We start from the raw sequence: 144,179 nt of genomic DNA on the forward strand, positions 1-144,179 counted from the left end.
GCATATATCCTTCTAATCTGAAATGATCGACTAACTTGCTCTCATGATATCTTTTTTATACTTCTTTCTATTTAATTTAAAGTTGTATTAGATAAAACATAAGAGGGCCCACCCCACCTCAACCCACCTCGCTCTCCCTTTCCTAATTTCATAGTGAGAGACAATCAATGACCTCGTTACCCTGCTATATAAATTCATAGGGATTTGTTGAGAGTGGATGCCACAAGAGGATTCATAGGTTTAAATCAACGTCTAAGGAGGAGATTTGTGTTTTGTTGTTCTGCATCTTTATAAAAATAAAAAAAATAAAAAATAAACCCATCCCATCATCTCGCACGTATTAGAAAAGAATACGTCATCATCTCCTATGTTTAGCTGTTGTGTTTTTTGGAAAACTGAGGTTCAAATGGTTGCGGGGACTTGATTTGGATTTTTTTAAGTTCGGCAACTTCAAGATCAAACCTAAATCGAAACAAACCCGGATCAACCTACAGCCACGACATGTCGACATGTCGTGACTATAGCGACGAGATGTCATGGTTATAGCTTGACTTATGATGATGACATGTTGCGACTATAGGTTAACCTACAGTGGCAACATGTCACTATAGGTGGACCTACAACAGTGCCATATCGGTCACCATAGGTAAACCTATAGCAACGACATGCCGTCGCTATTGGTCAACTAATGATGACAGCTGCAAGCCGTCGGTACATAATTTATTAGGTTTTTTTTTTTTTTTTTTTTTTTTTTTTTTTTTTTTAAATTTCTTAAAAGGATATAGCGACTAACTATAATGATGATATGTCATCACTAAGCCCTATGGCCTAACTGTTAGTATTAAGGACTTTGACAAACACATTTATCTGGACGATTAAAGATGGAAAAGATTGAAACAAGAACACAGGGATTAAAGTGGTTCACTTCAAGCTACCTCCACTAGAGAACTACAGAGAAAATTTATCGATAATCTTCAAAAATACGAAAATACATTAAGGTTACAATCAATGACATTATTTATAGAGAATGTTTGACCTATAATTCTTCTTGGACCGAGCCCATGGACCCATGACAACATCGACATAAGTTGGCCCATGAACACACAAACTTGTTTTCCAAAAAACTGGATGAACAATTTTTTCACTTCTCCACTGCCAGTAGCCTCTTGTATTCTCAGCTTTACAGCCTCTATCCTCAAGACTCTGTTGACCGAGACCTTTGATGCTAATAGAAGTTTGTAATGATAATAAAAGTTTGTAATGCTTTTAGAAGCTTCTAATGTTTATAATAAAAGTCTGTAATGCTTATAAAAGCTTCTAATACCTTTATCTTAGATTAGTATCCACATCTCAACATGGACGACGACATGTATTTTGTTTCAACACTAATTTAACATAAGACATAAAACTTACTTGGTGGGGATCCAATCTTCATACTAGGATTAGTAATCGTTCAATGACTTTATTATATTCCCATTATGATTATTATATATTTTGCAATCTTGAAAGAGAAAAGGTATTCATCTCTATTGTATCTTGTACCTTGTAAGTTTAGAGCATCCAAGTGATATAAACCACATTCGGAAAATAAGTTATCAATGTACCAATAATGGAAAATACTTTAGTTGGAGGACCAATTATAAGTTATCAATAGCGATAGCAAGGTAATAGCGACAACCTACCTATATGCTACATAGCGATAGCGAATGAATAACGACGGCTATTTCATGTTAGCGATTGCGTATTAAAAAATTAATACTATTTTTACCTTCACCTATTTAACAGTTATAACTAATAAATAAGCTAAAAACCAATACTATTGGCTCAAATAAGTTCTAAAACATGAATATTACATAACTGATTAACAATAAACATTCAAATTATAACCGAGAAGAACAGAAATTGTAAATAACTGATTAACAATAAACATTCAAATTATAACTGAGAAGAACAGAAATTGTAAGTACATAGGTGTACAACAAAGAAAGAAACAAAGTGTAAAAGAATCTAAAGAAAAAAAAACTACAAGAATAAACATCTATAGAGACAAAACCTATAGGGACGACAAAAGTCGTCGCTATAGATGACAGCGACGACATATTGTCGCTAGGGTTGACCAAACATTTTTGATTTTATAAGTTAAGTGACAACAAATCCCTCTACTGTTAAAGCAGGAACAAAAAAAATGTTGGCGGGATTCCAAAAACGTATAGGGACGACATATTGTGCCAAAAAAAAAATTTAATATATATACATTTTTTTAATTTGTTTTATTAGAAATTAGGGGCGACGTTGTTTCGCTTGAGGGCATAGGGACGACAAGTCGTCCCTATAAGGTTTTTGCTCTCTGAAATTGGAAGAAGTCTCCCTTTCTCGTTAATTGATCTTTTCTCCTCTTTTGGCTCTCGCTCTCTCAGGCGTCGATTTTCTTCTCACCGGCCACCACAGTGACAACCAGGTAATTGCCGGCCTCCACAGTGACGACCATCTTCGCTACGACGTTGGTCCAACGATTCCTTCTTTCGATCGTAACACCCCCTTCACCTTTCTCTCTCTTTCGATCACAGGTTATCTTCTTGCCGACTACCTCAGAGATGACCAGTTTCATCGTCGACCTCTACTCCTTCGCTTCCGGCGACCTCCTAGTTCCTTCTACTGCTTCCGGCGACCTCATTCCCTTGAGATTGCAGTTCTCTCTCCAATTCCTATTTTCTTCAACAGGTTTGTCTCCTGATTTTGTGATGTATAATTGTGTGATTCTGTTAAATATTTTGTCTGAATATGTTTGAAACTTCATGGAACTGTATGAATATGTTTAAGGTTATTGATTTGTGATGTGAACGCTTGGTTTTGTATGATTCTGTTAAAAAATAATGCTTAAGATTTTTGGAACAAATGGATATTATGAAAGACTCATCAGGTTACCATTGGTACATACATATTGCAATGAAGATCTTATTGGTATTGGCTTTGTGTTGATATATATATTTTTTAAAGTTTGAAGTGTATTGAAATGATGCCTGATCATATGTATTATCTTTCAATTTGCAGGTGCTGCTCATGGAATCCGTAAAGTTACAAACTTCACAATGGAAAAGATATCAGTTTACACAGAGGTATATTTTTCATCAAACATTCTTAATTTTTGATATATAATTACTTATATGTAGTTATTGTTGTGTATATCTCTAAATGAGGTTAAATTAATTTATCAAGTTTGGATTGCTTGGGGAGAAGCTATCAATTTACACAGAGGTCAAGTCATGTATTATTGAGCTAGTACTCATATCTTTCGTACTCTAACCTTAATGGGGTTACCCTTAATCCTATTTCCATGAAATAAAAAATCTATTACGCATTCTTTTACTAATTACGTTGTTGATTTGTACTTCACATATGATATTTGAATCGCCTAGTGGAAACGAGTCGATTGCACTAAACCTTGTTTCAATGGGGAAAGGTGAAGTTTGGATCAATGGCTAAAGTATTGGAGGATATTCTCCTTCACATACATGGTTCGAAACCTGCATTTATCAATGACTGTTTGATTATATTTTTTATAGCATCCAATTGTGATTTGTGACATTTGGTTTATGTTTGACAGGTGTAACGACCCAAAAATCAAGGGTAAATATTTCATTTTTAATATAGCTAAAACATTGATACCATTTATTTCAAACATTTGAAATCATCGTCAAGTAAAACATTTATCAGAGTTCATCCCAAAATCATTCATTGCGGAAATCATAGGTGTGTGCACTGCGATCAATCCGAGCTCTTCTTTTCCAAATCGATGATACCTGAAACCAAAACTGTAAATCGTAAGCACAAAGCTTAGTGAGTCCCCCAGAGCATACCCCACACACAATCCACATAACACATACCATATTAGCTATAAAAGCTACATATATCACATAAGCCATGCATACATAAACCTATAAGGATGCCGTGGGCTCCCCCCAGGGTCTTACACCTTCGTGCCATGGGTTACCCCACATGGTCTTTACCTGGGAATGCCATGGGCTACCCCACATGGTCTTATATCCAACTACCACGGGCTCCCCCGGGGTCTTTCATGCAATAAAATACATAATTAACCTAGCATATCATAACATAGAAGTATCTAAATACTACATACACATACATAAACCTATAAGAATGTCGTGGGCTCCCCCAGGGTCTTACACCATCTTGCCATGGGCTACCCCACATGGTATTTACCTGGGAATGCCATGGACTACCCCACATGGACTTATATCCAACTGCCACGGGCTCCCCCCGGGGTCTTCCATGCAAGTATCACAAAGACAACTAGCATATCACATATCATATAATCACTAGCATACCACTTAGCATAAAGCTAACTATCATACCACATATCTCTACTACATCTAGTGTACCGCATAACATAAAATGGGCGGGCCTTGGTGCCTTAGACCCATTGGTATGGCGAGAAGACTCACCTGGCACTGCTGAAGCTTCCCGCATGAATTCCTTAGCTGCCGCCCTGCCAGCTTCCTGAGCTGCCACTTCCAATCAATATACCTAATTAGCAATTGGATCCCATACAATAATCCTTAATCCATGCATGGGATAAAATGACCATTCTACCCCTGGCCCAGTAAGATCCAAAACTAAGGCCCAAACCCAAAACAAAAGCCCAACACTATAATGTCCATAAAACCATCAATGGCCTAATTTTCCAAATTGGGCCTGGACCTTTCTAATGGGCCTTATCCTAAAGCCCAATATTCTCCTTAGTCAATAATCCTGACCCCAATTGGCCCACGAAGGCCCACAACAACCTAATCCAAGAATTGGCCAAAACCGAGGCCCACAAATGTGAAGTCCATTTCTATATTGGGCCACAAGGCCCAATTATTCCAATATTGGCCCAAGATACATTCAGGCCCAACAAACCGCAAATCCAGGCCCAAAACCATTAGGACCCAAATGTCCGAAGTCCACTAAGGCCCAAGTCATCCTGACAGCGTACGCCCATCGTACCTCCTTTGTACGCTTAGCGTACTGGGTAAATGATATGTCGATATGTATTTGGCCGTGGAGTTTAATGAAGCAACACAACATGTTGAGGTGCCTCAACACGACGTGTTGGCAGCTGGGAAGGAAACCCTAATTTTTAGGGTGTTGCACCCTATTTAAAGGCCTTAAGTCCCCTTGACCGGCCTCCATACCAGCCTCCCTTGTTATCTAAAACCCTAAACCAAGTCTTGAGCTTTCCTTGGTGGTGATCTTGAAGTTTTGAGTGGATTTTGTGGATTTTGTGCTCATTTGAAAGAGCTTTGGAGTTTGAAGGTTCCTAGCTTGGATGGAAGGCCATAGATCCAGAATCTCTCCTCTTGTTGCAGTCTCCTTGAGGTATCAAGTTCATACCTTGCTTTTTGGTTGATTAGATCTTCTCTTATGGGGTTTTGCTATGATTTTTGGCTCATTGTTGGGTTGTCTTGTTAGATCTGAGCATTTTGTGGCGTCCTTTGGCTTAGAGGTGCAAGATTTATAAGGTTCTAGGTCTCATGCATGTATTAAGTCCTTTATTATACCATTCGTGAGCTTTAGAGCTTCTCTTTGGCATGCATGAACGTAAAGTTGGTAACTTTACGTGGTCTTTCAGCTCTAAGGTGTCAGATCTGAATTTTGGATCCATGACTTTGAAGATTAAGAGTTTATTGGTTAAGCCCTCACTCTATTAAGCCTGGGGTTTGGGTTTTGGACCCATTTTGGTGGTTCCTAAGGGTAAAGTTGGAAACTTTACCCTTCTAGATATCATTTTGGTTTAGATCTGAGCTTTGGAGCTCTTAGATTCGATGAAGGCAGCTTAATGTATTAAGTTGTTGGATTTCTGGCGAACACGGCTTGTTTATTGGTAAACACGGCGTGTTGGATTGGTTTTTCCTGACTTTGCAGTTGATGGAGAAACATGGCGTGTTGAAGGACGACACGGCGTGTTGGGTCAACTCGGACCGTTGACCTTGACTTTTGACTTTTGTATTTGACCAAGTTTGATCTATAAGCGGTATTGGGGCATTTTGAGTTGTATCTAAGGATTTGTTCTTGTTTAGGGGTTGGGTGGAGCTAATATTCGGAGTCGTAATCTGTTCGGCTATCGTTTAACATTCGAGGTGAGTTTCCTCACTGGGATATAGCGGGTCTAAGGAACCACTGTCGGCCATTACTGGTTATGTTAGGATGCTAGGAGTCTGCGTGACCCTTGCATGTATTATGTGTTGCTATGTATTATAACACTTGGTCCAGGTATTATTCATTTCTCAACATTTTAAGGTTTTGGGCTGGAACTCGACGAGTTAGGGAGCTCCAACTCGTCGTGTAGGAATATTTTTAGCCGCGGTGTTTAAGGATCCTACTCGACGAGTTAGGGAGTCCCAACTCGACGAGTTGACAGCCAAAGATGAAACCCTAATTTTAGGGTGTTTCATCCTATATACAGGACTTAAACGCTTTAGGCTGGCCTCCTTACCAGCCTCCCAGTCAATAAAAAACCCTAGATTCGTGTTTCATCTTGCAAGCTTGTGTGTAGTGAGCTTAGAGCGTGATTTTTTATGATTCTTGAAAGGAGCTTGGAAGAGGGAAGCATCTAGCTTGGAGGAAGGACCTTAGATCCAGAAACTCTTCTTTAAAGGCATCATTTTTGAGGTATAAAGTCGTCACCTTGTCATGTATTCATCTAGATCTCCTTATTTAAAGTTTAAGCGTGATTTTGGGGTTTTTGGTTGAGTTGTCCAAGAATATGTGGATTCCAGGGGTTGTTAAGCTAGATCTGACCCCTTCATGATATCTCTGGGCTTAAAGTTGCACACTTTATTGGTCCCTATGTCCAATTTACGCAATAAGACCCTTATTAAATCATTAATGAGCCTTGGAGTGTGTTCTTACATGCATGGACGTAAATTTGGAGACTTTACGTGTTTTGCCAACCGTGGGACATCAGATCAGTGTTTTGGGACGTTGATATTGAAGTTTTAGGACTTAATGGGTCAAGACCCTCTTTAAAGAACCTAGGGTTTGAGTTTGACGCCTTTTGGATGGTTCTTGAGGGTAAAGCTGGAAACTTTACCCTTTTTGATATCATTTTGGAAGAGATATGAGGTTTGGGGCCCTTGGCTCCGTTGGAAGCAGCTTAATGCATTAAGAGGCTGGATTCCTGGCCAACTCAGCGAGTTCATTGGTGAACTCGACGAGTTGATGGGATTTTTCGCGATCTGATCAGACATTAGGGAAACTCGACGAGTTGAAGAGACAACCCGGCGAGTTGGGTCAACTCAGGACGTTGACTTTGACCTTTGACCTTGGTTTTTGACCAAGTTTGACCTTTATGGGTTTTGGGGCATGTTGAGTTGCAATTAAGGAAATTGGTTATGTTTTAGGGTTACGTAGAGGGGATATTGGAATCTCGACCTAGTCAACTTCCATGAAAGTATTGAGGTGAGTCTTCTCACCACACTCACGGGTCGAAGGCACCAAGGCCGGCCCATTAATTGATATGATATGTTTGTATTGAATACGACATGGTATGTTATTTGATTTATGTATGGGTTAATGTGGAGAACATAGGGGAGGCGATGGCACTTGTCAAGACCATGGGGGGAGCCCATGACATGAGGATATAAGACTATGGGGGTAGCCGATGGCATTCCATTGAAGACCATGGAGGGAGTGCACGACAATTTGTATGTATATGTATGAGCATGACATTATGTGATTATATGTTTCAGGTACTTAAATTCTCCTAAGAACGAAGAGACTAGACAAAACCGAGACACTCACACTCTTTCCTTAGTACTTGGGATGCTGCTTTAGAATGAATTTCGGGACGAAATTCCCTTTAACGAGGGGGATGATGTCACAACTGGCAAAATTAGGTTAAGATGTGAATTCCTGTACAATGTAATCTCCTTGAGTAACCTTACAAAATCTCATCTAGCGAAATTCAAAACTTCAATTCCATTTAAGTTCATACTTTCATATATTGTGATTCAAACCCAAAACTCGATCCAATAAGCCAAACTCAATCATTTTGGGCCTTAGCCCAAGAATTCTCGACCCAAATCCCTTATTGGACCAAGACTTCTTTATTAGGCCCTATTGGGCCGATAATTCCTTCAATTGGTCTTTTTGAACAGCAAACCTCTCTTTGGGCCTTAATGGGCCAAAAAACTTCCATTGAACTTTATATTGGGCCACAAACCTCTCCTTGGGCCTTATTTGGGCTGAAAAACTCCCACCTTTGGGCTCTTTGAACCAAAAACCTCTTATTAAGCATCAATGGGTCGAAAATCCTTATTCGGTCAAGCCAAAATCGAAGCCCACTATTCTTGGGCCATCCTTTGGGCGGAGAACCCTCTTTGGGTCGGTTGGCCTAATTTAAAAAAAAAGGGAAAAGGGTGGGATAATAAGCTTGCCACCTCATGTTCGTCCAACATACATCAAGACAATTAACCTCCATGTATCCATGCAAGTGTCATTCAAGCCTCCAATCACCGAAGTCAAATTCTCCCCTCTCTCCTCTCTTATTCTCGGCTATAATTCAAACACTCACACACTTCACAAATCTCATTCTTCTTCACCAAACACTCAAGAAGCAACCTCCATATTCTCTTCAAATTTTCGAGCATCATCATCTTCAAAGACCAATCCTAGGCTTTTTGGTAAGATCCATACTAAACTCAAGTGTTTTGTTTCATATTTATGCTTAGAACATTCAATTTACATACTTTGTTGTGTGTCAAACTCCTTAGAACACACATAACTTCGAGATCTCTTCAAGGCACAAGCTAGGTTCAAAGTTTCATCTTCTTCTTCATCTACATCTCAAGAACCCCAAGGTGAGCTTCATACCCCCATATCTTTTGTATTTTTCATGTTTTCGGGGGAGGATACAAGTCAACTCTCGTTTAACCGTTGGATATTTGCATGTACCATTGTGTTATGTGTTTAACTTTTAGATTTTTACTTGAACATGAAGTTTATCACTTAGATATTCATAAAAACCATGAGAAAAGTATGTGTTGTCATATATATTACATGTAAACTTGCAGATCTGGGATTATACATTCAAAATAGCAAAAATAAGTGTTGTGTTCAAACATGTATAACCTAAACTCAAAAATCAGCTTTTACCAGAAACGTTTTGGTCTAATTACGGACTGTTTCGAACCCCTTTATGGTTTTATTTTTCAAAACTGTTTTACATGCGAAAATTTCAGGTTTATACCTTTAAAATGACTACTCTCACGCGTTCATACGATGTTTCCACAATTTTTGGTGATTTTTACAAAACGGCCTATCATTTCAGGAATGATTTCGGACCAGTCTGTGAAGATGAACATTTTCACACTGTTTTGAGGCAATTAAAAATCTTAATAAAAATTATGAATAAAGTAGACTCATTTTCCAAACTCTCAGAGTTTACGGATCCGAATTTCGACTTACGATTATTTTTCTATAATTTTTTTTAAAATAGGGACAGAAAGGTCAAAAACAAGAAATTATTTTTATCATGCTAAAAGCTCTTATACCTGTCTTAGATGCAATTTTGTATAACTTATATATACATTTAAAACATCTAGACATGTTAACTTATATATATATATATATATATATATATATATATATATATATATATATATTCACATCCTTATTGGGCCTGGAAATAATATACATGTTAAATGGGCCTTAGTTGTCCTTTTACATGTATATTGGGCCCGGGACATATATATTCTCGTTCCTTTTGGGCCTAGAAATAATATACATGTTTAATGGGCCTTAGTTGTCCTTTTACATGTATATTGGGCCCGGGATATACATTCCTATTCCTTTTGAGCCTGGAAATAATTATCATGCTTAGTGGGCCTTAGTTGTCCACTTACATGTTTATTGGTCCTGGAATATACCTTGTATGTTTTTCTTTCTTTTTTCACGTAAGTTCGATTAAGCATCTAGTGAGACGTGTCGGTTGACACCTATTGAGTGTACAATCGTAGCCTGTAGTTATAACCAGAGTCTCCTGGAGGGAGAGCGGGAGTTTGTGTATAGATCTATACGGGGGTGACACCCCTCACCGGAGCTGTTCGCTACAGCTAGATTAGGCCAGTCTAGGGTGACAAAAACCTTACCTTATTCCGTCGGCGTCCGAAAAACGCCATGATAGGCGAAATTCTCATTATCTAGTATGGTTATAGCGACTCACTTAAAGGAATTAACGTTATAAAATTTACGGGAAACCTTCTTTTGGATAACACGGTAACCTATACGCGCTGGGTCTCAACCTCGGGGGTTGAGATTCCAACATTCTCTTACGCAGACAACATCGGGCTGTCTGGGATCATTCTCTTTCTATTCTCGCAAACATTAACACACATGCATTAATATAAGATCAGACACAAACATTTCAAACCATTTCTTTTTAGAAAATATCGGATTTTCTAGGAATATTCGCTTCACTTTTACAAACAAAAGATAACCTAGGACAGGCATGCATATATTCACAGTTTTAGAACAAGACTTACAAATTATTTTTATAGAAATATCGGATTTATGAAAGCACTATGAGAACTACTCTAAACAAGTACAAAACCATTTTATACAAAAATGCTTATGAACTCACAAACTTTTTAGTTGACGCTTTTCAAAACGACTTGTATTCTCAGGGATCCAGTAACAGGTAATAAGCTCGGCTATGAAATCAAGTGGTGCGACTTCAAGAAATTTTACTTTTCTTAGTTTTGTGTAAATGATGAACAAGTTCAATATGTAAACTATGTAAGTGTGTATTTCCAATGTATGATGTTTGGTTGCTATGTTTCATTCATATTCAATTGTTATGATACTATACATGAAGTCATCCGCCCCCGGACGTTTCCGCCGTCCCGGTTCGGGGGTGTGACAGTTTATAGCTTTCTTTTCTTTGACCCAACAATGTCCCCCTTAAAAATGTAGCTGACTTTTCTTGTCAATCTTCATTTGTATCTTGGCTTCAGCTTTAATCTTCAATTTCTTCACAACTTCAAGATGAACAACTGAATCTTCTAGCTGAATGACTTCATCTTGAACGGATGGGCATTTCTTCAGAATTTGGCTTTGAACGAACGTTGGGTGAGGAGGCTTAATGTAGAGATTCTTGAAAAATGGCGCTTTCAGCTTGAGAATCTTCAGAGAGAATATAAGAGAGAACGAATCTTCTGGATCACTTCAGCAGGTACATAGATAGCAGCAAATTGATTGAGGAGGCTTCAATACAATTTGTCACATATTCTTCAAATACATCTTCACCATGCTTCTTGGGTTGAAAGATTGAATGCTAAAAGAATAATCTTCATTTCTTGTTCCTTCGAATGAAAATTTTTCAATGATCACGGATGAAGCCTTGGATCAGAAAATCTCGATACAGTCTCCATGAGTCTCATCTACATCTTAATTCACTTTTCAAGACAAAGAAAAATTTGAGATAAAAACAAAACTAAAAGAAAACTTAGCACACAAAATTTTTGCATTTTTCATATTTTCTGAAAAAAAAATAAAACAGAAAAACAAAAATATATTTTTTTTATTTTTCTGAAAAAAGTAAAAAAACAAATATAACAATATTTTTTTGATTTTTTTAATTTTCTGATTTTTGTTTGATTTTAAAAATTTAATTTTCCCCATAAATTTGTGTATAGAGGAAAACTATGAACAAATTTAATAAAAACAAAAATATTTGGGATCAACGTTTTCAGGCAATTCAATATCGTTTATCACCACACACCTGTATGTTTAGATCTGGTCAATCACCGGTATTGTGATCCACTTAAACACAAAGGATATTTGACAAATTAGACAGATTATAAGTGACAATTCATTGTGATATATATTCCTAAATGGACCATTTGGCTGACGACGACCAAGGATATTGTTGTCGACTTAAATCCACTGCGAGATCTACAGACAACCTTTTAAGTAGTTCAATTTAAGATGTACTAAAACGTGTTCCCCACTTCCCGATATACCCCGGTAATCAAGAACTTCCAAAGAACTCTTTACTTTAGGTGAGTAGACAATCATTAAGAGGGAAGTCAGATTTAGAGATAGGTGCATATGTTGTGACCCAGGTCGGATCTCTTCCAATCACATAGAGGGGACAACATATGGCTAACTAATATAGAGGGATTGAGAAGTAGAATGATGCATATGCTGTGTTCCAGGTCGGATCTCTTCCAATCACGCAGAGGAGACAGCATTTGACTAACAGATAGAAAGAATTGCATAGATAAGGAGATGTATAGAAATAGAGTTGCATATGTTGCATTCCAGGTCGGATCTCTTCCAATCACGCAGAGGAAGCAACATATGACTAACAGATAGAAAGCAAGAAAATAATTTCGTACAAACCTACTTTATCAGAACCCAGTCGCCCTATCAATACCGGAATTAAGGACATGAGTCCATACATCAAGGAAATGTTGAGCCACAGTTCTAGATAACTAACTTTTAATGTATCTCGCAGGTTCCCATGTTTATCTCACTGCTTAATCTACCCGAGCGTTGTATGGTCAGTCCAAATGAAACTATCTAAGCTCATATTGTCTAGTCCTTTCATTGTCAATCTAAGTCTAGTCCTTTTGAACACAAAGTCTAAACAATTCGGCTTTAGTGCATTACATGAATATCAGGTTGCCTTTTAGCACTAGACTTCATATAAATTCCCAAACAATACCTACTAACGAAAGACTATAATAAAATAAAAGATTATCTTCAAAAAGAATCATTGTAAGAAAAACTCAGGAGTATCGAGAAGAAAACTCAAACTGTAAGTCACCGATTGAATTTGCATCCAGAAGGTCTCAGAACAGCACGCATAATCTCAGAACAGATCCGAAAATTCTTCACATCATTAAGCACAAAACCCCATGTGTGATCCTCTTCCTTCTTCCTTTCCCATAAAGGACACATACTCTCAATTGAAGTTCTGAATGTTGTACAGTTGAGAGATGTCCCCTATCATGTGCTTGGAACAGCCACTACCAACAAACCGAAGTCTGATGATATGCCTCCATAGCTGGTCCAGCACAGTGCGGGATCAGTTGGTCTTTGGAACCCAGTCCATTTTGAAACCGGGTTGACCTTTTTCGTCAATGCACGGTATTCTCTTCCATGACATATCCTGCTTATCACAAACAAAAGATGAAGAAATATTAGAATCATTAGAATATTTTGGAGAGTGAACCTTCAGAACCCATTTGTAGTCGGGTTTAACCCATTTCTTGTTCGATCGGATGGGTGGCTCAGTACTTGCTTTTGAACTTGAAGTCGGCCGTCGAGATGGCTTTGACCTAACCGGTCTTGGCTTCACTGGAGCATCTCTTGAGTTTGGCTTCTTGGCCGACACACCCTTCTTGTTGTTGGGAGTTGATTTCTTGGTCTTCTTTGCATTCCAGTCACCATTTCGCGATTTTGACCTTGAAGGGCTTCTTTTGACGGATCTCCCTCTTGGCGCATTTTGCCACCCTTGTGCGTAGTAAGGAACGTATGTGCGATTTGGAAAATTTATGGCAATGTGTCCAGGTGTTCCACAGTGGAAGCAAGTCTGCTTCATCACGTAGGAGTTGTTTCTTCCTGCCCCTGGTGGCGTGCCATTGCCTTGTCTCTGATTGTTCCCACAAGCAGACTTGCAACAGGCACTTTGTTTCGCTTGTTTTGGTGGCTTGTACTTTCCAATAGCAGGTTTGTCAGAAGTAATTGAGTTAGAAGCAACAGATTCAGAGTTCAAGGAGTCATTGGTTTGACAGTCAACAGAATCAACAGAACTAGAAGTAGTTCTGTTCTCCTTGTCCTCATCTTCTACTACTTTACCTATACAGGAAGTATAAACATTAGAATCTTTCATCTCAACACCCTCAGTTGGCCCAGATTGTTCAGTCTTAACTGAAGATGGTACATGGATTTGGCCACACTGAGTAGGGGTCTCTTCCTCGGTGGTCTCAAGGGGTGGGTTATAGTTGTCATTGAAAGGAGGTGGCACATTATGATACCCTAGACCCTTGTTTTGATTATTTTTAAATGTTAGTTGTTTTTATATCATTGATGTAACTACCTCACTTGACACATCAAATTTCTTAAACGTGAATTCAACATCATTATATTTAGCTTTCAATGCATCAAGTTCGGCAGTTAATTCAGCAAGTTGTCTCTTAACATAGTCATAGTTTTGACATTTGTTGCTGTATTCCTCTTGAAGGGTTCTAAAGTCATTTTTTTGGCCTTTAGTTGGGATTTTAGGGGTTTTTGACATTTCCTAAGTGTATATCCTTCATATTTAAGGTCCTCATTTTCTCTTTTTAGCAAATCAATTTGTTCGCGAAGAAATTTAATCGTAGCTTCACAAGATTGAGAGCATGAAACTTCATTGACCGGGGGTGTTTTAGGAACTCATTGTTTTTTTTAAATTGCCCTTTGACTTAAAACCTCAAAAGTCAACCTTAAAATTCAAGCTTAAAAAGTCAAACTTAGAAGTCAAACCGAAAAGCTAAAGGTAAAAATTTGAAGGTTAAACAAGAAAGTCAAAGTTTAAAGTCAAATGTCAAACTTGAAAGTCAAAGTCAAATTTTTAACGTCAAAAGTAAAAAATGATAGTAAAAAATTAAAAGTCCAAGTTTTGGGTAGAAAATGGAATTTTAAAATTCAAAAAATTGATTTTTGAGCTAAAATTGTTAAAAATCCGAAAATAGGAGTGAAATTTCGAAGCTATTTGACTTAATTAGGGAAGATGTTAAACATCTAGCTTGCTAGATCAATTGGTAAGGCATGGGTTGTGTATGCAAGGGACCCGAGTTCGAATCTTGCAAACCCCTGGATTTTTGAATATTTGCTGCTGACCACAAAGGAGGAGCACACACGCAAGCTCGCTTGGACCGAACACGTGCTGGAGCCTCACACCGAAGACCGATCTCGACCGAAAACCATTTCCGACCGAGAACAAGACATGCCACCGAAATCGGACCCGCTCCACTGCAAACCCGCCTGACCGAACACGCGTCTCCGGACTGAAAACTCCGTGGGCCGAACGCCTGGGCCGAAAATCTGAGGACCGCAAACAAATTGGGCCGGGAAGCCGAAAATGCCGAGGAACCCTAATTCGTGATTACGGCCGCCACCGAGGTCTGACCGAAAACGTGAAACCCTAGCCATAAACGAGCGTGAAACCCTAGCCGCAAACGTGATTTCAGCCGCAAACTGCTGAACCACAAATCGTTTCCGGCCGCAAACCCCTCGCAGATTACGAACAAAAACAACGTTTTTCACCTTTTTAGCTCCAAAAATCGATCAAAAACTCATTTTTATGAAAAACTCGAAGAACAAACCCCCCATATTTCTTTAAAAACTATCCAAAAACGTAAAATCCTTCAAGAAAAAGTGCAAAAACGCTCCAGATCTTGCCAAAATGATTGATACAATCCAAGCTCTGATACTAACTGTAAGTCCCAAATTTTTCTTGATGTATCAATCAGATCCACTTGATGGTGCGGAATCCCAATCAAGTGGATGATGCAAGATCAAATATGGAAGAAGGATAAGAAGAAGAAGATGAATCTATGATGTATTCAATAATAAGATTGATGCTCCATACATATGAGATTCTCATACACACACACATACTCTTCTTCTCTCTCACTTTCTCTCTCTAGAACACCTTGATTTGCACACACTTAGCCCCTGCCCTTGTGTTCACCCCCTTGGTTTATAGCTTTCTTTTCTTTGACCCAACAATTGCATAGTCCTAGAATGAGGGAGTCTGCCTTATTCATGTTCCTTGTTTGGTTGTGGTTTAGGGTAGAAGCTTTATTTGACAGTCGATGTGATTCTCTTTGTGTATACCTTGCATGCATAGGGCAACCTGTTATGATTAATCTGGATTTCTGGTTTATTGAGGGTTGAGAATCCTAGGGCAGTCTAGGATCAGAAATAGTGCTATGTTTATGAGTTATGATTTGTGATTGGGTGATTTAGGGATATTAGGTATGGTCTTGTGGAAGGTATAGGTAGGTGTGGAAGGTAGTATTGGGCCCATACTACTAAAAGCAAAGCATATGTACCCAAAGCAATGACAGACCTGGTAGTTCTTAGGAGTCTGGTGTGGAGGAATCCCTTTCGAATTCCTTATCTTGGTTATTTGTGATATTTTCAGTTGAGGATGGTGATGATCACGCGAGGTTCAGGATCAGGATCAGGATCACGTTCGGGCTCCAACGCAGAGCCCATGGATGAGAGGTTGCGCGATCTTATCGCAGCCGAGGTAACTCATGGCATCTTTAACGCTACCCCAGTGATTTTCGGTACCGTCAAGGAGGGCATCATGGAGATCATGGAGGACAGGCTCAGGTCCTTCCGAGATGAGATTGTTGCAGGCCAGATTGGGGCGCGAGCACCCTCGTTCAGGGAGTTCAAGGCGTGTGGAGCGCCTGAGTTCTTCGGGGTCCAGGATCCCATCCTGATGTAACACCCCGACTCCCAGGTACAAGTTTGCATCTTCTATGTTGGGGGATATGGCACAAGACTGGTGGGAGGAGGTGACCCATGATGTAACACCCCGACTCCCAGGTACAAGTTTTAAGCTCAGTCAGTCAACTCAACAGAGTGTCAGACTCATTGGTAATGAGTTCTAGCCTGGTTAAAGGTCATTCTAAGGAGTTTTAAGCCTAGTACACTTAAGGAATGAGTGTTAGAATGTACCTGCTAGAGACACTGTTCAACAAATCAAGCCTTAACCTCATCAAAAAGAGTTCACGGCCACAACACTTGAGTTTACGGCCGTAAACTCAAGGTGGGCCGTAAAATCCCCCTTAAAGACTCATATCCTTCATTTTCCTTTCATTCTTACCTTTCCACCTCAAGAACACTTGAATTCTCTCTCAAGTATCATCCCGATTTTCACCCTAGATCATCGAAAGTTGTAAGTATTCTTCCTTGATTTGTTGATACATCTCTTAATCTAGTATCATCTAGTGATTTCATCCATGGAAATCATCTTTTCTTAGATCTTCAAGAAACACTAAGAACACCAAGAACACATACTAGTGTTCTTGGGCCTTAATCACCATTTCAAGCCTCCATATCGTAAGTACTCTTCCCTATACTTGATATCTAGTTAAGACTCATGCTTAGAACCTTGAAATCATCAAGATTGCAAGACCAAAAGGAGTTTACGGCCAAGCCATCTCCCATGGCCGTAAACCCCTATAAAGGTGCCATTTGAGCCCTAAACTCTTCCTAAGGCTTGGATTTGAGGCTAGAACACTCCCTTGTGCTTTGTAAGACCTTGAATCATCACCAAACTCATTATCAAGGGGAGTTTACGGCCAGGAGTTTACACTTGGGCCGTAAACTCTTATAAGTGTGGTATCTTGAGCCTTAAACACTTCTAGACCCATGCTAAACCTTAGAACACTTGAACCTTTGAAACTCCTTGCCTTTAAGACCCAAAATAAGTCCATTTGTAGAGTTTACGGCCATAGGGTTTACACCCTGGCCGTAAACACCTCAAAACTCTCCTTTGAGTTGGTCTTTCTCATCCTTGTGTAGAGCAATAGTCCCTCAAGTTTCCCTAGCCTTCAAACACCCTATTATGCATGTTTGACCATGAGTTTACGGCCGTAAACTACCTTGGCCGTAAACACATGGCCGTGAACACCAAACCATGGCCATAAACACCCTTTAGGTCAATCACATGTGATTCAACACTTCATTCCAAGTGTTTCCTAGTCCCGAAAGGTGTTTCCTTTCATATAGTTGCTTATAAACACTATATTCATGCCAATATATGTCATTTAGGACTTGTTGTATCTCGGGACTTCATTCGTGGAACTTCTCATCCTTACACACATATTCGCTTGAATCACCCACATCAGGTGAGTTCATACCCCATAATGGATCTTTTAAACTGTTTTAAATGCTTTTAAGGGGGGATACAAGTTGAACACAATGATAATTGTGTAAATGTTTGTTATATATACATCTTTTAAAAGATTGCTTATGTCTTTTATAAGTGATCAAAACATTTCAAAAACTCTTTTAAAGTTATGTTACTTCATAGTTTAACAAAACTCCGTTTTTAAAGTACAAGCATAACTTAGTCGATAAATGAGTCTTTTCAATAACAGTTCAAGTAAAACATTAGTAAACTATAATAGGTATAGTTTAGAGATTCAGTTCATACTAGATAGAATACACGATAACAGAACGAACATACTATATGAGAAACATAACATACTATATGAGAAACATAACGAACATAATAAGTTGCTATAGCATGGAACTACTACATGATCTAATTATACCAATGAATCACTAACTCATTGTTCTAAACAAAAGGTAATAGTTATATTGGGTATACATGATCATATAAATTTAATGTGAATTACACGGCGTAGCAACTGGTTTGCTAAAAAGTCGCGTTTGGTTCCCTTAATCTCTAGACAAAGAGAACGTATAGTAGGGGTACTAGCCTTCACATTATGACCAGTATAAAACAAACATGTTTTAAGGTCATCAGTACATTCGTATGTCATTTTAAACGACAACTGTGTACTTACATTTCCCATTACTTTCATAAAGTGACAGTACCACTTGAAAGTCTAATGCAAACTATTTTCGAGTTAAGATAGTTATAAACTAGGGAAAACTTACATTTTACAAACGACAAACAGAACAGTCGAGTCTAGTACATTCAGTAGAAAGAGACCATAATGCTAACCTTATGATTTCTTAATGTATACATTAAAGGATATATATATAACAATAGGTTCCGACAGATAATAGGATGTGTGCTCTCCGCTTCACTTCCTGTTCCTTGTTTGGTTGTGGGCTTGGAACGGATTCACCCAATCTATTATCTATTCGATTTTAGATATATATATGTTCAATATACATTAAGTCATCATAAGGGTACCAGGTATGGGTCAAGTCATAGGACACAAAGTCAATGCACAGTTTTCTAGTACAAAACATACTTTCCGAATCAGAACTTTTGGTATACAAAACTAGAAACTTCCCAGTAAAGGGTTTAATCCATTTTATTAAACCGGTATAACTTAAAGGACCTTAGGTGATTAACTCTATAATACCTTGGTTTATACATCATGGTTATATATCATTAATACCCAATAGGTAGTTGGATGTGTGCTTTCCGCCTTACTTCCTGTTCCTTGTTTGGTTGTGGGCTTAGGCCAGATTCACCCAATTAACTATCTATTCGATATTAGATCATATATACCCAGTATAAACTAAGTGACTATAGAAGTAATCACTATGGTCACCATTTTATTATAAGAAATAAAGGTTTTCTTAAAGAATCTTTTCATTAAATATAAAGGAACTATTACAATTAACTCCATGAGTAACAAGTGAATACGCCAGGGTTATATACAACAATGACCTAACAAACAATGGGATGTGTGCTATCCGCCTTACTTCTTGTTCCTTGTTTGGTTGTGGGCTTAGGGCAGATGCGCACAGTCGATTGTTTGTTTACTCTGAGTTTTATATAACTTGTATCCATTTAGTACTTATAGAAAGGATTGTAGAATCATTTTTACGTATCTTTCATCAAAGTAGGAAATATAGGATTTTCTAGAGGAACAGGCGAACTTTTCTAAACAGAACTTACAACTTACTACATTTCAACTACATTTTTCAACAACTTTCTACAACTTACTCACATCACTAAAATCTTATGAACTCACCAGCTTAATTGCTGATCAACTCTTTCAAATAACTTGTATTCTCAGGAGACTAGTAGACAGGTACTCGCGCTGGGAATTCAGAAGATGGAGCATAATAGCTTCAAGTCTTGTTTTGTTATTTGCTTATGTATTCTATGTTTTGTGAACACATACTTTGTAAACACTTTCTTTCTAATGAAATGGTTGTTCATTACTTGCTTACTATGATACATGTCTTGTGATACTAAACATGACTTCCTCCACCCCCGAACGTTTCCGCCGTTCCGGTTTTGGGGTGTGACAGATTGGTATCAGAGCATCGTTTATAGTGAACTAAGTATATCAACCGATAAAAGATATACAACTATAAATACAATGGGGCTTAAGTGCTCTGGATAATGATATATTTTAAGAGTATAACGATAAGTTATAAAAATATACCTACTTGCTTATACATGTAGATCAAGTATCACAAGAAGAACAGAACTAAAGTATTTAAAGGTTGAACACTGTCGTCAAACCTGAACAATTATGTAATCATAGCTAGGATCAATATAGCCTGATCAACTATATTCATTCGAGATGTGACCGACTTGTGTTTGGGAGCGATGGGGTGTTGCAACAGTCTTAAAACTTACCTAAACACCAGTCAAGAGAATTCTAGATCAAGTACATTACATTAAAGTACTATAGGAGTATTTTAGACCATGTAAACAACTTATGTGAAAACTTAAAAGACCCTTACGGATAGGTCTATAATCTTGCAATGTATACTCCCAAGGTTATATATAATTGAGATTTTATAGACTTAGAATTTGTGATCTACGCTTCACTACCTGTTTCTTGTTTGGTTGTGGTTTTGGAGTAGGATCACTTATTCAAAGGTCTATCTCATCTTAAATTATATACAACTTGTATACATTGTACAATTGTAGGAGGACTCTGTAAGGATCACCCCCATAATGTTTCACATAAATTTCATAGATTCTTTAGTCACATCCATTCTCGCATGACAAACCCAGATAGATGTAACCGCTTCCTCATAGGAGTCAACAGAAGAGTCAAGGAGGAACAAGAACAAGTTCATGAGAAGTTTTCAAAGAAGGATCAACCGGAGTAACCAGAACGTCTAATGAGTCACACTAATAAATAATAATCTTGGTTAGCTTAATGAGTTAGTGGAAACACTGATCACATTACGTGTTAGGATTATTTTCTTACATGCAACTGGTAACAGTTATTCAGGTAACAGATATTCATTCGAGGATAGCCATTCCAAATTCATAAAGTTTATTCGGTATAGACCCTATTATGAATTGTTTCCAGAACCATGTGGAAGTCAGGACCTGATTCAATTAGAACTAGGATAACCTTGTCTTTCAGCTTTCGGCTTATCTCCACTGCTATAGACTTATTCCCATCTCATCTTTGTACTCTTTTAGCAAAGATGCCTCCTCGCAGATCAAACAGACACACTACTCCGATAACTCCAACACCTCCTCCACAAATCTATACGGCAGCTCTAAATGTTGTAGTAGCTGCGGCTGTGGCAACAGCCATGACTCAATATCATCCTACCAGTTCCAGCGGAGGTGTAACACCTGTTCATTCTACTCAAGGTGAGGTCCCTGTGCGCTCGAGAGAGTGCTCCTACAAGGACTTCACGAACTGCAAACCCCTTTCCTTTAATGGGAATGGTGGAGTCATCGCTCTGATGCGATGGTTCGAGAAAACAGATTCGGTCTTCAAAATCTGTTCGTGCCTAGAAGGGAGCAAAGTGAAGTTTGATGCCTGCACCTTCTCCAACAGAGCCCTGACATGGTGGAACAGCCATGTTAAGTCACTGACCCTATCAGTGGCTAACTCAATAGGTTGGAAAAACCTAAAAAAGATAATGATGGAAGAGTATTGCCCAAGGGACGAAGTAGAAAAGCTAGAACAAGAACTATGGGAGCTCAAGATGGTCGGCTCAGACATAGTGGCCTACACTGACAGGTTTAGTGACCTGGCAGCACTATGCCCCGGGATGGTTACCCCGGAGAGCAAGAAGATAGAACGATACATTTGGGGTCTGATTGCTCCGACCCAAGGAGATGTGTTGTCTTCTAACCCAACCATATTTGGTAGCGCCAAACGCCTGGCCCAGCGACTCATTGACCATGGAGTCCGCCATGGTGTAGAAGTCCTCGTTCCCGAGCTATCAAAGGGAAATGACTATAAACAGAAGTCGGGGAATAAGAGGAAGAAGAAGCGAACAACACAAGAATCCCCGCAAGAGCAACAAGCGAGTACTATGTACGCTGCTACAACGCCTGCTGCTCCAGCACCTGCCAGTCGATATGCTGGAACCCTCCCGAAGTGTGGAAAGTGCAACTATCACCACACCGGAATATGTCGGGAAATGCAGTGTCTGAACTGCCACAGAAAGGGACACACAGTATGTTTCTGCAGCGCACCGGCCCAACCAATCTCCCAAGTCCCCGGAGCTGAAGAAAACCAAACCTGTTATGGCTGTGGTGAGATTGGACACAATCAGAGGGACTGCCCGATAACAAAGAACTCAGGAGCGGGTGGACGAATTCTGATGATCACCGCAGGTGAATCAACCCCGGAGTCGTCAACGAGCAGCGGTACGTTTTCGAAATAATAGTTACTTTAAAAGTTAATTTATATTTATATAAGATTAAAACAGGGGGAAAACACTTAAAAAGTAATTATAATAACTCACATATTGAAATAGATCACAGTATTCAAGAGAACTAAAAGATCCGTTTAGAGAAGCTATGATGGCTTAGCATATACATCAGGGTTGTGCATAACTAAGATGTTGCAGACTTAGAGTGAGTGATTCCGCCTTAGTTCCTGTTCCTTATTTGGTTGTGGATTTGAGGCAGAGTTACTCAGTTGACTGTCTTATTCATCTTAAATATTCATAACTTGTATCTGACAGGCGATTGTAGTGGTACCGAGGAGGATCATGATATAAAGTATCATCACCAGTTATCAAAGCACTTTCATTTGTATGTATGCGCACATAGCGGTACGATATGTAGGAGTGTTAACATTAAAGGGAAAACAGAAAGCACTGGAACATTTACAAAGAGTACATTGTCGAACACACTAGGGGTACATCATTATATAACAGACGTTTCTTTCAAATCGGCCAAAACTTTGTTCAGTAAAGAGTCCGTTACTACCATTCGTCATGAATTGGCGTGCTCCTCACCATACTAAGTTCATATGTTTCTATCGCCTCGATCGTCAAGTTCTCGAAACCTTCGTCATTCGTTTCGACGGTCCGACTTAAACCTCAGTTTTATCTTTGGTATTCTAAACCCCGAAGTACTCGTGCGAAGGGTACTTTGTCCTCCGAAGCCTTACCGTCAGATGTCCGCAGACCGTCACGAAATACCACTCGTCCGGCAGACGAAGTTCAAGCACAGAGACTAAGGACGAATACAGCCCACCTATCACTATTCAGTGTATACGCGAGGGTGGTATATGATTATGATTACGCAGATTTAGTATGTGTGTTTCCGCTCTATCTCCTGTTCCTTGTTTGGTTGTGGACCTGGGGTAGAGTCGCACATCCGACCGTCTTACTAATCCTAACTATATACAACTTGTATACACGAGGTAATGATAGATGGACCAAGAACGAAATCCTATCATGAACACCAGGGCAAAGTTGCCAGGTCTACGAGTGGGTATTCTGCAAATCAGAGGAGCGCCCCCAGTAGTGCTGTAAGAAGGCTAATTTCGGGATGAAATTCCATCTAACGAGGGGATGATGTGACAACCCGAAATTTTTTTGCTTTGAAAGCTCAGTCAGTCAACTCAACTGAGTGTCAGACTCATTGGTAATGAGTTCTAGCCTGGTTAAAGGTCATTCTAAGGAGTTTTAAGCCTAGTACACTTAAGGAATGAGTGTTAGAATGTACCTGCTAGAGACACTGTTCAACAAATCAAGCCTTAACCTCATGAAAAAGAGTTCACGACCACAACACTTGAGTTTACGGCCATAAACTCAAGGTGGGCCGTAAAATCCCCCTTAAAGACTCATATCCTTCATTTTCCTTTCATTCTTACCTTTCCACCTCAAGAACACTTGAATTCTCTCTCAAGTATCATCCCGATTTTCACCCTAGATCATCGAAAGTTGTAAGTATTCTTCCTTGATTTGTTGATACATCTCTTAATCTAGTATCATCTAATGATTTCATCCGTGGAAATCATCTTTTCTTAGATCTTCAAGAAACACCAAGAACACCAAGAACACACACTAGTGTTCTTGGACCTTAATCACCATTTCAAGCCTCCATATCGTAAGTACTCTTCCCTATACTTGATATCTAGTTAAGACTCATGCTTAGAACCTTGAAATCATCAAGATTGCAAGACCAAAAGGAGTTTACGGCCAAGCCATCTCCCATGGCCGTAAACCCCTATAAAGGTGACATTTGAGCCCTAAACTCTTGCTAAGGCTTGGATTTGAGGCTAGAACACTCCCTTGTGCTTTGTAAGACCTTGAATCATCACCAAACTCATCATCAAGGGGAGTTTACGGCCAGGAGTTTACACTTGGGCCGTAAACTCTTATAAGTGTGGTATCTTGAGCCTTAAACACTTCTAGACCCATGCTAAACCTTAGAACACTTGAACCTTTGAAACTCCTTGCCTTTAAGACCCAAAATAAGTCCATTTGTAGAGTTTACGGCCATAGGGTTTACACCCTGGCCGTAAACACCTCAACACTCTCCTTTGAGTTGGTCTTTCTCATCCTTGTGTAGAGCAATAGTCCCTCAAGTTTCCCTAGCCTTCAAACACCCTATTATGCATGTTTGACCATGAGTTTACAGCCGTAAAATCCCTTGGCCGTAAACACATGGCCGTGAACACCAAACCATGGCCATAAACACCCTTTAGGTCAATCACATGTGATTCAACACTTCATTCCAAGTGTTTCCTAGTCCCGAAAGATGTTTCCTTTCATATAGTTGCTTATAAACACTATATTCATGCCAATATATGTCATTTAGGACTTGTTGTATCTCGGGACTTCATTCGTGGAACTTCTCATCCTTACACACATATTCGCTTGAATCACCCACATCATGTGAGTTCATACCCCATAATGAATCTTTTAAACTGTTTTAAATGCTTTTAAGGGGGGGAATACAAGTTGAACACAATGATAATTGTGTAAATGTTTGTTATATATACATCTTTTAAAAGATTGCTTATGTCTTTTATAAGTGATCAAAACATTTCAAAAACTCTTTTAAAGTTATGTTACTTCATAGTTTAACAAAACTCCGTTTTTAAAGTACAAGCATAACTTAGTCGATAAATGAGTCTTTTCAATAACAGTTCAAGTAAAACATTAGTAAACTATAATAGGTATAGTTTAGAGATTCAGTTCATACTAGATAGAATACACGATAACAGAACGAACATACTATATGAGAAACATAACATACTATATGAGAAACAGAACGAACATAATAAGTTGCTATAGCATGGAACTACTATAGGATCTAATTATACCAATGAATCACTAACTCATTGTTCTAAACAAAAGGTGATAGTTATATTGGGTATACATGATCATATAACTTTAATGTGAATTACACGGCGTAGCAACTGGTTTGCTAAAAAGTCGCGTTTGGTTCCCTTAATCTCTAGACAAGGAGAGCATATGGTAGGGGTACTAGCCTTCACATTATGACCAATATAAAACAAACATGTTTTAAGGTCATCAGTACATGCGTATGCCATTTTAAACGACAACTGTGTACTTACATTTCCCATTACTTTCATAAAGTGACAGTACCACTTGAAAGTCTAATGCAAACTATTTTCGAGTTAAGATAGTTATAAACTAGGGAAAACTTACATTTTACAAACGACAAACAGAACAGTCGAGTCTAGTACATTCAGTAGAAAGAGACCATAATGCTAACCTTATGATTTCTTAATGTATACATTAAAGGATATATATATATATATATATATATATATATATATATATAACAATAGGTTCCGACAGATAATAGGATGTGTGCTCTCCGCTTCACTTCCTGTTCCTTGTTTGGTTGTGGGCTTGGAACGGATTCACCCAATCTATTATCTATTCGATTTTTGATATATATATATATATATATATATATATATATATATATATATATATATATATATATATATATATATATATATGTTCAATATACATTAAGTCATCATAAGGGTACCAGGTATGGGTCAAGTCATAGGACACAAAGTTAATGCACAGTTTTCTAGTAGAAAACATACTTTCCAAATCAGAACTTTTGGTATACAAAACTAGAAACTTCCCAGTAATGGGTTTAATCCATTTTATTAAACCGGTATAACTTAAAGGACCTTAGGTGATTAACTCTATAATACCTTGGTTTATACATCATGGTTATATATCATTAATACCCAATAGGTAGTTGGATGTGTGCTTTCCGCCTTACTTCCTGTTCCTTGTTTGGTTGTGGGCTTAAGCCAGATTCACCCAATTAACTATCTATTCGATATTAGATCATATATAGCCAGTATAAACTAAGTGACTATAGAAGTAATCACTATGGTCACCATTTTATTATAAGAAATAAGGGTTTTCTTAAAGAATCTTTTCATTAAATATAAAGGAACTATTACAATTAACTCCATGAGTAACAAGTGAATACGCCAGGGTTATATACAACAATGACCTAACAAACAATGGGATGTGTGATATCCGCCTTACTTCCTGTTCCTTGTTTGGTTGTGGGCTTAGGGCAGATGCGCACAGTCGATTGTTTGTTTACTCTGAGTTTTATATAACTTGTATCCATTTAGTACTCATAGAAAGGATTGTAGAATCATTTTTACGTATCTTTCATCAAAGTAGGAAATATAGGATTTTCTAGAGGAACATGCGAACTTTTCTAAACAGAACTTACAACTTACTACATTTCAACTACATTTTTCAACAACTTTCTACAACTTACTCACATCACTAAAATCTTATGAACTCACCAGCTTAATTGCTGATCAACTCTTTCAAATAACTCGTATTCTCAGGAGACTAGTAGACAGGTACTCGCGCTGGGAATTCAGAAGATGGAGCATAATAGCTTCAAGTCTTGTTTTGTTATTTGCTTATGTATTCTATGTTTTGTGAACACATACTTTGTAAACACTTTCTTTCTAATGAAATGGTTGTTCATTACTTGCTTACTATGATACATGTCTTGTGATACTAAACATGACTTCCTCCACCCCCGAACGTTTCCGCCGTTCCGGTTTTGGGGTGTGACAGATTGGTATCAGAGCATCGTTTATAGTGAACTAAGTATATCAACCGATAAAAGATATACAACTATAAATACAATGGGGCTTAAGTGCTCTGGATAATGATATATTTTAAGAGTATAACGATAAGTTATAAAAATATACCTACTTGCTTATACATGTAGATCAAGTATCACAAGAAGAACAGAACTAAAGTATTTAAAGGTTGAACACTGTTGTCAAACCTGAACAATTATGTAATCATAGCTAGGATCAATATAGCCTGATCAACTATATTCATTCGAGATGTGACCGACTTGTGTTTGGGAGCGATGGGGTGTTGCAACAGTCTTAAAACTTACCTAAACACCAGTCAAGAGAATTCTAGATCAAGTACATTACATTAAAGTACTATAGGAGTATTTTAGACCATGTAAACAACTTATGTGAAAACTTAAAAGACCCTTACGGATAGGTCTATAATCTTGCAATGTATACTCCCAAGGTTATATATAATTGAGATTTTATAGACTTAGAATTTGTGATCTACGCTTCACTACCTGTTTCTTGTTTGGTTGTGGTTTTGGAGTAGGATCACTTATTCAAAGGTCTATCTCATCTTAAATTATATACAACTTGTATACATTGTACAATTGTAGGAGGACTCTGTAAGGATCACCCCCATAATGTTTCACATAAATTTCATAGATTCTTTAGTCACATCCATTCTCGCATGACAAACCCAGATAGATGTAACCGCTTCCTCATAGGAGTCAACAGAAGAGTCAAGGAGGAACAAGAACAAGTTCATGAGAAGTTTTCAAAGAAGGATCAACCGGAGTAACCAGAACGTCTAATAAGTCACACTAATAAATAATAATCTTGGTTAGCTTAATGAGTTAGTGGAAACACTGATCACATTACGTGTTAGGATTATTTTCTTACATGCAGCTGGTAACAGTTATTCAGGTAACAGATATTCATTCGAGGATAGCCATTCCAAATTCATAAAGTTTATTCGGTATAGACTCTATTATGAATTGTTTCCAGAACCCTGTGGAAGTCAGGACCTGATTCAATTAGAACTAGGATAACCTTGTCTTTCAGCTTTCGGCTTATCTCCACTGCTATAGACTTATTCCCATCTCATCTTTGTACTCTTTTAGCAAAGATGCCTCCTCGCAGATCAAACAGACGCACTACTCCGATAACTCCAACACCTCCTGTAGAGACCCATTTTTATAACGAACGGTGAGTGCGGAAGAAGCATATCTCGAGATTAATCGTGTTTTTGGAAGTATGAACATGAAGAACATATTATGAGTTCATAAGAAAAGACTAAGAACAAAGAGAGAATAATATATTTCATGAAGAACATGGTGGGAGAGAGACTCTCCCTGGGTGGGAGAACCCACCAACTTTCTCTCTCTCTAGGATTACATTGTAAGAAAAGTAATCTCTAATCTAAGAAAAGAAATGAGCTAGCTAAAGTAATAAATGACCAACTCTCCCTTTATATAGGAGGGAGAGTATTTACACCACAAAATACAATAAAGGGAAAATACAACCTAATAAACACTCATTATTTGTGGAGCATTTCCATGCACCAACATTCTCTCCCTAAATGCTTACAAATGATGAGAGATCCAATAAGTGATACAAGGCTATAATACAGTAATCCGACTAGCAAGTGTGGTAATAAAATGAAATCAAGTGCTGAAATGTCTCTGAAACTCTGAAGTGTCTGTGAAGTCTGAAACTGGCCATGAATCTCTAACAATGAAGGTCTTCGGCTTCAAAGCACAACCAATGAAGCAGAAAAAAAATAAGATCCAAATCTTCAAACCAGTCATAATCACTGGAAGAAGAAGGTCACCATGAGCAAGTAGAAGATCCAATAAAAGAAACACTTCGACGTCAAAAGTCTGAAAAACATCTCAAGTTCTCGAATCAAAATACATCGAAATTCTTCAAAGAATAACCTGCTAAAAATGTGAAGCATCCATAAAATGAAGTCCGGATAAAAATAATGTGAGTCCAAAAACATGGTCTAGCAATGCCGAAAATTTGATCCAAGGACCAAAAATAAGTGCCACGTCACATTGCCAAAATAATCTTCGTCTTCAACATATCACAAATCCAAACTCGTGAAACCATAAGATCTGAACCGGATGCGAACACAAAATCATCCTGTGGTAGAGTCCGAATAATAAATAATCTGAATCGGAAAACATCGAGTAATGCCAAAAATTTGATCCGTAAAGACCAAAAAGAAGTGCCACATCGCATCACTAAATAAATAATCGTCTTCAGAAGTCTTCAAAATCCAAACTCAAACAATCATAATAACCAAATTCGGATGATATTCTCTCCCTATTTTTGATAACCAATGACCGGATATCAAAAATCAACAAATCATCGGATGGAGAGTGTCAGATACCAAGAGCTAATAGAGAAGCTCTCCCTAGATGTATGAAGGGTCTCGATAAGAAACGAGACAGAGTAAAAGTGACACTCTTGCGGTCATGAGGAGGCGGGTGACATAGTTGCTGAAGCTGTGCTGAGAATAATCTGTTGTGCCAAAAATATATCCAAATATCCAAACTGCGATGCCGGAACACTTGAAGTGGTCTTCAATAGAGAATAAAGTCCACATACTCAAGATACATGATTCGTCAACCAAAAATCAAGAGCGACAAGTCATAAAATCTCATAAAGTGAAGAATGCAAAACAACTTTGTTGATCAATCGCCGTTGCGGTGCAAGCATCACCAAAAATAATATGAAGTCCGACTGCGGTAGGAGTATTCTTCCAATAATAACCGGCATGAAATGAACCAATGTGACAATCCAAGGGTGCGGTTGTGGCAAAATTGGTGTTAAATAAAATAATTGGTGTAAAAAAAAACTTGGTTTTAATAAAAAAAATGGCTAAATAAAAAAAATTGGTGTAAAAAAAAAATTTAATTAAAAAAAATAATGCAGAAAAAAATCTGAATAATAAAAAAAAAAAATTCAAGAAAAAAAAAGGTTTAAAAAAAGGAAGGGGAAAAAAAGGGGGAAGGGGAGGAAAAAAAAGGAGGAAAGGAGGAGGGAGGAGGGAAGAGGAGAAGCAGGAAGGGGCTGAAGGGGAGGGAATTCGAAGTCTGAGAAGGGCTGGTTGCGGTAGGAGGTGATTGCGGATCAGAGGGGAAGGTGGGGGTCTTGGGTGCGGATGACTGCTGATGGTGAAGGAGGATCCGAGGTCTGGAGGGTATTGCGGTAGGAGTGGTCTGGTTGCGGGTCTAGGCTGGGTGCGGTGGGAGGCTAGGCTGGTTGCGGTTGGAGGAAGCTGGGTACTGAAGTCAGTGAAGTAGTTGCGGTTCGGAAGGGAAGGCGAGGCGGCTGCGGATGAGAGACTGCAGTAGGCGCGCTTGCGGTCCGACGCTGCTGATCCGAGACTGCGGTAGGTCAGGCTTGCGGTAGGGAGTCCGGACTTCGGTCTGAAGGCAAGAGGGAGGCTGCGGTCCTCGGATTTAGACTAAGAGGACTGCAGTACTTAGGCCTGAGAGGGGCTGCGGTACCAAGGCTAAGAAGGGCTGCGGGTAGGCTTCTAAGGGGACTCCGGTAGGCAGTTTTTGGCTGCGGTTCTGGGGTCCAGAAAGGGCTGAACAGGTGACGAAAAAAGCTATTTTTTCATGAAAAATGGTACCGTAAAGGCCATTTATTCATATTTTAATAGGGAATCTTTTTATAAAGCATTTTAAGTCAAAGGTGGGTCTTGGGAAGGCAAAAAGGAAGAGTGTGCAGGGGGTTTTAGGGACAAAAGGTGATGGGAAAGGACAATGTCACATGGTTTTTGTCTTTTTGAGGGAGTAAATAGTGAAGTACTCTTTACCCAAAAGAGTAACAAGGACAATATGCTTTATGTAAACAATACATTACGTCCAAACAATTCAAATTGAAGATCTACAGCAACTAAAAATATGAGAATCAAGAGTTTCATACCTCACAATGATAAAGTTGCTGGAAGATAAAATCTCCAAAAAAAATGCTTTTTTCCACTTTCTTCAAGAATAATAGGCCCATTAAATTTGTGTCTTCTCATTTCCAAGAACAGATACCTCCTGGAACAATTTCTTCAACATTTTGGAGACCACAAAAATAATTTCTTCTCCCATTTTTTGTACACTTCTTCAACAGAAAAGTAATAAGAACATGAAGAACATCAATTTTTCCAACAATAATAGAACGATCAGCAGCAGCAACTTTTATTTTTGCTAAGATAGAATCACCCGGAAGATAGAAATAAGAACGAACATCATAAAAAAAAATTCCGGTTTGCAACCCGAAATTTTTTTTTCTTGCAGAAACACGGAAAAATCACAAGATAATCACCGAACGGGAGTCGTTCCCTTGAACTAATCGTGAGATCTTCAAGGTACGGCTCTGATACCAATTGTAGAGACCCATTTTTATAACGAACGGTGAGTGCGGAAGAAGCATATCTCGAGATTAATCGTGTTTTTGGAAGTATGAACACGAAGAACATATTATTAGTTCATAAGAAAAGACTAAGAACAAAGAGAGAATAATATGTTTCATGAAGAACATGGTGGGAGAGAGACTCTCCCTGGGTGGGAGAACCCACCAACTTTCTCTCTCTCTAGGATTACATTGTAAGAAAAGTAATATCTAATCTAAGAAAAGAAATGAGCTAGCTAAAGTAATAAATGACAAACTCTCCCTTTATATAGGAAGGAGAGTATTTACACCACAAAATACAATAAAGGAAAAATACAACCTAATAAACACTCATTATTTGTGGAGCATTTCCATGCACCAACACCTCCTCCACAAATCGATACGACAGCTCTAAATGCTGTAGTAGCTGCGGCTGTGGCAACAGCCATGGCTCAATATCATCCTACCAGTTCCAGCGGAGGTGTAACACCTGTTCATTCTACTCAAGGTGAGGTCCCTGTGCGCTCGAGAGAGTGCTCCTACAAGGACTTCACGAACTGCCAACCCCTTTCCTTTAATGGGAATGGTGGAGTCATCGCTCTGATGCGATGGTTCGAGAAAACAGATTCGGTCTTCAAAATCTGTTCGTGCCCAGAAGGGAGCAAAGTGAAGTTTGCTGCCTGCACCTTCTCCAATAGAGCCCTGACATGGTGGAACAGCCATGTTAAGTCACTGACCCTATCAGTGGCTAACTCAATAGGTTGGAAAAACCTAAAAAAGATAATGCTGGAAGAGTATTGCCCAAGGGGCGAAGTACAAAAGCTGGAACAAGAACTATGGGAGCTCAAGATGGTCGGCTCAGACATAGTGGCCTACACTGACAGGTTTAGTGACCTGGCAGCACTATGCCCCGGGATGGTTACCCCGGAGAGTAAGAAGATAGAACGATACATTTGGGGTCTGACTGCTCCGACCCAAGGAGATGTGTTGTCTTCTAACCCAGCCACATTTGGTAGTGCCAAACGCCTGGCCCAGCGACTCATTGACCATGGAGTCCGCCATGGTGTAGAAGTCCTCGTTCCCGAGCCATCAAAGGGAAATGATTATAAACAGAAGTCGGGGAATAAGAGGAAGAAGAAGCGAACAACACAAGAATCCCCGCAAGAGCAACAAGCGAGTACTATGTACGCCGCTACAACGCCTGTTGCTCCAACACCTGCCAGTCGATATGCTGGAACCCTCCCGAAGTGTGGAAAGTGCAACTATCACCACACCGGAATATGTCGGGAAATGCAGTGTCTGAACTGCCACAGAAAGGGACACACAGTCCGTTTCTGCAGCGCACCGGCTCAACCGATCTCCCAAGTCCCCGGAGCTGAAGAAAACCAAGCCTGTTATGGCTGTGGTGAGACTGGACACAATCAGAGGGACTGTCCGATAACAAAGAACTCAGGAGCGGATGGACGAATTCTGATGATCACCGCAGGTGAATCAACCCCGGAGTCGTCAACGAGCAGCGGTACGTTTTCGAAATAATAGTTACTTTAAAAATTAATTTATATTTATATAAGATTAAAACAGGGGGAAAACACTTAAAAAGTAATTATAATAACTCACATATTGAAATAGATCACAGTATTCAAGAGAACTAAAAGATCCGTTTAGAGAAGCTATGATGGCTTAGCATATACATCAGGGTTGTGCATAACTAAGATGTTGCAGACTTAGAGTGAGTGATTCCGCCTTAATTCCTGTTCCTTATTTGGTTGTGGATTTGAGGCAGAGTTACTCAGTTGACTGTCTTATTCATCTTAAATATTCATAACTTGTATATGACAGGCGATCGTAGTGGTACCGAGGAGGATCATGATATAAAGTATCATCACCAGTTATTAAAGCACTTTCATTTGTATGTATGCGCACATAGCGGTACGATACGTAGGAGTGTTAACATCAAAGGGAAAACAGAAAGCACTGGAACATTTACAAAGAGTACATTGTCGAACACACTAGGGGTACATCATTATATAACATACGTTTCTTTCAAATCGGCCAAAAATTTGTTCAGTAAAGAGTCCGTTACTACCATTCGTCATGAATTGGAATGCTCCTCACCGTACTAAGTTCATACGTTTCTATCGCCTCGATCGTCAAGTTCTCGAAACCTTCGTCATTCGTTTCGACGGTCCGACTTAAACCTCAGTTTTATCTTTGGTATTCTAAACCCCGAAGTACTCGTGCGAAGGGTACTTTGTCCTCCGAAGCCTTACCGTCAGATGTCCGCAGACCGTCACGAAATACCACTCGTCCGGCAGACGAAGTTCAAGCACAGAGACTAAGGACGAATACAGCCCACCTATCACTATTCAGTGTATACGCGAGGGTGGTATATGATTATGATTACGCAGATTTAGTATGTGTGTTTCCGCCCTATCTCATGTTCCTTGTTTGGTTGTGGACCCGGGGCAGAGTCGCACATCCGACCGTCTTACTAATCCTAACTATATACAACTTGTATACACGAGGTAATGATAGATGGACCAAGAACGAAATCCTATCATGAACACCAGGGCAAAGTTGCCAGGTCTACAAGTGGGTATTCTGCAAATCAGAGGAGCGCCCCCAGTAGTGCTGTAAGAAGGCTAATTTCGGGATGAAATTCCATCTAACGGGGGGATGATGTGAAAACCCGAAATTTTTTTGCTTTGAAAGATCAGTCAGTCCACTCAACTGAGTGTCAGACTCATTGGTAATGAGTTCTAGCCTGGTTAAAGGTCATTCTAAGGAGTTTTAGGCCTAGTACACTTAAGGAATGAGTGTTAGAATGTACCTGCTAGAGACACTGTTCAACAAATCAAGCCTTAACCTCATGGAAAAGAGTTCACGACCACAACACTTGAGTTTACGGCCGTAAACTCAAGGTGGGCCGTAAAATCCCCCTTAAAGACTCATATCCTTCATTTTCCTTTCATTCTTACCTTTCCACCTCAAGAACACTTGAATTCTCTCTCAAGTATCATCCTAATTTTCACCCTAGATCATCGAAAGTTGTAAGTATTCTTCCTTGATTTGTTGATACATCTCTTAATCTAGTATCATCTAATGATTTCATCCGTGGAAATCATCTTTTCTTAGATCTTCAAGAAACACCAAGCACACCAAGAACACACACTAGTGTTCTTGGGCCTTAATCACCATTTCAAGCCTCCATATCGTAAGTACTCTTCCCTATACTTGATATCTAGTTAAGACTCATGCTTAGAACCTTGAAATCATCAAGATTGCAAGACCAAAAGGAGTTTACGGCCAAGCCATCTCCCATGGCCGTAAACCCCTATAAAGGTGCCATTTGAGCCCTAAACTCTTCCTAAGGCTTGGATTTGAGGCTAGAACACACCCTTGTGCTTTGTAAGACCTTGAATCATCACCAAACTCATCATCAAGGGGAGTTTACGACCAGGAGTTTACACTTGGGCCGTAAACTCTTATAAGTGTGGTATCTTGAGCCTTAAACACTTCTAGACCCATGCTAAACCTTAGAACACTTGAACCTTTGAAACTCCTTGCCTTTAAGACCCAAAATAAGTCCATTTGTAGAGTTTACGACCATAGGGTTTACACCCTGGCCGTAAACACCTCAAAACTCTCCTTTGAGTTGGTCTTTCTCATCCTTGTGTAGAGCAATAGTCCCTCAAGTTTCCCTAGCCTTCAAACACCCTATTATGCATGTTTGACCATGAGTTTACGGCCGTAAACTCCCTTGGCCGTAAACACATGGCCGTGAACACCAAACCATGGCCATAAACACCCTTTAGGTCAATCACATGTGATTCAACACTTCATTCCAAGTGTTTCCTAGTCCCGAAAGGTGTTTCCTTTCATATAGTTGCTTATAAACACTATATTCATGCCAATATATGTCATTTAGGACTTGTTGTATCTCGGGACTTCATTCGTGGAACTTCTCATCCTTACACACATATTCGCTTGAATCACCCACATCATGTGAGTTCATACCCCGTAATGAATCTTTTAAACTGTTTTAAATGCTTTTAAGGGGGGGAATACAAGTTGAACACAATGATAATTATGTAAATGTTTGTTATATATACATCTTTTAAAAGATTGCTTATGTCTTTTATAAGTGATCAAAACATTTCAAAAACTCTTTTAAAGTTATGTTACTTCATAGTTTAACAAAACTCCGTTTTTAAAGTACAAGCATAACTTAGTTGATAAATGAGTCTTTTCAATAACAGTTCAAGTAAAACATTAGTAAACTATAATAGGTATAGTTTAGAGATTCAGTTCATACTAGATACAATACACGATAATAGAACGAACATACTATATGAGAAACATAACATACTATATGAGAAACAGAACGAACATAATAAGTTGCTATAGCATGGAACTACTACATGATCTAATTATACCAATGAATCACTAACTCATTGTTCTAAACAAAAGGTGATAGTTATATTGGGTATACATAATTATATAAATTTAATGTGAATTACACGGCGTAGCAACTGGTTTGCTAAAAAGTCGCGTTTGGTTCCCTTAATCTCTAGACAAGGAGAGCGTATAGTAGGGGTACTAGCCTTCACATTATGACCAGTATAAAACAAACATGTTTTAAGGTCATCAGTACATTCATATGTCATTTTAAACGACAACTGTGTACTTACATTTCCCATTACTTTCATAAAGTGACAGTACCACTTGAAAGTCTAATAAACTATTTTCGAGTTAAGATAGTTATAAACTAGGGAAAACTTACATTTTACAACGACAAACAGAACATTCGAGTCTAGTACATTCAGTAGAAAGAGACCATAATGCTAACCTTATGATTTCTTAATGTATACATTAAAGGATATATATATATATATATATATATATATATATATATATATATATATATATATATATATATAACAATAGGTTCCGATAGATAATAGGATGTGTGCTCTCCGCTTCACTTCCTGTTCCTTGTTTGGTTGTGGGCTTGGAACGGATTCATCCAATCTATTATCTATTCGATTTTAGATATATATATGTATATATATATATATATATATATATATATATATATATATATATATATATATATATGTTTAGTATACATTAAGTCATCATAAGGGTACCAGGTATGGGTCAAGTCATAGGACACAAAGTCAATGCACATTTTTCTAGTACAAAACATACTTTACGAATCATAACTTTTGGTATACAAAACTAGAAACTTCCGAGTAAAGGGTTTAATCCATTTTATTAAACCGGTATAACTTAAAGGACCTTAGGTGATTAACTCTATAATACCTTGGTTTATACATCATGGTTATATATCATTAATACCCAATAGGTAGTTGGATGTGTGCTTTCCGCCTTACTTCCTGTTCCTTGTTTGGTTGTGGGCTTAGGCCAGATTCACCCAATTAACTATCTATTCGATATTGGATCATATATAGCCAGTATAAACTAAGTGACTATAGAAGTAATCACTATGGTCACCATTTTATTATAAGAAATAAGGGTTTTCTTAAAGAATCTTTTCATTAAATATAAAGGAACTATTACAATTAACTCCATGAGTAACAAGTGAATACGCCAGGGTTATATACAACAATGACCTAACAAACAATGGGATGTGTGTTATCCGCCTTACTTCCTGTTCCTTGTTTGGTTGTGGGCTTAGGGCAGATGCGCACAGTCGATTGTTTGTTTACTCTGAGTTTTATATAACTTGTATTCATTTAGTACTCATAGAAAGGATTGTAGAATCATTTTTACGTATCTTTCATCAAAGTAGGAAATATAGGATTTTCTAGAGGAACATGCGAACTTTTCTAAACAGAACTTAGAACTTACTACATTTCAACTACATTTTTCAACTACATTTTTGAACAACTTTCTACAACTTACTCACATCACTCAAATCTTATGAACTCACCATCTTAATTCCTGATCAACTCTGTCAAATAACTTGTATTCTCAGGAGACTAGTAGACAGGTACTCGCGCTGGGAATTCAGAAGATGGAGCATAATAGCTTCAAGTCTTGTTTTGTTATTTGCTTATGTATTCTATGTTTTGTGAACACATACTTTGTAAACACTTTCTTTCTAATGAAATGGTTGTTCATTACTTGGTTACTATGATACATGTCTTGTGATACTAAACATGACGTCGTCCACCCCCGAACGTTTCCGCCGTTCCGGTTTTGGGGTGTGCCACTACTTGTGGGGTGAGTTCTCCTCACTATATCAACAGGGTCTAAGGCACCAATTTTGGCCCTTATCGGATTTGTATCCGGGTTTATTGCGTGATATGCTTATCGATTTACATCCTGGTAGTTAGGATGGTGATATGCTTAGTGACCTGGTAGGTCGGTATCCTGATTTATAGGATTATGCTATGTTAGTGATCTGTTAGATCGGTATCCTTGTTATAGAATGGTTGCTATGTTAGTGATCGGTTAGATTTGTATCCTGGTTATAGGATGGTTGCCATGTTAGTGATCTGTTAGATCCATATGATTATATGTACAAGCTAGCTAGCGTATGATAATTATGTGCATATGTTAGTTGGATTGGGGGATTGGGTTGAGGCAGGTCCTACTTTGTGCTGTAGGCCAAGATACCCAGGGTGGACCGGATAGACTGCAGACCCGGGAGGGGATATAGTCAGGCCGAAGGCCCGGCGAGCGGTCTGGATAGGCTGAAGGCCCTGAGAGGCGGTCCAGACGTACCGAAGGCTCGGAGAGCGGTCCGGATAGACTAATGGCCTGTGAGGCGGTCCATTCAGACTAATGGCTCATTATGCATGTTGTATTTGTTTATATGATATAACTATATCTGTATGGCGTTGGTATTTTGGGGGTAACTCACTAAGCCTTCGAGCTTACATTTATCGATTACTGTTTCAGGTACTTCTGATGATCAAGGAAAGGCGAAGGCATGATTGTACAGCTCCTCATCTTTCTTGATTTTATGATTTGATTCTAGGATACTCTGACACTATACTATTTTGAAAACAAGTTTTGTAATAATCATTGGTTTTGAAATGTTTTAAAAAGTTAAAATTTTGCATGATTTTTATGGATGTTACAAGTTGGTATCAGAGCCTTGGTTTGATTGAATTGGAGGGAGCACTCGCGTGTCTCCAGTCTCAAAATGATGACAAGATTTTAAAACGATTTTCTTAAAATGTTTTCAAAATAATAAAGGAGGATGCAAGAATACGATCAGCCGGAGCTCGCGGATAGACCCCAAAATACCTTACGGATTAATTGATTTATGTGATCTGTTAGAACATCATGCTAGTACTAGGCTAGGGATCTTCAGGAATTGCATGATAGAATTGCCTGATTATATGATGCCTAGATGCCTAGGGATTTTCCGTATATGAAATTGACATCATTACTGTAGTTGCATAGTGTATGCATCACGGCCATACATAATTAAGATCTTATAGCCTGAGAATATTTGGTTTAGCCTTATTTCCTATTCTTGTTTGATGAAGGGCTTAGGGTAGGATCAAGTATTCGAAAGTCTATAGGGTCCAGCGTTATGTATGGTTAGCATACATGAGTGCTGCAGGGTTGGTGGAAGTTTCATGGATGGATTGTTTGGGATGAATCCGCCAGTTATGGGATATATTGCCTTCCTCTAGGAGTGAGGATTGAGTGCATGCCATGATTACGTATAGTTTTAGGGCGTTGTGACAATACTTGAGACAAATATGGGTAGGTGTGGAAGGTAGTTTAGGCCCGTACTACTGAAAGCACAGGACCCATACGCATAGCAAGGAAGTCAGAAACCCTAGGGTTTTGTTGGGAGATTGTTCCCGGTTTGTTATATGGAATATTTGATATCTTCCTGGTATATTTTTCAGCATGGTGATTACTCGACGATTTGTGACTGTATCTGGGTCAGGATCAGGAGACGGCGGACAGGAGGCACCCACAGTGCCCGAGACTATCGGCCATATGGGGCCAGACGAGATGGACTCCAGGATTCGGGAGATCTTGCATGATGAGGTGGCTGAGATGTTCCGGGCTTAGTTACCAGATATGTTTGGGTCTATCTAGACCGCCATGGTTGAGTATTTCGATGATCGCTATGCAGCCCTCACTGAGGCGGCTGCCGCAGCAGCCACATCGGCTATAACGGCAGCAGGGGTAGGAGCCAGTCGGGCTTTTCAGTATCGGGACTTCAACAACATGAAGCCCCCTACTTTTGATGGGACTTAGTACCCCATCAAAGCCATGAGGTGGTTATCTAACGTGGAGGGGTGTTTCTTCACGTGTTCATGTCCTACTAACCAGAAGGTCAGATGTGCCCTGAACCTGATGAGATCTGGGGAAAAGGACTGGTGGAGACTGATGATTGGATCGTTTCTGACGATTAGAGAGCCGCAGTTACCTGGGAGCAGTTCCGGGATATGTTATGTGCTCGCTACATTCCACGGGTCTAGCGGGAGCGGCTAGCTCATGAGTTTCTGGATTTGAGGTAGGATGGTGAGACTGTGACGGAGATCACCCGTATGTTCACAGAGAGGGCGATGTTCTGCCCAGAGTTTGCTTCGGAGCAGGCTCAGATGACACGTTATCTGAGCATGCTCAAGACGGATATTCGACAGTTTGTGGCGACTTAGCGTTGTGATGCGCTTCTGGAGTTATAGGAGGCCGCTAGACGGCGTGATTTGGATATTGACATGCAGTTGAGGGAGCAGCGTAGGCCCCGACACAGTCACATCCGGCGCCAAAGCGGTCTAACACCGCTGATTCCAGGTCAGGGGGACATCAGGGCCGCACTTGTGTCAAGTGCAGGAAGGGTCACTCGGGGGTTTGCAAATCTGGTAGCGGGTGCCGCAAATGCGGCAAGGAGGGGCATTTTGCAAGGGATTGTCGCCAGGCAGCCCCAGTTCAGGATATGAGGATCTGCTACCAATGTTATCAGGTTGGTCACGTGAAGACCAACTGTCCACAGCTCACGGCCAGGCCGACACAGGCTCCAGCGTCAGCTATACTGAGGATTACAGACGAGAGTCAGGGTCGAGCAGCGCCCCCGGGGGCTCAGAGACGTGCCTTCCAGCATACAGCAGAGGAGGCCAGGGCAGCACCCGACGTGGTTGCTGGTATGTTTCTATCCCTTATCTTACTGATTACATCTGTTTTATGCTTATCTGTTTGTGCCTGTGATTAGGTACGTCTTTAGTGAACTCCTTACCTGCCTTCGTATTATTTGACTCGGGGCAAGTCGGTCGTTTGTTTCTCAGTCATTCAGTAGGGAGTTCAGGTTGCCAGTAGGAGAGCTAGATTGTCTGTTGCGAGTCTTTATCGCCAACGGACACGGGGTTTCCGCTTCTTTGGTCTATCAGGGTTGCGTATTGGAGATCTTCGGGGTATCTTTCCCGATAGACCTGATTCCGATTCCCATAGGGGATGTATGTGTGATTGTGGGGATGGACTGGCTTAGTCGCTTCGGTGTCATGATCGACTGCGAGGGTCAGCTGGTGGTGGTTCGAACCCCAAGTGGGGGAGAACTGATTTTCTACGAAGAGGGCACCAGATTGGGATTAGGGTTTTGTTCGGCTGCCAGGGCTCGGCAGTACATTCAGCATAGGTGTGCGGGTTATCTAGCGTATGTGGTGGATACACGGGTCAGGGATCAGGGTTCAGTATCAGAGGTTCCATTGGTCAAAGAGTTTGCTGACGTGTTTCCAGAGGAGTTATCCGGAGTGTCTCTGGAAAGGCAGGTCGAGTTTAGGATCGACCTAGTGCCAGGTACGACCCTATCGCCAAGGCGCCGTACCGGTTGGCACCACTAGAGATGCAGGAGCTGTCTTCACAATTATAGGAACTATTGGGTAAGTAGTTCATTCGTCCGATCAGTTCTCCATGGGGAGCGTCTATTCCCTTCGTCAGGAAGAAGGATGGTTCACATCGGATGTGCATTGATTACCGGGAGTTGAACAAGTTGACGGTGAAGACCGCGTCTTGGTTCTCCAAGATAGACCTGAGGTCCGGGTACCATCAGGTTAGGGTTAGGGAGGAGGATGTGGAGAAGACCGCGTTCCAGACTCGTTATGGACACTACGAGTTCGTGGTGATGCCGTTTGGGCTCACCAACGCGCCAACAGTATTTATGGACCTGATGAATCGGGTCTGCAGACATCAGGAGATTCTTGGGATTAGCAGGGTTTTGGTTACGAGAGGTTCAGTTCCTTGGACACCTCGTTAACCAGGAGGGGATTTTGGTCGATCCGGCCAAAATCGAGGCAGTTATGCAATGGGAGGTTCCGAAATCTCACTCAGACATCAGGAGATTCTTGGGATTAGCAGGGTATTGTCGGAGGTTCATACAGGATTTCTCCAAGATTGCAGTACCCCTCACTCGTCTGACGAGGAAGGGGGTGGATTTTCGGTGGGGCCCCGAGCAGCAGAGGGCGTTTGAGACCCTCAGACAGCGACTATGCGAGGTTTCGGTCTTGACTCTTCCGGAGGGAGTTGAGGATTTTGTGGTGTTCTGTGATGCATTCGTCATGAGATTAGGAGCGGTCCTCATGCAGAGAGGACGGGTGACAACCTACGCATCGCGGCAGTTGAAGCAGCATGAGACGAAATACCCTACTCATGATCTGGAGTTGGGAGCGGTGGTATTCGCTCTCAATATTTGGAGACATTACCTCTATGGGGTCCGTTGTACCATATACACGGAACACAAGAGCCTGAGACACATCATGGATCAGCCGAACCTGAACATGAGACATCGCAGATGGCTGAATGTTGTCAAGGACTACGACTGTGAGATCCTTTACCACCCAGGTAAAGCGAACATGGTTGCAGATGCTCTAAGCCGCAAGTCAGTTGGATCTTCCACTCCAGTGACGTGCATGAGGATTTCAGTGGATTCTCCACTTGTGGGCTTGATTAGGGAAGCCCAGGTTGAGGGTATGTGTCAGGAGAACTAGAAGCTTGAGAGGATTAGGGGTGAGAACACCCTGTTTGTGCAAGATAGACGGGGATTATTGACCCGTTGCGGTCTGGTCTGGGTTCCGATGTCTGGTGGGGTCAGACAGAATATTTTGGAGGAGGCTCATAAGTCTCGTTTCTCTATCCACCCGGGGGCCACCAAGATGTACCGAGATTTGCGATTGAGTTACTGGTGGCCGTGCATGAAGCGAGAAATCGCTTGGTACGTGGAGAGGTGCCTGACCTGCAGGATGGTCAAGGCCGAGCACCAGAGGCCGCATGGAAAGCTGCAGCCTCTAGAGGTTCCGATGTGGAAGTGGGAATAGATCACGATGGATTTTATTACCAAACTGCCGAGGACAACGAAGGGCTTCGACGCCATTTGGGTCATCGTGGATCGATTGACCAAGAGTGCCCACTTTCTAGCGATACGGGAGAGTTCATCGACCGAGAAGCTAGACGATGTGTATATCCACGAGATCGTCGCTCGCCATGGAGTGTCGGTCTCTATCGTCTCAGACTGCGATGTTCGTTTCACCTCCCGTTTCTGGCAGAAGTTCCACGAGGAACTGGGCACGCAGATGCACTTCAGTACAGCCTATCATCCGCAGACAGACGGCCAGAGTGAGTGGACCATACAAACTCTCGAGGATATGCTGAGAGCCTGAGTTATCGACTTCGGTGGGAGTTGGGACTCCTACCTACCCCTTGCAGAGTTCTCCTATAACAACAGCTTTCACTCCAGCATTGGTGCTCCACCTTATGAGTTGTTGTATGGACGGAGATGCCGCACCCCAGTCTGTTGGGGCGAGGTTGGTCGCAGAGTGATGGGTGGGACTGAGGTAGTCCTGCAGACTACCGAGATGATTAAGAAGATTAGATAGACACTGCAGACCGCACAGAGTCGGCATAAGAGCTACGCCGACCGGCGCCGATCTGAGTTGGAGTTTCAGGACGGTGACATGGTACTCTTGAAGGTCTCATACTGGAAAGGTGTGATTCGCTTCAGGAAGAGGGGAAAATTGGGTCCCCGATTATCGGGCCATTCAGGATTACTGCCAGGGTTTGCAAGGTGGCGTATAGACTAGATCTCCCCGAGGGGCTTAGTCAGATCCACAACACTTTCCATGTGTCACAATTACGAAAGTGCATAGCAGATGAGGGGGCAGTGGTATCATTAGATGATATACAGGTCGATGAGCGCCTGAATTACATGGAGAGGCATGTGTCCGTTCTAGAGAGGAAGATGAAGGTCCTACGAAACAAGGAGGTAACTTTGGTAAAGGTACATTGGGAGCACAAGAGGGGATCCGAGTGGAAATGGGAGCCGGAGGCAGAGATGCGGGAGCACTACCCAGACTTGTTCGCCGCAGCAGACTTCGAGGACGAAGTCTAGATCAAGTGGGGGAGAATTGTAACACCCCGACTCCCAGGTACAAGTTTTAAGCATTATATGACATATTTATGGACCTACTCGACGAGTTGGTTGCCCCCAACTCGTCGTGTAGAGGCGGGTTAGCCTACGTGGATTATTAGACCTACTCGACGAGTCAGAAGACCCGGACTCGACGAGTAGGAGCTGGGAGATGAAACCCTAATTTTTAGGGTTTACGCCCTATTTAAAGGACCTTAAGTCCCTTCCTCCATTCCTTTACCACCCCCTTGACGGTTGAGAGAAACCCTAATCGATATTACCTTGTTCTTGAGTGTTGGTGAGGTTTAAAGAGTGATTTTGGTGCATTTTGTGAAGGAGGTGTGAAGTATAAGAAGCTTGGAGTAGAGAGGAGCTTGTGGATCTGACTCTACTTCAGCTTGGCATCAGTTTGAAGGTATCAAGTCGATACCTTGGCTTATCTTTAGCTAAATTTCTTCATATTTGGGTTTAGGGCTATCTTTAGTACATTTGGGAGTCGTTTCGGGTATTGGGGCAAGATCCGAGGTTGTAACTTCAGATCTAGACTCCCTTTGGTCCCTATAGCTATAAAGTTGTGAGATTTGGAAAGCTTGAGTCCTTCCCTTTGATTTAACCTTTCCCTTAGCCTAGTCTTGGCATTTAGGACCATGCATGTACATAAAGTTTGCAACTTTACATGGAAACCCTGCCCTAGGAGGTTGGATCTGCAATACGGAGCTTTGGGTGGCTTAAAATAATTTGTTTAAGTAAAGGACTGCATGAAATCGGCAAGCCGGATGAAGGTCGCCTGTATTTGACTCTGCATGAACTCGGCGAGTCAGTAAGAGGACTCGACGAGTCAGTTAGGGTTTTCCCTGATATCTGGACACGTATGGACTCGACTAGTTGGTTGGAAACTCGGCGATTCAGTTAGGGTTTTATGACTTTCTGGGTTCTTAAGGAACTCAACGAGTTGCTAGCTGCACTCGAGGAGTTGGGTCAACATGGACTGTTGACTTTGACCGTTGACTTTGACATTGACCAAGGGTTGACCAAATTGACTTCTGGGGGATATTTTGGTAAATTGGGAATTTATGGAAAAGGATCACCGGTGGATGTAGGTGTTAGACTTGGAGCTGCATTTGGTGGAGTTTGACTTTATCACTTTGAGTAATACCTCCTCCTTTTGAGGATTTCGTCCCCGAAATCATAACGATATAAATGACTGGGAATATTTCGCTCATATCTCATTCTTATTTTCCTAATTATAATTTGGGCCTCGATGGTGTTTCCACTTGACGCGCACCAACTCCGAGACATATGCACAAAACATATCTTCTACTGTTTGGATTGTTCTCTCCATCTGACCATCTCCTTCTTCAATTCTCTGACTGAAATTTCGACACTACACGAGACATGGTTCTCTGAACCAATCGATTCACTTCGCATATCTATATTAGTCGGACTCGATTCTTTACGACCATTAAGGTCTGAACGAAAATCATCTTCTTAGTCATCATCGAAACGAAGGTAATGACATACTCGAACAAAAACAGAATCTATTTCTAGCTTCTTGGTAACCTTGTGACTTTCCCTGATCCAAGTCTGAGTCCTGTGCTTCCAGTAGTATATGCCTCTACTACTATTCACACCTACTCATACTCGTCCCAAGTATTGTCTCGCAGTTCCCAAGTCACCATTCAAAAGTTTTCACAAAACAACTTTTCACACCTGAGTGTGTTCAAACAAGTACATAGAACAATTTCTCCTAAACTCAATTAAGGATTTCGCGTTTATATCAAACGTATCTTGGATTTCTTAAATTCATTTTCTAGAATTCTTTTATGCATAAGCTCGATCTAGAATATCCTAATACTTTTCCTAAGTCGAAAGGAATTTCACTTCCATATTCTTCATATAAATTCGTTCTCAGATAGTGTCTACTCTGCAAGACACACTATACCAGAATTTATTCTAGCAGTGTGGAGATAAACGATTTCCAACTACCTGCATCATCTTCTATCTCATGCAAGTCATTATGCATATTTGTTCATTTCATTATCCTTCCATGACATCGTCATTCCTGTATATGAGTAAGTCTTCTTCTCATGAGTGTATCTACTTCATAGGAGTCTATCCTAAGAAGTCCGCATTATAGCTGCATCTCAGCATGTTCTACTAGCTTCGACTCGGTTCTCTGTCATTCCTAACTGCAACATATATTCTCATACAATACTATGAGTGTATATCTTCTTCCATACTATGGTCGGTAACAGACCTTAATATTTCTCAAGTAATAGCAATATAGGTAAGCAACCTAAGGCATTCTATATTCATTTATCATCTAGCACATATTAGAATATAAGGCATATCTCCTCTAATATTGTAGTGCTTGTGTCCATTTAGGTATTCAACCTAAAATATACTAGATACACGTTGTATCATCATCCCTTAGCAATCCATGTTTAAGTCTAGAAATTCTCAAAATTCCTAGTTCACTTAAACTAATTCTTTGAAAATTTTGAAGTAACTTAATATTTTAGAATACTAGAGTTTATCACTACCCAATACCCCATTTAAATCTTTCCTATGGTTTGTATCCATATACTCCTAATGAATCCGTTCATATATTGAACTTCCAACGGTTTAAGTCTAAATACCAATCTGTGGTATTTAGTTCACTTAAACTATTGCTCTGATACCATGATTGAAAGACCCTAACTTTCATATTTCTGAAAGACCCAAACTTTCATACTTCACAATATTGTTACTCCAAAACATGCTACATGCATATTCATAAAACAATATTTTACATTGATAGTTTAATTACATGGACTGGATACAAACCGACTAAGTTTTTGTATATTACATAACTACCCAGGATATTATAATTTTTTTTACAACATAAACCCAAGTACAAAAGTAATAGTACAAACTATTCTAAATCTTCCAACAGTATATGACTATATTGGATTCTCATTACCTGCAATTGTTAAACACTGAGAGGGGTAAGTGGTGACGCTTAGTGAGTTCAATAATAGATACTGTTGAGTCTAATTGTGTTGCGTCTTGGGCTTATGTTTTGTATCCGGATTGGGTCTGTCCATCCGTGATTATCTAGTAGGGTTATACTATAAATATGCATGCATGTATGCGTTAGGAGATTAACGTTGTTGATTATTACGTTTATTGTTTTTGTAACCCTAAACACCTCTACAGTCGAAGTTCTTAATCGAGCTCTTCTGAGGTGTTGAAGTTTTAATCATACGAAACATTCAAAGCCATTCTCGTGTTCATGATTACTTTGTCTGCATAGAATCTAACGATCCTAATTGAACTTTGTTCTAACAATTGGTATCAGAGCAGGACACTGTGTGATCAATACACATTCCTTCTGTATTCAGAATTCTTTAGGGTTTCCGCTTTTATCATGTAAATAGAAGCCATCTTCTTCATATCGACGACAACTCTGTTTCAGATAAAACCCTAATCTCAGGTTTACAGGTTTGATTCTAGCAGCTCACCGTGTCTCATGAAGATTCGCAAACAAATCCCACCAACATCTCAAACAGCATTGGATCTACAACCAGGATACCCATTCTCTACACTCAAGACTATGAAGTATGGGCGCATCACTTTGAAGACTACGTGGTTGGATCTGAAGATAATCGCTATCTCATCTGGGAAGCTATCACACTTGGGCCGTTTGTTCATTCAGGAACGAACACGACAGTTAAGTCCCAAAAGGAATATAACAAGCTGGTGGCGGATGTAGAGAAGATGCCACAGGATGAGAAAGACAAGTTGCTGTGTAACGTGAAGGCCATGAGAATGATCAGATTCGCCTTGCAATCTGACACTTTTCGGTTGGTTGGTTCATGCACGACGGCCAAAGAAATCTGGGATAGGTTGAAAGAACTTTATTCGACTGATGAAGATTTGGAACACTCCATTCAAACCTTGCTGCTATCAGAATTTGGAGTTTTCGAACAGAAACCAGAAGAAAAACTCATACAAACTTTCGATCGGTTCAATCATCTCCTAAGTAAGATGATCAAGCATGGAATAGAAAGAAAGTTGATCGAGCAGAAGGTGACCTTTATGAACGGTCTGAGACCAGAATGGATGGCTGTGGTTTCAACCGTGAAAGCGCATGAACAGTTTAAATCCTACTCGCTAGCGAAACTTGTGGGAATACTTAAGTCCCATGAGAGTGTTGTAACCAAAGAAGCGAAGGTAGTTTCTGGTGTGGGATCGCTAGCCCTTGTCTCAAAAGGAAAAAGCATTGCAGAAGAAGAAGAAGAGTCTGATATGTCTGAGTGTGATCTTACAAGCGAAGAGTATGCTATGATGGTCACCAATCCAAAGAAGTTTGCTCGAAGAAAATGTTTGTCAACAAGAACCGAAACTGGCAAGGAAGTTACAGTTCTGAGAAGGTGAAGGATGAAGCGAAAATCTCTTCTCAAAAGGATGAAGACAAGAAGGAAAGCAAGCTTGCAGGAGACTCTGGGTTCGACTGCAATTACTGTCACGGCAAGAACCAATTTGCCAAAGATTGCATGTTAAGGAAAATGGCTGAGAAAAGAGATGGTGAAGATGATGAGGCGTACTATATGCGCAAGTTGGAAGAGATCAAGAAAAAGAAGGCGACTAATCGTTCTATGAATGCCTTAATTGTGCAGGAGAATGCAGATAAAGATGAGTTCGGTGGCGTTGAAGTTTGGTCAACCGATTCTGAAGATGAAGAGGTGAGAAAGCCCACTCATGGAAAGGCTTATGTGGCAAAGGAAGTAGGTTCGGCTGGAAGGTGTTTAATTGGCACAGCTGGTTCATCAACCGAAAGTGCAAGTGAGGAACCGAACCTGACTGAGGACAAGTGTTTTGCAGCCAAGCCTGTGAGTGAGAAGATCAACGACTGCGATCGGCTGATCAAAAAGGTACAATCCATCCTTGAATCACTTAAAGTTCCAACAACAGATTATGAAGAAGAATTAAAAGAATTAAAATTTAAATTTTCTAACTTAAGTGGTAGTCTCATGCAAACTCACTTAGCGAATTCTAACCTAACTGACCAACTCAGCAGGGTGTCTTCAAAAAGTGAGGAGAGAAGGATGTGGATTGAGCTGAAGGAGGCGGAATTAAATAGAGCTAGGGATGAAAGTATTTATTTGCAAAGAGAAAACTTAAAGTTTTTTAAAACAAAGGAATGTTTTTTGTTTAATTGCTAAGCGTCTATACTCTAATATTGCTCAATTGCATTTAAGTTGTGAGATAGGAAAGAAAATTCATAAGATGATTTTACCCTTCCTTGAATTTAAGGAGGATGAGGTCATAGCAGAATGTGAATCAGTAGTATCATCAGAAGAGACATCCATGTCTTACAATTGGACTGGACAAGATAGAAACCTTCATTGATTCTAAGGAACACAAATGCATGCTCAAAAATATTTTAGATGAAAATGATAGGTTAAAAATTAATTCAGACACTATTCAATCTTTTGACTTGTCTAATGCCAAATTAACTTCAAAAAATAAAATGAACTTAGAAAAAACGTCTGAATTGGATGAGGAAAGTGAGATGAGTGAAATCTCAGTAGAAGACGAAGTTGATTGCTCTGAGTTCATGAAGAGTGTAACCGAGAATGAGAAACCCCTCATATCAGAAAATTCGGTTGAGTTCGCTCGCTTGTCAAAAGACAAGACACAGAAACTCAAGGAAAAAGCTATGGTCTATCAAAAAGTTCAAACTGTGCCGAATCAGGTATATGCAGTTACAGGGGTCACTGCTAAACAAACGGCAGAATTAAAAGTCTTGGTCGACAAAGACAATGCTGATGGATGCGACGATTACTTCTGGTCTGCCCCTATTGACAATGCAGACGAAACCGTAGGCTTATCTGAGCAGACTTCATGGAGGGTTAAAGGAAGATATGTTGCTGAACCCATCAACAAACCCTCAAGTTTCGACAAACCAAGCACAAGTGGAACTAAAGAAATCCCTGAAGAACCGATGACAGATTCAACTGTTCCAACAAATACAACCGAAAGTCAAAAGGAAAAGCCAAAGGCTTGCTTCAATATCCACAAATCACAGAAGGAGTTAGCTGAACAGAAGCGCTTAAGAAATCAAAGATACGTAAAGAATCTGAATGAAAGAAAACGTCACTGGGAATCTCAAAATCCCAACTACGTACTTCCTAAGAAAGAATCAACGAATAAAGGAAAGGAAAAACTGAAAGGAAAAGAAAACTTCAGCCCAAATTCCTACTATTCCAAATCTCAGAACCGAACATCTACTTTCGGTTCCCAAACTAGCGTACCGAACCGAAAGACAAGTTTCGGTCCCCACATGGGCTCTCAGAACCGAAAGTCAAGTTTCGGTCCCTAGTCTAGTTTCGGTCCTTCTAACTCCCATAGCAAAACAAATTCAGTGAAGGACATCAAAGGAAAGGGAAAGCTCAAATCAAAATCTGAGTTCCAAAATAAGAAAAAGTCAGCTAACCCACGAATTCAAAAGAAAATTCCTAAACCATCTTACAACACACCAACTTATACACCAAAATTTAAACAAGATAAAACTAAAATCAAGGTGTATACCATTAAAAGAAAAGATCAAACCACTCTAGTAAAAAGAACATATTTGGTTGATATTTCCACTGTAATTCCTTTTTCTGTGAAAAACTCACCAGGATCCAAGAAACTTTGGGTTCCTAAATCTGCTTGAATTTGCGGGTAATTAGTGACGAGCAGTTCGATGATGAATGATATATAGACAGTGGCTGCTCGCGTCACATGACAGGAAGAAAGGAAGAACTGAGGGAGTTTCGGTCCCTAAAAGATGGTGGATGTGTAAAGTATGGAAATAACTCCTATGGAACAATCAAGGGATATGGTATGATAACCAATGGAGATTTCTCGATTCGAAAAGTGGCGTATGTGGAAGGATTGCAGCATAACCTCATCAGTGTGTCACAATTAGTTGTGGGAACAGGCCTGAAAGTATCATTTGATGATGAGGGCTCTGAAATAATTGAAAGGCAATCGAAAAAGGTTCTGCTAAAGTCTGAACGCAAGGGAGAGATGTATCCTTTAAATCTCAACCCAATACGAGGAAAACCAGCAATATGTCTGCTGTCAAAGGCGAACACCGATGAAAGCTGGTTATGGCATCGACGTCTATCACAGCTGAACTTCAAAGACATTAATAAGTTGGTTCTTGGTGATCACGTTCGAGGACTCCCTCTTCTCAAGCTTGACAAGGAACATCTGTGTGCAGCGTGTGAGATGGGCAAACAAAGCAGAAAGAGCCACCCTACACGAATCAATACAAAGATAGTTGAAGCTCTTGAACTATTGCACATTGACTTATGTGGACCTTCGGCTATCGAGAGCATCGGTGGGAGTAAGTACATTCTTGTTATTATAGATGATTTTTCACGCTTCACCTGGGTTTTCTTTCTTATGCAGAAATCAGATGCAACTCCCAAGTTAAAGACATTTATCAAGCAAGTGGAAGTGCAGCTGAGAAAGATGGTGAGGAATATCAGAAGTGACAACGGTCTGGAATTCAAGAATAACGATTTTGAGGACTTTCTGGCTGACAAGGGGATAACTCACAATTTTTCGGCCCCTTATACACCACAACAGAATGAGATTGTTGAAAGACGAAACCGTTCTTTATGTGAGGTAGCCAGAACCATGCTCAGTTTCGCTTCACTTCCGTTATACTTCTGGGCTGATGCAGTTGCAACCGCGTGCTATACTTAGAATCGGTCCTTGCTTAACAAAAGATTTTCAATCACTCCATATGAGATCTTAAACAATCGAAAGCCAAATGTCAAATTTTTCCACATATTCGGTTCAAGGTGCTTTATTTTCAATTCTAAAGAGAACCGAAATAAGTTTGACGTCAAAGCCAATGAGGGAATCTTTCTGGGTTATTCGCTAACATCAAAAGCATACAGAGTGTTGAACAAACGCTCCAAACGAATTGAAGAAACATATTATGTAACCTTTGACGATCATTACATGAAGAAAGTTCAAAGGAGCGAAAGTGATTTAGGGGATATTTTTCCTGCATCAGGACAAGTCTCGGTTCCCATATCCAACTTGTTCGAGGAGTACATTCGGTTATTTGATGAACCAGAGAAAGCAGTACACTCAGAAGCGAAAGCGGCAGATAACAAAATCGATAATCTCAAAAAGATCATAGATGAAGCTGCCAAAGAAATACAAAATGAACCTCCTAAACCGACAGGTGGTCAACCCTCCACTGACTCTCCAAACAAAGGCTCATCGTTCAAGGGGGAGAGTTCATCTGCACCAAAGACAACCAAAGCATCTTTCGAGGGGGAGAATCCAATTCCGTCCCCAACTCATAAAGGTCCAGGCGAGGGGGAACATACTGCTCCAAACCCACCCAATAGTAGTTCAATCGAGGGGGAGAATCCAACTCCCACAGAGGATGCATACTCTGATGCTGCCATAGATCACACTTCGCCAGTCGAGGGGGAGAAAGAGAATGCAACTGACGAAGGCGAGGGCGATCAATCAGAATTTGAAGAGGAAGTGAATGCTGAATTGGATCCAGCATATGACCCAAATTATCATCCGTTAGTGAAATGGACCAAGGACCATCCCAAAGCTCAAATTATTGGTGAATCATCTGAGAAAGTTCTCACTCGTTCACAGTTGAAAGCGAAACAAAGTGCATTATTCTCTAAAGTTGAATTCTGTATGTTTAATTCGTTTATCTCCAAGGTCGAGCCAAAAACAGTTAATGCTGCACTTGATCATTCTGATTGGGTTCAAGCAATGCAAGATGAGCTCCATGAGTTTGAAAGCAACCGAGTTTGGAGGCTGATTCCCACACCAAAGGATGCTTCAGTGGTCGGCTTAAAATGGGTCTTCAGAAATAAATTAGATAAGGAGGGGAATGTCATTCGCAACAAGGCTCGGTTGGTGGTGAAAGGATATTGCCAAGAGGAAGGGATAGATTATGAGGAAACCTTCGCTCCAGTAGCTAGGTTGGAATCAGTAAGAATCTTCCTGGCATATGCTGCTCATAAAAACTTCGAAGTTTTCCAAATGGATGTCAAATGCGCTTTCTTGAATGGAGAACTAGAAGAAACAGTGTATGTCGAGCAACCTCCCGGGTTCGTGAATGAGAAATTCCCTGATCATTGCTATGTGCTGGATAAAGCGGTATATGGTTTGAAGCAAGCACCGAGAGCCTGGTATGAAACTTTAACTCGCTTTTTGAAAATGTCGAAATTTAAGCAAGGTTCGGTTGACCCAACCTTCTTCCGAAAGAAAAAGGCGAACATCTAATGATAGTTCAAATTTATGTCGATGACATCATCTTCGGCTCCACGAATCCTAGCTTAACGGCTGAATTCAGGAAGTTGATGGAGACTAAGTTTGAAATGAGCGCAATGGGTCCGATTAATTTTTTCCTTGGTTTGAACATTAGAAAGGGACCATAAGGTATCTTTATCAACCAGGAGGCATACACAAAGACCCTGCTAACAAAATTTGGCATAACAGGAGACTCAAAAGTGAAGGTTCCTATGGCTTTTGGCACTAAGTTAACACCCTCTCTGGAAAAACCTGCTGTTGACATAACACTATATCGACAAATGATAGGGTCCCTAATGTATCTAACAGCTAGTAGACCGGACATTATGTTTTCTGTTTGTTATTGTGCCAGGTTTCAAGCTAATCCAAGAGAACCTCACATGGTGGTGGTGAAAAATATTTTCCGTTACCTGAAGCGAACCTCATCTCTCGGTCTCTGGTATCCTGCTAGATCTGGATTCTTCATTCAAGCCTTTTCTGATGCTGATCTTGGAGGATGTGGTCTCGACCGAAAGAGCACTACAGGTGGATGCCAATTTCTTGACGGAAAACTGGTTAGCTGGCAGTCCAAGAAACAAACCTGTGTGTCACTTTCAACAGCCGAAGTTGAGTATATAGCAGCAGCATCTTGTACCTCTCAAGTCATATGGATTCAAAGTCAACTAAGAGATTATGGGCTGAGTATGAAGAAGATTCCTATCTATTGTGACTCAGAAAGTGCAATAAGGATTTGTCACAATCCTGTGCAACACTCTAAGACCAAGCATATTGCACTTAGATATCATTTTATCAAGGACCACGTAGAAGATGGAAACGTGGAAGTACATTTCGTTCGGTCCTCTGATCAACTGGCTGACATATTCACTAAAGCCTTGCCTGAAGCGAGATTCAATAAAATTTTACAAGGCCTGGGAATGATGGAAGCAGAGTCCGTACCGAATCCTCAAATCTCTCACTAAAAATTAAACACGCGAAATGGAGCGAATGCTCGGTCTATTTCGGCTCCATAATTTTCGAGAACCGAAATGAACCGACCGCTCGGTCTATTTCGGCTCTAGAATTTTAAGGAACCGAAATGAACCGACCGCTCGGTCTATTTCGGCTCCATAATTTTCGAGAACCGAAATGAACCGAATGCTCGGTCTATTTCGGCTCTGGAATTTTAAGGAACCGAAATGAACCGAACGCTCGGTCTATTTCACTTCATTCTTTTAAGATAAGGTTTCGGTTGTACACTTTGTTCACTTCAAAAATCCAAAAATATTTTCTTTTTCTGTTTTTATTATTTTTCAGAAAACTTCAAAAATCCAAAAATATTTTCTTTTTCTGTTTTTATTATTTTTCAGAAAACTTAAAAAATCCAAAAATATTTTCTTTTTCTGTTTTTATTATTTTTCAGAAAACTTTAAAAATCCAAAAATATTTTCTTTTTCCGTTTTTATTATTTTTCAGAAAATCTCAAAACTTCAATTTTTTTTTGTGGTGTGTTTGTTTGTTTTGATCTTTTAATTAGGTCACAAGTGTACCAGTACAACAGAATTTGGAGCTAAGGCAGGTATAATGATTTCCATAAGAACTAGTTAAGGGTCCCTAGAAGCATGCTGCTGCATGTTGACAAACGCCTCTACGACTTGGAGCAAGGCCTTAATGATTCGATCTCTACCTATTGTTTCTTCCCAATTAGGCTATTAAAATCAACTCAGTCTAGAGCTACCTTACTCTTCTCATATGAGTTAAGAGTTTTTCTGCTTAGTCACATTTTTATAGCAGAAGGTACTTTCGGTTCTTTAGCCACCCTCCTTACATTCTCCATCAACTTTCGGTTCATCACTGTAACCCTTGAGACTCTCAGTCTTTACCACTGAGGTTTATGGTTGCACAAAATCTGTGTTTGTGATCTTAGATACGTATACCACGTTCTGAGTGAAACCCACAATCCAACACCCACGACGAATTGACGGTGAATTGTAATATTCAAGATCTTACTGGTTACCTAATGAAATCTCATTTTTAGTTTTAAGTGATCTTTTATGAATTTGTCTAACACCAAGGCTTTTCTTCCTATAAAGATCCGGTTTATTTTTGTTTTTGAGATTTCTATAACTTCTTTAGTCACTATAAAATATATCCTACCTACTTGTTCAACAGACCACATCGGTCTCACAAGTACTTCTTCCAATGTTCGGTCTTATGTTAAAAATCGACGTTCGGTTGAAGATAATCCTCCTTAAGCCTATGACTTAAAAAGAAGCCTTTCAATGTTTCTCTACAAACATTTGATTGTTATTTCTCAGGAACCCACACAAGCACTTCAGGTCTCTCTTGACTTTGAAGGAAGCGATTCTTGCCCGGAATCACCTGCTTTCTGTCTTATGATAGACATCACTCACATCTAATACACATTTTGCTTTATTTCTTTATCTTTTGTCACTCTATTGCACGAAAATTTTTATTTTCCAACATTCTGGTTGCTGTTAGTTCGATTTTTGTTTATCTTTTGGCGAGACAGGGGTATTCTAAATCTTGGAGCGAAACTGAATTTCAAACGTCGATTGAGGGTAAGAATTTGGGCGCGTGAATTTGAACGGTCTCTATACCCACGCGTGCTGACGTATACCTGGGAGTAACCAACCTGTCATATCGCGCTTTTTCAGGCGGCGTTTTAGTGATCGCGTCATTATCATGATGATTTTTCTCTCTCCTAGCAACGGTATATAAAGGGTTTCTAATCTTATTTGTCTTATATTAGCAACAAATTCTCTCAAATTACAAGGCAAGTTGAAACTGTTCATCTTCTTTCTTCGATCAACAATGGCGACTTCTTCGTCAGTTCACGATCAAACTGCTTCGTCCACATTGCTTTCGATCAAGCCAAATCAGAACATGATTATTGAACTCAATCCGTTTCTGTATGATTCGTATATGCTGCAGGTGGTTGAGTGTTTTAAGTATTCTCCACTGGTTCTAGCCTAACACAGGTAGAAGCTGTTCCGATGTCACTTTTATCACAGGTTTACTCTACTGCTACTTATGACAAGAACAAGGAACGAATCTACTTCCAAATCCACTCTCATAAGACTTCAATTTCAAAAGGGAGATTTTGTTCCCTATTGCACCTGGCTGTGGATTCATCTGTTATTTCACTAGACTTCATCACCACTACTCAACTCTTCTCTATGCTTTAGGAAATGGGATACACTGATGTGCTTACCACAATCACGAAGGTTAAGAAGTCCTACTTACCGTCCCCATGGAATGGAATGCTCACTCTTCTCATCAAGAGTTTGTCGGAGAGAAGTGTTGGATCTGATGGCACCAGCAAGGGTTTTCTGACCCTTCTATACGGTCTTTACAATGGTCTCAATCTTGATTATGGGACGATTATCTGGTCTTAAGTGGTGCAAAGCCTCAACACTTCAACGAGGCATTCTGAAATCTCGTGTGCCTGATTCTGGACTCTCATTACACATAGGGCAATTAATTCTTTGGAAATTCCAGTGATGAAGGATGTCCTAGTTGCGTCTATTACTACGTTTCACACCAAGAAAATCATCATTTTTGATCCTCAGAAGTTCCCTCACATTGGCTCTATCCCAGAGACAATGTACCGGTGTGTCACAACTGCGAGTAAAGTAATGGAGGATTCAAGCTTCCTCCAACGGCACCGAGAGTCCTATCTCCTGAACAGCAGGCTGCCCTAGATGCTGTGGACAAGCCTAGTAACCGAGGGAAGCGAACTACTACCAAGAAAGAGCCCACAGAGGATGATAAGTCGAAGACTGCTAAGTCCAAAAAGCGAAAATCTGACAAAAGGGATTCTTCTAAACCGAAGAAGGTTAAAAAGATGGCGAGAAGATCCAAGAGTCCTACTCCTCCCAGTTCAGAACATGATGAGGAAGATGAAGAAGAAGAAATTCATCATGACTCACCGAGAGGTAACACTCCTCCCCGTTCTCCTACTCCAACCGAATCTCCTCATAACAAAACTCCAACACCTCCTCCATCACCGAAACAGACAGTTTCAGTTTCGGTTGCTCCTATTCCCCCACCTCCCACATCTCAAACAACAACTTGTTTTCCACCACCACCAGTTTCTTTTGTTCCTATTTCTACAACTCCCTTACCCCCTCCTATAATTTCCCAATCCACTACCACTACTATTCCTGAACCGACAGTAAGAGTCAACGTATCTGATACGGGGGCGACTACTGAACCAGAACCTCCAGTTGCCTCTAAACCCCTTTCACCCTCACCTTTAACCGACTCCGGTGCCACTCTCGGTGGTGCTAATGATGAGTATGATTCTATATACTTCAGTCCCTATAGGCTTCCTACTGATGAGGATGATGATGCTCCTATCACCAGCCAACACTTGCAGCGCGTTCATGAGAAATTAGATAAATTACTTGATGACAGCAAGTCCTATAGTGGTGTTGTGCTTAAAGCCTTTTTGGACACTGCTCTTGAACAATACACTGATGCCATTGAAAAATCCACCAAAGCTGTTAATGAGTCTACCTCCTCTTGCCAAAAGGCCACCACTGATATTAATGAAATTGTTCATAGTACTCAGATCTTTCTTGAGTCACTTAAAGGGCATGCTGATACGAATGCAGCAAAGGTGAATGATTCTGTGGAATCTTTCTCCAAGTCTCTTCAAGAAGAGCAGACAAAGTTTGAGGCTGTACGTTCCTCCATCCAAGCCGAGAACACTTCACTTATCAGTTCGGTGAATTCTCGACTTGCATCTCTTCACGCTGGTTTGGCAACAGAAAGTGCTCTGAAGGAAGAACTTGCTCGACAAGCATCCTCGATTGAAGTTCAGAAGGTTCAGCTAGCTCAAGCTGAAAAAGAAATTGCTTTGTTGAAGACAGAGAGAGCTGTTTTTCGCAGCTATGCAGGGGATGTGAAGGATATGCTCACCAACATTATTGGTGCTCATGATCCTATCCTCACTTTGACCATTAGGAATCATCTCACTACCAAACTTCTTCCTACCCTTGCATTGTTACACGAGATGAAGGGTGTTTCGGAGAAATTCGTTGCTCCAAATCAAGGGGGAGAGAGTGCTCATCAACTGAAGGTTAAAACTGAAACCGATTCTGCTCAACCGAAGGTCAAAGTTACAACCGAACTGAAGGATAATGTAGCTTCAGGTTCTGGTTCACAAGCCAAGAAAAAGGAGATTGATGATGATAGCGATGATGAATCTGGGGAAACTATTGCTGAGGCTCTTAAGCGAAAGAAGAGGGATAAAGAGCTTGATGAAACCTTGAAGGTTGCAAGGGAAGCAGAGGAGAGGGAAAGGAGAAACAAGGAAGAAAAAGAAGCCTTGAACTACAAGAAGGCCTTGTTTCCCTTATGGACAAAAGAGGCACTTATCAATCAAGCTATAGAGTTTCCAAGTGTTTATTGGTTGGAACATGTTGCTTCGTTTGATTGTGATAATTCTAAGGACTCGCAGTTCGACATACCGATAACACGAAAGGCATTCACGTTTCACTGCTTTGATTCAACTGCTGAGGTTCCTTTTCCACATCCAAAGGTTGACCGAGAGCTTATTGATTTCTATCTGAAGTATGGACAACCTCGGTACTTGACATGGAGCGCACAAAAGATAATCACTGTCAAGGTACTGAAACCTACGTCTGCTGGGAGGTTTGTAAATGTCAATTTTAAAATCACTCGAGGGTCTTCAAACTCGGTGTCGATTATTTCCCTGGCAGATCTTCCTAATCTAAATCCTCATGACTGGATTATTTTGTTTAATATTCTGCTCACAAATCCGAGGGAATATGAGCCGATATTGGAGCACTTGAAGAGGATGTTGGCTTCATACATCCGTGAGGTTGCAGCTATGGATCAAGAGATAACGAAAGTGATGAATAAGAAACCGACCATCAAGCCAACACCGAAACCAGTTGATGTGAATAAGATGAAGATGGGGCAAATAGATTCAACAAATCTTACTGTGATGTTTACAAAAGGTGAAGCTCACAGATTTTTATTTGCTCTTGTTGATAAACATTTGTTTTCAACTGACTGCTTGGAGAACATCATCAACATTATTCATCGGTGTAAGCAGAACTCGGAAGCAGACAAAAAGAACTTCACGGACATGCTTCGGTGGTACATAACGTTCCGTCATCATTTGTTGGTTATCATTCCGAAGGTGTTCAAAACAATAAAGAAGTCTTCTGCAGCTCAGCCGAAGTGAGCTTTCTGTCCCATTGACGCAAAGGGGGAGATTGTTGAGTCGAATTGTGTTGCGTCTTGGGCTTATGTTTTGTATCCGGATTGGGCCTGTCCATCCGTGATTATCTAGTAAGGTTATACTATAAATATGCATGCATGTATGCGTTAGGAGATTAACGTTGTTGATTATTACGTTTATTGTTTTTGTAACTCTAAACACCTCTACAGTCGAAGTTCTTAATCGAGCTCTTCTGAGGTGTTGATATTTTAATCATACGACACATTCAAAGCCATTCTCGTGTTCATGATTACTTTGTCTGCATAGAATCTAACGATCCCAATTGAAATTTGTTCTAACATATACAATATAAAGTTATGCCATATATATACCAATATAACAAAAACAAAGGGAGCAAGGAACAACAAAGGCATATGTGAATCATGTGACAAGCTTTCCATATCAATCAATGAGACATAACAATTTCGATACTTGATATACATCAATAACGCTTCGGCCCAAATGGCACAGAAGAGATAAAATTTCTAATTAAAACATTTGGGTAGATTTCTGGCTTTCAGCCCTATCTAACCTTCTGCCAATGCCATAGAATATAATTCATTCTCTTACGAGACATGCTCTACATGGCCAGAGGCTACATACCAATACCACAGTGAATCTAAGTCCTTTCACTGATCACATGGCCAAAGGTACAGCTTTGCTATCAAAATAGCGGAAATAATAACACGAGATGATAACACGAAAAATCACATAGCACATATAACACATAACATACAATTGTTCCTATATATTGAACTCACCGTGAATTAACTGGAGGTTAAAATAGTAATTTGGGCAGCACTTCGTTATAATAGATAGCTTTCTTCGCTGAAAACTGGGAGCTTTATTGAAAACCGGGCCTTGCGAGGGTTGGGCTTCAAACCGAAAAGATAAATTTCTCGGGCTCTTCGGACACTTCGGGGCGTGTTTTGGGTGTTGGGAATGATCCCGGGGCTTCGGGGGATTAAAAGTGGCTTAAAATATGGCTTAAGGTGTAAAAAGTGAGAATTTTCCACCCAAGACCGGGAGATCTCGCACCTCCCTTTATATAGGGGAGGCTTCGGACCGAGGGGGAGGATAAGAGAACACGTGGCTCGCATGCGAGATGGGACAGATGGCGCGCATGCGAGGCGAGTGGCGGTTGTGAGGCAAGGTGGCATCGGACGGGGCTGCACACGCGTCGGATCAACAGAGGACCGCGCCTTCGGGTGCGAGGCGCGTCGACTTCTCAGTGGGCCGCATCTTCGGTCGAATCAGCAGCAAGCACGTGGCGGACACAAGGCATCTCGCATGCGAGGTGACGTGGCCGAAGCTCAGCCATGCGAATTTTCTCGGATTTCGGGTTTTTCTCGATTTTTGTGTCCTAAAATTCTAAAATCCATAACTTTCGCATACGAGCTCCGTTTTTGACGTTCTTTATATGCACACGTAGGTGTAGACTTCATCGGCTAATTTTGAATTTATTTTTAATATTATTATTTTTAACAGACCAGGACAGGAAAATCCGTTAAAAATTCATAACTTCTTCATCCGATGTTCGTTTTCGTCTGTCTTTTTACCCTTGTACTTCTATTGACGAGACCTTCGATTCTCGTTTAGGTTGCGTCGGCTAAAAATCACTCAATCTTTATTTCAAGTTTTTAGCTGTCTACTGCTATTCTGAAACTTAGAAAAGTCATAACTTCCTCATACGAAGTCAGATTTGGACGTTCTTTTTATGAAAATTCTCGGTTTAACAAATACTACGACTTTCATTTAGATCACCAAGGCTAAAAAGTAGTTCATCAAAAACTCACTTTTTACGTCATTCAGCGTCGTGCTCATTTTGTCGCGGATCTTCGATTGATCATAACTTCTTCGTTATAACTCGGATTTCGATGAGGTTTTCGCCTAAATGTTTCTAACGAAATTATCTACAACTTTCAATAATAAAATTTCACTTATTTCAAATTTTATATTTTCGTTAAATTTCAATATATGACTTTTCATTGGAATCTCATAAGACTTACAATATTTTCCGAGCGATTCTAAACATAGTTTTACTTCATTTCTAGTAAAAACTATCTGTTAGAACTCAACGCTCAAATTACATAATATTTCTTTATATTATTCACTTTTAAAATTACATAACACGATAACTGAATGTGTATGTTACATCGAGCTACTTGTGAGGTGAGTTCTCCTCACTATATCAACAGGGTCTAAGGCACCAATACCGGCCCTTATCGGATTTGTATCCAGGTTTATTGCATGATATGCTTATCGATTTACATCTTGGTAGTTAGGATGGTGATATGCTTAGTGACCTGGTAGGTCGGTATCCTGATTTATAGAATTATGCATTGTTAGTGATCTGTTAGATCGGTATCCTGGTTATAGGATGGTTGCTATGTTAGTGATCGGTTAGATCTGTATCCTGGTTATAGGATGGCTGCCATGTTAGTGATCTGTTAGATCTGTATGATTATCTGATGCTAGCTAGGGTATTATATTTATGTGCACATGTTAGTGTTGGGTTTGAGCATTCTAACACTCCTAAGTGTACATGCAACCCTAAATACCTTGGATATATGTTTTCTCTATTATACATACAAATATGAATATCCAAGGTATTATCCTAACTAGCATATCAAAAACAATGATTCATAATATAACATGTTAGAATACATACCTCTTTGATGTAGCATGATTCCTTTATGCTTAAGAGCCGAGTGCCCCAAGTGTGACACCTCAAATGGTTCACACAACACCAAATGCACTTGGAATGACTTGAAAGAAATGGAACACTTCATAAAATCGGCTAGCCCTTTCTATCACCCATAGTGGCCGATTTTTCCTCAAGAATATGATCTTTATATAGTGTCACAATTAGGGTAAACGCTAATTGTCATGGCTTTCCATTTCCTTGGATCCATGGGTTCAAATACACCATGGAGCATCCATGGAGCATCCTATGGGTTTTAGCCCAACTTGACAATCCATGGTGTCTTAGCTCACTATAAAAGTATGGATGATTTACACAATCAACCCATATATTTAATTAGTCTTCTTTTGATCACTTAATTAATTCTAGATTAATTCTTGATCAATACTAATTAAATAATCTTATTAATATATTAGAACTTATAACATATTAGTAAACCTTAAGTGTTATTTCTCTCATTTTAGTCTATCCAAATGCATGATGCCATGCAACCCAAATGGACCATGCCAATCGGGTCAAGTACATACCAAATATAGTTATGGACATAGACACTAATCCAACAGTCTCCCACTTGGATAAGTCTAAAACTATTATTGAGTATGACTTCAAGAACCGACTGGCAATCGTAGCTCTTTAAGCCGCTGTCGAACTCTGACGTTGTAACTGAACTCTGATCTCGTCGATGACTTGTCCATTAGATAAGGGATCATATATTCCTCCATTCTAGATATCATATGGACTGAGACATGGATTATAAATCATTCTCTCTGTCCATCTGTTGTTTCCCGATTTCTGATTCATGACGACTGACTGATTGAACAGATCAAATCAGTCCTGGCTTGGCCAAGCACTCACATGTGTCATCACTAAATCATCGAGGGGCCCACAGATATCGCTTTTATCCCGAAGGTAAAAGGAATGGATAAACTTCGACTCATATGGATTGTTCTACTACTTGTTGAATCATACACAAAAGCACGTTTTATAACATCGAGTTACCAATGCGTTTTCGTACAATCAATGTACAACCAACTCATAGTAACAACTCATATCTCTAGGTTTGAAGAATATAAGATATTATCGTCTCATGATCACTCGTGATAAAATCCATGAAGTGATTCAAATGAGCGCGGGTTGAATCTAATACTCAGAACTTATGAGCACTCATGAATGTTGTAGCACCTCTTGGCTATGTCCACTACCTTGGACGTCTACAAACCCGATTCATGAAAGTCTTGCCTTAATACCTACTTCCAACGTATTATCGACTGTGGATGGTTTGAATAACTTAGTCATTCGAGAAGAACGACCTAGTTATTCTGGAAGTCAAAACATGCAAAGTGAAACATAAGAATAATCGAATCCAATATGGTCTCAGAACTTATGAATATAAATAAAACATCTTTTATTTATCACCATATTGATTACACATCATTCATTGTATACTGTTTCAAACTATCAACTTTATACTTGAATTAAAACAATATTTGTCCCATGCTTCAAGCATGTACACTATGTTTTTCTAAACAATAGCTTTGTCATACACCAAGTATGCACTCTATGTTTGTCTATGATCATTACTTTGTGAAATAAACCAACTGAACATCATTTTAATGATTCTAGTTTCACACTCCCAAATACTTATTGAAAATGTAAGAATTCCAAATTCCTATCATTTATCGAAATCTGTTAGATTTTAAACTTATATGCACAGACCCTCTTGTAATGACTATGTACAAAGTCACAAAGACTAGTCAATAATCATTACAGGGTATTCCAACAAAGTCTCATATTCAAAGTACATTGCTTTGAACATGCTTCTTGCATTAAGTTTTTCTAATCTTACAGAAATTGTTACCAGCTATGGAGACAACTCCATATTCCCATTTTGACTATCACTCCTGCACAAGAGTTGCCTCTTTTTTTCAGAATATGTCAATATGGTCCTTCCAAAATTAACACTATACTTCCAACTGTCCCTGAGCAACCAATCTTTGGAAAACCTTAGATTGTCCTCGACAATTGCTTAATCATTTTAGTCATATCCAATTATAGACCTTTTCCCTTCTTAATGCCCCAGGCATTTGGAAAATTTAGAAAGGATAAATATTATAGCACATGTAATCGACCCTATACCCGAAGCATATGGGACACGATTCATGATGTCTTACATAAAGACATGATTCTAGACCAGTCTTTTGCTACAATATTTTTATTTGCCATGTTTTCAAAATTTGACTATGAAGAGGGATGTCGTAATCATAATCGAATTTTGAGAACGCAATATATAGAATTTTCTTAAGTTGAACAAAATCAACATAAAATTCATATATATATATATATATATATATATATATATATATATATATATATTCCTGACAAAAGACGATTAAAATCTCAATCTAAGCCTTTTAGAATTGAAATGAAGTATAATTTCCTCTCCCTTAATTATAGCAAAACAAGTTTTCAACCCCTCTAACTCACGATTGAAACTTTTGTTTTCTATAACTAACATTGCTAACTTGCAATACTTATCATAATTATCATGCTCCCACTAACATGATGATTATTAGCATAACACTTATGCTCCGACTAGCTTTGACATGTGTGCAGAAAACAACTAGACTTCTAGAAGTCAATACTTTATTGACTTTCTTACCAAAGTTCAGAATTCTGATACGAGATTGCTTTGATAATACTTTATCAAAATCACACACCTTATCTTAGATAGCTCACAGGTGTGTCTAAACAATTTCAGAACTATGAAAAGGGATGCCGTAATCATAGTCTCGATTGTTTAGACCTTTGCTATTTCTCATAAGTCCATGTTAGTGTGCTGGTTAACCACGCAAGCTCCACTAACGACTTTGAGAATGCAAAGATTGCTATCTACTTAAAATCTACTTGGTGGAAGTGTTTCCTCACCATCATTTTCATGAATCGGAGAGAAACCTTATGACCCTTATATTTTATGGTGTATGTGTTCTTGTCCACGTGAATTTGCCAAGACCTTAATCACAAGACTAGGTTAGTGACAAATTCAAACTCATATGGACTGAACTTATGCAATCTTAACTTCTTGCCACCTGGCAGTACAGGGCCTGCCATTGCTTCCAAGTTGTTATGCAACTAATTGAGAACTTTCAGAACTCCTATGCAAAGCCAACTTTAACTGGAATGGGCACAGAAATGTCAACACGATAGGTTATAAACCTCACGTCGTGTGCTAGTGATTAAACAATAGGTTTCATTCTTGATTAGTTCTTGAAACTATCTCAAGATCTTTTAAGACTCCCACTGTCCTCTTGACAGATAGGACTCTCTTGTTAAATATTCAAGGGATGGTGCAGATTCATTATCAAGACAAAACAATTCTCAATTGGCCTTAGTTGGTCTTTGTTTTATCCAAAACATCACAACTTACCAACTTCAAATGTACAAGAGTAGAAAACCTTTTACTCTCACATTTGACTAGTGTTAATAAACCTTCTTTAAGATGTGTCACTCAAGTTACAACCTTGGAGTATGACTCTAAGAATTGTTTTGGAACGAAGTATGACTCATCTTCTTGATTTAACCATTTCAAAAATTCATGACTCCTCTTCTTAGTCATAAGAATGCACTAAGATGACCTTAGAGGACTAATTGTGATATGATTTCTAAATCATTAAGATGATCACAAACATGATACTAAAGTACTCTCCCATCTTTTCAGATTTGAGAAACTTTTATCTTTCTGCCTCATTTGATTCTTCTCATTCGTTCTGCCATACATTGAGACTTTTCCAATGTTTCAGAATTATACTTAAACTTGTAAGTATAACCATATTTACTAAACCTTAGTAAATTATGACGAATAGTCTTATCGATCTTTTGTGGTGGACTCTGACTAGTGCACAAGGATGTGTACTTGATCCCTTAGTCCTTTACTTGACTCACACATCCATGTGAAAAAGTAATTAGTCTTAATTTATCCAAGAAAAATTCTCATTCATCATACTTACTTTGTGAAATAAACCAATTGAACATAATTTCAATGATTCTAATTTCACACTCCTAAATCCTTATCGAAAAATGTGAGAATTTCAAATTCCTATCATTTATCGAAATCTGTTTAGATTTTAAACTTATAGGCATTGACCCTCCTGTAATGAATATGTACAAAGTCACAAAGACTTGTGAACAGTCATTATAAGGTATTCCAATGGAAATCAACTCCATGGAAACTAAGTCTCATATTCAAAGTACATTGCTTTGGACATGCTTCTTGCATTAAGTTTTCTAATCTTACACAGATAACTTCCACCTATGGAGACAACTCCATATTCTCATTTTGACTATCACTTCTGAATAAGAGATGCCTCTTTTCAGAATATGTCAATATGGTCCTTCCAAAATTAGCACTATACTTCCAACTGTCCCTGAGCAACCAATCTTTGGTACACCTCAGATTGTCCTCGACAATTGCTTAATCATTTTAGTCATATCCAATTCTAGACCTTTTCCCTTCTTAATGCCTCTGGGCATTTGGAAAATTTAGAAATGACAAATATTATAGCACATGCAATCGATCCTGTACCCAAAGCAAATGGTATACGATTCATGATGTCTCACATAAAGAAATGATTCTAGACCAGTCTTTTGCTACAATATTTTTATTTGCCATGTTTTCAAAATTTGACTATGAAGAGGGATGTCGTAATCATAATCGAATTTTGAGAACGCAATATATAGAATTTCCTTAAGTTGAACCAATCCAACATGAAATTCATATATATATTCTTGACTAAGGATGATTAAGGTCTCAATCTAAGCCTTTAGAACTGAAATGAAGTATATCCTCTCCCTTAATTATAGCAAAACAACTTTTTCAATCCCTGCAGCCTCACGAATTGAAACTTTTGTTTTCTATAATTAACATTGCTAACTTGCAACACTAACAATAATTATCATGCTCCCACTAACATGATGATTATTAGCATAACACTTATGCTCCCACTAGCTTTGTCATGTACTCAGAAATCAGCTGGACTTCTAGAAATCAATACTTTATTGACTTTCTTACCAAAGTTCAGATTTCTGATACGAGATGCTTTGATAAAACTTTATCAAAATCATACACCTTTCCTTAGATAGCAAGCATGTGTGTCTAAACAATTTCAGAACTATGAAAAGGGATGTCGTAATCATAGTCTCAATTGTTTAGACCTTTTGCCATCTGCTTCAAATCTACATGGTGGAAGTGTTTCCTCACCATCATTTTCATGAATCGGAGAGAAACCTTATGACCCTAAGATTTTATGGTGTATGTGTTCTTATCCATGTGAATCGTCAAAACCATAGTCACAAGACAAGGATAATGACAAATCCAAACTCATATGGACTGAACTTATGCAATCTTAACTTCTTGCCAACTGGCAGTACAGGGCCTACCATTGCTTCCAAGTTGTTATGCAACCAATTGAGAACTTTCAGAACTCCTATGCAAAGCCAACTTTAACTGGAATGGGCACAGAATATGTCAACACGATAGGTTATAAACCTCAAGTCGTGTGCTAGTGAAGAACCTCAGGTTTTATTCTTGATTAGTTCTTGAAATTCTTTTTAGGATCTTTAAGACTCCCACTATCCTCTTGACATATAAGACTATCTTGCCAAATATTCAAGAGATAGTGCGGATTCTTTATCAAGACAAACACTTCACACAATTGGCCTTAGTTGGTCTTTGTTTTATCAAAAACATCACAACTTACCAATTTCAAATGTACAAGAGTAGGACACTTTTACTCTTACATTTGACAAGTGTTTTAAACCTTTCTTTAAGATATGTCACTCAAGTTACAATCTTGGAGTATGACTCTAAGAATTGTTTTGGAACGAAGTATGACTCATCTTCCTGATCTAACCATTTCAACAATTCATGACTCCTCTTCTTAGTCATAATAATGCACTAAGATGACCTTTAGAGGACTAATTGTGATATGATTTCTAAATCATTAAGATGATCACAAACATGATACTAAAGTACTCTCCCATCTTTTCAGATTTGAGAAACTTTTATCTTTCTGCCTAATTTGATTATTCCCATTCGTTCTGCCACACATTGAGACTTTTCCAATGTTTCAGAATTATACTTAAACTTGTAAGTATAACCATATTTACTAAACTTTAGTAAATCAAATAGTCTTAACGAGCTTTGTGGTGGACATGACCAGTGCACAAGAATGTGTACTCGATCCCTTTAGTCCTTCACTTGACTCACACATCCATGTGAACAAGTAATTAGTCTTGATTTTCCAATGTTTGAAAGTTCTCATTCATCATACTGTACAACTTGCATGATTCCAAGTTTCGGTCCAATTGAAACTTGGGTGATGAGAATCTTTCCTTATTTGGTAAATTATGACACTACCACAAACGAAAGAATCAAGTCCATTTCAAATATTGCTATCAATGGAATCATATAAACAACCTTTTTTTTTTCAAGAATGCCACTTGTAAGGATATTTAAAACAAATAAAATCAAAAAAATCTTTAATTTTAAAAACTTTGCGGAAAACTTATCCTTACAGTGCAAAAGCATATGAAAAACTTGTTGTTATCTATTCCTAAGCAATATATCATAACTCCTAAGCAACAGCTCAAAATTCTGATCACTGAACCAGCAATCAAGATCCATCTTCGTGATCAGAATCAGCATACACTTCCTTTAAGTTTCTTCACCTTTTTCTTTGATTCTTAAAACATAAACATGTGACCCAGTCACATCTGTTGGGTTTTGAGCATTCTAACACTCCTATGGTGTACATGCAACCCTATAAACCTTGGATCTATGTTTTCTCTATTATAAATGCAAATATTAACTATTCCAAGGTTTCATCCTAACTAGCATATTATGAAGCACATATACTACAAAGTTCTAGTTAGATGACATACCTTTTGATGTAGCTTGATGTCTTCAAGCTTTAAGAGCTTAGCCCCAATAGTGTGGAAGCCTCAAATGGAATCACAAATAACCAAAACACCTTGGAAGAACTTGAGAGAATATGTATGCACACTAAAATCGGCCCACCCTTATTTTCACACACTTGTGCCAATTTTTTGAGCCAAGGACCCCTTTATATATTATGGAGGATTAGGGTTACATCCATGTAAACCCTAATACCCATGACCTTTCATTTACATAGGATCCATGGGTTAAAAGCTCCATGGACCATCCATGAAAGCTTAGCCCAACCTAAATGAACTTGGCCCATTCCATATATATAAGAGTCCATATTTAATTAGTTCTTTTTGATCACTTAATTAATTCTAAATTAATTCTTGATCAATACTAATTAAATAATATGATTCCATATTAATATATTAGAACTTATAATATATTAATATAAATCATAAATATACTATTCTCAAAAGACTATCCATATAAATTGTGTCGGTGAAGTGCAACCCAAATGGACCATGCCGGGTCGGGTCAAGTACATACCAAATATAGTTATGGACTTAGACATTAATCCAACAGTCTCCCACTTGGATAAGTCTAAAACTATTATTGAGTATGACTTCAAAACCTAACTGGCAATCGTAGCTCTTAAAGCCGCTGTCGAACTCTGACCTTGTCAATGACTTGTCCATTAGATAAGGGATCATATATTCCTCCATTCTAGATATCATATGGACTGAGACATGGATTATAATCATTCTCTCTGTCCATTTGTTGTTTCCCAATTTTCGATTTATGATGACTGACTGATTGAACAAATCAAATCAGTCCTGGCTTGGCCAAGCACTCACATGTGTCATCGCTAAATCATCGAGGGGCCCACAGATATCGTTTTTATCCCGAAGGTAAAAGGAATGGATAAACTTCGACTCATATGGCTTGTTCTACTACTTGTTGAATCATACACAAAGGCATGTTTTATAACATCGAGTTACCAAATGCGTTTTCGTGCAATCAATGTATAACCAACTCATAGTAACAACTCATATCTCTAGGTTTGAAGAATATAAGATATTATCGTCTCATGATCACTCGTGATAAAATCCATGAAGTGATTCAAATGAGCGCGGGTTGAATCCAATACTCAGAACTTATGAGCACTCATGAGTGTTGTAGCACCACTTTGTCCACCAACTTGGACCTCTACAAACCAACCCATGACAATCTTGATTCATATCTACTTCCAAAATATGACCGACTGTGGATGGTTTGAATAACTTAATCATTCAGGAAGAGCGACTTAGTTATTCTGGAAGTCAAAACATGCAAAGTGAAACGCAAGAATAAATGAATCAAATATGGTATCAAACCCTATGAATATAAATAAACACTTTTATTTATCACCATACTGATTACTCATTATTCATTGTTTCGGTTTTATCAACTTTATACTTGAATTAAAAACACTAGTTGTCCGATGCTCCAAGCATGTACACTATGTTTTTCTTAAACAATAGCTTTGCCATACACCAAGTATGCACTCTATGTTTGTCTATGATCCTTACTTTGTGAAATAAACCAATTGAACATAATTTCAATGATTCTAATTTCACACTCCCAAATCCTTATCGAAAAATGTGAGAATTTCAAATTCCTATCATTTATCGAAATCTGTTTAGATTTTAAACTTATATGCACTGACCCTCCTGTAATGAATATGTACAAAGTCACAAAGACTTGTCAACAGTCATTATAAGGTATTCCAATGGAGATCAACTCCATGGAAACTAAGTCTCATATTCAAAGTACATTGCTTTGAACATGCTTCTTGCATTAAGTTTTCTAATCTTACACAGATAACTTCCACCTATGGAGACAACTCCATATTCTCATTTTGACTATCACTTCTGAATAAGAGATGCCTCTTTTCAGAATATGTCAATATGGTCCTTCCAAAATTAGCACTATACTTCCAACTGTCCCTGAGCAACCAATCTTTGGTAAACCTCAGATTGTCCTCGACAATTGCTTAATCATTTTAGTCATATCCAATTCTAGACCTTTTCCCTTCTTAATGCCTCTAGGCATTTGGAAAAATTTAGAAATGACAAATATTATAGCACATGCAATCGATCCTGTACCCAAAGCAAATGGTACACGATTCATGATGTCTCACATAAAGACATGATTCTAGACCAGTCTTTTGCTACAATATTTTTTATTTGCCATGTTTTCAAAATTTGACTATGAAGAGGGATGCCGTAATCATAATCGAATTTTGAGAACGCAATATATAGAATTTCCTTAAGTTGAACCAATCCAACATGAAATGCATATATATATTCTTGACTAAAGATGATTAAGGTCTCAATCTAAGCCTTTAGAACTGAAATGAAGTATATCCTCTCCCTTAATTATAGAAAAACAACTTTTTCAATCCCTGCAGCCTCACGAATTGAAACTTTTGTTTTCTATAATTAACATTGCTAACTTGCAACACTAACAATAATTATCATGCTCCCACTAACATGATGATTATTAGCATAACACTTATGCTCCCACTAGCTTTGACATGTACTCAGAAATCAGCTGGACTTCTAGAAATCAATACTTTATTGACTTTCTTACCATAGTTCAGATTTCTGATACGAGATGCTTTGATAAAACTTTATCAAAATCATACACCTTTCCTTAGATAGCATGCATGTGTGTCTAAACAATTTCAGAACTATGAAAAGGGATGCCGTAATCATAGTCTCAATTGTTTAGACCTTTTGCCATCTGCTTCAAATCTACTTGGTGGAAGTGTTTCCTCACCATCATTTTCATGAATCGGAGAGAAACCTTATGACCCTTAGATTTTATGGTGTATGTGTTCTTATCCATGTGAATCGTCAAAACCATAGTCACAAGACAAGAATAATGACAAATCCAAACTCATATGGACTCAACTTATGCAATCTTAACTTCTTGCCACCTGGCAGTACAGGGCCTGCCATTGCTTCCAAGTTGTTATGCAACCAATTGAGAACTTTCAGAACTCCTATGCAAAGCCAACTTTAACTGGAATGGGCACAGAATATGTCAACACGATAGTTTATAAACCTCAAGTCGTGTGCTAGTGAAGAACCTCAGGTTTTATTCTTGATTAGTTCTTGAAATTCTTTTTAGGATTTTTAAGACTCCCACTATCCTCTTGACATATAAGACTATCTTGCCAAATATTCAAGAGATAGTGCGGATTCTTTATCAAGACAAACACTTCACACAATTGGCCTTAGTTGGTCTTTGTTTTATCCAAAACATCACAACTTACCAATTTCAAATGTACAAGAGTAGGACACTTTTACTCTTACATTTGACAAGTGTTTTAAACCTTTCTTTAAGATATATCACTCAAGTTACAATCTTGGAGTATGACTCTAAGAATTGTTTTGGAACGAAGTATGACTCATCTTCTTGATCTAACCATTTCAACAATTCATGACTCCTCTTCTTAGTCATAAGAATGCACTAAGATGACCTTTAGAGGACTAATTGTGATATGATTTCTAAATCATTAAGATGATCACAAACATGATACTAAAGTACTCTCCCATCTTTTCAGATTTGAGAAACTTTTATCTTTCTGCCTAATTTGATTCTTCCCATTCGTTCTGCCATACATTGAGACTTTTCCAATGTTTCAGAATTATACTTAAACTTGTAAGTATAACCATATTTACTAAACTTTAGTAAATCAAATAGTCTTAACGAGCTTTGTGGTGGACATGACCAGTGCACAAGAATGTGTACTCGATCCCTTTAGTCGTTCACTTGACTCACACATCCATGTGAACAAGTAATTAGTCTTGATTTTCCAATGCTTGAAAGTTCTCATTCATCATACTATTCAACTTGCATGATTCCAAGTTTCGGTCCAATTGAAACTTGGGTGATGAGGAACTTTCCTGATTTGGTAAATTTAGACACTACCACAAATGAAAGAATCAAATCCATTTTCCAATATTGCTGTCAGTGGAATCATATAAGCAACAATTTTCCACAAATGCCATTGTAAGGATACTTCAAATAAATAAAATTAAACAATTTTCTTTTATTTTAAAACTTTGCGGAAAAACTTATCCTTACAATCCACATGGAAAATTGTTGTTATCTATTCCTTAGCAATATATCATAACTTCTTAAGCAACTGCTCAAAATTCTGATGCGATCGAAATCCACCTTCGCGATCAGAATCAACATATACTTCCTTTAATATTTCTCTCTATTCTTTGATTCTTAAAACATCAACATGTGACCCGGTCACATCATGTAATGAGGATCTCAGAATAGAACTTAACAGAGTTAGATAATGGGCTCTACCTGATGTAGAGTCAAACTTATTGACTTTAACATCCTTAGGTAAATTTGGCAGCTTTGCAATCAACGCTCCTTCCTTTGGCAAAATAAACATATGGACCCTTTGGTAATGGGACTATCTCATACTTAGCCTTTCTCTTTACCATTTGGTCAACCGGGTTGACTATGGCCAATCCCTTTCCATTGGGAAGAGAATGCTTTTTCTGGATTTCCAGTGTCACCATTGTCACTGTCCATAAAGTTTTTGGGAAGTTGATCTTCTAATCAAATTTGCTTTACTATCGTTCCAAATCATTGCTGATTCAGCAGCACCAAGCAAATAGATATGATCATTAAGGTTCATGTCATAGTCTGTTTCATAGTAGTCCCAAAGGAACTCACTATGTGACTTAGAAAGTGATTGAACATCCAACTTTCTCAAGACTTTGACACCCAACTCTCCCGGCTTGTCAATATGTGACTTCATCTCTAAGATGTGATCACACATAGACCTTGCTTGCCATTAAGGCTTGAGTGACCTTGAACTTGTGGGTTAGGGAGAATAATTGGAGGAGGTGGAGGAAGAGAAGTATGACTTCCATGAGCCAAACTCGGGAAGTCATATTCATTAGGAAAGCTTGGTTTGGGAAGATCATTGTTGTCTAAACCAGACATCAACAATGGGAGAAATTCATGTAAAGTTGATTTAAGTCCTTAATATAACACCCAATATGATATATTAATGCTAGGACCCAACAAACTATTTTATAACTTGGAAGAGGGATGCCGTAATCCAAGCTATAAAATATTTGAAGGTAGGTGAATGACGATTCACCAATTTCCACCAAGATAAACGAAATGTATTATTAGGTTTTAATTGGTTTTGAAACTCCTAGATTCTTTTGAGATTCATTGAACTTTTCAATGGCATGTTTCAATCTCGAGTGTGCCCTTCAGGTTTTGTGACTGGGATGCCGAGGATCACAAAACAAGGTGTGAAGTAACCATGCAAATATACTTGGTACCCTTAATATTAACCCTCAAGCGATGTGCCGGTTAACCACACACGCTCCAACGATACTATGATAAACATTAAGTTACCCTTTGCCTACCTTGTTAAGTCCAGGTTAGTGTGCCGGTTAACCACACACGCTCCACTAACAGCTTAAACAAAGTGCAAAGTGTAATTTCATGGATTAGCACCTTATTCACATTTTCCTAAGTAACTAAGATTGGGAATTTATAAGTGTTTAGTTACTTAGTATTTATCATTATACTTATAATGAAGGGAGAATTATAGTCCTTGTCCTACCTGTTCGGCTAACGACCCTCCACCGGTCAAGGAAGCGGTGAGTGAGAGTGGACACCCATTAAACTGCCATTTTATAGGCAGTAACCTTATACCCCCCCTTATAGACCGGCTTCGTGAATGAGGCCTACTAATGGTAAGACGACTTGCTCTTATACATATAATATATTAAACTTTTAATATTATAACAGTATAAGGGTGTATTTTAGACATTTAAAATACTTGGTGGTTTAATCTATTAATTAAACTAGACTTTTAATTTAATTAAACTCAAACCATATATTTATGGATTAATAATACTCTTTTAATTAAACGCTTTAATTAACTATTAATAAAGTCCATAAGAGTTAATTTGAACTATTCAACAAAACATCATAATTCCAATTATTAAACTCTTAAAACCATTTAATTAATTGTTTAAGTTATGAACCCAAGAGTTTTAGAATTCAATTCTTTTTTTTCATAAAAAACTTTTCTCAAATTTCAAAACTTGAGGGCAAGTTTTGTAATTCTTGAAAACCTTTGGATTCCATAACTTATGAAATTAATGGTGTTTTATGATGAAACTTTCCATGTTCCATAACTTAAGAACAAGTTATGGAATTCTTTAAAACATTAATACCAAATTTTGTAACTCCATAAAAACTTTAAATCAAATTTTTTTTTTTAAAAAAAACTTTCATATCCATAACTTATGGAAGTTTCAAAAACCCTGAAGATCACAACTTTAAAAAAAACTTTTGAGCTCCAAAATTTTATGACAAAATATGTAACTCCTTAAAACATTTAGATCAAACTTTTAAAACTAATAAATAATCATATCATTTTATCTTTTACTAAATTTGACCTAATTCAACTCATATAACAAATGATTCAAATTTTACAAATAATTCGTTTTTCTCAAAACAAGTAATTATATTAAAATTTGACAAACGTCATGTTTTTTTTTCCTTTTTTTTTCAACTTGAAAATAAAACATTTGCATCAATATAACAGAAAACAACCCATGGCTCTGATACCACTGTTGGGTTTTGAGCATTCTAACACTCATATGGTGTACATACAACCCTATAAACCTTGGATCTATGTTTTCTCTATTATACATGCAAATATTAACTATTCCAAGGTTTCATCCTAACTAGCATATTATGAAGCACCTATACTACAAAGTTCTAGTTAGATGACATACCTTTTGATGTAGCTTGATGTCTTCAAGCTTTAAGAGCTTAGCCCCAATAGTGTGGAAGCCTCAAATGGAATCACAAATCACCAAAACACCTTGGAAGAACTTGAGAGAATATGTATGCACACTAAAATCGGCCCACTCTTATTTTCACACACTTGTGCCAATTTTGTGAGCCAAGGACCCCTTTATATATTATGGAGGATTAGGGTTACATCCATATAAACCCTAATACCCATGACCTTTCATTTACATAGGATCCATGGGTTAAAAGCTCCATGGACCATCCATGAAAGCTAAGCCCAACCTAAATGAACTTGGCCCATTCCATATATATAAGAGTCCATATTTAATTAGTTCTTTTTGATCACTTAATTAATTCTAAATTAATTCTTGATCAATACTAATTAAATAATATGATTCCATATTAATATATTAGAACTTATAATATATTAATATAAATCATAAATATACTATTCTCAAAAGACTATCCATATAAATTGTGCCGGTGAAGTGCAACCCAAATGGACCATGCCGGGTCGGGTCAAGTACATACCAAATATAGTTATGGACTTAGACATTAATCCAACAACATCATGTAATGAGAATCTCAGAATAGAAACTTAACAGAGTTAGATAGTGGACTTTTACCTGAAGAACAATCAAACTTCTTGACTTGATCAACCTAATGATCTTTCAGGTAAATAGGCAGTTTTGTAACCAATGCCCCTTCTTTTGGCAATATAAACATATGGACTCTATGGAAATGGTACACGGGACTATCACAGACTTAGACTTTCTCTTTACCATTTGGTCAACCTAGTTGACTATGGCTGATCCCTTTCCATTGGGAAGAGAAAGCTTTTCCTAGATATCCAATGTTACCATTGTCAATGTCCGTGTAAGGTTTGGGAAGTTGATCTTCTCAATTAAACTTGCTTTACCAGTCCTCCAAATCATTGCTGATTCAGCAGCACCAAGCAAATAGAAAAGATCAATTAAGGGTCATGTCATAGTCTGTTTCATAGTAGTCCCAAAGGAACTTAGAAAGTGATTGAACATCCAACTTTCTTAAGACTTTGACACCCAACTCTCCCGGCTTGTCAATATGTGACTTCATCTCCAAGATGCGATCACACATAGACCTTGCTTGCCAATAGGGCTTGAGTGACCTTGAACTTGTGGGTTAGAAAGAATAATTGGAGGAGGTGGAGGAAGTGAAGTTCCATGAGATTTGGGAAGATCATAGATGTCTGAACCAGACATCTTTTGGGAGATATTCAAGATAGTTGATTTAAAGTCCTTAATATAACACCCAATATGAAATATTATAGCTAGGACCCAACACAATACTTTTATAACTTGGAAGAGGGATGCCGTAATCCAAGCTATAAAATATTTGAAGGTAGGCGAATGACGATTCACCAATTTCCACCATGAAAACGAAATAATTTAATTAGGTTTTGCTTGGATTTGAATTTCCTAGATCTTTTGAGATTCATTGAACTATTCAAAGGCATGTTTCAATCTCGAGTGTGCCCTTCAGGTTTTGTGACTGGGATGCCGAGGATCACAAAACAAGGTGTGAAGTAACCATGCAAATTACTTGGTACCCTTAATATTTACCCCTTAATCGATGTGTCGGTTAACCACACACGCTCCACCGATACTATGATAAATATTAAGTTACCCTTTGCCTACCTTGTTAAATCAAGCTAGTGTGCCGGTTAACCACACACGCTCCACTAACCGACTTAAGCAAAGTGCAAAGTGTAATTTCATGGATTAGCACCTTATTCACATTTTTCCTAAGTAACTAAGATTGGGTATTAATAAGAGTTTAGTTACTTAGTATTTATCATTAATACTTTTAATGAAGGGAGAATTATAGTCCTTGTCCTACCCGTTCGGCTAACGACCCTCCACCAGTCAAGGAAGCGGTAGGTGAGAGTGGACACCCATTAAGCTGCCATTTTATAGGAAACAACCTTATACCCCCTTATAGACCGGCTTCGTGAATGAGGCCTACTAATGGTAAGACTGACTTGCTCTTTTACATATATATATATATATATATATATATATATATATATATATATATATATATATATATATATATATTATTAACTTATAATATTATAAAGTGTAAGGGTTGAATTTTAACTTTTAAAATTCTAAGGGCTTAACTTGGAATTAAAGTATTCATGAGAGAAACTTTACAAATTCCAAAACTTGAGGGCAAGTTTTTGAAAATATTCAAAACCATTTAATTCCATAACTTATGTGTTTAAAGTAGTTTTAATTAAAACTCTTCAAGTTCCATAACTTAAGGACAAGTTATGGAAGACTTTAAACTATTAAAGAATGTAACTCTTCTTCTTTTGTAACTTATGGAACTAATTAAGGTTACACATTTTTATTATTTAATGAAGTGACTCTTGAACCTCCATAACTTGAGGACAAGTTATGGAGTCATAAAACCATTTATTGAAGACAAGACCCTTCATTTTGTAACCTTTGCCAACTTTTATGAGTTTTAAGAAACTTAAATGTGACCTTTCATGTAACTTGAGGACAAGTTACACAAACACATTTTAGAATCAACTCTTAGATTAAAATGGATTAAAGACACATAATCAATTAACTTTTTCTATTAATCTAAGGAACTCATATGAACAAATATAATTCACATCAAACTTTTCCATGTAATTAGCATAACTTTTAAACTAACACAAAACATGAATCTATTGACAATTATCTTTGAAATTGGATTAGCATGAACATTACCACATCAAAAACAAGTTTATAAGGTCAAAAACAGCTTAGGGTAATGTTCATAGTCCAATTCCAGCCAAAACAGTCGAATATATATGCTGTCTGGGGTCCAACTCGTCGAGTGCACGAACCAACTCGGCGAGTTGGATGCATTTTGCCTTGGACTCATCGAGTCCCTTCATGGACTCGGCGAGTCTGCTGTTCAGACAGCAACAAAATTCGATTTTTCTGCCATTTTTGCAAGTATAACAAGAAAACAAGCCTAGGCTCTGATACCACTATTGAGTTTTGAGCATTCTAACACTCCTAAGTGTACATGCAACCCTAAATACCTTGGATCTATGTTTTCTCTATTATACATACAAATATGAATATCCAAGGTATTATCCTAACTAGCATATCAAAAACAATGATTCATATGAATATAACATGTTAGAATACATACCTCTTTGATGTAGCATGAATCCTTTATGCTTAAGAGCCGAGTTCCCTAAGTGTGACACCTCAAATGGTTCACACAACACCAAATGCACTTGGAATGACTTGAAAGAAATGGAACACTTCATAAAATCGGCTAGCCCTTTCTATCACCCATAGTGGCCGATTTTTCCTCAAGAATATGATCTTTATATAGTGTCACAATTAGGGTAAACCCTAATTGTCATGGCTTTCCATTTCCTTGGATCCATGGGTTCAAATACACCATGGAGCATCCATGGAGCATCCTATGGGTTTTAGCCCAACTTGACAATCCATGGTGTCTTAGCCCACTATAAAAGTATGGATGATTTACACAATCAACCCATATATTTAATTAGTCTTCTTTTGATCACTTTATTAATTCTAGATTAATTCTTGATCAATACTAATTAAATAATCTTATTAATATATTAGAACTTATAATATATTAGTAAACCTTAAGTGTTATTTCTCTCATTTGCGTCTATCCAAATGCATGATGCCATGCAACCCAAATGGACCATGCCAATCGGGTCAAGTACATACCAAATATAGTTATGGACTTAGACACTAATCCAACAGTTAGTTGGATTGGGGGATTGGGTTGAGGCAGGTCCTGCTTTGTGTTATAGGCCAAGATACCCAGGGCAGAACGGATAGACTGTAGACCCGGGAGGGCATATAGTCAGGCCGAAGGCCCGGCGAGCGGTCCGGATAGGCTGAAGGCCCTGAGAGGCGGTCCAGACGTGCCGAAGTCTCGGAGAGCGGTCCAGATAGACTGATGGCCTGTGAGGCGGTCCAGTTAGACTGATGGCTCATTATGCATGCTGTATTTTTTTTATATGATATGACTATATCTGTATGGCGTTGGTATTTTGGGGGTAACTCACTAAGCCTTCGAGCTTACATTTATCGATTATTGTTTCAGGTACTTCTGATGATCGCGGAAAGGCGAAGGCGTGATCGTACAACTCCTTATCTTTCTTGATTTTATGATTTAATTCTGGGATACTCTGACACTATACTATTTTGAAAACAAGTTTTGTAATAATCATTGGTTTTGAAATGTTTTAAAAAGTGTAAATTTGGCATGATTTTTATGGATGTTACACATGAGGTGGGATTAGCCGGGGTGGCTGAGATGACTTGGGAAGAGTTTGTGAGGAGGTTTGATCGGGAGTTTGCACCAACCATTGAGGTGCAACGTTTAGTGAGAGAGTTCAAAGATTTACAGCACACTACCGAGACTGTGGCGGAAATCACCGCCAAGTTTCGATAGAGGGCACTTTTGGTTCCACAGTACGCTGCGGATGAGGAGATGAAGACGACTAGGTATCATTCCATGTTGAGAGATGATATTCGTGAGTTTGTGAGTTTTTCGGGGTGCAAGACCCTGAATGAGATGGTGGAGAAGGCCCAGGAACGTGATATTGAGTTGGAGCTCCGCACGAAGCGGAAGACGGAGTAGGTTCAGGCAGCAGTAGGTCAGGCCAAGAAGCCTAAGACTTCCGATCCTCCCAGCAGGGGCCAGCAGGGCCGTGACCATTGTGCCAAGTGCGATAAGTTGCACAGTGTCACACCCCCAAACCGGAACGGCGGAAACGTTCAGGGGTGGATGACGTCATGTGTAGTATCACAACAATTGTATCATAGCAATCATAGTAAACACAACCATTACATTGAATACATATATGAAAAGAGTTTACATCTGTTTAATGCTTGTTTTTATACATCAAAAGTATAATTAAAAGAAAAAGACGTGACTCTATACGCTCCGTCTTCCCAAAACTCCAGAAGGTACCTGTCTACTGATTTCCTGAGAATACAAGCAGTTTTGAAAGAGTATCAGCATAAAGCTGGTGAGTTCATAAGCGATGTTTTTGTAATGAAAACCTGTTGATGACTCTGTAAAAATATTCGTATGTTTTCCAAGAAAATCCAATATTTTCTTTAGTAAAAGTATGGTAATACCAGTTCCTTCTATAACTACTTAGTTCATGCTAGTCACGTATAAACCAATATCGAACAGACAGTTGGTTATATGGATCTGCCCTAAGCCCACAACCAAACAAGGAACATGAAATGAGGCGGAAACCACATATCCCACCGTCTATCGAGTATTCTTCATACGTAACCCTAGTGCCTAAACTAAAGAGTTATAGAACTAACTATGAATGTTTGTTTATTGTATCCGGTTGTAGTATGTAAAACATATTAGTTTGTATGCTTGGTTACTACTAGATGTATTGTATGATGAATTCTGTGTGAAAACCTGGCTATCACTGGTGCATATAGTATGTTTTATTATTTAAATAAAACTGTGTATTGTATCTCTGGAATCCCCCAATGTAATGTATAATAGTTCTATTAATTAAAATAAAACTAATGAAGAATGAAATCTCGTAAACAAAGGTTAGTTTATACTTGTTAAAATCCTTTGGTTTTAGTTCACAAAATCATTTGTGTTTGGCTTGTATTCCCCCCTGAAAACGTTTAAAAACCATAAAAGCGTAGGGGTATGAACTCACTGTTAGTTGTGTGCAAACGTCAAATCAATGAACTGAAATGAAGACCCTCGAGCTGTAGCGTATGGCACTTAACGGAATCCTAATAACAATTAAATACATAAAGTATCTAAATTAGCGATTTCGTTAGATAAAGTGTTAGGAAAACACTTGCTTTCAGTTAAGGAATGTTACCGGGATTTAATCGAATCAAGGAAAGTGGGTTTTTAGTCAAATGCACCACTTAAAAGGTGTGTACGGCCATGAAGGGAGTCTACAGCCGTGAACAGGTGTACGGCCGTGAACAAGGTGTACGGCCGTAAATAAGGTGTTCGGCCTTTGAAGGTGTACGACCGTATAACGGTGTGCGGTCAATGAACTTGAAGGTGTATGGCCGTACACTCAAGAACACAAATGCTGATTTCGACGTGAAACGTGCTCTAGATGCTCCAAAATGACGCTCAATGGTGATTCTCAACGTTTTTCGGAAGGTTTAGAGTGTATTTAGGGGTGTACGGTCACGAGTCTAGAGAGAGAAAGAGAGAGTGTTAGGCCAGAAAGTGTAAATGAGGGGATTGGGTCTCGTATTTATAGGGGTTGTCGATGGTCGGTGGTGGGGTCCACCCGAATTTGGCCGTAAACGAGTGTACGGTCGTACACGGGTGTACGACCGTGAACTCAAGTCAGGCAGTGAACTTGGTCTTGTTCGAAGGAAATTCCCGAACTTTCGCGTGGTTTTTGTTCCGACTCGAATATAGAACTCAAAATATATAATTAAATGATTTTCCAAACCGAAGGAAGTTGACGGAACCCAATAAAATAAAATTTTATTAACGGAAATTAATTAACGGAAACTAGAAAAGGGTTCGGGTTGTCACATCATCCCCCCGTTAGAGGGAATTTCGTCCCGAAATTCAGACACATAATACAAATCATGGACTCGGAAATAGATGAGGGTACTTCTGTTTCATTGAATCTTCACGCTCCCAATTGAATTCAGGTCCCCGCTTGGCATTCCAGCGAACCTTCACTATCGGGATACGACTTTGTTTTGTTCGCTTTACTTCCCTATCCATGATTTCTATGGGTTCCTATACAAAGTGTAAGTTCTTGTCTAGTTCGATCTCATCGAGGGGAATCACAAGTGTCTCATCGGACAGACACTTCTTCAGGTTCGAGACGTGAAAGACAGGATGAATGTTACTAAGTTCTCGGGGTAAACGAAGTTTGTATGCTACGGGACCGATCCTAGCGAGGATCTCGAATGGTCCAATGTATCTTGGATTCAGCTTTCCACGCTTTCCGAAGCGTATTATGCCTTTCGAGGGTGAGACCTTCAAAAGAACTCGGTCACCAACCTGGAACTCCAAGGGTTTTCGTCTCTTATCGGCGTAGCTCTTTTGTCTATCTCTTGAAGCTTTTAATCGTTCCCGGATTTGAACGATCTTTTCTGTCTTTTCTCGGATGATTTCTGGGCCTGTGAGAGTACTATCGGAGACTTGACCCTTGACTAGCTGCGTGTCACCCACCTCAGCCCAGCACAGAGGGGATCTGCACTTACGGCCATAGAGGGCTTCGAACGGCGTAGCCTTGATGCTGGTATGGTAGCTGTTGTTGTAGGAAAATTCGACCAAGGGCAGATGAGCGTCCCACGATATGCCGAAGTCAATGACGCAAGCTCTCAACATATCTTCCAATGTTTGAATGGTTCTCTCACTCTGCCCATCTGTCTGTGGATGTTAAGCTGTGCTCATATCCAGCTTAGTTTTAAGAGCCTTCTGTAGTGACTGCCAAAATCTCGAGGAAAACCTGCTATTTCGATCGGAGATAATGAACACAGGCACGCCATGCAGACGAACTATCTCTTGGATGTAGATTCGTGTCAGTCTCTCCATTTTGAAGTTTTCTTTGATTGGCAGGAAATGTCACACCCCCGAACCATACGGCGGAAACGTCCGAGGGCTCGCGTGACTCAAATTGAATATCATCACAATGATTATACATGAAACACAACATAAACTTCACCATGCATTAATACATAACGATTGACATTGTTCACATCCAGTACATTGTTTAAATATTACATATCCATAGCATCAATTGTTTGAGAGTTTTCAAAACATAACATCCTAACGTACTTGATATTACTCTTCAGCTTACATGTTACCTGAGAATACAAGTTATTTTAAAAACGTCAACATATGGAATGTTGGTGAGTTCATAAGCAGGGTTGTGATTAAAAATGATTTGTGTAGTTTATAAACCCAGAAAATCCGATATTTTCTGAAAAGACAATTGTTTATACCGAAGTGTGAAGATCCATAAGTTGGTGCATGAATGATTTCAAAACGTGTATAAATGGGAAGTTTTGCATTATAGTTATTGAAAATACAAGCGAGTGGTGTTGATTTCCTCGAAAAATCCATTGTTTTCCGATAACATAATAAAATTGGTTCAAATTGATTACTCTTCCTTGATTACTCGGATAGTATTGGACTTATTTAATTATGTGAGTCGGTATAACCATGCATAATAATGACTAGTTCGTCTATCTTGGCATCCTAATGAACGCCGGAATTGATCTTAAGATTTTGTCACCCTAGACTGGCCGAGTCTAACTGTAGCGAACAACTGAGGTGTGGGGGAGTCACCCCCGTATAGATCTATACACAAACTCTCGCTCTCCTTCCAGGAGACTTTGATTATAACTACAGACTACAAATGACACTTAGAGGTGTCGCCCGTTATTACTCACTTAATCCAAACAAAATTGATTAACGACCTGAATTTGTTTACTTTGATTTCAAGCAAGCCTAACAAACAAGGAGAAGAGGATTACAAAGTCCTGCTAATTACGTGAGTTATTTTAGGCTGTTGTTTAAACGAAGAACGCGTTGGCCCATTTCACATATGATTTAATTGGACCTTACTAGCAACGCTAATAGGCCACTGGGGTCCAATAGTACATAGAAGCCATTGAGGCTCCATTAAACATGTAATTTGGGTCACAGGAGGCTTAATTGACATGTATTATTACCGTTAGGCCCAAAAGTCATGCCAACGGGTTACGAAGGCCCAATAAGCATGATTATGATCTTTCAAGCCCAACTATTTGAATATTTACATGTTTTAGGTATAGTATAATGGTCGGAAGTTTGATTAAACAATTGTTAAATTCTCAACGGCACGAAACTTGTCGGTTGTTTATAACGATATTTGAAAATATATGTATATTCTTCATTCTATTTTCATAAGTTGTAATTTGGTATTATTTTGACCCAAATATATTAAAACCAAAATCATTGACTGAAAATATTGGTTTGACCCATTCAGCCCTTCTTGAATAAAAATGACAATTTTAGTCTCTTACATAAAGAAAAAGATATTTTTGGCCCTTAACTCATTTTCTTGACATTTTTGACCCATAGACTTGTTTAATTAAATGTTTTTAGCTCAAAATTTACTATTTAGCAGTTTCAGCCCTTCCAGCAAGGAGTCTTTCGGTTAAAGTCCAACGTTTTCGCAACTTTTACAATTTTGGCCCAAATTCCAAAAACTTTACATTTTTTTATCCTTTTTGGAAACGAAAAGCATTTTAACCCTTGAAATAGTTTTGTTTACCCCTTTTACTCCCTGTTTCGAGAATTGTACCATTTCAGCCCCTTAAAATCGTATTTTTGCAATTTTTGGGCATATGGGCCGAAAAGCCCAAAAATTAGTCCATTAAGCTACAAATTACATTTCTAGTCCTTTAAAGAGTACAATATTCATAAAAACATTTATTTTTACTGTTTTGACTCTTTTAGTCCTTAAGAAAACCGTAAATGACAAATTTCAACCCAACTATTGTTTATTTGACAATTATAGCCCAGAAATGAGTTTTATGTTGCATTATGTTTATTATGACTTTAGATAGAAACTTTTCTTGACTTGTTCAATGAAAAGTATATTAGATCATGTTTGTTTCCCCTCTTGTGCCATAGATCTCGAGATTTCTTCCCTTTTTGTTACATATTTACCACATAAACACATAAAATCACACATACATACATGAAATCACACATAACATATACATACACATAGATCTACACATTTTACTTGTATTCTCCCCCATAAAACTTGTGAAAACCGAAAATAGAGGGGTATGAACTCACCTTTTCTTGTTGATTACGGTTTTGAAGAAGAAATGGAAGAAAATGAGGTGATTTTTCGGCCCTAGCAACACTTTGATGATGATCTCGAGCTTGAGGTGTTTCTAAGAGTATGATTACCACAATTTGTTTAAGAGAAGGGATCTCATCATGAGAAAAGAGTTATAAAATCATAGGACATGTGTAACTTACCAAGAAGTGATGATAATCTCTTGAAATCCTCTTGTTGCACAAGTAAAATTTCGAGACTTTTTGAGTGGGAAGGAGGAGAATTTAGAGAGAGTTTAGAAGAGTTTTGGTGTTGTGTGGGTATGGTTTGGCTCTTTCTTTTGGCCGAGAATTAAGAAGAAGAAAGGAGAAGAGAGAGAGGTGAAGAGATGGTGCATGGAGACATGTGAGGTTTGCTTGGAAGTCCATGGTGTAATAAGGAGGTGGCTAACCCTCCTTATTTCATGAGTTTCTATTTTTTTTTGTTTTCCTCTTGGGCCGAGAAAGAGAGAAGAGAGAAGAGAATTTGGGCCTTTTGTGCTTAAGTCCATAATTTGAAGCCCAAGTTAATGGTTTTCGGCCCAATGGGTTAATTTGACTTGTTATGGCCCAATAAGGGTATTTTATTTCATTATAGGCCCATTATGGCCCAAAATGTTAAAATAAATGAAAGTCGGTCCAATTATAGCCCATTTAAGAGTTCTAAGCCCAAAATAGTCAAATTGGAAGCTTATTGGTCCATTAGGCCCAATAAGAAAATCCTAGTCCAAAATGGACTTAAACCGGGATTCTTAGGGTTTCCAACTTTTGTTGACTATTTGAAAGTTTGTATTGGGTATTTGATGGAATTTTGTTGTCATTGAATAAACACCATACATGTTTTCTAGTTTTAGCTACAATGCTATCTTTGTTAAGGGTTTTACAAGGTATCAAAATTCCTGGTTGTGACATCATCCCCCCGTTAGAGGGAATTTCGTCCCGAAATTCTTTTTAAAGCTAAATTTGAGAATGCGAGAATAGGTGAGGGTACTTTTGCTTCATCTGGTCTTCGCGTTCCCATGTGAATTCTGGTCCACGTTTCGTGTTCCACCGAACTTTCACAATCGGGATGCGACTTTGCTTAGTACGCTTCACTTCCCTGTCCATGATTTCGACTGGTTCTTCGATGAATAGGAGATTCTCGTTGATTTCGATTTCTTCTAATGGAATGACGAGAGTCTTGTCGGATAAGCACTTCTTTAAATTGGAAACATGGAACACGGGGTGTACACTGCTGAGCTCAGCGGGTAGCTGTAGTCTATAAGCCACTGGACCGATTCGGGCCAAGAATCTCGAAGGGTCTAATGTATCGAGGGTTTAGTTTTCCCCGTTTCCCAAAACGAATCACCCCTTTCCAGGGAGAGACCTTTAACAACACTCGATCCCCGACTTTAAATTCCAAGGGCTTTCGCCGCTTATCGGCGTAGCTCTTCTGTCTGTCTCGTGATGATTGCAGTCGGGCTCTGATCTGAATTATCTTCTCGGTTGTTTCGCGTATGATTTCTGGTCCCGTTAATGCATTTCCTGGTGTTTGTCCTCTTGCCAGCTGTGTGTCACCTACCTCAGCCCAACACAACGGTGATCTACATTTACGCCCATACAACGCCTCGAAAGGAGCAACTTTGATGCTTGAGTGATAACAGTTGTTGTATGAGAATTCGATCAAAGGCAAGTGGGTATCCCATGACCTTCCAAAGTCTATCACACATGCGCGAAGCATGTCTTCTAGCGTTTGAATGGTTTGCGCGCTTTGACCATCCGTTTGCGGGTGGTAGGCAGTGCTCATGTCAAGTTGTGTTCCCATAGCCTTCTGAAGCGATTGCCAAAAGTGTGAAGTAAACCTACTATCTCTATCTGAGATGATAGATATTGGCACTCCGTGGAGTCTCACGATTTCCTTGATATAGATCCTTGTCAATCGTTCCATCTTGTATGATTCTTTTATTGGCAGGAAATGAGCGGATTTTGTCAACCTATCAACTATTACCCATATGGTATCCAAACCATCAGTTGTCTTGGGTAGTTTGGTCACAAAGTCCATAGTAATCCTTTCCCATTTCCACTCGGGAATTACTGGTTGTTGTAGCAATCCCGAGGACTTCTGATATTCCACCTTTACTTTAGCACACGTGAGGCACTTGCTAACGTAAGTGGCAATTTTTGCCTTCATGTTAAGCCACCAATAATGTTGCTTGACATCCAAGTACATTTTATCTGAACCTGGATGGATGGAGTATCGTGTCTTGTGGGCTTCATTCATGACTACTTCTCTAAATCCCCCAAGTTTAGGGACCCAAATGCGGTTCATGAAGTAATATGCGCCGTCCTCCTTTACTTCGAAATTCTTTTCCATTCCACGTAACGCTTAGCTTGTTTTGTTTTCTGCCTTAATGGCATCGAACTGGGCTGCCCTGATTTGCGAGGTCAGGTGGGATTGGATGGTTATGGAGAGAGTCTTCAAACGACGATTCGAGTATTCTTTTCGACTCAAGGCATCAGCTACTACGTTAGCTTTACCTGGGTGGTACTTGATTTCGCACTCATAATCGTTCAGCAGTTCAACCCATCTTCGTTGCCTCATGTTTAACTCCTTTTGATTTAAAATATGTTGGAGACTCTTGTGGTCAGTGAAAATGGTGCACTTTGTACCGTAAAGGTAGTGCCTCCAAATCTTCAAGGCGAAGACCACAGCTCCTAATTCAAGATCATGGGTGGTATAATTCACCTCGTGGGTCTTTAGTTGTCGGGACACATAAGCTATCACCTTTCCACGCTGCATGAGTACACAGCCTAAACCCTGATTCGACGCATCACAGTAAACTACAAAGTCCTCTGTTCCCTCTGGTAGTGATAGTACCGGTGCACTGCAGAGTGCTTGCTTCAGAGTTCGGAATGCAACTTCTTGCTTATCCGTCCATTCAAAGGGTACGCCCTTTTGGGTAAGCGAGGTAAGTGGCTTGGCTGTTTTGGAGAAGTTCTGAATGAACCTCCTGTAGTAGCCTGCGAGGCCTAAAAATTGGCGAATTTATGTGGGTGTTGTTGGGATCACCCATCCTTCAACGGATTTGACCTTAGAAGGATCCACATGTATCCCTTCCTGACTAACAACATGACCCAAAAAGTTCACACTACGAAGCCAAAACTCACACTTAGAGAGTTTTGCGTATAACTTTTCGGTTCGCAGGGTTTCCAGGATTTGTCGGAGATTTTGGCCGTGTTCCTCTTCGCTTCGAGAATAGACTAGGATATCGTCGATGAAAACGATGAAAAAGTTGTCGAGGAATGGTCGGCAGATTCGATTCATTAGGTCCATGAATGGGGCAGGGGCATTCGTTAGACCGAAGGGCATTACGACAAATTCATAATATCCATAACGAGTTCGGAAGGCGGTTTTGGGGATATCCTCCTCCCGGACTTTGAGTTGGTGGTATCCGGATCGCAGATCTATCTTAGGGAAGTAACTTGCTCCTTGGAGTTGGTCAAACAGATCGTCGATCCGCGGAAGTGGATAGCGATTTTTGATAGTGAGCTTATTAAGTTCCCTGTAGTCAATACACATCCTAAAGGAACCGTATTTCTTCTTAACAAAGAGAACCGGAGCTCCCCAAGGTGAGAAAATGGGTCGGATGAATCCTTTGTCCAAAAGTTAGCTGAGTTGGCTGGACAGCTCTTGCATTTCCGCAAGAGCCAATCTGTAGGGCGATTTGGCGATGGGTGTAGCTCCTGGCACGAGGTCAATTCGGAACTCGACTTGTCTTTCTGGGGGTATCCCCGGAAGATCTTCGGGAAAGACATCCGGAAACTCGCAAGCCACAGGGATGTTTCGAATATTGACCTCTTCTTTGGACTTATCCACTATATGAGCTAGAAACGTCAAGTCCTTCTTTCGTAGATACTTCTGTGCCTTAATGCACGAGATAAGACGAAGGTTCGTGCTGGGTTTGTCTCCGTATATAATTAGGGTTTCGCGATTTGGGAGGTGAAGGCGAACGGCCTTCTCGTGACACATAATTTCAGCATGGTGGGGGCTTAACCAATCCATGCCGATAATCACATCAAAACTCCTAATGGAAACAGGCATTAAGTTTATTTGAAAGACGTGTTGGTTCAAGGTCAGGGTACATCCGATGTAGATTTCCCCAGTGGATTCTGTTTTCCCATTAGCCATTTCCACCGTAAAGGTTTCATTAAGCTTCTGGAGTTGTTGTTTTAACAAGTGTTTGAATTTATTACTCACAAAGCTTCATTCTGCCCCGGTATCAAATAGGATGCATGCACAAGTGTGGTTTAGGAGAAACGTACCGGTAACAACAGCGGGATCCTGAACCGCTTCTCCCTGTCCCATGGTCAGCACTCTTCCTGCTCCTCCATTCCCACGGTTGTTGATGTTGGGGCAGTTACGACGGATATGCCCAGTCTTTCCACATCCATAGCAGGTGGGGCTTGATCCTGCATTATTGCCGCTGTTGTTGGTGTTGTTGTTGTTGTTGTTGCTGGTTCTGGGGAGGATAGGTCCTGCAATATTTTTCCGTGTGACCCTTCCGATTGCAACTGGTACAATGCATTTCCCTGCATTCGCCATTATGATGGAGACTGCACTTGTTGCACTTGGAGTAGCTGAGACTGGAGTATGTGGTGTAGAGGGAACTTGGGTGGTTGCAGCATTGACTGTCACTGTTTGTTGCTTCTTTGACGACTTTGAGCCTTGTTGCCCTTTTCTCTTGTTGTTCTTTCCTTTCTTGTTGTCACTCTCCTTCTTGCCTTCAGTTTCCACTGGCTTCTCGCCCTTCTTGTTGTTGTGGTCGTATAGTTTCTTGGCCAACCTCTTGGAACTGTCGAAGGTTTCGGGATTTGCAGCTATCACATTTCCTTGAATTGGGGAGCTTAATCCCCAGATGAATCGTTTGATTTTCTTTCCCTCTGAAATAATCATGCCAGGGCACAACAGTGACAGTTCGCTAAACCTTGATATGTATGCATCTATATCAGAGTTTCGGACGGTGAGATTCCATAACTCTTGCTCCATTTTCTGAATTTCGCCTTGCGGGCAGTACTCAACCATCAGCATTTCTTTCAGCTCCACCCACGGCATGGCGTTGGCTACGGGGAGAGTCATGGCCTCCACATGTCCATTCCACCAGGTGAGAGCTTGGTCAACGAATGTGCATGCGGCGAACTTCACTTTCACCTCCTCGGGGCATTCACATATCTCAAATACCGATTCCACCTTTTCCATCCATCTCTTTAGGGTTATCATTCCACCCGTGCCATTAAAGGTTCGTGGTTTGGCGTTGGTGAAGTCCTTGTAAGAGCATGTCTTGGTAGGTCCTTGATTTATTCCGTTGTTCGAACTTCCAGCCCCTTGTCCATTGCCTCCACCATTGTTCCCTTGGTGGATTTGCACCATGGCTGCGGTGACCGCAGCAGATACAGCTGCTTGAAATGCAGCTGAGTTGATTTCCGGTGGGGTTGGCTCAGGGTTTCCACGGGTTGGTCGATGGGGCATCTTTCTGTCATTGAACGGAAAGATGTTGAGTGCCTATGATTTTTGTGAGTTTGTGGTCCTATAAACTAGGTGTATTGCATGTACTTAAGTAGTTTCACATGTTAACATGCAATCATGGATACATAACACATAACAGATAACAACATCACAATAGAACACATATATTTTTCCAATAATAATATCCGTACTTTGATACATGAAAATTTGCTCGAAGGAGCGTTCATAAGTGGTGCAAGTTCGGCAGCATAACGACTCTATGAGTAGTGTAATCACTTAAACATAGAGTCGATGGAACATAGCATAGATCATATAAGCATAATACTAAAGACGGAATTGACTAGTCCTAGTCATGGTGGGATGTGCCAGGGGGTGGTGCTGAGGAAGTGGACGCTCCCTAAAGGCGAGCCACCTGTCGTTCCGCGTCTCGGAGTCGAGTCTCCCACCTCACCTGCCTCATGTGGAACTCTCGGATAACCTCTCGCATCTCCTGTTCTGCACGCTCAACTCTAGTCCGCATCTGGTGCATCTGATCGGCGGTGCTCTGAGCTAGGTCGCCAGTGTTCCGCAATCGTCTCACCATGATCGGAAACGCACGATCAGCTGGTCCTCCCTCCCTCAAGTCGTAGAACTCGCGTGCCATGCCAAATGGGGGTCGTTGTCCCTGTTGTCTGCTCCCCTCCAAAGGTCGATACCCCAAGGGGGTGTAGGGCCAGTCGGGCCCATGCGATGAGCGGGCACCCTAGTTGGGTAAGGGGGGTTGATGACTTCGGACTCCGCGTCCGAATCACTGTCATTGCTGGGTTCCTCCTCAAGGTCTTCTTCGGCTTCCTCTTCTTCCAGGTCCACCACTAGCTCAGCAGGTCCGCCCTCGACTTCCGCCTCAGGTTCCTCTTCAGACCCCTCCTCAGGGTCTTCTTCAGGTTCCTCCTCCAGCCATCCGTTATTCCCCTGATTAGGGAAATACGGATCTTCGGGGTGATGGAAGCCGGCCATACTGTTTGCGAGAGTGTATAAATGTACTAATATTATTCCTAAGATGTTTTAATTATTATGTAAATTGAGTTGATGTTCTCTTCTTGGTAACAAAGGGGTATGTTTTTAGGTTTACCGACCATCGAGGTTTCCCCGGGGCATGTAATAGTTGTACTTCGGAGAAAATGTAGTTGATCAGGCTACATTCACCCCTTAATACAACTAAGAACAGTCCCGACTTAACCGAGATGTCAGTATTATCTTATTTGATTTGGTATTATGTTCTTTTTCCTATATCGTACAAGTAAAGGAGTTTTATCGTTGTGTTTTATTTGTTTTGTTCAGAGTTGTTTTTGTCCCTCTTTGGTTTATAGTTGCATATCAATGTGCGGTTAGATATGCCAGTTCACAATAAACAGAGCTCTGATACCAACCTGTCACACCCCCGAACCAGACGGCGGAAACGTCCGGGGGCTCGCGTGACTCAAATTGAATATCATCACAATGATTATACATGAAACACAACATAAACTTCACCATGCATTAATACATAACGATTGACATTGTTCACATCCAATACATTGTTTAAATATTACATATCCATAACATCAATTGTTTGAGAGTTTTCAAAACATAACATCCTAACGTACTTGATATTACTCTTCAGCTTACCTGTTACCTGAGAATACAAGTTATTTTGAAAACGTCAACATATGGAATGTTGGTGAGTTCATAAGCAGGGTTGTGATTAAAAATGATTTGTGTAGTTTATAAAACCCAGAAAATCCGATATTTTCTGAAAAGACAATTGTTTATACCGAAGTGTGAAGATCCATAAGTTGGTGCACGAATGATTTCAAAACGTGTATAAATGGGAAGTTTTACATTATAGTTATTGAAAATACAAGCGAGTGGTGTTGATTTCCTCGAAAAATCAATTGTTTTCCGATAACATAATATAATTGGTTCAAATTGTTATACCGCCACACGAGTGATTTTGATTACTCTTCCTTGATTACTCGGATAGTATTGGACTTATTTAACTATGTGAGTCGTTATAACCATGCATAATAACGACTAGTTCGTCTGTCTTGGCATCCTAATGAACGCCAAAATTTATCTTATGATTTTGTCACCCTAGACTGGCCGAGTCTAACTGTAGCGAACAACAGAGGTGTGGGGGAGTCACCCCCGTATAGATCTATACACAAACTCTCGCTCTCCTTCCAGGAGACTTTGATTATAACTACAGACTACGAACGACACTTAGAGGTGTCGCCCGTTATTACTTACTTAATCCAAACAAAATTGATTACTATTGATTAACGACCTGAATTTGTTTACTTTGATTTCAAGTAAGCCTAACAAACGAGGAGAAGAGGATTACAAAGTCCTGCTAATTACGTGAGTTATTTTAGGCTGTTGTTTAAATGAAGAACGCGTTGGCCCATTTCACATATGATTTAATTGGACCTTACTAGCAACGCTAATGGGCCACTTGGGTCCAGTAGTACATAGAAGCCATTGAGGGTCCATTAAACATGTAATTTGGGTCACAGGAGGCTTAATTGACATGTATTATTACCGTTAGGCCCAAAAGTCATGCCAACGGGTCACGAAGGCCCAATAAGCATGATTAAGATCTTTCAACCCCAACTATTTGAATATTTACTTGTTTTAGGTATAGTATAATGGTCGGAAGTTTGATTAAACAATTGTTAAATTCTCAACGGCACGAAACTTGTCGGTTGTTTATAACGATATTTGAAAATATATGTATATTCTTCATTCTATTTTCATAAGTTGTAATTTGGTATTCTTTTGACCCAAATATATTAAAACCAAAATAATTGACTCAAAATATTGGTTTGACCCATTCAGCCCTTCTTTAATAAAAATGACAATATTGGTTTGACCCATTCAGCCCTTGTTTAATTAAATGTTTTTAGCTCAAAATTTACTCTTTAGTAGTTTCAGCCCTTCCAGCAAGGAGTCTTTCGGTTAAAGTCGAACTTTTTCGCAACTTTTACAATTTTGGCCCAAATTCCAAAAACTTTACATTTTTGATCCTTTTTGGAAACGAAAAGCATTTTAACCCTTGAAATAGTTTTGTTTACCCCTTTTACTCCCTGTTTCGAGAATTGTACCATTTCAGCCCCTTAAAATCGTATTTTTGCAATTTTTGGGCATATAGGCCGAAAAGCCCAAAAATTAGCCCATTAAGCTACAAATTACATTTCTAGTCCTTTAAAGAGTACAATATTCATAAAAACATTTATTTTTACTGTTTTGACTCTTTTAGTCCTTAAGAAAACTGTAAATGACAAATTTCAACCCAACTTTTGTTTATTTGACAATTATAGCCTAGAAATGAGTTTTATGTTGCATTATGTTTATTATGACTTTAGATAGAAACTTTTCTTGACTTGTTCAATGAAAAGTATATTAGATCATGTTTGTTTCCCCTCTTGTGCCATAGATCTCGAGATTTCTTCCCTTTTTGTTACATATTTACCACATAAACACATAAAATCACACATACATGAAATCACACATAACATACACATACACATAGATCTACACATTTTACTTGTATTCTCCCCCATAAAACTTGTGAAAACCGAAAATAGAGGGGTATGAACTCACCTTTTCTTGTTGATCACGGTTTTGAAGAAGAAATGGAAGAAAATGAGGTGATTTTTCGGCCCTAGCAACACTTTGATGATGATCTCGAGCTTGAGGTGTTTCTAAGAGTATGATTACCACAATTTGTTTAAGAGAAGGGATCTCATCATGAGAAAAGAGTTATAAAATCATAGGATATGTGTAACTTACCAAGAAGTGATGATAATCTCTTGAAATCCTCTTGTTGCACAAGTAAAATTTCGAGACTTTTGGAGTGGGAAGGAGGAGAATTTAGAGAGAGTTTAGAAGAGTTTTGGTGTTGTGTGGGTGTGGTTTGGTTCTTTCTTTTGGCCGAGAATTAAGAAGAAGAAAGGAGAAGAGAGAGAGGTGAAGAGATGGTGCATGGAGACATGTGAGGTTTGCTTGGAAGTCCATGATGTAATAAGGAGGTGGCTAACCCTCCTTATTTCATGAGTTTCTATTTTTTTTTCCTCTTGGGCCGAGAAAGAGAGAAGAGAGAAGAGAATTTGGGCCTTTTGTGCTTAAGTCCATAATTTGATGCCCAAGTTAATGGTTTTCGGCCCAATGGGTTAATTAGATTTGTTATGGCCCAATAAGGGTATTTTATTTCATTCTAGGCCCATTATGGCCCAAAATGTTAAAATAAATGAAAGTCGGTCCAATTAGAGCCCATTTAAGAGTTCTAAACCCAAAATAGTCAAATTAGAAGCTTATTGGTCCATTAGGCCCAATAAGAAAATCCTAGTCCAAAATGGACTTAAACCGGGATTTTTAGGGTTTCCAACTTTTGTTGACTATTTGAAAGTTTGTATAGGGTATTTGATGGAAGTTTGTTGTCATTGAATAAACACCATACATGTTTTCTAGTTTTAGCTACAATGTTATCTTTGTTAAGGGTTTACAAGGTATCAAAATTCCTAGTTGTGACAGCAAATGGGCGGATTTGGTTAATCGATCAACAATTACCCAGATGGCATCGTGCCTACTCGGAGACTTGGGCAACTTAGTGATGAAATCCATCGTAATCCTTTCCCACTTCCACTCAGGTATTTCTGGCTGCTGGAGTAGACCTGAGGGCTTTTGATATTCCACCTTCACCTTGGCGCAAGTCAAGAACTTGCCTACGAAGGTAGCGATCTCTGCTTTCATGTTCGACCACCAATAGAGTTGTTTGAGATCCAGATACATCTTATCTAAACCTGGGTGAACGGAGTATCTAGTCTTGTGAGCTTCGTTCATGACAACCCCCCTATAACCACCGTACTTCGGGGTCCAGATCCGGTTCATGAAATAGTAAACTCCGTCTCCCTTGACCTCTAAGGTCTTTTCCATTCCTCTCAAGGCTTCATTCGGCATGTTCTCTGGTTTTAAGGCTTCCAGCTGAGCCTCTCTGATTTGCGTGGATAATTGGGAATGGATGGTCATTGTCAGTGCCTTCACTCTACGACCTGAATACTCTTTTCGGCTGAGGGCATCGGCTACTACATTGGCCTTGTCGGGGTGATAGCGTATTTCGCACTCGTAATCACTGAGTAGCTCTACCCATTGCCGCTGTCTCATGTTTAACTATTTCTGATCAAAGATATGTTGTAGGCTCTTATGGTCGGTGAAGACAGTGCACTTGGTTCCGTAGAGATAATGTATCCATATCTTTAATGCAAAGACCACTGCTCCCAAGTATATATCGTGAGTTGTGTAATTGACTTCGTGTGTTTTTAGATGTCTCGAGGCATAGGCAATAACCTTTCCTCGCTGCATGAGCACACAACCTAGGCCCTGATTGGATGCATCACAGTAGACAACGAAGTCTTCCGTCCCTTCGGGCAGAGAAAAGATAGGTGCGCTGCATAGGGCCTGCTTCAATGTTTGAAACACAGTGTCTTGCTTTTCTCCCCAACTAAAGGTTACACCTTTCTGTGTCAGGGTGGTTAAGGGCTTAGTGATTCTGGAGAAGTTCTGGATAAATCTGCGATAATAGCCAGCGAGACCCAAGAATTGACGAATTTCTATGGGCGTCTTCGGTGCTGACCAATTCTCAATCGCTGTGATTTTGGAAGGGTCCACGTGTATGCCTTCCTCTCTAACCACGTGACCGAGGAATGTCACTTTCCTGATCCAGAATTCGCACTTTGAAAACTTTTCATAAAGTTTCTCTGCACTTAGTGTTTCCAACACTAGCCTTAAGTGCTGACTATGATCTTCCTTGCTTCGGGAATAGACAAGTATATCATCAATGAATACTATCACGAACTTGTCTAGGAAGGGGCGGCACACCCAGTTCATCAGATCCATGAATATCGTGGGTGCATTGGTTAGACCAAAGGGCATTACTTCAAACTCGTAGTGTCCATAACGAGTTCAGAATGCTGTTTTGGGAACATCATTCTCATGAACTTGCAACTGATGGTACCCTGATCTTAGGTCTATTTTCGAGAAGTAATTGGCTCCCTGAAATTGATCGAATAGGTCGTCGATTCTAGGTAAGGGATAACGGTTCTTGATGGTAAGCTTGTTCAGTTCTCGATAATGAATGCACATCTGAAAGGATCCATCTTTCTTTTTCACGAATAAGATCGGGGCTCCCCAGGGTGAGGAACTTGGTCTTATGAATCCTTTGTTGAGCAGCTCATTGAGCTGGTTGGATAGCTCTTGCATTTCTGCCGGCGCTAGACGATATGGGGATTTAGCTACGGGAGTAGCTCTGGGGATTAAGTCGATACGGAACTCGACTTGGCGCTCGAGAGGGATTCCTGGTAGATATTCGGGGAAGACATCAGGAAAGTTGCAGACTTCGGGAATGCTCTCGAGGTCCTTAACTTTTTGCTTTTCGTCAACAACATGGGCTAGGAATGCATGACACTCCTTTCGCAGATATTTCTGATCCTGAATGCAGGAAATGATACGAAGGTTCGAACTAAGTTTATCACCGTAAATAGTGAGGGCTTCGCCAGAGGGAAGATTGAGACGGATGGCTTTTTCGTAACAAAGGATATTAGCACGATTGGGGCTCAACCAATCCATGCCAATGATGACGTCGAAGCTCTTTATGGAAACTGGCATAAGATCGATGGGAAATGAATGGTCGTTTAGGGTAAGGGTACAGCCTATGAATATGTCGTTAGTGCTCTCTTTCTTTCCGTTAGCCATTTCGACGGTAAATGTTTCGGTTAAAGGTTGGGATTTATGTTTGAGTAGATGTTTGAATGCATGACTAACAAAACTTCTCTCCGCACCAGAATCGAAAATAATGCATGCATAAGAGTTGTCGAGGAGGAACGTACCCGTAACAACGGTAGGATCAGCAACTGCTTCTTCCTGGCCCATTGCTAGTACTCTCCCTGTGTTGCCAGCTGTTGTTGCCTTGGGGCAATTTCTCTAGAAATTCCCAACCTCCCCACAGCCATAACAGGCTTGACCAGCGCCCGCCCCAGGAGCCTGATTGGTTGGTTGGACTGGTGCCTTGCAGAATCGAGTCGTGTGTCCCTTCTTACCACAGCTGTTGCATTGCAAATCACGGCAGGGTCCGTGATGATGAAAGTTGCACTTGTTGCACTTTGGAAGAGTACCAGCATATCCACTGGTAGGTGCTTGGGTGGTTGGAACAGCAGCAGGAGTAGTAGCAGTGTGAACTGCCACTTTTGTTGTTTCTTGGAGGGCTCCTGCGAAGACTGGCCCTTTCGTTTGTTCCATAACTTTTTCTTTCCACCACTCGCCTTTGGTGGTTCGGGAGCGGCTGTCACCTCATCAAGACCGACCCCATGATCTATCAGGGTCTACGCCAAGCACTTGGCGCTTTCAAAAGTAGTAGGCTTAGCAGCCAAAACATTCCCTTGTGTTGGGGGCGTCAATCCCCAAATGTATCTTTCAATCTTCTTGCTTTCTGGGGTGACCATTCCCGGACATAGAAGAGCCAGATCGCAGAATCTAGCTGTGTAGGCGGCAATGTCAGAACCCTTCATCTTCAGGTTCCAGAGCTCATGCTCTAACTTCTGCATCTCGCCCCTTGGGCAGTACTCAACAATCATAAGCTCTTTTAGGCTATCCCAACCCATAGCATTCGCTACCGGCAGGGTTCGGGATTTGACTCGACCATTCCACCTGGTCAGCGCTATGTCGGTGAAGGTGCAGGCGGCGAACTTCACCTTGTTTGCCTCAGAACAAGCGCAGAATTCGAAGATGGATTCAATCTTCTGGAACCATTGGGTTAAGGAAAGAACTCCCTCATTGCCGTTGAAGGATTTGGGTTTGGCATTCATGAAGTCTATATAGCAACACTCCTTTTGATGTCCCTGACCTCCACCATGACTTTGAGAATCGGGTCCACCTCCTGATCCACCCGAGCCACTCGAGTTTATTTGCGCCATTGCTGTAGTCACGGTGGCTATAACTGCTGCCTGGAACATGGCAGGATCGAACTGAGGAGGTGGTGGTGGCGGAGGGTCCTTGTTCTTCCTGTTGGGTCTCTTTCTGGGAGGCATCTTTTTCTAAAAATAATCAGGAAGAAGAGGATGGTAAGTCCCCTAGATTTTAAATCAAGATATATGAAACAAGATATATCTCATCCTGATAAATAAAGTGTTCTACTAAGCGATAGACAGAGAAAGGTTACTAATGCAAGTAAACTATCGCTAGGAAGGAATAAGTAGAAACACTTGGAATGAATCTCTACACTGTATTCAGCTCTATCTAAAATACTCCTATGGTATTTTAAGTTGTATGTTCTGTTCTATCGATATCTGAATGTATATAGCTTGGTAAGTTTTAGGCTTGCTGCAACACCACGATCACTCACAGACACATGTTGGTCATGTCTCAAATAAATATAGTTGATCAGGCTATATTGATCCCATACATGATTACATAACTATCCAGGTTTAACTACAGTGTCCAACATCCAAATACTTTTGTTTTGTTCTACTCATGATACTGTTTCTGGTACGTATGTATACTTGTATACTTCTTATAAAATATTTATATTTTAAAAGTATACTTTTTGTTCAGAGCACTTCGGCCCCTTAGTGTTTATAGTTGTACACCATGTAAGGTTCGGTATACTTAGTTCACTATAAACAAGAGCTCTGATACCAATCTGTCACACCCCCAAACCGGAACGGCGGAAACGTTCGTGGGTGGATGACGTCATGTGTAGTATTACAACAATTGTATCATAGCAATCATAGTAAACACAACCATTACATTGAATACATATATGAAAAGAGTTTACATCTGTTTAATGATTGTTTTTATACATCAAAAGTATAATTAAAAGAAAAAGACGTGACTCTATACGCTCCGTCTTCCCAAAACTCCAGAAGGTACCTGTCTACTGATTTCCTGAGAATACAAGCAGTTTTGAAAGAGTATCAGCATAAAGCTGGTGAGTTCATAAGCGATGTTTTTGTAATGAAAACCTGTTGATGACTCTGTAAAAATATTCGTATGTTTTCCAAGAAAATCCAATATTTTCTTTAGTAAAAGTATGGTAATACCAGTTCCTTCTATAACTACTTAGTTCATGCTAGTCACGTATAAACCAATATCGAACAGACAGTTGGTTATATGTGCTGGATTAATGTCTAAGTCCATAACTATAATTGGTAAGACTTGACCCGACCCGGCATGGTCCATTTGGGTTGCATGGCATCATGCATTTGGATAGACTATAATGAGAGAAATAACACTTAAGGTTGGTTAATATATTATAAGTTCTAATATATTAATAAGGTTATTTAATTAGTATTGATCAAGAATTAATTTGGAATTAATTAAGTGATCAAAAGGAGACTAATTAAATATATGGGTTGATTGTGTAAATCATTCATTCTTATATATGTGGGCTTGTGATCCAAGATTCCTTATGTTAGACTAAGTCCATGGGGTGACCCATGGATACTCCATGGAGGTTAAAATCCATGGAGCATAAGGAATGGGTAAAGTTATGAGTTACATGGTGTAACCCTAATAGCCACCATATAAAATAATATCATGGCTCAAGAAATCGTTCACTAATATGTGAATATGAGGGCTAGACGATTTCAAGGAGTGTTCAAGTTTCTCTCAAGTTATTCCAAGTGTATTTGGTGTTGTGTGAACCATTTGAGGTGTCACACTTGGGGCACTAGGCACTCAAGCTTCATGAAGACATTCTACATCAAAGAGGTATGTATTCTATCTTGTTATATTTATTATTTTGTATGCTAGATTAGGATAATACCTTGGATGTTCATAATTGTATGTATAATAGAGAAAACATAGATCCAAGGTATTTAGGGTTGCATGTACACTTATGAGTGTTAGAATGCTCATAACCCAACAGTGGTATCAGAGCCTAGGCTTGTTTTCTTGTTATACTTGCAAAAGTAGCTGAAAAATCGAGTTGGATGCATATATTCGATTGTTTTGGCTGGAATTGGACTAGGAACATTACCCTAAGATGTTTTTGGACTTATAAACTTGTTTTTGATGTGGTAATGTTCATGCTAATCCAATTTCTAAGATAATTGTCATAATTTCAAGATTTGTATTAGTTTGTATGTTCATGCTAATTTCTTGAAGATTGATGATTTGAATTATCTTGTTCTTATGAGGTTCTTAGATTAATAGAAAAGTTGTGTGAAATAGTTGTTTTCAATCCATTTTAATCTAAGAGTTGATTCCAAAGTGTGTTTTTGTAACTTGTCCTCAAGTTATATGAAAAGTCACATTTAAGAATCATAAAACTCATAAAAGTTGGCAAAGGTTACAAAATGAAGAGTCTAGTTCTAATTAAATGGTTTTATGACTCCATAACTTGTCCTCAAGTTATGGAGGTTCAAGAGTCTCTTCATTAAATTAAAAAAAAAGTGTAACCTTAATTAGTTCCATAAGTTACAATAAAAAAAGTTATTTTTTTTATTAATTAGTTTAAAGTTTTCCATAACTTGTCCTCAAGTTATGGAACTGGAAGAGTTTTTTTTTTTTTTTTTTTTTTTTTTTTTTTTTTTTAATTAAAACTACTTTAAACTCATAAGTTATGGAATTAATTAGTTTTGAATAGTTTCAAAACTTGCCCTCAAGTTTTGGAATTTGAAAAGTTTTCACTTATGAATACTTTAATTCCAAGTTAGCCCTTAGAATTTTAAAAGTTAAAATTTAACCCTTATACTTTATAATATTATAAGTTAATAATATTTATATATATGTATAAGAGTAAAGTCAGTCTTACCGTTAGTAGACCTCATTCACGAAGCCGGTCTATAAGGGGGGTATAAGGTTACAGCCTATAAAATGGCAGTTTAATGGGTGTCCACTCTCACCCACCGCTTCCTTGACTGGTGGAGGGTCGTTAGCCGAACGGGTAGGACAAGGACTATAATTCTCCTTTCATTAAAAGTATTAATGATAAATACTAAGTAACTAAACTCTTATTAATATCGAATCTTAGTTACTTAGGAAAATGTGAATTTGGTGCTAACCCATAAAATTACACTTTGCACTTTGCTTAAGTCGTTAGTGGAGCGTGTGTGGTTAACCGGCACACTAACCTGGACTTAACAAGGTAGGCAAAGGGTAACTTAATATTTATCATAGTATCGGTGGAGCGTGTGTGGTTAACCGACACACTGATTAAGGGGTAAATATTAAGGGTACCAAGTATATTTGCATGGTTATTCACACCTTGTTTTGTGATCCTCGGCATCCCAGTCACAAAACCTGAAGGGCACACTCGAGATTGAAACATGCCTTTGAACAGTTCAATGAATCTCAAAGATCTAGGACTTTCAAATCCAATTAAAACCTAATAAATTATTTCGTTTTTCATGGTGGAAATTGGTGAATCGTCATTCACCTACCTTCAAATATTTTATAGCTTGGATTACGGCATCCCTCTTCTAAGTTATAAAATAGTTTGTTGAGTCCTAGCCTTAATATTTCATATTGGGTGTCATATTAAGGACTTTAAATGAACTATCTTGAATATCTCCCAAAAAGATGTCTGGTCTAGACATTTATGATCTTCCCAAATCTCTTGAAACAAGCTTTCCTAAATGAAGATGATGTCCCATGGATATCATACTTCTTTCACCTCCTCCAATTATTCTCCCTAACCCACAAGTTCCTAAAAAGTTTAAGGTCACTCAAGCCCTATTGGCAAGGCAAGGTCTAGGTGTGATCACATCTTGGAGATGTAGTCACATATTGACAAGCCGGGAGAGTTGGGTGTCAAAGTCTTGAGAAAGTTGGTGGCTCAACTACTTTCTAAGTCACATAGTGAGTTCTTTTGGGAATCCTATGAAACAGACTAAGACAAGACCCTTAATGATCTTATCTATTTGCTAAGATCAACTTCCTAAAACGCTATGGACATTGACAATGATGACATTGGATATCCAGTAAAGCTCTCTCTTCCCAATGGAAAGGGATCGGCCATAGTCAACTCGGTTGACCCAATGGTAAAGAGAGAGGCGAAGTCTGAGATAGTCCCATTATCAAGGGTCCATAGGTAACTATTGCCAAAGGAAGGGGCATTGGTTACAAAGCTGCCAAATTTACCTAAGGATGTTAAAGTCAATAAGTTTGGCTCTACTTCAGGTAAAGTCCATTGTCTAACTCTATTAAGTACATGCTGATTCTGATCGCGAAGATGGATTTCAATCGCATGGTTCGGTGATCAGAATTTTGGGCTATTACTTAAGAGTTATGATATTTATATTGCTTAGGAATAGATAACAACAAGGTTTTCATATGGATTGTAAGGATAAGTTTTTCCGCAAAGTTTTAAAATAAAAGAAAAAGGTTTTGATTTTATTTATTTTAAGTATCCTTACAATGGCATTTGTGAAAAGTTGTTGCTTATAAGATTCCATTGATAGCAATATTGGAAAAATGGATTTGATTCTTTCGGTTGTGGTAGTGTCTAATATTACCAAATAAGGAAAGATTCTCATCACCCAAGGTTCAATTGGACCGAAACTTGGAATCATGCAAGTTGTATAGTATGATGAATGAGAACTTTCAGCTTGGAAAATTAAGACTAATTCCTTATGTGAATAAGGAAAGGACTAAGGGATCGAGTACACATTCTTGTGCACTGGTCAAGTCCACCACAAAAGATCAAGAAGACTATTCGTCATGATTTACTTAAGTTCAGTAAATATGGTTATACTTATAAGTTTAAGTATAAGTCTGTAGCATTGGAGAAGTTTCAATGTGAGACAGAACGAATAAGAAGAATCAAAGTATGGCAGAAAGATAAAAGTTTCTCAAATCTGAAAAGATGGGAGAGTACTTTAGTATCATGTTTATGATCATCTTAATGATTAAGATACCATATCACAATTGGTCCTCTAAAGTCATCTTAGTGCATTCTTATGACTAAGAAGAGGAGTCATGAATTATTGAAATGGTTAAATCAAAAAGATGAGTCATACTTCGTTCCAAAACAATTCTTAGAGTCATACTCCAAGATTGTAACTTGAGTGACATATCTTAAAGAGGGTTTGTTAACACTAGTAAAATGTAAGAGTAAAAGGTTATCTACTCTTGTTCATTTGAAATTGGTAAGTTGTGATGTTTTGGATAAAACAGAGACCAACTTAGGCCAATTGTGTAAAGTGTTAGTCTTGATAAAGAATCCGCACTATCTCTTGAATATTTGACAAGGGAGTCTTATATGTCAAGAGAACAGTGGGAGTCTTAAAGCTCTTGAAAGTTTCAAGACTTAATCAAGAATAAAACCTAAAGTCCTTCACTGGCACACGACTTGAGGTTTATAACCTATCGTGTTGAAATTTTTTTGCCTATTCAAGTTGGCTTTGCATAGGAGTTCTGAGAGTTCTCAATTGGTTGCACAACTACTTGGAAGCAATGGCAGGCACCTGAGCTGCCAAATGGCAAGAATTTAAGATTGCACAAGTTTAATCAATATGAGTTTGGATTTGTCACTAACCTTGTCTTGTGATTATGGTTTTGACAAATTCACATGGATAAGAACACATACACTATTAAATCTAAGTGTCATAAGGTTTCTCTCCGATTCATGAAAATGATGGTGAGGAAACACTTTCACTAAGTAGATTTTAGCTAGATAGCAATTGTGATATTTGCATTCTCAAAGTCGTTAGTGGAGCGTGTGTGGTTTACCGGCACACTAACATGGACTTGTGAGAAGTGGCAAAGGTCTAAACAATTGAGACTATGATTACGACATCCCTTTTCAGAGTTCTAAAATTGTTTAGACACACATGTGAGCTAGCTAAGAGAGGTGTATGATTTTGATAAAGTTTTATCAAAACAATCTAGTATCAGAAATCTGAACTTTGGTAAGAAAGTCAGCTGATTTCTGAGTACATGTCAAAGCTAGTGGGAGCATAAGTGTTATGCTAATAAACATCATGTTAGTGTGAGCATGATAATTATGACAAAGGTTGCAAGTTAGCAATGTTAATTATAGAAAACAAAAGTTTCAATTCGTGAGGTTGCAGGGGTTGAAAAAGTTGTTTTGCTATAATTAAGGGAGAGGAAATTATACTTCATTTCAATTCTAAAAGCTTAGATTGAGATTTTAATCGTATTTAATCAAGGATATATATATGAATTTCATGTTGGAATGGCTCAACATAAGGAAATTCTATATATGGGTCCATTATTTGCGTTCTAAAATTCGATTATGATTACGACATCCCTTTTCATAATCTGAATTTTGAGAACTTGGCAAATTGAAATGGAAATATTATAGCAAAAGACTGGTTTAGTCTTTATGTGAGACATCATGAATCGTGTCCCATATGCTTCGGATATAGGATCGATTACATGTGTTATATTCATCCTTTCTAAAATTTTCCAAATGCCTGGGGCATTATGAAGGGAAAAGGTCTAGAATTGGATATGACTAAAATGATTAAGCAATTGTCGAGGACAATCTAAGGTTTACCAAAGATTGGTTGTTCAAGGACAGTTGGAAGTATAATGTTAATTCTGGAAGGACCATATTGACATAATCTGTAAGGAGGCAACTCTTGTTCAGAAGTGATAGTCAAAATGGAATATGGAAATGTTTCAAAGTTAGAAATTATTCAATCTGTGTAAGATTAGGAAACTTAATGAAAGAATGATGTTTCCAAGGAGCTGATCTCCTTTGGAATGCTCTGTAATGATTGTTGTCAAGTCTTTCTGACTTCGTGCATAATCATTAAGAGGATCAATGCATATAAGTTTAGAATCTAACAGATTATAGTAAATGGCATGAATTTGGAATTCTTGCATTTGCAGTAAGGATTTGGGACTGTGAAAAGAGGATCATTGGAGTGATGTTCAATTGATCTATTTTACAAAGTAAAGATCATAGACAAACATAGTATGCATACTTGGTGTATGGCATGACTAGTGTTTAGAAAACATAGTGTACATGCTTGGAGCATGGGACAACTATTGTTCTAAATTCAAGTATAAAGTTGATAAAACCGAAATAATGAATAATGAGTAATCAGTATGGTGATAAATAAAAGTGTTTATTTATATTCATAGGGTTTGATACCATATTTGATTCATTTATTCTTGTGTTTCACTTTGCATGTTTTGACTTCCAGAATAACTAAGTCACTCTTCCTGAATGATTAAGTTATTCAAACCATCCACAGTCGGTCATATGTTGGAAGTAGATATGAATCAAGACTGTCATGGGTTGGTTTGTAGAGGTCCAAGTTGGTGGACAAAGTGGTGCAACAACACTCATGAGTGCTCATAAGTTCTGAGTATTGGATTCAACCCGCGCTCATTTGAATCACTTCATGGATTTTATCACGAGTGATCATGAGACGATAATATCTTATATTCTTCAAACCTAGAGATATGAGTTGTTACTATGAGTTGGTTATACATTGATTGCACGAAAACGCATTGGTAACTCGATGTTATAAAACGTGCCTTTGTGTATGATTCAACAAGTAGTAGAACAAGCCATATGAGTCGAAGTTTATCCATTCCTTTTACCTTCGGGATAAAAGCGATATCTGTGGGCCCCTCGATGATTTAAATATGATACATGTGAGTGCTTGGCCAAGCCAGGACTGATTTGATTTGTTCAATCAGTCAGTCATCATGAATCGGAAATCAGGAAACAACAAATGGACAGAGAGAATGATTGATAATCCATGTCTCAGTCCATATGATATCTAGAATGGAGGAATATATGATCCCTTATCTAATGGACAAGTCATTGACAAAGGTCAGAGTTCATCGACAAGGTCAGAGTTCGACAGAAGCTTTTGAGAGCTACGATTGCTGATCGGTTCCTGAAGTCATACGCAATAATAGTTTTAGACTTATCCAAGTGGGAGACTGTTGGATTAATGTCTAAGTCCATAACTATAATTGGTAAGACTTGACCCGACCCGGCATGGTCCATTTGGGTTGCATGGCATCATGCATTTGGATAGACTATAATGAGAGAAATAACACTTAAGGTTGGTTAATATATTATAAGTTCTAATATATTAATAAGGTTATTTAATTAGTATTGATCAAGAATTAATTTGGAATTAATTAAGTGATCAAAAGGAGACTAATTAAATATATGGGTTGATTGTGTAAATCATTCATTCTTATATGTGTGGGCTTGTGATCCAAGATTCCTTATGTTGGACTAAGTCCATGGGGTGACCCATGGATACTCCATGGAGGTTAAAATCCATGGAGCATAAGGAATGGGTAAAGTTATGAGTTACATGGTGTAACCCTAATAGCCACCATATAAAAGAATCCCATGGCTCAAGAAATCGTGCACTAATGTGTGAATATGAGGGCTAGACGATTTCAAGGAGTGTTCAAGTTTCTCTCAAGTTATTCCAAGTGTATTTGGTGTTGTGTGAACCATTTGAGGTGTCACACTTGGGGCACTAGGCACTCAAGCTTCATGAAGACATTCTATATCAAAGAGGTATGTATTCTATCTTGTTATATTTATTATTTTGTATGCTAGATTAGGATAATACCTTGGATGTTCATAATTGTATGTATAATAGAGAAAACATAGATCTAAAGTATTTAGGGTTGCATGTACACTTAGGAGTGTTAGAATGCTCATAACCCAACAATATGGATTTACCCTAAACCCACAACCAAATAGGGAACATGAAATGAGGCGGAAACCACATATCCCACCGTCTATCGAGTATTCTTCATGCGTAACCCTAGTGCCTAAACTAAAGAGTTATAGAACTAACTATGAAAGTTTGTTTATTGTATCCAGTTGTAGTATGTAAAACATATTAGTTTGTATGCTTGGTTACTACTAGATGTATTGTATGATGAATTCTATGTGAAAACCTGGCTATCACTCGTACATATAGTATGTTTTATTATTTAAATAAAACTGTGTATTGTATCTTTGGAATCCCCCAATGTAATGTATAATAGTTCTATTAATTAAAATAAAACTAATGAAGAATGAAATCTCGTAAACAAAGGTTAGTTTATACTTGTTAAAATCCTTTGGTTTTAGTTCACAAAATCATTTGTGTTTGGCTTGTATTCCCCCCTGAAAACGTTTAAAAACCATAAAAGCGTAGGGGTATGAACTCACTGTTAGTTGTGTGCAAACGTTGAATCAATGAACTGAAATGAAGACCCTCGAGTTGTAGCGTGTGGCACTTAACGGAATCCTAATAACAATTAAATACTTAAAGTATCTAAATTAGCAATTTCGTTAGATAAAGTGTTAGGAAAACACTTGCTTTCGGTTAAGGAATGTTACCAGGATTTAATCGAATCAAGGAAAGTGGGTTTTCAGTCAAATGCACCACTTAAAAGGTGTGTACGGCCGTGAATAGGTGTACGGCCGTGAACAGGGTGTACGGCCATAAATCAGGTGTTCGGACTTTGAAGGTGTACGGTCGTATACTGGTGTGCGGTCAATGAACTTGAAGGTGTACGGACGTACACTCAAGAACACAGATGCTGATTTCGACGTGAAACGTGCTCTAGATGCTCCGAAATGACCCCCAATGGTGATTCTCAACATTTTTCGGAAGGTTTAGAGTGTTTTTAGGGGTGTACGGTCATGAGTCTAGAGAGAGAAAGAGAGAATGTTCGGCTAGAAAGTGTAAATGAGGGGGCTGGGTCTCGTATTTATAGGGGTTGTCGATGGTCGGTGGTGGGGTCCACCCGACTTTGGCCGTAAACGAGTGTATGGCCGTACACGGGTGTACGGATGTGAACTCAAGTTAGGCCGTGAACTCGGTCTTGTTCGAAGGAAATTCCCAAAATTTCGCGTGGTTTTGGTTCCGACTCGAACATAGAACTCAAAATATATAATTAAATGATTTTCCAAACCGAACGAAGTTGACGGAACCCAATAAAATAAAATTTTATTAACGGAAATTAATTAACGGAAACTAGAAAAGGGTTCAGGTTGTCACACACAGTGGGGCTTGCCGACCAACGGGCTCAGGATGTTATACTTGTGGCCAGTCGGGTCACATGAGCTGGGATTGCCCCAAGAAGGGCTTGATTTGTTTCCACTGCAACCAGACCGGTCATAAGAAGGTCGACTGTCCGAGGATGGTTAGGGGAGGAGGAGTTGTGGCGGCGCCTGCGCCCTCCACGATGAGGATTACAGATGGCCGCCCGATCAAGACGGAGGCTCCTGCGGTGAAGAGTCGCGTATTTCAGCTGACTACTGAGGAGGCTCGAGCAACGCCAGACGTCGTGGCTGGTTTGTGATCTATTCTGGCTTGTTTATTTTATTGTTATGCTTATGATGTTATGATTTTGTATAGGTACCTTTCTGGTCAATGGTTTGTAGGCCCATGTTCTCTTTGATTCGGGGGCTACCCGATTGTTCGTATCCCTTGTTAGCAAGAAGTTTCGGGATGCTCCGGGGTCCTTGTATTCTCCACTTGAGGTGGAGATTACGGATGACCGCACTGTGAGTGCTGCGAGGGTTTATCGGAGGAGCGTTATGAATGTGTTCGGGGAGAGGTTTTCTATGGATTTGGTTCCGATTCCTTTGCGGGGATTGAAGGTAATCATCGGGATGGATTGGTTGGGGCCCAATGGGGCCATGATAGACTGTGAGCGTGAGCTGGTGAGAGATCGAACCCCAAGTAGGGGAGAACTGATTATTCATGGGGAGAGAGCCTCGCATGGGCCAGCTCTATGTTCGACTGCGAGGGCTATGAGGCTTCTTCAGCAGGGTTGTTCTGGGTTCTTAGCTTATGTTTCAGATACGAGGTTTGAGTCCACGCCAGACTTGAGAAGTGTTCCGATTATGCAAGAGTTTCCCGACGTATTTTCCTGAGCAGTTGTCACACCCCCAAAACAGAACGGCGGAAACATTCGGGGGCGGAGGACTTTAGGTAAGTATCACAACACATGCAATATAGTAATCAAAGTACAAACAACCATTTCATTAATAAGTATAAGTTTTACGTAAGTGTTTAAACATTACATATTCAAACACTAAAGTAGGTACAGTGGAAGACAAGATTCGCAGTACGGTACTAGGTAGTCTTGTCAGAAGCTTCGGGAGTGTACCTGTCTACTGGATTCCTGAGAATACAAGTTATTTGGAAAGAGTAGATCAGCATTTAAGCTGGTGAGTTCATAAGTATTTTAGTTCTGTTAATTATACCCTAAGTTCTTTGGATAAGTTCACTGGTTCCTCCAGAAAATCCTATATTTCCTGAGATGATTAACTGATAACCTCAATAGTTTCCCTCTATAATTACTTAGTTTATACTAATTATATATAACCTAATATCGAATGGACAGTCAAATGGGTGTATCTGCCCTAAGCCCACAACCAAACAAGGAACAGGAAGTAAGGCGGAAGTCACACATTTCACTGTCAATCGGATATTACTTATGTATAACTCTGATGTAATAACTAAGGAATTATAGAATTAACCACTAAAGGTCTTTTATGTTATACTAGTTTACAAAGGTTGAATGACTAAGATTCATTTGATAAGTGGTTTAATCCCATAAACCATTTCCTTTCTATAAGTGGTTTAATCCCATAAACCGTTTCATTTGTAAAAGTGGTTTAATCCCATAAACCGTTTCATTTGTAAAAGTGTTCTTAGTTATATATGTTCTATAGTAAAAACCTTAGTATTATTCCTGGAGAGTATTGTATTATCCAAAATACTGCCTTGTGGTTTTAAATGTTCAAAACCAAAAGTACAATACTTGATTTTCATGATACGTAGCTTTTACTGTAAGTAGAAACTACTGAAGGTATATCTGGTCGGGATGTAATTAACTTTTCTTACTGTTATAAGAGAAGTATATTACTTTGTAATTCACTCGTTGTTTTATTCATGTGAGTTCTATTAACCATACTAATATGACTGATATGCCTGCGGCGACGTTCTTCAGGCGTCGGAATGGAATGATATTTGACACCCTAGGCCTGCCGGCCAAACTGTAGCGAACAGTAGAGGTGCGGGATTGTCAGTCCCATATAGATCTATACACAAATTCACGCTCTCCCTACAAGATATTCTGGTTAATAGGTCAGGACTTAAAAGTCGTACTTAGATAAGTACACCGTGAAGGGCCTCACAAATTTATTGTTTCAATGAGATTTATGATGAATTATTACCCCGTGTTTGCTAACCCTGGTACTCTGTATAGTACCTTTGTTAATGCAAACTCTGTATGATGTATTATTACCCCGTGTTTGCTAACCCTGGTACTCTGTATAGTACCTTTGTTAATGCAAACTCGATATGATGTATTATTACCCCGTGTTTGCTAACCCTGGTACTCTGTATAGTACCTTTGTTAATGCAAACCCGGTATGATGTATTTTTACTTATTTAATATGTTGTTCATATATTAAAGGTATTATACATTTCCTGGTATATTTAAATGAATTTTTGGTAATTTCCTTGGAAAGTATACAATCGTGAATCATACTTGTGTATTTAGTTCTAAATCATAAATTATACCTATTATAATTTATATGTTCTATTTGATTAGCATGATTTCTCATGGATGAACACCATTGCTTAGCTTGATACAAAGGTAATGATACCAAAAGAAGTAACCTTTTATACTCATATATGTATAATATATATAATTAAGAAGGAAACGACCTTCGGACAAATAACACCACCTTAATTCCACATCCAAACAAGGAAAATGAATTAAGATAATTCATTAGTCCTAAGTCCTTCAAATCTTATTTATATATTTATACATATATAAACATGATTTTGGCAATTATAATTTGAAATAGTTTATAAAACATTTTTCAAAGAATTTAACGGAGTTTACATGACTTTAAAGGTTTAACATGGCTTTAAGTCATTTTGGAAGTATTTCGTAATTATTAAAAATAAACGAAAAGCGTTTGTGTGATTTTTATCACATAATTATTAACACAATTTATATTGTGTTAAACTTGTATTCCCCCCCCCCCCTAAAAAGCATATAAAACCATTTAAAAAGGTATATTATAGGGGTATGAACTCACTTTGATAAGCGGTGATTCGGGCAGCGTTTCGTTTCCCGGAAAAGAGTTTGTTTGACGAAAAACCGGCTCAAAACGGGCAGAGTTTCGACAGGAGAGAGGATAACTTCTCAAGAATTCCGGGGCTCCGGGGCTTGCTTCGGGCTTTAGACACAATACCGGGGCCTTGGGGGGTCGTGAGAAAGTCGAGGGGGTGAAAATGTGAATTTTGGGGAAATTTGGGGTGAAAAACTCTTCTTAGCCGAGGAGTCTCGCACGCTTTATATAGGGGTGCGAGGGTGCGGTCCGAAGGCGGTTCAGCAGCCACCTGGCGAGGCGAGGAGGTGAGTCAGCAGCTACGTGGTAGCTCCTGCGAAGGCCACGTGCGAAGGCTAAGGCGGTGGAGATTTCGGACCCTGGTGTGAGGCACGTGATTTCGGACAGGTGGAGGCTCCTAAGTGGGCCGAACTTCAGTCCAATGGGGAAGAAGGGTGACGACTTCGGACCAATCATCGGTTGCCACGCGAGGCTACGGTCTAATGAGAATCGAACACGTGGAGGCCTCACATGCGAAGGGTGACGTGTCCGAAGATGACTCAGCGAAATTTCCCAGTTTTCAACATTTTCTTGATTTTTGTGCCAAAAACTTGCGAAAATCATAACTTTCGCATACGAGCTCCGTTTTTGGCGTTCTTTATATGCACGCGTAGGTAAAATTATACTCTACGACTTTCCTTTAGACTTTATCGGCTGATTTTGACTTGATTTTTAATATTATTATTTTTAACAGATCGGGACAGGAAAACCGTTAAAAATTCATAACTTCTTCATCCGACGTCCGTTTTCGTCTGTCTTTTTACCGTTGTGCAACTTTTGACAAGACCTTCGATTCTCGTTTAAGTTGCGTCGGCTAAATATCGATCGATTTATATTTTGAATTTTTAGTTGTCTACTGCTAAACCGAAACTTCGAAAAATCATAACTTCCTCATACGAAGTCAGATTTTTACGTTCTTTTTATGAACGTTCTCGGTTTAACATATTCTACAACTTTCATTTATATTGTTAAGGCTATAAAGCCTTTTATCGAAAATTCACTTTTTACACTGAACAGTGTTTTGCCGGTTTTATCGTGGATTTTCGTTTGGTCATAACTTCTTCGTTATAACTCGGATTTCAGTGTTCTTTATGTTTTTGGAAACCTTGTTACAAACTCTACCACTTGGTTCATCCCAATTATGATTATTGATCAATTTATTTTTGACCAAAATTTGACTGGTGTCACATTATCCCCCCCCCCCCCGTTAAAGGGAATTTCATCCCGAAATTAAGTCTAAAGTGATGCTCATGGACTAGGTCTAATTTTCCCTTTCCCAAGTGAATTCAGGTCCCCGGTTTGTAATCCAGCAAACCTGCACTAACGGGATGAGACTTAGCGTGGTTCTTTAGATTTCTCTATCCATGGTTTCTATTGGTTCTTCTACAGAGTGTAGACTTTTATTTAACTTGATTTCATTGAGTGAAATAACAAGTGTTTTATCGGATAGACACCTCTTTAGATTAGATATGTGAAAGATAGGATGAATGTTATTAAGTTTTTGGTGGTAGTTTAAGTTTAAAAGTACAAGACCGATTCTGGTAAGAACCTCAAATGGTCCTATGTACTTTGAGTTTTGTATTTCACGCTTTCTCAAGCACATCTTGTCCTTCCTGAGTGAGACCTTCATATGACAAGGTCATCAATCCTGGAATTCCAAGGGTTTTCTTTTATCGAAGTCGTAGCTTCTCTGGTTAACTCTGGAAGCTTTATGTCGCTTCCTGATTCGTATTTTGTTTTTGGTAGTTTCTCGGATGAATTCCAGATCAGCGAGGGTGCTGTGTGGAAATTTGATCTCTAGCTAGTTGCATATTACCTAATTTAGTCCAGTGCAGATAGGATCTGCACTTATGACCGCAGAAGGTTTCGAATGGAGCAACTTGAATGCTAGTGTGATAAAGGACTCGACTAATTGGTAAATGGGTATCCCGTTCTTTACCATAGTCGATCACATAGGCTCATGACTACTCTAGTTCCCAGAGATTTATGAGTGACTGCCTGAACTGGGAGATGATTCTATTATCTCAGCGGAGATGACAGATATTGGAACACCGTGCACTCACACGTTCTAGTTATCTTCTCTACTTGCCACATTCTCAGGTTTCAAGGCTTCTTGTTGAGCCTCCTTTGTGTGGACAGATTTGAATGGGTTATCATAGTCAATGATCGGCTCTATGACTTGTGTAATCTTTCCGACTTAAGGTGTTAGCTACTATATTGGCTTTGTCGAGATGATAACGAATTTCAAATTCGTAGTCATTTAGTAGCTCGACCCACTGTCGTGGTCTCATGTTGAATTCCACCTGGTAGAATACATGATGCTGGCTTTTGTTCCGAAGTTCATGATCAGACTCATACTTGGCTCATCCACCATTACCTCGTGTATACAAGTCGTATATATTTTAGATTTCACAAAACGTTCGGATGGGTGACTCTGCCCCAGGTCCACAACCAAACAAGGAACAGGAGATAGGGCGGAATCACACATCCTTAATCTTGTTAAGTCTAACTTATATACCACCCTCGTGTATACACTTAGCAGCGATAGATTAACTTAATGAGTTCTTAGTCTCTATTCTTGAACTTGACCTGCGGTACAATGATTTTCCTATAAGATCTATTGAGGTACTTCGGTAGTTACTGACTTCTATGACTACTTCGGTGCTTTTCGTTTGAAGTTTCCTATCTACTGAGTAGGCTAGAATAGCAGGGTGCCCTTCGTATGGGTACTTCTGAAGTTTTGAAATGAGAGACAACCTAAGGGTTTTACGTTAATGATTGGAAGAATTTTATCTTATAGCTGATTAAGGAAAAAGTTCTCTTATACAGCATAAGAATTTTTACATGGTAAGGGCCAGGCCAAACCATGTCGAATGAGGATGTCGGAATTTTCTCGATGAAATAGATATTAAGTCGTTCTGGGATGAATGATTACTAGAATGATATCCTATGTACCTAAGTTTTCAGCGCTTCTAGTTTTATTCTGTTATTATCACTACGAACCCCCTTTGATTCGAAATTGGCGGGTACTACCAATGCGAGAGTTCTGATAATTTTGAAATTATGAACTTTCATGAAACGATCCTTACTAGGTCTCTCTATAATTTCTTGGTGTATACAAGTCATGTATAATTAAGATTGGTAAAACTTTTGACTGAGCAACCCTGCCCTAAATCCACAACCAAACAAGGAACAGGAAATGAGGTGGGATTACTCACTCTATGTCTACAAATCTTAATTATAAATGACCCTTATGTATACACTAAGTCATCATAGCTTACTTGTTAGGGTTTCAAATTTTATATAATTGTTGTGATTTAATTTGAACGAGAGAGTAATCATAATTATAGATAATTATCGGGGTTTGGAAGCGTACCAAAATGTAGCAGGGTTCTTTGATGCTTTCCCATGTATTGGGATCAAAATCCTCCTGCTCCCCCGTCGTTCTTCTCTGTTGGACAGTCCCTCTTGTAATGTCTTATTTCACCACAAAGGCGACATATGGGAATGGTTCCAACATCGGTAGTTGAAGTGATGAACTCGATCGGAGTTCTACAGATGCGGGCGGTATGCCCCTTTATGTTGCATCTATTGCAATGCAGCTCTCGGCAAACTCCATGATGATGGTAGTTGCACTTGCTGCAGTGTGGGAGGTTTCCTAAGTACGGCTGGGTTGGTGCTAGAATAACAGGGCTGATAGGGGTATTGACTGCCCCAATTCGTTGCCCTCTGTTAGGTTCTTGAGTTGAACAACTTCTTTCCTTGTGCTCGAACTTTCGTTTAAGGATATTAGGCTTAAGGTTCGAGGTGTCCTTACAAGTAGGTGTTCGTTGTTGTACTTGACCATTACCACGATCGGGGTTACCGATAGCATTACTACTAACATTTGCATTGTTAGCATTAAGGTGTGCCATGACAGTTGCTACAGCTGTTGTGACCGCAGCTTGAAATGTAGCCGCATCTATCTGAAGGATTGGTGTTTCGCTGGTGGGTTGGTTACATTTCTTTGGAGGCATGATTCTGTTACATGATAAGAAAATGAGCTCGTGAGCGACTATCGTGTCTCTAGATGTATTCTAACCATTTGTATCTATGTATTAATCTTTCGTTTTGTTATATTGTTCTCAATGATTCGACCTGCATCCCTATGATGCAGTCCTGGTAAGGAACAAAATTAAGTTTCTAGAGTGGTTATGAACCGAGTATCATCCGAACTAAGTTACCTTTGTTTGGTGGATATCGTTTCCTAATTTTCGAAAATATTCGAAAATAATTCATAACAATGTCTACATAACATAGACTTATGAATTTTGAGAGGTGATCACTATCAATTAAGATTTCGTGATCTGATTTATTGTTATTAGCCGTGACCGGAAAAGAGGATAAACTCAAAACCTAATGTGAGTAATGAAATCACTAACTCACTAGGTTGAATCGGTTTACTAGTTATTACTTAGATGAAAAGACGCTCAAATACTTCTCATGAATCATGCGTGGTTTTCCTTTGTTCTTTGTTCTATTCTGGGTGGTAATGATTTGTTTCCTCCTTGTATCTATAGGGTGTCCTTCTCCTCTGTAGGTATATTGAATTCCTGAACTGTCTTACTTTCGATTCTGACACTGATCCCCATTACTTCGTAATGAAGATTTTGAATCTCGGAAGTTCATGTGAATCTCTCATTGGCGTCCTCAATAGGGTAAGGGCACTAAATGATTTCTATAGTTTGTTTACTTCTCCTATGTTTCTTTCTTGGGATTCTCCTAATGAAATTATGTTGGATCCTTCTTGACTCTTCTATTGATTGCTGGAGTAACTATGTTTACCAAACGGATTTATACGAGAATGGGAATGTCTAAAGAATCTATGAGAAATTTTGAATTTTTACGAAGGTGATTCTTTCTGGTCCTTCTATAATCACATGGTGTGTACCGATTATATATAATCCAAATCAAATAGACCTTTGAATAAGTAATCCTACTCTAAAACCACATCCAAACAAGGAAAAGGAAGTAGAGTGAAAATCACATATTCTAAGTCTATAAAATCTCGGCTATATATAACCTTAACGTATCCACTTAGTAACTATAGACTTATCAGAAAAGATCTTTTTAACATTTCCCCAAAGGTATGTAAAATACCTCCATGTTATTTTAATTATGAGTTTGATTCTTGGACTTCTAGATATAAGAACTTGACAAGTTTTCAGTTTTCTTGTTATAGCATCCTAAAATACTCCCATAGTATTTTAGTCTTTGGTTCTAGAATTCTTCTGGTGCTTAGGTAAGTTTTAGACCAGTTGCAACACTACAATCACTCCCCTAAACACATGTTGGTCATATCTCGGATGAATATAGTTGATCATGCTATATTGATCCCATATATGATTACGTCACTGTCTAGGTTTGACTATAATGTCCAACATCCAAATACTTTTGTTTTGTTCTTCTTGTGATACTCATTCTAGTATATATATACTCTGCATGTACTTATACTTTTATAAAATATTGTTATATTTTTAAAGTATAACTCTTGGTCAGAGTGTTTTTATCCCAATGGGTTTATAGTTGTATATCTTTTATGACTGATATACTGAGTTCACTATAAACACTGCTCTGATACCAATCTGTCACACCCCCAAACCAGAACGGCGGAAACATTCGGGGGCGGAGGACTTTAGGTAAGTATCACAACACATGGAATATAGTAATCAAAGTACAAACAATCATTGCATTAATAAGTATAAGTTTTACATAAGTGTTTAAACATTACATATTCAAACACTAAAGTAGGTACAGTAGAAGACAAGAGTCGCAGTACGGTACTAGGTAGTCTTCTCAGAAGTTTCGGGAGTGTACCTGTCTACTGGATTCCTGAGAATACAAGTTATTTGGAAAGAGTAGATCATCATTTAAGCTGGTGAGTTCATAAGTATTTTAGTTCTGTTAAGTATACCCTAAGTTCTTTGGATAAGTTCACTGGTTCCTCCAGAAAATCCTATATTTCCTGAGGTGATTAACTGATAACCTCAATAGTTTCCCTCTATAATTACTTAGTTTATACTAATTATATATAACCTAATATCGAATGGACAGTCAAATGGGTGTATCTGCCCTAAGCCCACAACCAAACAAGGAACAGGAAGTAAGGCGGAAGTCACACATTTCACTGTCAATCGGATATTACTTATGTATAACTCTGATGTAATAACTAAGGAATTATAGAATTAACCACTAAAGGTCTTTTATGTTATACTAGTTTACAAAGATTGAATGACTAAGATTCATTTGATAAGTGGTTTAATCCCATAAACCGTTTCCTTTGTATAAGTGGTTTAATCCCATAAACCGTTTCATTTGTAAAAGTTGTTTAATCCCATAAACCGTTTCATTTGTAAAAGTGTTCTTAGTTATATCTGTTCTATAGTAAAAACCATAGTATTATTCCTGGAGAGTATTGTATTATCCATAATACTGCCTTATGGTTTTAAATGTTCAAAACCAGAAGTACAATACTTGATTTCATGATACGTAGCTTTTACTGTAAGTAAAAACTACTGAAGGTATATCTGGTCGGGATGTAATTAACTTTTCTTACTGTTATAAGAGAAGTATATTACTTTGTAATTCACTCGTTGTTTTATTCATGTGAGTTCTATTAACCATACTAATATGACTGATATGCCTGCGGCGACGTTCTTCAGGCGTCGGAATGGAATGATATTTGACACCCTAGGGCTGCCGGCCAAACTGTGACATCCCCATTTTCACGGCCAGAAAAGACCGATTTCGTTTATGCTTGTTTGAAAATCAGAGTAACATTTTAAATAAAAGTGTTGCGGAATTTGTTCCAAAACAAAATATGATAAAGATTTATCAAAAGCATTTCCAAAGAAATGTATTTCATTAAAAGACTCGGGATGTCATGTTCGATACAGATCAAAAGCATAAACAGTACAATATAAGCCTTACTACATTATTTCATATCTACAGGCCTATATTCGTAATCCCTCATCCAAAACATCACATCTATGCTCGAACGCCACTACCTGTAATACATGAAACTGAGTGGGTCAGGCTTGGGAGCCTGGTGAGCACATAGGGTTTTCAACCCACAATAAATAAGTTTATTAATTTCATCAATCAACAATAGCCCGATTACCCGTTCCCGTTATCCTCACTTTACGTCCGTAAACACCTATCATAAGGGACCTAGCCTAAGGATCATCATCGGGATGGACACTACTGCCAAGGGGGTTGGAGTACACCGGTGAACACATCGTTCACAAACACCTACAGGTTGCGAGCCTGCTAGCGTTCCACCGGACTGTCTAGAAGAGTCTGTGGTTGTCATCCATACTCCGCTAGATGACAGAATCAACAACAACAACTTCGAGGCTTCTCATCATTTTATCACACACCGTCTATTACATCTACCCATGTTTTACCCCAACATTTTTGTAGATATAAAATACATATACAGTTTAAATCGTTTAAAACATGTATAAAAATCTTTCATCAGCATAGATAGCAAGTATTCAGACAATATGCACACATAGCACGTAATTTATATTAAATACTTCATATCTATGTGTAAGATGAAAGTGACTATGCACTCACCTGGAAAAGGTGGTGACTAGATACTCGGACATCATTTCGTTATCTCAAAACAATTTCCCTCGGACAAAACCTAGTATCATTACCACTAGAGTTTAGTCTAATATTCACCAAGACTAATTAATAGTCTGGCTATTATTACTATTATATAAGCGTTAAACAACACTATATAACTTATAATAATCGCCCAAATACTTATTATAAGGTCCTAATAACATTACTATATTGAAACATAAGTTATACTAAAGATAGGGTAGGCGTAGCTCACTTACAGCGGGTTTTCTCGAAAACCGGGCTTCGCTGGAGCAGCGTTTCTGAGCCGAAAGGCTCTTTTCTCGGGCTTTGGGAGCCTCGGGGCTTCCTTCGGGTGCTAGGGGGTTTACCTAGACTTACGGGGGAGGGGGTGGGGGGGGGGGGGGGTTAGGGAGCTTAGAGAGAGTGTAGAGAGAGAAAGAAGGTTTGAGAGGTGTGAAGAAATGGCAAGACCCGACACATCTATTTATAGTGGAAATATCTGATGGACTCGCCGAGTCTTGACACAGACTCACCGAGTTGGTGCATGTGGCAGCCTTCTGGTGGTGCCACGTGTCCTCTTTCTGGTGGTGCCATGTCACCCAAACTCGCGTATCAGCCTCCCGACTTAGAAAAATCATAACTCTCGCATACGAGCTCCGTTTTCGACGTTCTCTTTTTCGACTTAGAAAAATCATAACTCTCGACCGATCTTAAATTTAAAAGTAGGAGGAGATTAGACTGTTAAATGACCGCGAAAAATTCGTAACTCCTTCATACGGATTCCGTTTTCGTTTGTCTTTTTACCGTTGAGTTCCTATTAATGAGATCTTCAACTCTCATTTAGGTCGCGTAAGCCAAAAACCGCTCGAACTAAAATTCGAGTTTCGGTTCGTGCACTGCTAAGCCAAATCTTAGAAAATTCATAACTTCCTCATACGAAGTCAGATTTGGGCGTTCTTTTTATGGATGTTCTCGGTTTAACATATTCTACGACTTTCATTTAGATTACTAAGGCCAAAAGGTCTTCTATCATAAATTCACTATTTACGCTTCCCGGTGTCATGCCGGTTCCGTCGCGAAACTTCGACAGGTCATAACTTCTTCGTTATAACTCGGATTTCGGCGTTCTTTATTGTAGCACCTGGTTCCTGGTATGTATTTCATTTATGTAATTTTACATTTTTCGCCTGGGACTCGGCGAGTTGATGGCCCAACTCGCCGAGTAGAAGCGGGATAGAACGCGGGGTTTAAGTATGGGACTCGTCGAGTCGGATCCTAGACTCGACGAGTAGGCTCTATCTGGACAAAAACCCTAATCTGAGGGTTTGCACCCTATTTAATCATGTCATTCAGCCCCCACTCGACCCTATTGCTCCCAGAAACCCTCCCTAGCAAACCCTAAGTGTTTCGGTGCAAGATTCAAGGCTTTTGAGTGATTTTGGTGGATTTTGATCACAAGGAAGAAGGAAGAGCATAGAAGGATCAAGAGGAGACTGAAGGATTCGAGTTTGGTGCATCATTTGCTGTTTTCAGAAGGCATAAAGTCTATACCTTTCTTGTTCTTTTGTTAGATCCCTTTTTGGGAAGATTTAGGGCTTTTATAAGTCATTCTTGGTAGCCAACCATGATTGCAAGCATGGTTGGGGGTTGAGGCTTCGGATCTAGGTCCATGGAAGGGTCACAAGGTAGTTGGGGGTTGCATTTGCACCCATGGAAGGTCCCATGCATCTTAAGAGCTTCTTTTTGGGCATTTTAGGCTCAAAGTCCCATGCATGCATGTAAAGTTTGTAACTTTACGTGCTAGATTGAGTTTAGGGACCTAGATCTATCATTTGGACAAGAGTTGCACTCCAGAAATCGAAGAAATAAGACTTGGACTGCATCGACTCGGCGAGTCGTTCTTGGGACTCGGCGAGTCCAAGGTTGGACTCCCATTTTTCTGCTATGGTTCATGGGAACCAATTGAGTGAAATAAAGGTTTTAGAGGGTCCAAGGGAGTGACCTAAACGTATTGGGATAAGCCATAGTCCTGGAGTTCATAGGACTCGACAAGTGCACGAGCAGACTCGGCGAGTCCAAGGCAATCTCCCAACTCTTGAAGATGAACTCGACGAGTTGTTCATACAACTCGGCGAGTCGAGGACAGGACGTGTTCTTAGGATGAAGATGGACTCGACGAGTGTTCATACCGCTCGGCGAGTCGGAAGAAGGTTCATCCGAGGTTGTATTAGAAGGAGAACTCGTCGAGTCGTTGCTAAACTCGACGAGTAGGGACGTGGATGAGGACAGTTAAAGAAATAGGGACTCGACGAGTTAACGACCCAAATCTGCGAGTCGGGTCAACTGGAAGTTGACTTTGACTTTGACTTGGACTTGGTCTGGGTAAAATAGTCATTTTACCCTAAGGGGTAGATATCAGATTCTGATTATGTGTTTTGTGGGGATTATAGCCGGAGGATTTCCCGAGCAGCAACAGTCAGGGATTCCCCGCACAGATTATCCGCAGCTACTCGTTTGAGGTGAGTTGCCTTCCAGTAGCGGTGGGTCTACGGCCACAATGCCGGCCCACCAGTAGGAGTTGTATGTTGGATGATTGTCTTTGTGATATCATCTAGGTTTGCTACTACCTGATATGTTATGTGCTATTATGATATGATGTTATATGCTAGTAGCAGTAGGGGAGATAGTCCCCAAGATATCCGGTCGACAGGACCGAAGGGGTAGGCCAGCATCCAGATATGCTAGGCAGTATGTGATTTATGTTTATATGCTAGGGTTTTATGTGGTAGTGGTAGGGGTGAAATAGTCCCTAGTATCCGGTCGAGAGGATCGAAGGGGAGGCCAACACCCAAATATGCTAGGCAGTATCCGGTCGAGAGGACCGAAAGGGAGGCCAGCACCCAGATATGCTAGGCAGTATCCGGTCGAGAGGACCGAAGGTGTAGGTCGGGCACCAAGATATGCCTGACAGTATATGTATGTTATGTGATTGTATGGTATGCAGTACGATGGGGGAGCTCACTAAGCTTCGTGCTTACAGTTTACATTTTTGGTTTCAGGTACCTCTTCAGCGAAGGGGAAAGAGCTGGCGCGGTAGCGGCACATCATATACACACGAATCGATTTCCGCACTTGAGATATTCTGGGATCGTACTCTGACATGTTGCTATTATATGTTTTGGGTTTTCAGACATGATACATTGATTGACAAAATGATATATTGTTACGCAGTTTTCTTATGAATGTTTTATAATCCGTTAATTAAAATGAAATTTTTGGACTCGAAATTTGGGATTTTACAAGTTGGTATCAGAGCCCTGGTTTGAGGGATTGGGACACACCTTCGGGGTGTCTGAACTCAAATCATGGTATTTAAAAGATTTTTACAAGAAAAATGGTTTTCTAAAAGCTAAGTTAAAAGAGTTTTAAGAAAGAACGAAGTGTGTGATGTGCGAGACCGCCGAGCTCAAGTAAGTATTCCCCAAAGTACCCATACAAGTTTATATTATGTTTATCAGTTTCAGTAGAACAGCATGTTAGAATAGGACTAAGGATCTAGGAATGATGCCTTATGTGCCTGCTTTATGTGCTTCAGCTTATGTGAATTACATGCTAGTATTGAGTAGACAGTAATAGGATAGCATGTTTAGGTTATGCCTGGTAGTATGAGCTCAGCATTGTATGCTAGTAAAGTTTCCTGTTCTGAGGATAGGATTGCTTGAGATCGATCCCTTTGGTCTGAATGATGGTTGCTTTGTGCTTTGTGGGACTTTGAGTGATGGGAGTTAGCTGTTAGGTGAATACGTTAAGTCACATGTGATAAGGGTTGGATAATCTTAGAGGATTGGATTTGACCCTATTGAGCAGCTCTTGTTTAAGTCTAACCGTTGTAGGGACGAGTCTTTTACTCGAAGGATTATCTGAGCCTCGTTACATGTGATGGTATTCAGGTAATGGCTAATTGGCATTACAAGGAGGCCTTCAGCAGCTGAGGACCGGTTTGGGTGGTGTCAAAGATTTTCCCTAGGATAAGCCTAGGATGAGAGTATTAGAGATCAGTAATAGTAGTAGTGACTTGGTGGAGGCGAGGCGGTTCTTGAGGAAAGTACGGATAGATGTAGAAGGTAGTATGGGCCCGTACTACTGAAAGCAGAGGATCCGTACTTGAATCGAGAAAGGCTAAGGCAAGACCAAGGAACTCGTGATGGATGTGATTCCTCTAGATGTATCAGTATCACTGACGGTTGTCATTATGTATTGCAGAATGGTGGTACTACGTCCAAGGCCAGCAGTTGGAAGTTCAGTGGAGGGATCGGGTTCGGCCTCAAGTTCCGAACCAGTGGATGAGAGGCTACGCGAGTTTATCGCGTCCGAGATCCCTAGAGGCATCTTTGATGCGACACCGGTCATCTTTAGGTCGATCAAGGAAGGGATTGTCGAGCTGATGAAGGATCGCCTCCGGGCATTCAGGAGCGACATGGCGACCAGCCAGTCGGGATCACGCACACTGTCCTTTAAGGACTTCAGGGGCAGTGGTGCGCCGGATTTCCATGGGGCGAAGGACCCCATTGTGGCCAGACGGTGGATTGCAGACATTGAGTCTGCACAGTTGACCAACTTCTGCCCTGAGGGGTCGAAGGTGAGATATGCAGCAGGATGCTTGAGAGATAGGGCCAGGGATTGGTGGAAGTCGGTTGGTGACTCTCTGGGAGCCCCGACGGTTGGGGCTATGACATGGCTGGACTTTGTGACTCGGTTCAGAGCGGAGTTTACACCTGCAGTGGAGCTCCAGCAGTTGGCGAGGGAGTTCTTAGATATGAGACACACTATGGAAACTGTGGCGGAGATCACCGCCAAGTTCCGGGAGAGGGCGTTGCTAGTGCCCCAATATGCGGGAGATGAGGATATGAGGAGGACCCGCTACCATGACATGCTGCGAGCCGACATTCGGGAGCATGTTAGTTTTTCAGCTTGCCCTACCCTGGATTCCATGATTGCTAGGGCAAGGGAAAGGGAGATTGATCTGGAGCACATCCGGAAGAGGAAGGTAGAGGAGGGGCAGGTGACTGGGGTTTCGGGGAAGAAGCCCAAGGGACCAGATGGTAGGCCGAAAGGCCAGCCAGGACAGGGCCGCTGCAGGAAGTGCGGCAGGCAGCACGAGGGAGCATGTAGGTTGGGATCGTCGGGCTGCTACAAGTGCGGCAAGACGGGGCACTTCAGCAGGGATTGTACCGCCCCTGCACCCACTACTCAGACATCTGAGTTGCTGTGTTTCCACTGCAACCAGAGGGGCCACAAGAAGGTCAGTTGCCCCCAGTTGACAGCAGCAACGCCAGTGAAGGCGCCAGCTCCAGCGACCCTGCGGATTACCGATGGCCGGCAGGGCAAGGCATACGCTCCAGTGGTGAGGAGTCGGGCTTTCCAGTTGACTACCGAGGAGGAACACGCCGCACCCGATGTGGTGACGGGGTTGTTCCATGTGAACGGTATCCCAGTTCAGGTATTGTTTGATTCGGGTGCTACCCGATCGTTTGTTTCTCTTGCGCTCAGCAAGAGGTTTCCCGAGTCTTCAGGCATGTTGGATTTCCCTTTAGAGGTAGAGATTGCCGATGATCGATCGGTGCGAGCATCAAGGGTATTCCGAGATTGTGTGTTGAGATTATTCGAGGAGTGCTACCTGGTAGACTTGGTTCCCATACCTTTGCGGGGGAACAAGGTTATTATCAGCATGGATTGGCTAAGCCCCAATGGGGCGGTGATCGACTGCGCGCAGCAGTTGGTGCGGATCAGGACCCTAAGTGGGGGAGAGCTAGTGATTCAGGGCGACAGGCCACAGCGAGGACCGACTTTATGTTCGGCAGCAAGGGCTAGGTGTTACCTTCAGCAGGGTTGTGCAGGATATGTAGCCTATGTCATGGATACCCGGGAGGCGGGAAAGGGGACGGTGAGTGACGTTCTGGTGGTGCGAGACTACGCAGATGTGTTCCCAGAGGAGCTTCCTGGGATACCTCCAGAGCGACAGGTGGAGTTCAGGATCGACCTAGTCCCTGGTGCGGCTCCGATAGCCAAGGCACCGTATGGGTTGGCTCCTCCTGAGATGCAGGAGTTCTCTACACAGCTACATGGGCTGTTAGACAAGGGATTCATTAGACCGAGCAGTTCACCTCGGGGAGCCCCGATTCTGTTTGTGAAGAAGAAGGACGGGTCGCATCGGATGTGTATAGATTATAGGGAGCTGAACAAGGTGACGGTGAAGAACCGTTACCCACTCCCGAGGATTGATGACCTCTTTGACCATCTACAGGGAGCATCTTGGTTCTCCAAGACTGATCTGCGATCAGGATATCATCAGATGAGGGTCAGAGAGGAGGATGTACAGAAGACTGCGTTCCGGACGCGCTATGGCCACAATGAGTTCGTGGTGATGCCTTTCGGGCTCACCAATGCTCCTGCCGCGTTCATGGACCTCATGAACCGCGTGTGTAGACCGATGCTGGATCGGTCTGTGATAGTTTTCATTGACGACATCTTGCTCTATTCCAAGACGCGGGAGCAGCATGAGGAGCATCTGCGAGAGGTTTTGGATACTCTAAGGAGAGAGAGCTTGTACGCCAAGTTCTCCAAGTGTGAGTTCTGGTTGTGCGAGGTGCAGTTTCTTGGGCACCATGTCAACCAGAACGTTATTCTGGTCGACCCAGCCAAGGTGGAGGCCGTGATGAGAGGGGAGGTTCCGAAGTGTCCATCTGAGATTCGGAGTTTCCTGGGATTAGCCGGCTACTATCGGAGATTCATCCAGGATTTCTCCAAGATAGCAGTACCCTTGACGCGGCTGACGAAGAAGGCCGTAGTCTTTCGTTGGGGGCCTGAGCAGCAGGCAGCATTTGAGACACTGAGGCAGAGGTTGTGCGAGGCGCCGATCTTAGCCTTGCCAGAGGGCGTAGGGGATTTTGTTGTGTACTGCGACGCGTCTATTTCAGGTTTGGGCGCGGTATTGATGCAGAGAGGGCATGTCATCGCCTACGCTTCGAGGCAGCTGAAGGCTCCCGAGGCGAACTACCCGACGCATGATTTGGAGCTGGGGGCTGTTGTATTCGACCTTAAGATTTGGCGTCATTACCTCTATGGGGTCCGTTGTACCATTTACACGGACCATAAGAGCCTGAGGTATCTCATGGACCAGCCAAATCTAAATATGAGGCAGCGTCGGTGGCTTGATGTGGTAAAGGATTATGATTGTGAGATCCTCTACCACCCGGGGAAGGCCAACGTTGTGGCCGACGCGCTTAGCCGCAAGGTAGCGCCGATCAGGGATACCTGCATGAGGATGACCGTGGTTACTCCACTGTTGGAGCAGATTCGAGAGGCCCAGCAGGAGGCCATGAAGGAGGAACATCGGAAGAGTGAGCGGATTGTAGGCCAGGTTTCCTCCTTCGATTATGATAGTCGAGGGCTGTTGACCCTCCACCGCAGGGTGTGGGTGCCGTACCACGGGGGGTGTGCGCCAGGTTCTGATGGAGGAGGCGCATAAATCTCGATTCTCCATTCATCCCGGGGCGACGAAGATGTATAGGGATCTTCGTCTGGACTATTGGTGGCCCTGCATGAAGCGGGATGTGGCATGGTACGTGGAGCGGTGCTTGACCTGCAGGAAGGTCAAGGCCGAGCATCAGAGACCACACAGAAGATGCAGCCGTAGGATATCCCGCTGTGGAAGTGGGAAGACATCACGATGGATTTTATCACCAAGCTTCCCAGGACCGCGCGGGGAGTGGATTCGATTTGGGTCATCGTCGATCGATTGACCAAGAGCTCCCATTTTATTCCAATTCAGGAGAGCATTTCGGCCGAGAAGTTGGCCGACATCTACATCAGGGAGGTGGTGGCGCGGCACGGGGTGCCAGTTTCAGTGATTTCAGACAGGGATGTGCGGTTCACTTCCAGGTTTTGGAAGAAGTTTCATGACGAGTTGGGTACTCGTCTGCACTTTAGCATCGCGTTTCACCCGCAGACAGATGTTCAGAGCGAGCGGACCATCCAAACTTTGGAGGATATGCTGCGGGCATGTGTGCTAGACTTCGGTGGTAGCTGGGATACTCACCTCCCATTGGCTGAGTTCTCGTATAACAATAGCTATCACGCGAGTATCGATCGTCCTCCCTTCGAGATGTTGTACGGGAGGAAGTGCAGGACCCCGATATGTTGGGGTGAGGTTGGCCAGAGGGTCCTGGGGAGCACCGAAGTGGTACTCAAGATGACGGAGAGGATTCAGCAGGTCTGGAGCAGGCTTCAGACTGCTCAGAGTCGACAGAAAAGTTATGCCGACAAGCGCCGATCAGACTTGGAGTTTCAGGTTGGGGATAGGGTCCTTCTGAAGGTGTCGCCATGGAAGGGTGTCATCCGATTCAGGAAGCGGGGCAAGTTGGGCCCCAGATATATCGGACCCTTCAGGGTTTCAGCCCGGGTGGGCAAGGTGGCGTACAGGTTGGATCTGCCAGCCGAACTCAGCCAGATCCACAACACTTTCCACGTCTCCCAGCTGTGGAAGTGCCTGGTGGACGACTCAGCAGTGATACCCTTAGAGGATATTCAAGTCGATGACAGCCTGAACTATATCGAGCGACCTGTAGCAATCCTCGACCGGAAGTTGAAGGATCTGAGAAACAAGAGGGTGGAGCTCGTGAAGGTGCAATGGCAGCACCGGAAGGGCTCGGAATGGAGTTGGGAGCCGGTGGATGAGATGATGAAGCATTATCCGGAGCTTTTTCAGGAGCGAGCAGCAGACTTCGAGGACGCAGTCTGAAATAAGTGGGGGAGATTTGTAGCACCTGGTTCCTGGTATGTATTTCATTTATGTAATTTTACATTTTTGGCCTGGGACTCGGCCAGTTGATGGCCCAACTCGCCGAGTAGAAGCGGGATAGAACACGGGGTTTAAGTATGGGACTCGTCGATTCGGATCCTGGACTCGACGAGTAGGCTCTGTCTGGACAAAAACCCTAATTTGAGGGTTTGCACCCTATTTAATCATCTCATTCAGCCCCCACTCGTCCCTATTGCTCCCAGAAACCCTCCCTAGCAAACCGTAAGCGTTTTGGTGCAAGATTCAAGGCTTTTGAGTGATTTTGGTGGATTTTGATCACAAAGAAGAAGGAAGAGCATAGAAGGATCAAGAGGAGACTGAAGGATTCGAGTTTGGTGCATCATTTGCTGTTCTCAGAAGGTATAAAGTCTATACCTTGCTTGTTCTTTTGTTAGATCACTTTTTGGGAAGATTTAGGGCTTTATAAGTCATTCTTGGTAGCCAACCATGATTACAAGCATGGTTGGGGGTTGAGGCTTCGGATCTAGGTCCATGGGATCACAAGGCAGTTGGGGGTTGCTTTTGCACCCATGGAAGGTCCCATGCATCTTAAGAGCTTCTTTTTGGGCAGTTTAGGCTCAAAGTCCCATGCATGCACGTAAACTTTGTAACTTTACATGCTAGATTGAGTTTAGGGACCTAGATCTATCATTTGGACATGAGTTGCACTCCAGAAATCGAAGAAATAAGACTTGGACTGCATCGACTCGGCGATTCGTTCTTGGGACTCGGCGAGTCCAAGGTTAGACTCCCCTTTTTCTGTTATGGTTCATGGGAACCAGTTGAGTGAAAGAAAGGTTTTATAGGGTCCAAGGGAGTGACCTAAACGTATTGGGATAAGCCATAGTCCTGGAGTTCATAGGACTCGGTGAGTCCAAGGCAATCTCCAAACTCTTGAAGATGAACTCGACGAGTTGTTCATACAACTCGGCGAGTCAAGGACAGGACGTGTTCTTAGGATGAAGATGGACTCGACGAGTTGTTCATACAACTCGGCAAGTCGAGGACAGGACGTGTTCTTAGGATGAAGATGGACTCGACGAGTGTTCATACCGCTCGGCGAGTCGGAAGAAGGTTCATCCGAGGTTGTATTAGAAGGAGAACTCGTCGAGTCGTTGCTAAACTCGATGAGTAGGGACGTGGATGAGGACAGTTAAAGAAATAGGGACTCGACGAGTTGACGACCCAACTCTGCGAGTCGGGTCAACTGGAAGTTGACTTTGACTTTGACTTGGACTTGGTCTGGGGTAAAATAGTCATTTTACCCTAAGGGGTAGATATCAGATTCTGATTATGTGTTTTGTGGGGATTATAGCCGGAGGATTTTCGGAGCAGCAGCAGTCAGCGATTCCCCGCACAGATTATCTGCAGCTACTCGTTTGAGGTGGGTTGCCTTCCAGTAGCGGTGGGTCTACGGCCACAATGCCGGCCCACCAGTAGGAGTTGTATGTTGGATGATTGTCTTTGTGATATCATCTAGGTTTGCTACTACCTGATATGTTATGTGCTAGTATGATATGATGTTATATGCTAGTAGCAGTAGGGGAGATAGTCCCCAGGATATCCGGTCGACAGGACCGAAGGGGTAGGCCAGCACCCAGATATGCTAGGCAGTATGTGATTTATGTTTATATGCTAGGGTTTTATGTGGTAGTGGTAGGGGGTGAAATAGTCCCCAGTATCTGGTCGAGAGGATCGAAGGGGAGGCCAACACCCAAATATGTTGGGCAGTATCTGGTCGAGAGGACCGAAGGGGAGGCCAGCACCCAGATATGCTAGGCAGTATCCGGTCGAGAGGACCGAAGGTGTAGGTCGGGCACCAAGATATGCCTGACAGTATATGTATGTTATGTGATTGTATGGTATGCGGTACGATGGGGGAACTCACTAAGCTTCGTGCTTACAGTTTACAGTTTTGGTTTCAGGTACCTCTTCAGCGAAGGGGAAAGGGCTGGCGCGGTAGCGGCACATCATACACACACGCATTGATTTCCGCACTTGAGATATTCTGGGATCGTACTCTGACATGTTGCTATTATGAATGTTATATAATCCGTTAATTAAAATGAAATTTTTGGACTCGAAATTTGGGATGTTACATTTATATCCCCGTAATCCTTGTTTCGACCACTACAACTTTATGTAAAGATATCGGGCTTATCTCACACTTTAATTTTGATGCTTATTTTTATCCTTTATTTATTTTAAATTTATAAATAAGTAATAAGCATATAAATGCACATAATTCACATAATACTCAAATAATTCATCTTTATTACTTCAAAAAGAGTTACAATACTTGACCTAGACTATTACATCGTCTAAAAATGCTTAGCCCCGAAACCCGAACGTTACAATTCTCTCCCCCTTAGGATGATTCCGTCCCGGAATCATGCGTCAGCAAACAGATGCGGATAGCGACTCATCATGTCATCCTCTGTTTCCCTAGTGAGATTCGGCCCATTCGAATGTTTCCATTGGACTAGCACTAAGTCGACCATCTTGCATCGTAACTTCTTAGTCTTACGGTCAACAATTGCCTCGGGCTCTTCAATCAGCCTCTTGTTCTCATCCATTCTTAATTCTGAGATTGGAATTATGTCGGGAACTTCTCCCGTGAATTTCCTCAGATAACACACATGGAAGGTGTTATGAATACCATCTAGTTCTTCGGGTAATTCGAGCTTGTAAGCTTGGTTCCCAATTTTATGAAGAACTTTGAACGGTCCAATAAACCTTGGACTCAACTTTCCTCGCTTCCCGAATCTTATAAGTCCCTTCCACGGTGAGACCTTAAGCAAAACCAAATCCCCAACTTCAAAAGTCATCGGTCGTCTTTTCTTGTGAGCATAGCTCTTCTGACGATCTTGAGCTGCTAACATTCTTTCCCTAATCACCTTCAGCTTCTCAGCAGTCTCATGGACTATCTCGGGGCCCATAAACTGCTTTTCTCCAGCCTCAAGCCAACAAGAAGGCGTACGGCACTTTTGTCCGTACAAAGCTTAATAGGGTGCCATCTTGATGCTCGAGTGGAAACTGTTGTTGTAGGAAAATTCTACCAAAGGTAAGTGTTCATCCCATTTACCTTGGAACTCCAGGGTGCATGCTCTTAGCATATCTTCCAGTGTTTGAATCGTTCTTTCGCTCTGACCATCAGTCTGGGGATGGTAAGCTGTACTCAAACACAATTTCGTACCCAATTCCTCTTGTAGACTTCTCCAAAACCTCGACGTGAAACGACTATCACGATCTGATACAATCGTTAGCGGAACACTGTGAAGTCTTACCACTTCCTTCACGTAAGCATTTTCAAGCTTATCCATAGACCACTTCTCGTTGGCTGCTATGAAGTGTGCACTCTTGGTGAAACGATCCACGACCACCCAAATCATGTCGTGTCCATTCTTCATCCTGGGCAGTTTAGTCACAAAATCCATGGTGATGTCTTCCCATTTACCCATGGGTACAGGTAAAGGTTCTAAACTCCCATATGGTTTCTGATGTTGTGCCTTAACTCTTGCACAAGTTACGCACTCGGCCACATACTTTGCAACATCGAGCTTCATCGTCGGCCACCAGTAGTAGGGTTTTAGGTCCCTATACATTTTTGTGCTACCGGGATGAATTGAGTACATGGTCTTGTGCGCTTCTTCCATCAGAAGTTCTCTTACTCCTCCTATCTTAGGTACCCAAATCCGATCTTGGAATACCTTCAGTACTTGACGGTTTGTACCGAATACCAACGTTTTACCCAAACGTTCTTCTTTTCGGTCATTCTTATCTGTGGCTTCTTCTTGAGCTTTCTTTATACTTTCCACAACGGTCGAGACAACTTCTATTGTCAACGCTCTTGGCCTTTTTCTTTCAAGATTGACTTTTCGACTTAGAGCATCAGCAACAACATTTGTTTTACTGGGGTGGTAAAGTATCTCACAATCGTAGTCCTTGAGTAACTCTAGCCAGCGTCGTTGTCTCATGTTCAAATCTTTCTGATTAAAGAGATATTGGAGACTCTTATGATTAGTGAAAAGCTTGCACTTCGTGCCATAGAGGTAATGCCTCCATATCTTTAAGGCAAAAACTACCGCTGCCAACTCCAAATCATGAGTGGGGTAGTTCTTTTCGTGCTCTTTCAATTGTCGAGATGCGTATGCTATCACCTTTTCTCTTTGGGTCAGAACACAGCCCAACCCGACTCCCGACGCATCGCTATACACCGCGAAATCTTCAGCTCCATCGGGTAGAGAAAGAATCGGTGCTTCGCATAACTTCTTCTTTAGCTTCTCGAATGCCTCTTTGTGTTTCTCATTCCACGTATATGTAGCTCCTTTGTGGGTCAAAGCTGTCAATGGAGCAGCTATCGAAGAAAAGCCTTGGATAAATCGTCGGTAGTATCCGTCTAATCCTAGAAAGCTTCGAATCTCCGTGGGACTTTTTGGTCGTTCCCACTTCATCACAGCTTCGATTTTTGCTGGGTCAACCATTATTCCCTCCTGGTTAACCACATGACCCAAGAATTAGACTTCTCGGATCCAAAAATCACACTTGGAGAACTTAGTGTAAAGCTTCTCCTTCTTTAACACTTCCAACACTTCTCGTAGATGCTTACCATGCTCCTCCTGGCTTCTTGAGTAAATCGGAATGTCGTCGATGAACACTATCACGGATTTATCGAGGAATGGTTTACAAACCCTGTTCATAAAATCCATGAATGCTGCTGGAGCATTGGTTAGTCCAAACCACATCACCAAGAACTCGTAGTGTCCATATCTTGTTCTGAATGCAGTCTTCTCGATATCCTGCTCTCTCACTTTCAGCTGATGATATCCTGACCTAAGATCGATCTTTGAGAAATAGCTCGAACCTTGCAGCTGGTCGAATAGGTCATCAATCCTCGGCAATGGGTACTTGTTCTTCACTGTTGCCTTATTTAGCTCTCGGTAGTCTATACACATTCTCATGCTTCCGTCTTTCTTCTTCACGAATAGCACCGGAGCTCCCCAGGGTGATGAACTAGGTCTGATAAAGCCGTTGTCCAACAACTCCTAAAGTTGCGTCATAAGCTCCTTCATATCCGTCGGTGCTAATCGGTACGGTGCTTTTGCTATTGGTGTCGTTCCTGGTAGCAAGTCTATTCGGAACTCTACTTGTCTATCAGGCGGTAATCCGGGAAGATCTTCGGGAAAGACTTCCGGATAATCACACACCACTGGTATACTCTGCACCTCCTTCTTTTCCTTCTTAGCATCGATAACAAATGCCAAGTATGATGCACATCCCTTGGACAAACATTTTCTGGCTTTCATCAGGGAGATGATTCCAGAATTCACTCTGCGTTTGTCCCCGTACACCATAAATGAATCTTTTCCGGGTGGGTTCACCCTTACTATCTTCTTTCTGCAAAGAATCTCAGCATCGTTAGCGCTAAGCCAATCCATTCCCAAAACGATGTCGAAACCGTTCAATTCTATGTGTAACAGCTCCTCGTGGAATTCATTTCTGTTTAAGTCGATGGTTATGTTCCTAATACGATCACTAACAGGTACGAACTTGCAACTGGCAACTTATACAATCAGGGTATTATCAAGTTTCTTTACAGGCAATGCTAGTTTCCCACCAAACTTATGCGATACAAAGGAGTAGTTTGCTCCACAATCAAACAGTATATTGGCAGGCAATCCATTTACAAGAAAGGTACCTGAAGCGACGTCTACTGCCTCCTTCGCAGCCTTGAGCGTCATCTAGAAGGCACTTGCCTTCGGATTCGGTGGAATGTTGGGTCTTCCTGCCTCCTTCTTCTTCGGGCAGTCTCTCGATATGTGTCCCTCCTCGTTGCACTCATAACAGACCTTCTTAGTGAACGTGCACTCGTTGGCATAGTGCCCAGGTTTTCCACATTTGAAACAAGTGACTCCTCCGTCACATTTCCCCTGGTGCTTCTTCTTGCACTTGTCGCACCATTTGGATTCACCTCCTCCAGACTTCTGCGTACCAGACCTTGAGAACTTGCTTTTCTTGCTGAATTTCGACGACCCATCAAATTTCCTTTTCACTCCCACCTCTGCTCTCTCCAGACCCTTCTCTCGTATCTGGGTCTCCACATTCTTAGCAGCCCAGATGGCGGCTTTCAGAGTGGTTGTTTGCTTGACCATTGGACGGAAGTCCGCTGGTAATCCGAGGGCAAACTTGTTAACCTTGGAGAGTTCAGTTGGGACGAGGTGAGGAACAAGCTTCATTTTCTCTGTAAAGCTTGCAGCGTATTCAGTAACGCTCATTCTTCCCTTCTTCAGATTCTGGAACTCATTGTTGATCTCCAGAAGATCCTGCTCAGAGCAGTATTGCATCTTCAGCTGCACCAGAAAATCCTCCCAAGACATCTTACTAGCTTCCCCCTTAGGCATTGAATCAGCTAGTAGCTTCCACCAACTTAGTACTCCAGATTTCAACAGAGGAACCGCAAGAGCGGTCTTCTGCCTGTTGCTGCACTCGCAACTCTCAAACATTGTCTCCATCTCGGAGATCCAGTTCATGACTTCCACCGGTGTCGGGTTTCCAGATAGACACGGTGGTTTGGATGCCATGAAATCCTTGTACTTGCATCCACGTCCGTCATTTCCTCCATCCTGGTTGTTTCTTCTAACTATCGGTGGGTTGGCTTGACCAACAGTCCCACTGTAGTTCCCTCCTTCTGACGGCCCATCATTCAGCTCGGGTTGTTCGACCAGTATTGTAGCTTCCTCTCGATTCTGTTGAAGCAAACGTCTGGTTTCCTCCATTTAACGATCCAACATCATTTGGATCATCGCTTGTACTCCGTCCATCGTGATTGACTCAGGAGCATCTGCTGCAACAGGTATTTGCTGAATCGTCGGGGGTTGATTCCTATTCCCATTTTCATTCCCAGCTCCACTGCGGGTTCTTGCCATTTTTGATCTATACACCGAATAAGGTGAATTTAGATCTTTATTTAGGATAGACGTTTAAATCATCCTTATCTCTCCGAAACGTTTACATGCTAGTTCTAATATCGTAGTCGTACGTTTAGAATCCTGAACACATAAGGTTTCCAGATCCGGTCGGCAACAGACCATAGATCCGAACAAATAACATCATATAAGGCATCAATCATTTTGCACATAAAGCATATTAGGCATACTTTCCTAAATAAGCTAGTGCTCACATCTCATAATCATCGCTTAGCATTCTAAGTTTAACTCTAGAAATCCTACAAATTCCTAGTTCGATTAAACTAATGCTCTGATACCAACAGTGACATCCCCATTTTCACGGCCAGAAAAGACCGATTTCGTTTATGCTTGTTTGAAAATCAGAGTAACATTTTAAATAAAAGTGTTGCGAAATTTGTCCCAAAACAAAATATGATAAAGATTTATCAAAAGCATTTCCAAAGAAATGTATTTCATTAAAAGACTCGGGATGTCATGTTCGATACAGATCAAAAGCATAAACAGTACAATATAAGCCTTACTACATTATTTCATATCTACAGGCCTATATCCGTAATCCCTCATCCAAAACATCACATCTATGCTCGAACGCCACTACCTGTAATACATGAAACTGAGTGGGTCAGGCTTGGGAGCCTGGTGAGCATATAGGGTTTTCAACCCACAATAAATAAGTTTATTAATTTCATCAATCAACAATAACCCGATTACCCGTTCCCATTATCCTCACTTTACGTCCCTAAACACCTATCATAAGGGACCTAGCCTAAGGATCATCATCGGGATGGACACTACTGCCAAGGGGGTTCCTCAGCAATAAATGTCCTAAAGGCAACCATGAGAGGGATGGAGTACACCGGTGAACACATCGTTCACAAACACCTACAGGTTGCGAGCCTGCTAGCGTTCCACTGGACTGTCTAGAAGAGTCCGTGGTTGTCATCCATACTCCGCTAGATGACAGAATCAACAACAACAACTTCGAGGCTTCTCATCATTTTATCACACACCGTCTATTACATCTACCCATGTTTTACCCCAACATTTTTGTAGATATAAAATACATATACAGTTTAAATCATTTAAAACATGTATAAAAATCTTTCATCAGCATAGACAACAAGTAATCAGACAATATGCACACATAGCACGTAATTTATATTAAATACTTCATATCTATATGTAAGATGAAAGTGACTATGCAGTCACCTGGAAAGGTGGTGACTGGATACTCGGACAACACTTCGTTATCTCAAAACAATTTCCCTCGGACAAAACCTAGTATCATTATCACTAGAGTTTAGTCTAATATTCACCAAGACTAATTAATAGTCTGGCTATTATTACTATTATATAAGCGTTAAACAATACTATATAACTTATAATAATAGCCCAAATACTTATTATAAGGTCCTAATAACATTACTATAATGAAACATAAGTTATACTAAAGATAGGGTAGGCGTAGCTCACTTACAGCGGGTTTTCTCGAAAACCGGTCTTCGTTGGAGCAGTGTTTGTGAGCCGAAAGGCTCTTTTCTCGGGCTTCGGGAGCCTCGAGGCTTCCTTCGGGTGCTAGGGGGTTTACCTAGACTTACGGGGGAGGGGGTGGGGGGGTTAGGAAGCTTAGAGAGAGAGTGTAGAGAGAGAAAGAAGGTTTGAGAGGTGTGAAGAAATGGCAAGACCCGACACATCTATTTATAGTGGAAATATCTGATGGACTCGCCGAGTCTTGACACAGACTCGCCGAGTTGGTGCATGTGGCAGCCTTTTGGTGTGCCACGTGTCCTCTTTCTGGTGGTGCCACGTCACCCAAACTCGCGTATCAGCCTCCCGACTTAGAAAAATCATAACTCTCGCATACGAGCTCTGTTTTTGACGTTCTTTTTTTGCACGTGTAGGTAAAAACAAGATCTACAACTTTCATTTAGACTCCGTCGGCTAATTCTCGACCGGTCTTAAATTTAACAGTAGGAGGAGATTAGACTGTTAAATGACCGCGAAAAATTCGTAACTCCTTCATACGGATTCCGTTTTCGTCTGTCTTTTTACCGTTGAGTTCCTATTAATGAGATCTTCCACTCTCATTTAGGTCGCGTAATCCAAAAACCGCTCGAACTAAAATTCGAGTTTCGGGCCGTGCACTGCTAAGCCAAATCTTAGAAAATTCATAACTTCCTCATACGAAGTCAGACTTGGGCGTTCTTTTTATGGATGTTCTCGGTTTAACATATTCTACGACTTTCATTTAGATTACTAAGGCCAAAAAGTCTTCTATCGTAAATTCACTATTTATGCTTCCCGGTGTCGTGTCGGTTCCGTCGCTAAACTTCGACGGGTCATAACTTCTTCGTTATAACTCGGATTTTGGCGTTCTTTATATCCCCGGAATTCTTGTTTCGACCACTACAACTTTATGTAAAGATATCGGGCTTATCTCACACTTTAATTTTGACACTTATTTTTATCCTTTATTTATTTTAAATTTATAAATAAGTAATAAGCATATAAATGCACATAATTCATAGAATACTCAAATAATTCATCTTTATTACTTCAAAAAGAGTTACAATAGTTGACCTAGACTATTACATCGTCTAAAAATGCTTAGCCCCGAAAATCGGGCGTTACACAAACTGTAGCGAACAGTAGAGGTTCGGGATTGTCAGTCCCTATATAGATCTATACACAAATTCACGCTCTCCCTACAAGAGATTCTGGTTAATAGGTCAGGACTTAAAAGTCGTACTTAGATAAGTACACCATGAAGGGCCTCACAAATTTATTGTTTCAACGACATTTATGAGGAATTATTACCCCGTGTTTGCTAACCCTGGTACTCTGTATAGTACCTTTGTTAATGCAAACTCGGTATGATGTATTATTACCCCGTGTTTGCTAACCCTGGTACTCTGTATAGTACCTTTGTTAATGCAAACCCGGTATGATGTATTTTTACTTCTTTAATATGTTGTTCATATATTAATGGTATTATACATATCCTGGTATATTTAAATGAATTTTTGGTAATTTCCTTGGAAAGTGTACAATCGTGAATCATACTTATGTATTTACTTCTGAATCATAAATTATACCTATTATAATTTATATGTTCTATTTGATTAGCATGATTTCTCATGGATGAACACCTTTGCTTAGCCTGATACAAAGGTAATGATACCAAAAGGAGTAACCTTTTATACTCATATATGTATAATATATATAATTAAGAAGGAAACGACATTCGGACAAATAACACCACCTTAATTCCACATCCAAACAAGGAAAATGAATTAAGATAATTCATTAGTCCTAAGTCCTTCAAATCTTATTTATATATTTATACATATATAAACATGATTTTGGCAATTATAATTTGAAATAGTTTATAAAACATTTTTCAAAGAATTTAACGGAGTTTACATGACTTTAAAGGTTTAACATGGCTTTAAGTCATTTTGGAAGTATTTCGTAATTATTAAAAATATACGAAAAGCCTTTGTGTGATTTTATCACATAATTATTAACACAATTTATATTGTGTTAAACTTGTATTCCCCCCCCCCCCCCTAAAAAGCATATAAAACCATTTAAAAAGGTATATTATAGGGGTATGAACTCACTTTGATAAGCGGTGATTCGGGCAACGTTTCGTTTCCCGGAAAAGAGTTTGTTTGACGAAAAACCGGCTTAAAACGGGCAGAGTTTCGACAGGAGAGAGGATAACTTCTCGAGAATTCCGGGGATCCGGGGCTTGCTTCGGGCTTTAGACACGATACTGGGGCCTTGGGGGTCGTGAGAAAGTCGAGGGGGGTGAAAATGTGAATTTTGGGGAAATTTGGGGTGAAAAACTCTTCTTAGCCGAGGAGTCTCGCACGCTTTATATAGGGGTGCGAGGGTGCGGTCCGAAGGCGGTTCAGCAGCCACCTGGCGAGGCGAGGAGGTGAGTCAGCAACTACGTGGCAGCTCCTGCGAAGGCCACGTGCGAAGGTACGTGATTTCGGACCCTGGTGCGAGGCACGTGATTTCGGACAGGTGGAGGCTCCTAAGTGGGCCGAACTTCGGTCCAATGGGGAAGAAGGGTGACGACTTCGGACCAATCATCGGTTGCCACGCGAGGCTGCGGTCTAATGAGAATCGAACACGTGGAGGCCTCACATGCGAAGGGTGACGTGTCCGAAGATGACTCAGCGAAATTTCCCAGTTTTCAACATTTTCTTGATTTTTGTGCCAAAAACTTGCGAAAATCATAACTTTCGCATACGAGCTCCGTTTTTGGCGTTCTTTATATGCACGCGTAGGTAAAATCATACTCTACGACTCTCGTTTAGACTTTATCGGCTTATTTTGATTTATTTTTAATATTATTATTTTTAACAGATCGGGACAGGAAATCCGTTAAAAATTCATAACTTCTTCATCTGACGTCCGTTTTCGTCTGTCTTTTTACCGTTGTGCTACTTTTGACAAGACCTTCGATTCTCGTTTAAGTTGCGTCGGCTAAATATCGATCGATTTATTTGAATTTTTAGCTGTCTACTGCTAAACCGAAACTTCGAAAAATCATAACTTCCTCATACGAAGTCAGATTTTTACGTTCTTTTTATGAACGTTCTCGGTTTAACATATTCTACAACTTTCATTTATATTGTTAAGGCTATAAAGCCTTTTATCGAAAATTCGCTTTTTACACTGAACAGTGTTTTGCCGGTTTTATCGTGGATTTTCGATTGGTCATAACTTCTTCATTATAACTCGGATTTCAGTGTTCTTTATGTTTTTGGAAACCTTGTTACAAACTCTACCACTTGGTTCATCCCAATTACGATTATTGATCAATTTATTTTTGACCAAAATTTGACTGGTGTCACAGCAGTTGCCAGGGGTACCTCCAGAGAGGCAAGTGGAGTTCCGTATTGATTTAGTGCCTGGTGCGGCTCCGATAGCCAAGGCACCATATCGTCTAGCTCCCCCCGAGATGCAGGAGTTGTCTACGTAGCTTTAGAAGCTACTAGACCGATGATTTATTCGTCCGAGCAGTTCCCCGTGGGGAGCACCGATTTTATTCGTGAATAAGAAGGATGGGTCACACAGGATGTGTATCGATTATCGGGAGTTGAACAAGCTAACCGTGAAGAACCGTTATCCGCTTCCGAGGATTGATGATTTGTTCGATCAACTCCAGGGTGCATCTTGGTTTTCCAAGATTGATCTTTGGTCGGGGTATCACCAGATGAATATTAGGGATGAGGACATACCGAAGAAGGCCTTCAGAAATCGTTATGGTCATTATGAGTTCGTGGTGATGCCATTTGGGCTCACCAATGCTCCAACGGCATTCATGGATCTCATGAATCGGGTTTGTAGACCGATGTTGGATCGGTCTGTGTTCGTCTTCATTGATGATATTTTAGTCTATTCTAAGACCAAGGAGCAACACGAGCAGCATTTGAGGGAGGTATTGGAGACGTTGAGGATGGAGAGGCTATACGCCAAATTCTCCAAATGTGATTTTTGGTTGCGTGAGGTGTAGTTTTTGGGGCACATCATCAATCAGGAATGTATTTTGGTCGATCCGGCCAAAATCGAGGCGGTAATGCATTGGGAGGTTCCGAAGAACGCATCCGAGATCTGGAGTTTCTTGGGACTTGCAGGGTACTATCGGAGATTTATTCAGGATTTCTCCAAGATCTTCGTACCCTTGACCTGATTAACCAAGAAAAGCATGACCTTTCGGTAGGGTCCAGATCAGCAGTCGGCATTCCAGACCGTGAGGCAGAGATTATGTGAGGCCCCAATTATGTGAGCATGTCGCCGCTAATGCTCGTGTTTCTTGTAGTGTGGGACGATAAGCCAATCCTTTGAAGTAGCTGTCAAATATTTCCTTGTCTATAATTGTTTTCCTCCAAGGACAATAAACAATTAGCTTGTTCATGTTATTTGCCATAAAAAAAAGTTCCATCTTTAAAACCATTAAATACAAACACAAGTTCCAAACCCAACATAACAAGAACAAGTTTGATACTATATTTGATCACCAACTCTTTATGCCAAGATTTCTTGATCCCATATTTCTTCATCACCCAAACAGTCAAGTTAGAATTGTAGATAGCACATCGACACAAACAACCCTTTAGGACTCCCAAAGTTCCTTTAAAACTTTTTTCTATAGCTTCACATGGAGGGGAAGGGAACAACTCAAATCTCTACATGTTAAAATTAAAAGTACAAATTTTTTCAGGGGGGTCCTTGTCAAGAACAATCCAATGAGCATGGCCGTTTAAAAATGGTCGGGCGAATGCACTAAGAAAGTAAGGGACTTGACCAATAGTTCTCCATTAGTCGGTGCCAAGGGTGTAGGCCTCGCTTCTGATAACATTGAGATGAAATATGGAAGTATATACTTTTGGAAAACCCGTATCACTTTGTATTCTCGTGTAAATGAGCCGATTCCAAAACAATAAACATTTGTATAATCTCGTTCTAAATATTATTGTTGATTTGGGAGGATCGTATCTTCTCTGGTGATTGGATTGCATATGAAATAGTTATCAATTATAGAACCAAACTGCCACAGATGACAGAGCACACCATCGACTATAGAGCACACCATCGACTGAGCCTATGGGGAGTATGTGAGATTTTTGGAAAATGGGTGCAAGATTAAGGTGAAGGCTCATTACAGGGTCATGGTGTAAGTTGTGGTGATTGAGTTCGTCTTCGACCTCCACCCACTTCAAAATACCCATTTCAAAGCTACTTGTCATGTTTTTCCTGTTGAATTACGATAAATCATGAAGCCAGCTGGTGATCCCGAGAGATGAAGATTGACAAAGTAAGAGTCTGAAACAAGATCCAACCACTTCTTGCATACACACTTGCAATGAATGATCATCTTCATAGGAAGTCTTGAGAAAATATCAACCATGACAAGTTCAAGTTCAGGTAAGTCCTCCAATGGATTGCAAGGAACCATTACATTCTAGATTTTGATATTAGTGGTGGATAGTGGCATGGAAGATCAAAAAAAAATTAATAATTAACACAAACGTTACCAGTTAATAATTAGTAATTAACGATTAACAAACCCTAACTATATATATCCTATTAACAAATCAAAAACCCTAAGAAAACGTCCTAGCAACAAATTACTAACAACAAATGTATGGATGCAATATAAATTAACACAAATTACTACTAACAAATAATAATAATTATCACCTAAAGGGCTACTGATTTAGAGTAATTTTATATCTTATGAGAGTTCGAGAGGCAGTTGAGAAAGAGAAACCAAGTCACCGCTCGGTTAGACTCCTAGTGCAGTAGCAGCAGTGCGCTCGGTGTAGCGGTGGTGACGCCGATGTGTTTTACTTGCTTCGCAATTCAGGGATTATAGAAAAGAAGCGGTGGAGAGGATATTTATTTTGTTTGTGTGACAGAGAGGGAAAGATAGGGAACACCCAGAAATTGGATTTTGCCTTAACTGTATCTTTTTCATTTAATTACGATGTGGGCCCATTGCTCTGATATTGGCTTGATATTAACTACGGGTAGCTGCGTATAGCCACGGGCATAAGTGATCGTTAGACCAGAGGGAGTGGGTGCGGCCTGGACCGCACTCCCCTTGCCACATAAGCACAAACACCGCCCCCTGGGTGCGGTAGAGAGTGCACTGCACCCTTCCAAGGGAGCACTCCTTCAAACAACCTTCCAGCAAAGCAATGTGATTGGTTCCTTTTTCTTCACTCCCTCTGATTGGTCCCTTTTATTTATTAAAAAAAAAATACCCAAGTGTGGCACCACTCCTTGGATGTGGTATGAAACCACACTTTGTGGTAATGGGTGAGGTGGCGCCTACGTGTCACTGCGGTTTCATGAGGGAGTGCGACACCACTCCCTCCAGCCTTAAAACAAATATATTTTATTAGATCTGTCAATGGAGTAAGTTTTGACCTTGATTTGCTCTAAACCCGTAAGAATTTTACAGGTTTAGATTTTAATTTTTGATTCGTTTACCCGTTTATGACCGATACCATTTACACTTTAATTAAATGGGTTGGGTATTGATCATTGTCGATTCGCTCTATTTATAACCCGCCCCATTTAATATTATATATATATATATATATATATATATATATATATATATATATATATATATATACACACACACACACACCACACCAAAGTATGCAACTTTGGTGTCTGAGTAAAATA

Source organism: Lactuca virosa, chromosome 9 (assembly GCF_052849685.1).
Source record: "Lactuca virosa cultivar CGN04683 chromosome 9, Lactuca_virosa_CGN04683_v6, whole genome shotgun sequence".
Taxonomy (NCBI): domain Eukaryota; kingdom Viridiplantae; phylum Streptophyta; class Magnoliopsida; order Asterales; family Asteraceae; genus Lactuca; species Lactuca virosa.